The following is a 144,179-nucleotide window of genomic DNA, read 5'->3' as shown; positions in this document are numbered from 1 at the left end:
TCAAGTAGCCTTGGTTAGGGGTATCACCCCTAACTTACCTCTAAGATACTCAGAAGAATATTTAGGTAGTGCTTTTTTGAAGATGTCAGCAATCTATTCCTTTGAGCTTATATATTCCATCTTCACTTGCTTATCTTCCAACAATTCTCTTACATAGTGATACTTGATTGCAATATGCTTGGTTTTAGCATGCATTACATGATTCTTTGATATGTTGATAGGACTTGTATTATCACAATAAAGTATCAAAGGCTCATTTACTTCTTTCTTCATACCTTGTAACAAATGTTTGATCCATACAATATTGGTACAATTAATAGTGGCTGCAACATATTTAGCTTCTGTTGTGGACTGTGAGGTACAACTTTTCTTTTTGCTAGTCCATGTAATCAATCTTTTTCCCAAGAAAAGTGCTCCTCCACTGGTGCTTTTCCTATCATCAATGTTACCTCCCCAATCTGCATCAATGTAGGTTCTCAGTTCAAACTTTTCACTTTTCTTGTAGTAAAAACCAAAGTCATCAGTTTCTTTTAGATACCTCAGTATTCTCTTCACTACCATCAGATTATTTTCTCTTGGAATTGCAAAAAATCTTGCCACTATTCCAACAGGTAATGTAATGTTTGGTCTACTATGTACAACATATTATAGCTTTCCAATCATCGATCTATCACATGTCTGATTTACTTCAACTGACTCATTATTTTTTAATAACTTATGTCCTATTACCATTGGTGTGCTAATTGGTTTAGAATCTTCTAATCCAAATGTCTTGAGTATCTCCTTGATGTATTTGGATTGGGCCACAACTATGCCATTCTTGAATTGATGTACTTGCAATCCAACAAAGAATTTGATTTCTCCAAACATTGACATCTCAAACTCATGCTTCATTTGATTAGAAAAATCTTTGCATAGAGCATCTTTTCCTCCAAATATTATATCATCAATAAAGATTTCAGATATCAAAATATTTTACCTTTTTTTTGTCTTGATATAAAAGCTACATTTGTCATCTATTCTCTCAAATCCTATCTTCAAAAGATATTTGTGCAATCTCTCATACCATGCTCTATGTGCTTGCTTCAGACCATAGAGTGCCTTATGCAGTTTGTAGACCATATCCTTGTTCTTGTCATCAACAAATCCCTCAAGTTGTTCTATGTAGACTTCCTCTTCTAGTATACCATTCAGAAAAGTAGACTTGACAACCATTTGGTAGACTATGAAACCTTTGTATGTAGCATATGCAAGCAGTGTTCTTACTCCTTCCATTCTTGCAAAAAAGGAAAATCTTTCCCCATAATCTAGTCCTTCTTCTTGTGCATAGCCTTTGCAAACTAATTTGACTTTGTTTTTTGTTATCTCACCATTCTTATCAAGTTTTTTCCTAAACAACCATTTGGTACCAATTACATTCTTTTCAGTTGGTCTACGAAGTAGGGTCCAGGTTTTGTTCTTCTCAATTTGATCTATGTCTTCTTCCATAGCTTTATACCAGTCATCATCTTGTAGTGCATCTTTCACTATTTTGGGTTCAACTTTGCTCAATAGACATGATTCATTTCTAAGTCTATTCCTTGTCATTGGTCTAGCATCCTTGTCACCAATGATTTGATCTACAGGGTGATGTCTTCTTACATATTTGGCTAATCTTGGTTCTGTCCTTCTTTCCATGTTTCATCCTTCAGCTCCAGAGTTATTTTGCTCCACTTCATCTAGTACTTCATCATCTCTCTCATGTGCACTGATTTCAAAGTTATATTTTCTTCATTTTGCAACTTGGCTTCTGAATGCAACTCGACATTCGCTAACTGTGACTTGACTGATACTGAAGTTTGTTGCTGATTCTAAACTTAATTGGCAACATTGTCTTCAACAGTGATTCCTTCATATAATTATACAAAGGATCTATGATCCTTTAATTGCTTAGTTCCATTAACCTAAATTTCTACATGTTCATCAAAATTTACATTTTCACTCTCCACAATCTTGTTAGTGTTAGTATTCAAACACTTATATGCTTTGCTTCTAGTGGAGTATCTAAGGAATATGCCTTCATCACTTTTTGCATCAAACTTGCCATTTCTAGTATCTTTAAGAATATAGAATTTACAAGCAAAGATTTTGAAATGTTTTACATTAGGTGAGTGACCATACCACAATTCAAAAGGTTTTGCATTTGTTCCTTTCTTGACTTGGACTCTATTTAGGGTGTAAATAGTAGTACTTACAGCTTCTCTCTAGTACTTTAGAGTAACATTTTTCTCTATCATCAAGGTCCTTGCACAATCTATCACTGATCTATTCCTTCTTTTAGCAATGCCATTCTATGGTGGAGTCCTTGCTGCTGATGTATTCCTTTTGATACCTTTATCATTGTAGAATATCTCAAATTCTTTTGATGTAAACTCACCTCCTCTATCTAACCTTAGGCAGTTAAGACTCTTTCCTATTTCCTTCTCAACTTTGGCCAAATAACACTTGAACATTTGAAATGCATCAAATTTTTGTTCAAGAACATAATAGTCATCATATTTGAATAGTCATCTACAAATAGCATTATGTATCTATCTCCTAGGTAGCTTTGCACTTCTATTGGACCACATAAGTCTGTATAGACTAACTCTAATACTTCTTTGGAAGTTTATTTTTTTCTTTTGAAACTAGACTTAGTAATTTTCCCTATTTGACATTGTTTACACATTGTGCTTTTAGGTTTCTTCAGTTTAGGAAACCCTCTGACCTTCTTCTTTTTGCTGATGCTAATCAGATTGTCAAAGTTAATGTGACATAGTGTTTTATGCCACAACCACACATCATCAAGTCTAACAACAAGATAAGTTGCATCTTCCATATCTAGGTAAAATAGATTACTCCTAGTTAGTTCACATTTTCCTATCAAATTTCCATCAGTGTCATAGATCTTGGCAGTTTTGTTTCCAAATTCTACTTTACAGCCTATATTGCCTAACTGTGATACACTCAACAAGTTGTAGTTCAATCCTTCAACATAGTATGCATTATCACATGAAATTTTCTCTGTAAGTTTAATAGAGCCTTTTCCTTTGATTTGACAAGGATCATCATTACCAAATCTAACACTATTTCCATCATATTGAGTAAAGATAATGAACTTACTTTTATCTCCTGTCGTGTGATGTGAGCATCCACTATCTATGATCCACTTGTCATTTTTATTCACACAGGTAACCAATGTTGTTGCTTCATCTTCATCTTTATCTGATTCATCCTTCATGGCCACATAAACTACTTCATCATCATTCTCATCAGAATCTTTTTCAACAATGTAACATCTTTTTCCTTTTTCCTTGTAGTCTTTGCTATCATCTTCTCTCTTGTTTCCTTCTTTGTAGTTCTTCTTCTGTGTACATCTTGTAGCAACATTGTTGGAGTTATGATATATTTGTCATTAGTCACAACACTTATTCAATTCTAAATGCTTACCGAGCTCATCACCTATTCTACAATTCACATTGAGCATTCAACGGTTACCTTATAAATTATGCAGGTAAACAGTTGATACAGAGCATTCCTTTGGAAACCGAGCATATGGGCAGTTCAGCAATATTTACCAAGCAGTCAGTGGTTACCATGCATAATAGTGGTTATCGAGAAGAACAATGTTCTCCAAGCAGTTAGTGGTTACCGAGCAGAATAGTGTTCCCCAAGCAGTCAATGCTCACCGAGTCATCAAAAGAACTTAGTGTTTATCGAGTGATCAAGGTAAACGAAGAACTTAGTGTTTATCGAGTGATCAAGGTAAGAAAAGAACTTAGTGTTTACTGAGTGACCAAGGTAAACAAAGGAATCAGTAATTACCAAGTAAACAAGGTAAATGAAGAAATCAGTGTTTACCAAGTGAAGAAGGTTATCAATGGATTCAGTTTTTATCGAGTGACACAATATTCACCGAGTCACCAATGGTTACCAAGTTCCAAGCTACTTAGAATAATTAGTATGGACCGTGCCTCTACTCTTACCTAGTGCATGATGATGCAGTGTATTGTAGTGGATGCTGAGTATCAAAAGGTTACCAAGTCAGTTTGTGGAACCCGAGTTTTCTACCACCTGGCTGACTCAATAATGCTTGTTCACTTGTGTTTGGCCGACCTTGCCAGTGTAAATATTGGAATGGTATATATCATTTGAAATGATGAGATGTTGAATATTGATCCTTGGTTGTGTTGTGTTGCAATATTTTGAGAAGAGGGAAAGCAAATCACTAGCAAGAACAAAGGAATATAGCAAGGTCAACATTGATACAGAAAAGATATATACATCACATCAGGTGATCAAAAAACAAAAGATCTTATCAGCAATCAGTTGTAACCAGATCCACTACTTCATCCTAATAGGTGAATCAGTTTGCTAAATCCTTTAACAAGGTAGACTTGACAGTCTTTTGTAGATCTCCTAACGGAGTGCATACTTCATTGTAAGTTTGTAAATCCTTTAACAAGGTGGATCTAGCAATCTACTTGCCCCTAACAGGGCAGATCATCAGAAGTGATCATTGTAAGCCTTAACCAACCAACTTTATATAGGAGTATTGAATTTTTGTGGGCATCATCCCCACCCCAATTTTACTTTCTAATTGGAAGGTTTCTAGGTCACCAAATCTATGTATTCATGTGTTACAAATACTTATCTTTTCATGCATACAATAGATTAGATGGATGAATGGAAAAAATATTATTATGCAGAATTGAATTAAATTTTTAGAGTTACTAATTCACCCCTCCCCTCTTAGTAACCTTGTCAGTCTTGATTATTTCCAACAAATATGACCTACTTTATTGCAATTAAAACATATGATAGGGAGCTTACATTTGAATTTTCCTTTTCCTCTATGGAATCTCCTAGCTAGTAGTGCTTCTAACTTTTCCACATCTTCCTCATCTATGCTACTATCACTAGATGCATGTCTTCCTCTTCTTCTCTTCTTATTTGATGTCTCCTCCTCAGTGTCTTTTATTGTCAACTTGGCCTTGAAAAAAGATTCAAGGTTCTTAGGTTTGTAGTTGTCAAAGTTGGACAATTTAAATGCAGTAATTCTTCCCTCTATATTTTCAAAGGTTAGTGTGATTCCTTGTACACACCTTAGCTCTTGGATGGCTGAAATTCTTATAGCATAGATAGGGAGTAGAGTTTTTAAGTATTTTTTATTGATATTTTCTTCTTCCAATTGACCGTCTAGACTTCTTATTGCACTTACCACTTCTTTCATTCTAGCAGGATATTGAGTAGCATTTTCACCTTCCTCCATTTTGATTTCATCAAACTTTCCCCTAAGACTTTCTCTCTTTTCTCTCTAGACATTCTAATTTTATCCATAGATATCTATTAGGGCATTCCACATCTTGAATGTAGTGTCCAAATCTTTGATGTCATCATATTATGCATAGTTGAGTGTAGAGGCAATCTCCAACATTGCTTGATTGTGCTCCTGCCTTTTGCTCAAATCATTTGTAGTAAGAGATGTAGCTAGATTTACATGTTCTATTCCAATTGAGGTTTGTGCATAGTCACCTATTGATCCAACGGGCAATTTTATCAAACTCTACCATGTAGAAAAGTTGTCTTTGTTCAGCTTGGATACTTCTCTCTTGGACATCTTGATCTTCCTACTTCTAGTACCTTGAAACTAAATCAGCAGATGGCTCTAATACCAATTGTTAGAAATGCTTTAGAATAACTGGGGGGGGGTTGAATCAATTATTCAAGGTCCAACCTATCCAATTAAAAAATTTCCACTAAGGGTTGTGAGCCCATTCAACCATTCATTCATCCAAGCATTAACTTTCCTAATCAGTAAGTTACTATAAATATACATGCAAGCATAAAACATAAAATATCAACACATCAAATAGTGATTTATGTGGAAACACAATTTGGGAAAAACCACCAATAACATGCTACTCAATTCTCACTCTCCTAAAGTGATGCCCTATGAAAGGACTACCATATTAAAGGCTTAAAACACACTATTAAATGTGACTTTGTTAGAGGATTTATCCACCTTGTTAGAAGGGGGCCTTGTTAGAAGACTTTAGAACATTCACTTGGAATGCTAGCCTGTTAAAGTATTTACAAATGGCTATTAAAAAAACATAAGTCCATAGGATCTTCATATCTAGTATAATTTCTAGAGAGTATTAGAAAGTCTTTGACTTGATTACAACATACAACTTAACTTGTAGATCTCAGATCACTCTTCAACTCTTCACATTTCCTGGCTTTCAATCTCTGGAACTCTTGACAACTTGCCCTCCTTTCAAGCTTAGTCTCCTTGAGTCTCCATGCTCATTGTACAAGTACAATCATCTCTTCTTGACCACTTATCAAAGTAGAGCCTCTATGCTCTTCCTTCTCCTAGATGCCTTCACCTTGACACCCTTTCAACCACTTCTCAATTTGGCACTTTAGCAGTAGTAGCATTTTCTTCTCGGTCTATGAATCCTTAACTAGAAGTCTTGGAGTTTATTTCCTACTTGATTCTTCCCTCCTTTGATTTCAATTCGTATGGATAAGGTAGGATTCATTGTATCTAACCCATATTTTGTTTCCTCTAGAAACTTCTTGAATAATCCTTTTGAATTGGCCCAAAAATAATTTAAATAGAATTTTGTGCCACCAGCTCATCATCCTTATCCTCCAACTAATTTACAAAACTCAATGTAACAACTATGTCAACTCAGATCTAGCAAATCTTTGTCATTTAAAATAATACAACTGCTCGACACTATTGAAATAATTGTACTTGGCATATACTGTGTTACTCGACACCAACTACAATTTTTTGATGCTCGACACTTAAACTTCACTCAACACACACTAGATTTTTTGTTTTCTCAGCTTCAACTATCTTGCTTCACACCCACTGATGAACTTAGTTTAAGCTTTGCAGTCAACCTTGTTATAACTTATTCCTCTAATGTTTCTAAGTGTGAGCAACCTTTGTATCTTTGAGTATGTTATCAATACATCATCTCACCATTGTCTTAACTTATCCTTATTCTTGATTACAACATCATAACTCAACCTTTCCCTTAGGTACTTTTGTTACATCTTGTTGATCAAATCCTCTTCATCAATCAACTAAGTGATAGTACTTGGATCTTATAAATAAATGTCATTCCTACAAATAGCAGGTTCGACATAAATGACGAAACAATGATTGAAAACATTTTGTTAACAATAATATCCCTCTTTGATCTTCAATCTTCTTCTCACAGTGATCTTTTCAATCAGATTTCCAATACTTTCTAGCTTCCTCATGCAACTAACTACACTAAACACACATTATACTACATACAACAAAGAGAACAAAGAGATGCTTATTCTAAAGAAAAAAAGATATACAACCTATTGAATGAAGAAAACAAAACCAAGTTCACTTACATTTATTCAATTTTTAACATTAGCACATTCATTCCATACACTATACTAAAAGTAAATGAATAACAAAAATTGAAATGGGCTCAAAGTCACACATAGTAGTTCAAGCTACAAGGGTTTTCCCAAAGTAAATTTTTGCCAATCTTATTAACATCATAAAAGGTTACATTTATAAGCCCTCTCAAAATGGTTGGTTACATTGGATGATCTCTTCATAGAGCATCTCTAAACATAAACAACTAAAAGTTGGACAAGCTTGAATCATTGTCCATTATAGAGACTAAAAAAATACCATGAATGGCTAGAAAGAGAAAGAGAAGGGGAAGAATGATAGATTCTAAAAAAGCATAAGAACATCATGTATTCTTAGTAGTGACTTATTTAGCTCTATAAGATTTCATGGCTTCAATTACTTTGTCTAGCTCTTTGACATCTGTAATGATGACCTTGTTAGCTCTGACTTTTCAATGACCTTTTGCACTAGGTCATGCACATCCTTGACCTCATTTGTAGATCTCATGGACCTTTCTATAAAAAAATCCAAGGATTGTTGTTAGTGAAACATTGACTCCTTGCCTATCTTAAGGATCCCATGAGCAATATCTACATTTGTCTTCATGTCTATCACTTCTTGTAGAAGGGCCAATTCATCTGTCAGCTTGTTTGTTACCTTCTATATGGTTGTTAGATGATTTGAAGTTGCTTCCTTGAGCTTGTGAGTTTCCAACACTAGGCTTCCTATGTTTTCACCTACTGAGGGACCTTGATCCTTGATTTGATCCACCCATGCTCATCCAACCTACATGAATTTCCTTTCTTGTTGCAACTTTAGGAGTAGCTTTTTTTTCTCCTCTACATTTAGGTCAAATTGACTTAATGAAGTGATCCCAAGTGTAGACCTTATGTATTCCACTAATTGTCTATTGGAGGATTTAAAAATTTTCTTTTGTGCTCTAAGATCTTCCAACCTATCTTCAATTTTCTCATTGGTAGACTTCCACATTTTCACCATAGCATTGAGAAATGGGATGCCAAGATCTACCATTTTGATATGGAAATCAGCCTTCGAGAGCTCATGAAATCTGCCTTCTTTCTATGACTCAAAAATCTCAACTAGCATATGGATAGTTATTGAATTTGGAGCCAGTGTAGCAATAGTTTTCTACTTCTTCATCTTCTTGGATGGATAAGAGGAGGTGACTTTCATGATCAAGTCCTTCAATGGAGTCACTTCCTCATATCTCCTCTTATTCCTATCAATGGTTTGTTCGTGCCATGACTCTATAAAGAGCACATTGATAGTAGAATACAATATCATAGGATTGAATATCTTCCTTGGGATTAATGGAGTTGGTTTTCTTTGAGAAGCAATAAGGAAGCAAACAACCTTAGTTACCGAAAGAGCTAAGGTATCCCCTTGTTGAGATGCATCCTATTCTTGGTTGTCCATGGGGTAAGAGTTACCATACAAATTGATGACTTGGATAGGGGAAGATGGCTTGGCCATTGATTTTTCTTGTTCTTTCCCCTTATCCTTGTCATCTTGCTTCCCCCTAGCCTTCTCAATGTTCAAAAGAGAGCCAACCCTATAGGTAGGAGTGAGTGAGACATTCTTTTATGGAGGCTACTCTCCACCTTGGCCAATGAATTGTATTGGACCTACAAATTTCAATGCAGTAGCTAAGGTGGTTGTTGCTATGGTTGACTGAGCAACTCTAGCTAATACTCCACCCATAGAACTAGTGCTTCTAGTCCTATTCTTACTTGGTCAAGTAAATTCCACCCATTTTTCTATTCTCTTGATTATCACTTGTATAAGAACTTCCATAGTGTCAATGACTGGATCAGTAGGTGAGGTAGACAAAATTGGGGTGCCTTTGATCTTCTTGTAAGATGTGGGGTGCATGTAGGCTCCATTATCTGCAAGGTTAGAAACATCAACAAAATCATTATACAATTTAATCTCATTAATGGTTAACAGTGACCATAAGCTCTCAATTTTGGTATTCATTAAGACACCCAAACAAGAAGTCTTCAATATTTGAAACATGCATGTAGGCATATCCAAACTTCGAGTGATCCCTTACAAAGTTAACTATATAATATTGAGGCTTGAGTCCCTCATAGTCTAATAATTTAATTTTGATTTTAAATCTCTTCACTAAATTATGAGCATCTGATCTAGAAGCACATGCATACAGACCAACCATGATAGGGAAGGGAATCTCGACAATCTTCTTCTTATTACAACATAGGGTGTTCACTTCAAGAATTTGTCAACATAGTTTGACTAAAACTACCTTGTCTTCTAGATAACTTGACAACCTCTTAGGAATCACACATAATCGCTTATTCATAAATAGGAGAAGTTTGGAAAAAGGATGAATGTGCATCTCAATTGGCTTATGGCCAAAATTTCCTCTAGTGAAAATCTCCTTTGAGGGCATCCTTGCAATTCTCAATATAGCCTCATTACAGAGGCATCATTAACAACCACGTAATCCTCATAGGTTCTTTGTAGCTCCAAATGTGGGCAAAATCCATATACTGTGGTGTGCTCATCATAGTTTGGGATGCTAGAGAGGCTGGACCACAAGTGGTGAGTTGCCAATGCATAGATCAGATATGATAACATATAGAAATACTTGGATCCTCTGCCCAAATTCAACCATGAGGCTTGCTCATTATAGGTGATCTATTCCTAGTTGATCTACATATCCTCAACACATATTTCTTTTACTAGGAAGAAATGGTGCTCAATGAACTCCAAAATCTCCTCTTTTCCTTTGAGTTTGAGGAGGAGCACGAGGGTATCCAAAATCTCTCTTTTCATATTCATGCCAAACAAGGTCTTTGACATTTTTCTCTTCTTTAAGAATGTAGTCTAGAATCATGTCCTCTATATATCTTATTGACTAAGGGTCTTTTTCTCATTGAACATAGATGTGGAAGAACTAAAATAAACATCACAATACTAATCCTTCACAAGAATGCCAAATGTGGACTACATCTATGCCTTGTTAATTGAGATGAGAATAGATTGATCAGGAAATAGAATCTACTTTATTTCTAGGTTATATCTCTCTATGCTTTCCTTCACTAGATTAGGTGCATGAACTGCCATTGGAAAACTGGCTACTTCAACAAGTCCACTTTCTTTAAGCTTTTAAGCAATTGGTTGAATAGGTTGAGATTTGAGTCTTCTATGAAGATCACCCAAATTGTAGAATTTGAAAAATGTATCTATAAGCTCTTTTAACTCCCTCTCTAGGACAACTAACTTATCATAACTAGCAATTCCCATTTCCATTTTCTATGATTGCGCAAGATATAGTTCTTGATAAATAGCTATTTAACTATACTTGAAGAAATTGATTATAGGCAATTCTGATGAAATAAGTATATGAATGAGAACATTGGTGCCACAGGAATGAAATAAGCTCGACCAAAGATTATAATAGAAAGATTTGTATTTAATTCTATGAGGAATGACTATTTAAACATTTCATTAATTTGCATGTAAAATATTAAATTCTTGAAAGCTTTATTACTTTACTTAAAGTAAAGTGATATGACTAAGAATCACTTAACAACACAAATGCTTTAGCTTTCTGGAAAGTGCCTTACTTTACTTTAGAATTTGGAATGTAGATATACTTGATAATGTTAATGTATATAGGAGAGAGAGAAACTTAGCTTTTCTGCAAACCCATTTTCCTTCTATCCAGGATCACAACACAGGGAGTGATCCTTTTGCTAGCTTGTGCACTTCATTCTTTCACTTTCTGCCTAAAGCTTTTAACACCACATCTCCTTTATATTAGGGTTGTATTTTCATCAGTAACTTGTCTAGAAGTATCTTTTGAGCACATTTGAAGGATATTCACATTTTAGAGTAACTTTAATTTCTATTTTTAAAGCCTCCAGAGAAGTGGCCTTTTTCATTGTCTTAGGATGGAAAACCTTGTTCTCAGCAACATTTCCTAGACTTGAGCACAAATAACAACACTTCATTCTTTCACTTTCATGTGATAGCCTCAAAGTTAGATCTCGAGCATGCCTTACTAATTATGAGCCCTTAAATGGTTCATTCAATATCATGTTCATACCATTTGATCCTTGGGGCTGAGGTTTGGCTCTAGTTTATACAACATCAAAAGTAGAAAAAAACAACCTCACTTCCATGAGTGCAAAACGAACAACCCATATATTCATGTTTCCTTGTAGCACTAGATCTTATCTCCACAAATTTGGATGTAATTCATTCTAGCTTTGATCCATGGCTTCATAGACCTTTTCTAGCATGGCATAATCATCTTCTTAGCTTGCAAATCTTTGTCATGGCTTCATTCTTCAGATATGCACTTGATATACTTTTCTCAAGGAGAAAAGCAACTCGAAAGCTTAGAATTTGTGGAACATGGAATATTAGGGAAAGGTAAGAGAAAAAGAAATGTGGGAAAACTTACTTCTCATTGGGAGGATGCTAGAACACATCCCAACCATGCCTAGATCACCTAGACTCCACACACACTAGAACAATAGGAATCCTACTTAGATGGTGGGTAAAGGTAATGCAAGGGGGAACCAAAAAACAAAGAAAGTAGAACACTAAGAATATATGAGAAGTAAGTGACCTAAATAATACTTAGACATCAATTTTGGACACATACTTTCATACCAAAAACTTTGGGCTTGAAAGGAGAAGATTAAAACTTGGCAACAACTGGCTCTAACTGGGGACTTAGGCAATGCAAATGTCTAATAAAGGACCCATAATTTCTAGTTTTGAATAGCTAGAATGGAAAATTACAACAAGCAACTAAATTAAGCACACAATAGAAAGGAAAACTAACTTAGGAAAGTAGGAAAACAATGAAAGCAAAAACACAAAGCAAACCTACCTAGGCTAACACTAACTAGGGGTTACCTACTTTCAATGGTAAACTTGATACAAATTTATATCCTAGCCATTGTAAGAAAATGGGGGAATCTCTCTAAAAGGATACACCAGAATGAAAGAGTTGTTTTGATTTGTTTGCATAATCTTGAAAGGACCCTTCCAAAGGGAGTCAAACTTGTGATGCATACCTTTGGGTTCGTGCCTCCTATCCCACACAAATATCGAATTTCCCTCCATGAACTTCCTTTGTTTAGCGTTCTTGTTGAATAATGTCTTCAAGTGTTTCCAATGTTATGTAATATGATCAACTGTCCTTTTATATTCTTCTTCTAGCTTAGTTAGGTACATAATGCACTTCTCCGAGACATCTTGGAATATTGGATACTTGATCACTTGCGATAGTTTGCAAATAAAAAACTCTAATGGTAGAGGAAGGCTAGCTTCAACTCTGTATACTAGCTCAAACATGGAAATATTGATTTCTTTCTTAGGGGTTTCTCTATCTACCAAAAGCACATCGTGTAATTTCTTGTGCCAGTTCTTTTGGTTCTTAGACCTCCAACTTCTTCATGATATTGATCAGGTTTTTCTTTCTTGATTCTACTTAACCATTTCCTTGAGGGAAATAGTTAGATGAATGACTAAGATGTATGGTATTATTATAGAATAATTCTATAATCTCCACAAAATAAAAGTAGGAGTTGTTGTCCATGAAAAGCTTCATTGGTACCCCAAAACTTATCAAAATGTTCTCCTTGATGAACTCATAGATGACCTCAGAAGTAATTTTCTTAGTTGGCTTGGCCTCCACCCATTTGGTGAAGTAGTCCATAGTAGTGATGACATACAAATGACCAACAGAAGAGGGTAGATTGATTGATCTAATGAAATCAATTGCCCACTACTGAAAGGGGCCTTCAATTACAACTGGCTTTAGAGGTAGAGCATCTAACTGAGTCTTGTTAAAAAAATTGTACACTTTTCACACTTGGCCGCCCACTTATAAGCATCCTTGAACATGCTAGGCTAGTAATATCATTGCCTCAAAATCTTGTATGATGTAACCATTGCTGAAAAATGACCACCATAGGCCTCATTGTGGAATCTTGTTGAGGTTTATCCACACATCTCAAGAAGGTCCCATCTATTTCTCTCTTGTATAGTTGGTCATCATATATGACATACTTAACTAATTTAATCCTGAGGTCTCTTTTCTACTTGTATGTTATTCCATTAGGGCAATCTTTCTAAGTTACCAAATAGGAAATGTTTGAGAACTAGGAGCCTTGGAGACTCACCATTAGTGCCCTTGAAGATTCATCTTCTTGGTTTAAGTTCCAACTTTCTAAAATCATCTTGCACAAGCCACTCCCTCACTAATTTTATTGGCTTCAGGTCAATATCATACTCTTGAACTTTTTCTATCCACAGACCTCTAGTATTGTAACCTATCTCTTTTTAGGTTAATATTCTTTTGATGAACAAATCAAGGAAAAATACAATAGAATGAGAATGCTCTTACCATTGCATAGGCATGCTTTTTCATTTGAGAATATCTCAACTCATGCTCCTTAAGGGGAGTACTCGTGAAAGCAATTGGCTCTAGGATATCTTCCTTGTTCTATTGCATGAGTATTGCATATAGTGTATGGGATGAGGCATAGCAATATAGTGTGAACACCTTGGTGTAATCTAGATGTACTAGCATGAGTGCTTTGGCTATGACATCTTTAATTTGATCAAAAGCCTTTCTTCCAGAATCATTCCATTTGAAACTTTGACTTCGTTTTATCATATCTATTATGCATTTGGTTTATTCAAAAGAATTAGGGAAAAAGCATCTCAGAAGGTTCACCTATCCAAAGAATGATTTGACTCTAGATTTTCTTCTTGGTAAATTTAACTAATGGATGGCTTTAATATGTCTTGGGTCAATCCCGATGCCTTCTTGAGAGATTATGTGACCCAAAATTTGCCTTTTGTAACAAAAGACTGGTTTCTTAGGATTGAGTGAAATCCCATGTTCCTTGCATCTTTTCAACACTTTATCCAAGTCCCTTAGATGATTTTCTCTTTTCTTGGAGAAGATTGATAGATCATTTAAGTAGATAATGATGATCTTATCCTTTAGATTAGTGAAGGAGGAATTCATAGCCCTTTGAAAGGTGGCACCAACATTAATGAGCCCAAATGGAATTCTATTATATGAAAATGTTCCCCAAGGAGTGGTGAACGCTGTCTTGAATTGATGTTCTAGGTTTACCTCAATTTGGTTGAAACTCGAAAATACATCTTGCATGCACATCATTTTAGAGCCAACCACTATTTGTAGTAAATGATCCATATTGGGCAAAGTGTAATTGTCCTTTAGAGATGCCTGATTCAAACTCCTGAAATCCACACAAATTCTAATCTCCCCACTCTTTTTTTGGACTGGGACAATGTTGGCTATCCATTTTGAATGATGTATGGGGTAGATAATTCTTTCTTCCAACATCTTGTGAACTTCCCTAAAGATAGAATCTAAGACCATAGGGTTTTAGTTACACTATTTTTCCTAAAGGGAGTGGCATCGGGCTTGAGGGGAATTTTGTGCTCTAGTTAACCATTCCTAAAGGTCTTTAGGTCCTCACATCCCTAAGAAAACACATCTTGGTATTCTGACAACAATCCTTTTTCTTTTTTCATTTCTTCCTTTGAGAAACTACTACTGATATTAACCATCTTGGGTTTATATTTAGTGCCAATGTTCATTCCTTCATACTCTCCAGAAGTTCCACCTTTTCTTCCCCTCTCCCTTCTAATAAATGCATCATTCCTATTGAATAATTTCTCAAGGGAAATAGGATGTCGAGGGATCTTGTTACCTTTGAGTTATTCAACTCCAAGATCCAACTCTTTCTTAGTTTTAAGATTGAAATCTTTGTAGGCATTTTCACTCCTTCTAAAGTACTAATCTCCAAAAAGTTCAGATCATTCTGGGAAAGATTGGATCTTCTTATCATCATTGAATACTTTCTATGTCTCAACATTGTCAAGAACATTTGGCCTAAATAAGACTTCGACCTTGTATTGATTATCTGTGAAATTTGGATGTGGGCGTAGTAGCAAGGATGATGTAGTGAACAAGTTTGCCCTTGCATTCTGCTCCCTTAGAACAACTTTTATTGAGAAGACATCTAGATGATCAATCTCATCTCAGACCCTATTTCTATAATTCTTGAGCCTAGCATTCTTTAGAGTGTACTGAGCTAGAACTCACTTCACTATAAGCTCTGCTTCTCCTTGAGCTCATAAGACTTTCACTCCTCTCTACTTTGCAATGCTAATACCTAACAACAAGGTTTCATACTAAGCTATGTTGTTGGTGTTTTTGAATTGTAGCTTGTATGCAAGCTGAGTCACATCTCCATCTAGAGATACAAGCACGATGCAAATTTTACACCTAGTAGTAGTGCAACTATCATCGAACTCTAGGGTCCAAATCTTTGGGTCACTAAAAGTCTCTAGCTATTCCTCAAAATAATTGAAGTTAGAGAACATCATATAATTTCCAAACTCCATTTCTTGATATAAGATTTGTGCCTTAGGATCATCAAACTTCAAGACCATGAACATGGCCTTCTCCTCAGGTTCCAACTTGATTTTCTTGTTACCCACAAGAATTATGGCACAAGACCAATCCATTTTGATTTTCAATTCCATTTCCCTACAAAAGCTTCTACTCAAAAACATACCATAGATGGTTGGAATGTCTGCTACCAAGATGGTTAGCTTCATTCTCTTTGTAGGGTGAGTGACCAATGCTATTTGTGCATCTTTCACTTGACTTATTAGAGGGAACTACTTTGTATCCATGGAATAGCAACATCCAAATATCTTGGTGAGGGCCAAGCCAAGGGAATGAGCAACAGAAGAGGGCATGACATTATCAAAGACTCTAGAATCAATTATGTAGCTATTAAGCTTATGGCCATTTATGTACAAGGACACACAGAATTGGTCAGGCTTCTGACTAGGAGAGGTAGCAAAAATTGATGCTTCTTCCTTTTTGAAGAGCATAGGAAAAACAAGCTCTTCATTAACTAGTGGGCCACTATCAAACTGAGGTTGGTCATTGCTAATGGTAGAGTTAACATTAGTTTGACTTTTGGCATTAGCATTACCTTTACAATAATCTACTAGCTTTTGTAATTTAGCAGGATGAGTTTTGAGATAATTAAGGGGAGACACCTAGATACAAGCATCCTTACAATATTTGATTATGCCAAATGAGAATTAAGGATTACCATTTGGTTCAAACCTTGATTTCTCTTTCCTAGGAAGTGGATGCTCCAGCTATAGGTGAAGGGCCAGTGGCTATTTTCTGAGAAAGAACAAAGTTCACTAGGTTCTTCTCTCTTTGACTTGTCATCGCTATGATTGTCTGAATTCCATCCAGGAGGTGGTGAAGTAGTTGCTTCAAACCTTCGAATCTAATTCATACTTCAAAAAGAATGTTACAGAGTTGCAATGGGGAGCAAAATCATTTTCACTTTCAGGGTATTTGATGGCTAGCTCATTAGTAGTAATGAGCTTCTTATATCTATTCATTTTTAGGAACAAATCACCATTGTGATCCACTCATAGATGAAAATGCACATATTTTTCTTCTTGGGTGGTGTCTCAACAACAACCTTTTACTGAGCAAAGGACAATTGCAAAGGTCTACCTTTGTGAGGCCTTTGGGGAATATCTTGATATGGTTGCTGAGGTGAAGAAATGGGATTTCCCATTTTTATCTTCATGGAAATAATTTCATTGCAGATCTTCTGAAGCATTTCTTCAGTATTCTTAGTTACACCAAGGAAAAATCTTGTTGAGGCTCCACTCTGAATTTCTCTTTTCCAAAAATCATCCTCCATTTCGATTGCCAAGGTATGAGCAACTAGAAAATTAGCAACATGTGCATATCTAATTTGAAATCTTATCTTAGGGGCACAAATCTAATGAAGAACATCTTCTAGTTATTAGCAGTAGGTCTTCTTGTAGGGGGAATCCTATTGACCAATTTGTTAGATTTTGCAATGAAGTCTCTCATAGGAGCACTTGGTTCCTTCTTTATTTAGGTAAGTTGAGTTAATAGATTATGCTCATTCTCTGTACTCCTATAGCATGCTTCAAATCAGTTTCATCTATCATCCCAAGTTGTGATACATTTTACTAGAAGGTTCTAAAATTAGTCAGTTGCATTGTCAACCAAGGTTTCCACAAAAATCCTCATTGGTACATCTCCATGTTGACGAAAAATGACACTACATGTGGTGAAGAAAGTTGTAATTTGTTCATCAGAAGAGACCTTCCCATCACCATTGAATTTGGGAAAATTCTTTTGAGAAGCTCTAAAGAGGTCATTGTTGGCATCAAGTCACAAAGGGCCTATAACATTACCCTAGGGAATAACCATTGAGGTTATTCCCCTAAAGACTTATGGCTTAAAAAGTGAAGACTAAAACTTGGAAACACATTTACTTTAGTTTGTGCTAATAATATTTAGTTGAAAGGGAGTCAAATTTTAGGATCCCCTTTTTAATGTGTATGTGGTAAGTGGTGACATATCATTGATCATCATTTCCTAATATACAGTTAGATAGAAAGATAATTAGATAAGAAACACCCTTAGAATGGACCATGCTACATAGAGTAGAGTGTGAGACATTCTAAGGAGAGAAAAGACCATCATGTGGCCACCTATAGCTTGAATCCAATGAATAACACATGAAGACAAAGAAAAATTAAAAATGGGTGAACATGGAAGGGAAGCCTAAATGCCTCAAATATTGTGGATCCTCCCCAAATGTTGAAAATTAAGATATGGAAAATGGAAGAAAAAATACAACATAAAGAAGATGTACAATAAATAGGGAAGATCATACAACACAATGGTAAATAGTGAACCTCTTATTTGGGAGGACTTGGGGTTTGAATCTACTCAAGCATAAGTAATAATCAAATCATAATAATTAATCATAAAAAATAATAATTAATCTTTGCTTCAGCCTAAACTAGTACACCTATCTTTAGATGAATATATATATATATATATATATATATATTTGTGATATTTTCCCTTGCAACAAAATTTTACTATTTATTATTATAAATTATTGTAAATCTTTAGCCTAGCATACCTATCTTTAGCTAAATATATGTAAAGCATGCTAATCTTTAGATGAACATATGTATAATATTTGTTTTTGTGATAGTTTCCCTTGCAACATAATTTTGCTATTTATTATTATTAATAATTGCAAATCATTAGCCTAACATACCTATCTTTAGCTAAATATATTTAAAGTATGCTAAAAGATGTATCAAATTGAAATAATGTGTCAATGATGAAAATGAGATATTGGAAAATACAAAGCATAAACTTATGTTAAAACAAATTTAATTTCGTGTAATTAGTTAGCAAAGATAATTATAATAAATTTTTACAATACAATAACTATATAATTTATTTGAGTGGTCTTGTTATTAACAAATTTTAAACAACAAATTAAAAGATTAATAATATTTTCATTAAATTCATAAGTATATGTTTTAGATTACAAAATATTAAAGTAGTTTCTAGTTTTTATTTTTTATTAATTGTATATATTTGAAATAATAAGAATAAGAATAAGAATAACACATTGATTATTTGTTTTAATTGGTTATATATGATCATCTATAATATGAATTTAAATATTTTAATGATAACTAAGTTTTAATATACTATATTTAGCTATATTATTTTTTAAAATTTTAAATAAGTTTCTTCAGCTTGAGACTAAGTATTTGTAAGTTCATTTGAAGGTCCAATTCTAAGTGTAGACATTTCATTGTAATTTATTAACATTTATAAACATATTTTTACTCTCCTCAAAGAATACAATTCATAATGTTAAGTTTGATCAATCCACTTTAATTAATAAATGGCTCTACACAATGGCAAACTTTAAACTTTAAATTGTTCAGGCTACTATGTTGATCGAGAGGGATAAGCTTAGAAGGTTCCTTCAAGATGGGTATGCTACCTTTTTCTACTATGAGTTGAAGCATGGATACCAGTGGCGAAGAACCCTGGATGATTTACAATCTTTTGAGCAAGCTTGTATTAGGTTGAACAGAGAAATCAGAAAGAACGTAAATGTTAGAAAAGAGGATTTGTTCTTGTTGATGCAATTTCAAAAAAGTAAAAGTATCTTCTGGATGGAGGGTCCCTTAGGATGGACTGCTTGGATGGATATTCACTATGATGTTCTTAGTTAGATGATCTATCTTCTCTTCTTTTTGTCTTGATGTACAGCTGATACGGCTCTTCCGAGGTGAGGCTTAGGCTCCTTGTTGTTATTTGTGGTGACTATTTGGTTCCTTTTTGTTTTCTGAAACTCTTATATCTAATAAAAAAGAAACTTTAAATTCTTTAATTTTATTGAAAAATAAAGAATTACAAAATTTAGACTATCTATTGACAGTCACAAAATGAACCACCCTTCCACCCACTAATTGTTATGAAATTGAATCCCTTGCCCACATTTTGTGCTGTCATGTACAATTACAAATAGGTAATATCAGAAGTATGAAATGAGAGAGTGATTTGCGTACAAAAGAGACTCCCCCGACCTTTGAACCAAATCAGAGAAGGGGAGCTGAAGGAAGAAGGAACAAAGAGAAAGGGGAGTGAAGTTAACAATTAAAATCTTCTTTATTTTCTGTCAAATAAAGAGGAGTCCTTCAAAGTGTATCTGCATTGAGATCAATCTGTATAGTCTTTCAAATCTATCCAATGCATGCCATTGAGGGGATGATAGAATTTTCATCAACGTCTTGATCTTCTTTATTGTTTCCTGAAGGCCTAGTCTGATAACATGTAAAAATTCAGCAAGCACACGATTAACTTCTATTTTAGCAAAACTAAGTAACTTCTTAAAAGTAAAGGTTGTTGAATGTATACCATGTAACTTGATAAAGCTTGTTAAAAAATATAGGCAAGAGGGATGTTGTTTTTCTCATATATGTGAGCCCAATCTTTTGATTAACCAAGGTCATCTCCTCCGTAAAACCTACACAAAAATTGAGAGATCTTGAAGCAAACTCCTAGAAGAATATTAATCATATCGAAGCTCCCTTTGTTAATCTGGTTTCTAAATGTAAATAATGATATAGAATGATGGTTAAATTGTAATGTTTTATTTCTATTATCAAAATTCAAACCCTTACTAAAATGTAATTGGTAAATATATCTATTGACCCATCAATTCGTAACTGGATCATGAATGTTAATAGTGTAAAAAATGTTAGAAAAATAGAGTGCACAATAACTGTTACCTTCTTATTATTGATACCAAAATCTCTTATGTCACGATGATGACATAAATACGCTCTAGTGTTGATGAGTCCTGTTTCATAACAATGGAAATAAAGCCCATTTCATTTATCATGTTCCCAGATAAACTTGATATTTCTCACCTATATTTCTCATGTTCCCAGGTGCACCATTGTAAATCATCACATAATTTGTGCATACACACCTGAAACGAAACAGAAATAAAATTGTTCCCTTGATCTAAATCAAAGATGATTAAAAAATGATGAACGACCTACAAAATAAAATGAAAAGACAACATACTCAACCATTGACGGAAACCTTGTGTACTGAAACGTACTCCAAAAGCTTTACACCACTTCAAAGGTCCTTGGTACTAAATTATAAAGCACGTTAGCACAAATTTTCCATCTACAAAAAATCTAGGGCTTTACTATGGATATTCATTTGGAAACCTTCTAGTTTAGTAAATATTCAAAATCAAATAGAAATAGAAATAGAATGTTACCTGTGCCACTGGGTGTAATTTTGAGAGAAATAATAAGTGATTACATGATTTTCAAATATTTAAAAAAAAATGATATTACATTTCTTGGTAAAGCAGAATTATTCATCAAAACATTAGCAGAAATTAAAATTGAACTTAAAAAAGTTGGAAAATATAATAATATAATTCTGTGTGGATGTCACTTTGAGTGTTCTTGCTACAGTTCAGAGATAGCTTTAATGTGAGTTTTATCCCATTCTCATGAAATATATTAAAACTATATAAAATGACTAAAAAATTGAAACAAAGAAGAATGCACTAAATATGGAAAATAATGATTGAGTAAACTACACAAAATGGATTATAAATATGAGATTTTTTCAAACCTTTATACATGACTTTATAGTGAATTTTGCTATATCTTTGGAGGATGATTCTATAAAACACATGTAATGCCCATTAAATATAGAAAGTAATGAATGAAAACAAACCTATTAAATATATAAAATAATGATTGAAAAAGTCAACTAAAAAAGGACTCTGAATCCCAAAAAAATGAAGTTAATTTAGGAAAAAAAATTACCTAAATACAACAAAATGAAAGTTCACAAAAAGATACTAACATTTCCACTCTAATTAAATGGAATCATTCACTCAAATATTTTAGAGTAAGTTAAAAGTAAAAATTTAATGAACTATTGTAGTGTAATTATCCTCTCCATGCATCCCCTTCATGTTATTTGTAGTGTCATGTTCATGGTTGGGTCATGTCTTTGCTAATTCTCCTTGATCTTCGCTTAGCTACTTCTGCTTTACACTAAATACAACAAGGAATATACCCAATAAATATGAAAACTAGTGACTGAAAATTCGAATAAAAGTAGTTTTAAAATTGAGAGAAAAAATTTAAATGTATTAAAAGAAAGAAATTTACCTCTTTTGGCCTAGCTTTATTTCCTTGTTTTTTGGGGGCTACTTCTATTTTACGCTAAAGACAATAAAGAATATTCCATTAATATAAAAATCATGACTGAAAAACCCAATAAAATATAGATTTCAAATGAGAAAAAACTAATAAGAAAATAAATTTACCTCCCCCAACATAACTTTATTACGAATTCTTGTAGATCTTCTTAGAGGCACTTCTACTTTGCACTGAACATAAAATAAATATATAAATAAAAACTAATAATTAAAAATCAAATAGAAACTAGATTTTAAATTTGTTAAAATTTAAATTCATATATATAACATTAAAATATAAACTAATAACTAAAAAATCCAATAGAAACCAGAATTTAAGTTTATTAAAAAATCAAATTCACTGCACATTAATAATTTACCTCTATACGAGATCTAGGAGAAGATGCTGGTTGATGGACATTATGTGGAATGGTGGGCATTTTCTTGTAGGTGTTCACCTCTCCTACCGAACTTTCCAGCTGGGGCGTAACCTTTGGTTGAGAAGTAGGTTCCCAAGCAGGTTGAGAACCCGACTCTTGAAGATGCAAACATGGTGGATCTGACTCCTTTATTGATTTAGGAACATCATGCCTACTGCTTGACGTTTTTTTGGAGTTCACCTCTTCTACAGAATGGTCTAGTGCAAAAGTAACCCTCCGGTGAGCAGTAGATTCCCAACTGTGTAGAGTATCCCCTTCTGGAAGATTCAAATTTTTTGAATCTAATTTCTTTGTTAGTTCTTTTACCACACCTTCTTCTATGCCCATTGCTTCTTTCCCCTCATTTTCATTTCTTCTCACTACTTTTTTAGTCACATTTATTTTTTTTTTCCCCTCATTTCCATTTTTTCCCACTACCTTTTTAACTTCATTTATCGCTTCTTTTCCCTCATTTCTATTTTTTCTCACTATTTTTTGAACCTCATTTTCTTTCTTTCTTACTACTTTTTCTTCCTCATAATCGTCTTCCTCGTTGTCTGGTGCTCCTATCCAAAGCCAAGTCGTAATCATGACGACTGTAGCAAGACACCAAAGCAGTAAAGCACCGAGCTTGTGATCGACTCTATCTGGAAAGAGCTGCTGATCAAACATTTCTACAAAGCAAAAAACCATAAACATTACTCTAAAGGCTACACTAATTATCTCATCTTCGAGCTCATTAAGCCTCTTCCTTCCGTTGTTTCTCGCCATGAAAGAAATAAAAAACAACAATTACTCAAAAGAATTGCTTGCGAAAAGTATGTTTGAATGCGGAGAACTATTCTGTACAAAAATTAGGATTTTTATAATAGCATTGAGCTGTGATGCAACGGTCACATTATTAATAGAAATTTCTTTTTACAATAATAGAACCTAAATGCATCTTAATATCTAAACATTTTATTGAAATTTTCTAATCATAATTTTCCAATTTCAATTTCATTAACTCAAGATCAGTAAAGAAACTTTCTATTTAATTTCACAGTCAATGTTTCATTAAATCAAGATTTATTACAAAAGGTATGTTTTTAAAGGAAGTTTCCAAATAGTTGAAAATTAACTCAAGATTAATAAAGAAACTTTCTATTTAATTTCCCACCCAATCTTTTATCAAATTAAGATTTGATTTGATTTATTTATAATAAGAAAAGATATCATACGAGCAAAGCGATTGGTCTCTTTGAGTAGTTGCAATGTCTGTCTCTGGAATGGCGGATTCTCCTTCTTCCCAGGCAGAAGCAGAGGCAGAGTGTGAGAGGGTCTTTGAAAAAGGAGGTCCCTCCAAGAAGCGGCCCAAGCGAGTGTTGATGATCACGAGCCTTGTGCCAAGAAACCAAACAATGAAAATAAGAAGGCAGAAGTGGAGAAATCGGCATATGGATAAACTTGGGTTTTCTCATTGTGCCTATGGATAAACTTGGGTTTTTTCATTTGAATCTACAATTTTTCCAGTTGTTCATTCACTTCTGAAGCTCTCTGAGTGGATGTTTTTCTACAATGTGTCTTCGTGGATGGTTGCTGTATTGACTAAAGTGAACATGCATTGAACCCTGCAGGAATTCCTGATAGGAAAAGTGAAGTCTCTCCAAGACTACAAAGGTCACGCTGACAACTATATCTGCTCCATTCTGCCTGGAACGCCAGGATCTGGGTCTAAATACACACCAGGCATGTGAATTTTTATTATTATTATAGTTATCTAAATGGACATCACTGTTGTGATTGGAAGCTTAAAAAAACTAGTGTGCATGTTTGAACAGGAGGAGCAATGGATGACGACTTAAAAACTATGTGTAAAAATTTGAGTCGATCTTTTATGCAATGGATGACGACTTAAATTATGAAAAGTTGTTATCGTGCATGTTTGAATAATTTCTTGCCTTGTCTCATGATGAGAAAATGAGTAGTCATCGAGTTAACTATTAAATGGAAAGGTATCCTCTTCATTCCTTTTACGGTGCACTTCTTACCCGATAGTACCAAATTATGTGATTAAAGGATCTAACAGTTTGAATAGTCTCACTGAATTGGGAGAGTTATGTTTCCTTTTATATGAAATGCTATGTTCATTTTGTTCAATTTGTATTCTTAAAAATGAAAATTCTAACGGTGTCTTGCAATAATGTGAATAGCATAATCTACCAATAAAGGGATGTTAGTTTCTTGTACTTAAACAAATCAATAACTTTGACATAAGTAATTGGATGTTTATTATCTTTTTTATTTTTACGATTCTTGATTTTAGCCTAATATAACTTGTGTTTAGTGAAATGCACATGGACTAGAATAAGTGAATACTAATTTTGTTTATTCATTAAATTAACATTTTCACTACATGTGCGTGTCTTGTTCCCTTATGGGATGGGCATGTTTGAACAGGAGGACTTCTCTACACATTGCCCGCTGCTAATCTGCAGTATGTTACATCTGCATCTTTCATACTTTTGACCTATGCAAAATACCTCACCACCTCCAAAGATCTTGTGTCTTGTGGAGGGATGACAGTGACTCCTCGCAAGCTTAGAGCAATAGCAAAGCGCCAGGTATCAATAACACTCACTGACTATATGTCAAAATTATAATGATGGGAATAATAGTAAAAAAGGCGTTAAAAGGGTTCTCTTTTTTTTCGCTTTTATCCTTGTTTTCTAAACATTCAAGTGGCCCCTGCTTTTTGAGTTGTACCAATAACCATACATGGAGAGTTTCCACATGAAATTTCAAATTGTTTCTAATTTTTCCAATAGTTTATTTAGCAAATTGTTTCTAATTTTTACAACAGTTTATTTATCAACTTGTTTCTAATTTTTCCAATAGTTTATTTAGCAAATTGTTTCTAACTTTTACAACAGTTTATTTAGCAACTTGTTTCTAATTTTTCCAATAGTTTATTTAGCAAATTGTTTCTAATTTTTACAACAGTTTATTTAGCAAATTGTTTCTAATTTTTACAACAATTTATTTAGCAACTTGTTTCTAATTTTTCCAATAGTTTATTTAGCAAATTGTTTCTAATTTTTACAACAGTTTATTTAGCAACTTGTTTCTAATTTTTCCAATAGTTTGTTTCTAATGGAAATTTCTAAATTGGCTGCCGGAAATTTCTAAAAGTATTTTGTATTTCAAAATTGGTTGCAGCTTCAATCTTATTTAGATGCTAAAAGTATTTTGTGGATAATTAGTATTCCACACGCTAATTCATCATTTTTAATAAACACATTTTATTTATATGTAAAAGGTACACAAATTATTTGAATACTATCATAGATTACTCCTATATTAATTTAACTGATTTAATTTTATATTTTAATATTATATAATCATTTATTTAAATGAATTCTTTCATCAAACAATTATTTTGTATATTCTACTTTTATTTTAATAATTTAAGAAACTTTAAGTTATTTACAAGCCACTTGTTGTAAACCATGCTTTTGAGTTGATGTTTAACATTTTACACTTAGAAATTTTTTTATTACCAAAGTATTGTAGCTATACATTTTAAGCTTAAATTTTTTAATGAGACAAAATTACAATGCTTTAACAAAAATTAATATAATATAGTCAAAATCTTTCAATTTGTCATTTGTAAATGGATAGCTTAGTAACTTATATTTGAAACTTTATTCAATTAAAAAAATAGCATCAAAATTTGTGTAATTTTTTTTTAAATATAACTTTTGTTATATTAATTAGGAAATATTTCATATAATAAAATAGGAGGAACTAATGTTATACAATAAAGATCCTACTTATGTTTACAAATAATTTATATTTTACAAAATTAGATTTTTGTTTTACATTAATATCTATAATTGTTTTGACAATTTATATTTTTTTGGTTAAAACTATCCAAATGTATATTAATATAATGTAGTTGATATGTTGAGAACTCCCTAAATCCAAACATTGGTGATCTAAGACACTAATATCTGATTACTTCTTTTCCAAAATGTCTCTAGGTTAAAATTCTAGAATCTCAAAATTATTATTCTATCAGTTCTTATGCAATATACATACAATCATTAGATCTTATTGAATTTCTATTCATTATATCTCGACTCAAAAGCATTATCCTATAGACAAGAACTTTGACGATTGTGTCCCTATTAATATTACTTTCATTAGCATATAAGGCATCACTATATTATAATTTTTTATTAATGTAGCTATAAAGAAAAAATAAAATTACTTCAATATTTTAACAATTTATCTAAATTAATATTTTTGATTGGTACAATTTATCTAAATTATTATTAAGAAACATATAGAACTATTCTTTTAACTTCTATGAACTTAAAAAAATCTCATGTAATCTAAATTTTTTTGAAATAATAAACTTTAATTAAGATTTATAATTCTACCAAACTTTAATTCCTTATAAAATTATATTAATAAAATAATATTGTTGATATTAATTGAAAAAGAATCTTACCAAGCAATATTCTAATTCTATGTATAAAACCTAAGATGGAGGAAGTGTAAAAGTACATAAGTAAATTGATTTGTAAAAGTATAGAGTGCAAATAAAAAATAAACCTAGATGTGCAAAAGTAAATAAACAGTCTAAAATCAACTCCATTGATCTATTTATTCTTAATAATCAGATGCTAAGTTCATGTTTAGTTCCTACCCAATCTCCTATTTCTGGTAATGTGAAGGTCAACAACTCGAGAGGTTCTTAGGGTTCTTCCAATAGGTCACCTAGAGGTTCTGTAACTTGAGACTTTGGAGCCAAGGTGGGACACCTCAATAGGTGATCATTCAATGTCTATAAATATTTTGTTATATTCCTTCTATATGCTCCAACAAAAATTGGCAAGGGGGTGGGGGGGAAGGGGTTGTGGGTGGGATTTATTGCCATAACAATGGAAGAAATGGGTGTTAGAATGATGATTGTCTGCTAGAGCCAAATGGGATTGAAAATATATGGAGAGGATAAGGAGAATGTACCACATATTTCAAGAAGAATATATAGAATAATAATAATAAAATGATTTAAAGAATGCAATATAAGAAAGTGGAGATTAAAGATAAGTTTTTAAGGTAATAGTTATTATTCTTACTAAACAATTCAATGTAAGAAGGTAGGGTTTAAATATAATCTAATTATGTTTCTTAAAGAGATAGGATAGTGATAGTGATAGTATATACTTGGATATAAAAAAAATCTATATTCATTAAGATTAATGTTAGAATAATCTATAATTGATTTATATTTCTTTTGAATGTATCAATATAAATATCTTTTACTATTAAATGGTTATGATCAATAGTCTTAAATTTGTTCCCAATCAATTACTATTAAATGTCTAAGAGAGAGACAATGAACATGCTAAAAGTATTTTGTTCTTCCAATAGGTCACCTAGAGGTTCTATAACTTGAGACTTTGGAGCCAAGGTGGAACACCTCAATAGGTGATTATTCAATGTCTATAAATATTTTGTTATATTCCTTCTATATGCTCCAAAAAAAATTGGCAAGGGGGTGGGGGGGAAGGGGTTGTGGGTGGGATTTATTGCCATAACAATAGAAGAACTGGGTGTTAGAACGATGATTGTCTACTAGAGCCAAATGGGATTGAAAATATACGGAGAGGATAAGGAGAATGTACCACATATTTCAAGAAGAATATATAGAATAATAATAATAAAATGATTTAAAGAATGCAATATAAGAAAGTGGGGATTAAAGATAAGTTTTTAAGGTAATAGTTATTATTCTTACTAAACAATTCAATGTAAGAAGGTAGGGTTTAAATATAATCTAATTATGTTTCTTAAAGAGATAGGATAGTGATAGTATATACTTTGATATAAAAAAACTCTATATTCATTAAGATTAATGTTAGAATAATCTATAATTGATTTATATTTCTTTTGAATGTATCAATATAAATATCATTTACTATTAAATGGTTATGATCAATAGACTGGTTATGATCAATAGTCTTAAATTTGTTCCCAATCAATTACTATTAAATGTCTAAGAGAGAGACAATGAACATGCTTATTAATTTGAGCCATATATATCAGAAACATAATTTGGCCAGCCTAGTCAAAGTTCTAAATTGAAGCCCAAAAATTCATAGAATGCATGTATTTGTTAATGTTCTACCAGTAATATAGCATTGTGAAATAACGAAAAGAATGCCGATGAATCTTTACCTAGACCACTATGCGTTTCCAGCACCGTAGAACTTGCTAATGACTTGTTCACATAGAACTTTTGAAAATATGCAATACACAGAATAGCAAGGATGCAATTTAACCATTATGCAAAACTCTAAAACAAAGCACATCAGTTTTGATCTATGCCATTGGGAATATGCAAAACCTCCGTTAAAGTGAAGGCAGTGTGTTTAACTAGGAATAGCTGTCTAGTGAGTGAGAGTTTAAAAGTATTATTTATTACTTCGTGGAGTTTTTTTTTGTAGAGAAGATTTTAAAAATAAATAAATTGTATGAGTATTTTCTCTTCTATATTCATTATCATAGATAGGATTTTATAAAAATTAGGTAAGAATGTTTCTAAATATCTAATTCAACATAGTTGTACCTAAGTTTGATTTGAAATATCTAATTGAAAGTACCTGCACTTAAAAGTGATTTGAAATTAAACTAAAAATACTTGTACAGTTTGTTCCTATAAATAAACATCTATAATTCATATTGTAGAAAAACCACACCTATAGATATTTCTTATTCAATTAATTATTGTTGTGCAGATTTAATAGTTAATTAGGAAAGATAATCTAATAATTGTGCATCGTTAATTTTAGACTCCCCAAATCTTAAGCTACAATGTCAAATTACTCCTTTTTTAATAGTCTTATTTGACGTGTCCCTTATCTTTCACTGAGATTTTAAAGTCACGTCATAAAATATGATGTCAAGTCAGTTCCTTATTAAATATTAAGACAATGTTATAAAAACCAGATATTATAAAATAATAGCAATAAATCCAATTAATGGATTTTTCTCTTTAGTATAAGAAATTTGATTTTGCTTTATAAAGATGATGTGATAAAGCTTATAGTGACTTTTAGAAGCGTGTCTACTGCAACAGAGTTTTCCAAGTACATGAATATTCCTAAATGTATTTATATATCTAGTCTAGCAATATATCTTGCTCTTGTATGACATTTTATAGGGCATTGCTTTGTCTAGAGTTAATTTTGATCTATATTCGTGGGTATGATATCTTTTGTAAATTCAACGCAACTCTGCTTGTAAAATTTTGTGAGCCTTGGTTTTGCTATGTATAAATATGATAAAATCCATCATTGTTAGCTTACTGTAAGTGTGAAAAGTTATTTATCAAAATCTATTGTAAAACATATTTATGTTTATTGCTAAATAGCTAAGCCTCTAGTTTCGTCGGACATGCCATCTGGGATGAACATTTTGACCTTGGCTCATTCAATAACACTATCATTTGAAAATAGAGCATCTTTTTTCATAATTTTTACCTATTTTCCATAGATCACTGTATATGGGTGACTGAGAAAGGCAACGACTAGGTGTTTACCGAAAAAGTTCTCTCTCTTTATATTAGAGTGATAAATTTATATTACTTTAATCAGGGAAACTATCACCCAAATGACCACTATTTTTAAAGATAGAGTGAAACCTTATTCAGATCCAGGTGGGAGAAGATGCAAATGATTAATGGACTATTTTAGGGATTTGCATCTTATTTTTATTTTGGCATGTGGTGTTGGTATTGGTAGGTTTTTTTTTTTTTTTTTTAAATATTTTTTGTCCTTTTTTATTAATAGTTTGTGGTATCACATAGTTACAAATTCTCATTTGCAGGTTTATTCCTCCAATTTGGGCCATAAGAAATTATTCACCGAAAACTACAATGGATCGACAGTTTCCTTTGAATTTAAAAGTTTTTGAATGACATTGATCAGCTGTGATATTTTTATAGTTTTAGGAAAGGCCAAGATTTTAGGGGTGGTCGATATTGTGGGGATATCAGTTTACTAAATAATTTGAATGGAGAATCACATCTATAGCTTTCAATTCTGTCTCCAAAGATTTGTTTTCCCTACTTTCCCAATTCTATGTATTTCTATCTATTCAAAATCAAGCTTTTTCACTTTTTATTCTAATTTGTATTATTATTCCAAATTCTTTCTTAATACAAGCTAATATTCACTATTAGCTGTCTATAAACTTCCTTTTCATGTCCCAAAAGAACTATGTCAACTTATTAGTATAGTATTTGTAGATATGGAATTTATTATAGAAATATTTTTTTATTTTATTTTTTATATATTTTCAAAAAATTAAATGCTATTTTATAATTTTATAATATATATTTTTAAAAGAGTAAGAAAATAAGTTAAGGACTATGTAATTTTTTTTTTATCACTTATAAGGGAAACCAATAAAGAGTAGAACTAATGGAAAGAGCCTTTCAATACCATGTCTTTTAGCCACATCAATGTTAGTTTGACTTATTCTCAATACACATTTATTAGTTACTCCAAGAAATGCTAATTTAACTTCTATACTAATTCTAAATTAGGAGAAAGATAAATATAAATATTATATTTTAAAAAATTACTTTTTATCTATATTTACATAAGTGCAAGATGCAAAACATTTCATTCTACTAAATTACAAAGAGACACAATTCCAAAAGTTACAACAATAGAAAATAAAGAAATAAAGAAACCTATCACCTATCTTCAAATGTCATCACAATGCTTAGATTATAACACATCTATATTATCATTCCAATCAATTAAAAGACTCTAAGAACACAAATCTTTAGATTTGTAATCCTTCAACCTAGACAAATAGATATGAGATTCTTTTGAAGATTGTTTAAGGATTTGGCTAACTCAAGCCCCTATTTTAGTCTTTAAGCCTCAATAGGGAATGAAATTGATAAACCAAAAATAATAACAAAGGAAAAAAAAAAAAAAAAAAAAAAAGAGAATAGTAAATTGAGTCACATTATGGAGGAAAAATACTAGTGATAGAGATACTAAAGTATTTTCTTTTGTGAAGTAGCTTATGAGAGCTAAAAGTGGGTTAAGGAATGTTGAGGTTAGCTAATTACGTGGAAAATAATTTTTAGTAGAAAAGGACATTTTATTTTGTGAAACACATAGAAGGAAGTGCTACAATTTTTTAGGTATCATAGTTTATCTCTTTTTCCCTGAACAAATACTTCCTATGTATCTTGGTATGTGACCCATGGTTTTGAAGCAAGATTCTTTGTAACTTTATAAATGACACTAGGGTTTGACTCGATCACTCATATTTTTGGTGTTGTTTCCACCTAGGTACAAATTCCTAGGATTCCCCTCAAATTATGTGACAAAGAGGTCTTTAAAGGCATATCCAACTCATTTGGGGATTTTCTAGGTGTTGATGTTGTGACTTGTAACCAGACCCTCTTTATCTCTCTATTTCTCAACCTCTAGAGTATGAGAACTCCATGCCTCTACCAACTCTTCTCTATGACTATCCAACTTTCAAATGCTTTCCCTAAGGATTCTCTTGCAAAGCCTTCTCCTAAGATGGTTGTAGAGATTTTCACTCTCTACTTTTGGGCCCATGCCCATGTCCCGAGGTATTGGGCTAGAGAAGTCTCTCTTCTTTGTGCCTCCCTCTTAGGTCCTTGTGCCTCCCTCCCTCCATAGGTCACTCTTCTTCTCTGATTGTCTTCCCTTCACCCTCCCCTCAGAAGTTAGTTCTACCCCCATGGTGACCCTTTCCCTTTTACACCCTGCCTCCTCCCTCTATTGGTTTCTCACCCTCCCCCCATTTCTCCCACTTTCTCTCCTTGTTGTCATTCGCTCCCTTGCCTCCCCTTTCCCCTTCTCCCCTTCCCCCTTAGTATTATCCCTCCTACTCCCTATTTACCTTTTAAAGCACCATAATTATATTGATGTGGGAATGTACTAGAAGACTGGGAGGCATTCAAGTAGATTTTTGACAAATAATTTTGTAGAGGACATTAGTGGTGAGATTCAAAGCACTCTCGAGCACTTGTGATCCAATAAATCTCAATAATTATGGTCTCCTAGAATATGAGAGGCCTTGAAAATCTACAAAAGAAGATGATTGTTAAGTACCTATTAAAGATTTGAACGTGGATATTGTTCTATTACAAGAAACAAAAATACATGTTGCCTTTTTGTCTACTATTAGCAAGTATATCTACCTTTTATCTCTAATTTTTTCCATTAAATCTAATGGAGCTTTAGGTGGGTTGGTCATTATTTGTAAGTCTTGCCTCTTGACTGGCTCTATTTTCTACAAAGGAAAGTAGGTCCAATACATGGTTTTGTCTTATAATAATATAGATCTTGCGTAAAATCTAACTAATGTGTATGCAAAAAATATGGTGGGAGAAAGGAAGATCTATTGGGAGAAAATCCTTTTGGACAATAAGGACAATATGTTTAAATATTGGATGGTGATTGGGGATTTCAAAACCCCTCTTTTCAATTCTTAAAAAAGGGGTTATGATTGATTTTTCTTACATTATACTATATCTACATAATTTATTTCGGAGGGGAAGCTCTAGGATTTGGATGTACATGGTGGGAGTTTCACTTGGTCCAACATGCACTCTAGAAACAACTTGATCCATGTTAGGTTAGACTTATGCCTTCTATTCTTAAATTGGAACATCATTCGTGATTTCTCAATTTTTGGTATTGTCAGGTTTGTTTATGATCATCATTGTATATTTTTTCAAATGGTATCCTTTGGTTAAACAAGATAAGTATCCTTTTCTATTTGAAAATATGTGGACTCTTAACCCAAATTTCCCCACTCATTTTTAAAAATGGTGGAATTGTAAACTTATTGATACTGATATGTTTTTGTTTGTGGGTAAACTAAAAGTTTTGAAGGAACATCTTAAACATTGGAATATGTTTTCTTTTGGAAATATTTTTGAACAAAATGATAGAATAAAGGAAAAACTACACTCTTTACAAAAGGAGATGTAATCCATGGGATGGGACTAGGAAAGGGATAAGCAAGAAAAGTGTCTTTTGTCTGATCTCCACAATATCATTCTGAAGGAAGAGACCTTTTGGAAACAAAGGTTCAAGATCTAATGGATCAATGGAGGAGACAAAAATTCTAGATTCTTTCATCAATCAGTGCTAAAGCATAGGAAAAGGAACTCGATTAGAGATCTAGCCATAGAGCAAAGCAATATTAATCAGAAAGTGGAAGTGGAACACAAGTTGGTCACTCACTTTTGGGACCTTCTTAACCAACCCCCTCAATCATCCTTCAAAAGCTAGAATGATCAATCTACTCCAATGTGCTCCCACTTGTATCCCGTTAGAATAGCTTCTGAAGATAGAGAAATTTGGTACTATAGAGGGGTAAAAATACAAAGCTACATCACCTTTCAAGTTGACTTAACAAAACAACTAAATTTGAATATTTCTATCTAAAAACCAATTTTGTTCAAACATATGATCTAGATAAATTCATTCTAGCTAAGTTGTATATGGTCTCACACTTTTCCAATTGGAAATGTCAATTAAATGCATGTTTTATACTAGTTTGTATCCAATTACTAAAGAAATAAAATTATTTTAGAAAAGTGGCGTTTCAATAACTCTTACTATTTTTTATGATATTTTTTTAATAACATATAAACACCATTTTGTAGAGCTCAGAATCAAGACTGTTCTCATACAGAGTTTATAGTGTTTTAATAAGTTATCTTATATTATAACACTTAAAAAAATTCAATTTTGAGAAAGAAAAAATTAGTAAATCATATAAAAAAAAATTAAAAATTATATGGCATTCTATAGGAGAGAAACCTCTTCTAGAATATATAATTTTTCTCCTAGCTAGAATAGATTTATTTTGAAAAATGTGGTGGGAGATGCAAACTAACGATTCCAAGTGAGTTGAAATTTGAATCATTATAAAAGAGAAAATAAAGGTCTAAAGACATTTTTAATTTTTGATTATTCTAGCTATATATGTTATCTATAACATAGTAAAAGATCAAAGGGAATAAGTTTATTTCCATATAGTTTTGTGGTGGGAACTAGACCCTAATTTTCAACATTTTTTAGCAGCTTAAAAATTATCTATAAAAACTAGGAAAATATATCAATTCTTATTCCAAATAATAATTATAAATTATAATCTTAAACTTCATCTATTTCTACACATTTCATTAGTTTACTTCATTTTCAAATTCAAAATAATAATACGAATTTTATGTCATTCAATGTGTACAATTATACTTTTGTTAGCATTTTCGTTTACAAAAGGGTGACACAGGTTTGTGCTTTTACCTAGAGGAGGTTAGAGTTTCCACCTCTACCCTAAGCCATTATAAGTCGTCATGGCTAGATGCTTTTCTTTCATTGTTCCTCATAAATTACTAGGATATCATGGGAAAATATGTTTTTTGGGCAGACATAGATTTTTCTATTTCAGGGGCTATTCTTAAAGAGATCAATAATACCTTTATTTCTCTAATTTCTAAGGTGATCGGGGCAAAAAATTTGGAGGATTTTAGATCTATCAGCCTTAGTAATACCTTATATAAGATTTTTTTCTAAATTATTGGTTTCTTGCATCAAACCCTTTCTAGATCACTTGATCCACCCTCAACAGAAAGGTTTTGTCCCTAGGAAGCAAATAAAAGATGTTATTGCTACTGTTCAAGAAGTGATTCACTTTATGGATAAAGGGGAAAAATAAAGTATGATACTTAAGCTTGACATTTCCAAAGTAATTGACATGGTCTCACGAGACTTTCTTATGGAGATCCTTAAGAAAGTTGGATTTAAAGGAAGAATCCTTGAGCTAATAGAGGAATGCTTAAAAAATGCCTAAGTTTTTTGTGCTAGTCAATGGCTCCCCAAAGGGTTTCTTTAGTATCTCTAGTGGTCTAAGACAAGAAGATATTTTATCTTCCTATCTCTTTATCAATTTAGTTGATATTATTGGCCAAGATGTTAGCAGAATGGTAGATGCTCGTACTATCAAAGGCTTTAACCCCTCTTCTATAGCAGAGATTGTTTCACACCAACAATTTGTGGATGAAAACCTGACAAGTGGAGAAGCTACAATAGCTGGTACAATCTAGTGAACTATACCCTAGCTTTGGGTTAGAAATTGAATTTGTTTTAAAGTTCTCTATACATTTTCATGCCCCCTAGAGTTCCCAAAACAAAATTTATTTGATTACTAGTTGCTAGATTGTCGCCCTTCTCCCTATTTATCTTGTAATGCCGTTGACTTTTGCTATAGTGGAAAATAATGTTTGGGCTAGTTTTCTCAAAATAATTTAGTTAAAACTTACAGCTCAGAAGGAAGCTCTTCTTAGTAATGCTAGAAAACTCCAAATGCTAATGATGAATCTTTAAAGCTCTACTGAATATGTTACATCGCTATTTTATATACCAATTTTTTGGACCAAAAATTTGGATACTGTCAAAATAAATTTCCTATGGATTGGACTAGAAGAAAAGAAGAGGCTCTCATTTGTCAAATGGAAAGTGATCTTCTCTCCTAATGATCAAGGATGCCTGAATGTAAGGGACTCCCACCTAATGAACTTAGTGCCTTCATATTGAAGATTGGATGGAATGTGAAGAAGTTAGATTTGGACTAGGCCAATATTTTATGAGGAAAGTATCTCAATAATGGGAATGAGATCATCTTGTTGAAGAACCCCCTTGTATAAGGGTCAATTTTGTGGAATAATCTAAAGAAGACTATCACCCTCCTCACTCAAGGTTCCTCTTGGTAGGTGGGTAATCGGGATATTGGGGTAGATATGCCTGCTTTTGACTATTGCTCTATGTTTCCATCTCTAAAGGATGTCCTTATCAATAGACTAGGGTTCAAGGCTAGGGACTATTAGGAAAGGAAGGACTACACGGTGAACTAGGAGGTTGAAATCAACTAGTTTAAAGATGACTTGAAACTAGTTTCTTTTAAAATTTTAATTCATATCAATACATTAAGATTGTATAGACTAGACCAAATAGATGAATTCATATCAAAGATTTCCAAATTGAGAGCTTATACTATTAAAACTAGTTTTGGGATACTAGTTCCTGATTGGCCAACCCTATTTGATTGGAGAAGGATTTGGGATAGCAAAGCCATTCCTAAAGTTAAGTTCTTTAATTTGATTGTATGTCATAACAAGATTTTTACTCTTGATAATATCTGAAAAAGAGGAAATCAAATTATTAATAGGAGAGTGTTCTATGTGAAAATGATGCTGAGTCAATAGTCCACATTGTCTTCTCCTACATTTTTCTTGGGAAGTTAGCCATATCATAGCCTATTCAAAGTACATTGGTGTTGGAATAATGAACCTAAAGAGGTCTTCAATTATTGGAGATCCCCTTCTCCTCACCCCTTATCATTGAGCTATGGAGACAGTTCCTTTTAGATGATAGTTAGTGCCTATGGAAGGGTTGCAACAACATGATCTTAAGGGAAACAAGTAAAAATGCTAAATTGGTAAGCATGGGGCATGTCCAAAATATGAAGGAGAATATGAAGATCCTTTGTCCTACTAAACATGGTTCCACATCATATTCCTATGATAGGGAGGTTGGTAGTCAATGGGGCCTGTTGGATAACTTGAGAGCTTTTAGTACTAGTAATCCGATATCGATTATTAGAAAGAATATTAAATAGTAGGTAGGTGGGGGTGACATTTTGAGAAGCTCAGAAAAGGATTTGTTCACATCGTACTCGGTCAAGTTTGGGGTCTAGACTACTTATGTGGCTAAAATCCTAGCCCTTTACGATGGGGTCTTAGTGCTGACTAGGAAAAATGTGAAAAAGGTAATCATAAAAGGGGATGCTTTAAAAAACATAAATATTTAAAAAGATGTGGAAAAGATAGGTTGGAATGATAGGGATGTCATTGCAAAAATAAAAAACATGTTAAGAAACTTAGAGGAGGTGTCATTTTAACACACCTATCAAGAGGGAAATCATGCTGCCAATAGGTTGACGAGCATGTGGAAATATACTAAGGGGTTCAAAATTTGGGATGACTCTCTATCCATCTTGGTGGAGGTTTATGAAGTGATCTTTCATGATAGCACATAAATTATGCTTTAATAAACTTTCCATTATTACTTTTTACGGGGTCCATTTTGTGAAGCATTTTTATGAGTTGGATTTCTATTTTAGTTTTATAGTTTAATGTGACTACGAAGAAAAGCTTGGGTTTGGTCATCTTTCCATTTGTGGGTATGTTATTTTTTGAAGCAATATGTTTTTACTATTTCAATCAGAATAAAAGGATAGGAGGAGACCCTTATTAGATAGAGCCTAATGAATAGGGAGAGTACAAAAATAAAAAGGAGGTCTAAGAGATCCTTGAGTAGGACAATATAAAAAATTATATCATAGACATGAAGGGTTATAATCTAGAGCTTTCTTAAAAAAGTATGGAGTCATGGGATGGTTGAAAGATTATGTTGGGTTGTGTTTTGTTTGTCATCACCCTAGAGTCCATCTCTACCATCCCTTGGTTGAGTATGGATGGGGTCAAGATTATGAGAAACATCAAAATCTCTTTCAAAGATGCTATGGTGAGGTTTAGGAAGCCGGGTAAAAAATATCCCAAAATTGTATCATGTGTTTAACAAAGAGGCAATGGAAGGGGTTTAGAAGGCCCTAGTGAAGGTTCTCATGCAAATTTTCAATTGTGAAGGAAGGTCAAAAGGATTTACTCCCATAGTTTCCCTATGTTGAATCATTTTCATAGGAATGATCTATTTTCTTTTTCTTTTTGGATTACTCATCTCTTTCCGTGTTTGTTGAAAAATGTAAAGTCCCTCCCAAAATATCAAGGGCTTTCACTTAGACTTTATGATTTCCAATTGAATATGACCCTTCAATCCTCCCATGAGCTTAATAATAATATTTTCAAGGTCATTTCCCCCAAAATGGGACAATATTGCACTCTTTTTACATTGAAAAATTCTTTAAGTTTTGTTGTTAAGACTCTTCTTCCCCATAAAGCCAAGAAAAAAAGAATGACCTTCCAATAAAAAAGATGATACCATGGAAGTTTTGGAGGATTCAAAGTAAGGATCCCTAGCCACTAAAACTGATTGGACCCTAGACACCATTTCCTACTTTTTTACTCCTCTTTCCTTGGGTTCTACAATGTACCTCCCCTCCCCCATGGTGTATTCAAGCTACTTAGATGATCCCTAGGTGTCTAGAGAGCCCTCTCCTTGTGTGGTTCCAAAAAAAGATGATGGCTCAATTTATTTGGACACTCTAACCCTCCACTCTATGGAGATGAGCTCTTGTTATAATCAATTTAAAGTGGTGGATAGGTGGCTTCATTTTCAAATGCATATAACGTACAAAAAGATTAATAGGCTAGAGGTAATTACTAAAGCTGAGTGAATTTTTTTCGATTGGATGACTAGTCATAAGGATGAAGTCACGTGGGAAGTGGGTCAAGAGATGGGAGACAAGATCAATAGCTTGGAGAAGATAAAGGAACAAGTGGAGAATATCAAGGACAAAGTACCGCATAAGGAAGAGAGGAATGTAATGCTAAAGGCCTTGGTGTCTATCAAGAATGTGCATGCCCAACTAGGAGAGAAAATTAATAATCTAGCCTCCCAAATAATTCAATCCCTGACCAAGATGGAAGGGTAAATATGGAGTTTGAAGGCATAGCTGGAGGAGAGAGAGACAAATAGAAAATGGAAGGAGTAGACTCTAAGAAAGGAGGAATGACAATAAGAGATCTCCTATGGTTTTATTGAGTTGAAGGTATAAAATAAAGGGGTTGGTTTTTTCTTTTCTAACTCATGTTGATTTTAGGTTCTAGTTCCTAATGCTATGGGTTTTATTGCTTGGTGGTACTTATTGGTTCATGTGGTTCAGTGTTTAAATGTGGTTGCTAGTTTGGTATACTATGGTCTTATAGGTTAGAAAGTTTTTTTTTCATGCTATATGCTAGTGGAAACTTAGTTTGTTTGAAAAATCTTTTAGATGACTGGGGTATTTGTTTTTACCCAGCATGGTTCAATTTAAAGTTTTTATTTTTATGCAGGTGTAGTTGCTAGTTCTAGTTATGATTGACTTTTGGTAGGGTCACTACTTTGATCCTTTGGGTTGTATGTTTAAGACTTAATGTTACTTTAATAGTTATGGGTTCAAACCCTTCCCATTTTAATTAATAATAAATTATTGAGTTGATTTTTTAGATAAATTAATTACTATTTTTTGAATAGAAGAAATAGAATCTAATGAGAGCCTCACACATTTTCTTGGTTATTCAGAATCATGAATTTTTTCTAACGTGCCAAATTTTTAATGTCTATGAAAATAGATACAAAGAGAAGAATAGTATGAAAATTAAATTTAATAATATTGATTAAGGATGAATATAAGCTTTTCTATATGGAGAGAGATTTCTTTTACTATTTATTCAAAATTTGACTTTGGAAAGCTCATTTTTTACTATTAGGTAAGTGCACATATATAAGCCACCAACAAAGGGTTTTAAGATTTTATTTTTTTCTAACAATTTTAGAAGTAGATCTTAAATTAGAAACTAAAGATGGTACCTCTCAAAACTTTTAGGTGAAACAACAACAAGACTTATACTACTTTAAATCTTCCTAACTACTATATTTTTTAATAAAAGGTTGAGATTAAGGAGTTGAGAAAAGTGGACTACACAAAGAGGTAATGTATTAATTAGAAAATTGTAGCATAATGTATTATGCCACAAAAAGTTATTAATATTTTAGTACTTTTTTCCTTTAACAATATCTGACCAGATTCTTGATCTAGTTGGGAGGTCAACAATGTACAAACATTGGTTAAATATCCTTCCCTATAGATATTTAGCCCTAATAATTCTACATCATCCAGTTGAGTTTTTAGATAATCTCCATCCAATATTAGTTATAAGGGCCTTATTTAGGTCTACCAATTTTCTAAGGTTCAACCCTCCTTGTGCTTTGGCTTGCAAACTTGGTTCCTACTAACCAAGCTCATCTTCAATTTTTCCTCATCGCTTGACCATAAGAAATTTATTTGTATTTTTCCCAAGATATCCTTGAAGGGGCCTAGAATATTGAACATGGAAAAAAAATACATTGGAATTTCTTGTAGAGATGCATCAATGAGTTGGAGTTTCCTACCATTGCTAAGAACCTTACCTTTTTGGCCCACAAGTTTCCTTTGCGTTCTTTCCACCACAACATTCCAAAGTTGAGGAGTGAATTCTTTCATAGTAATGGGGAGACCAAGGTTTGTGTCAAGAAGGGAAGCCCATTGATAGTTGAGCTCCCTAGTTATGGCATTGTTGAAGGTTAATATTCATGTTAAAGAAATACAACTTGGTCTTTTGATATTTTATGTGCTGACTAGAAACCTCCAAATACTAACTTAAAATCTTGTTCAAATATTTTTCTTCCCTTACAAAAAAGTGTGACCAACAAATTGTTGTAGAGTCTCTAGTGACAAAGAAGTAGCTAGTTTGACTCCTAGAATCTTCTCGTGAATAGCCATAGTAAGGATGTTCCTACCAAAGACCTCTTCCACCATAATAAATAAGTATTGAAATAAGGGATAAAACTAGTGAAGAAATCTAATAGAATTAAAGAACTTCCTTAGTGATCCATTGGACAAGACCAAAAATTGGACTGAGTTGATAATAGCCTTAATTAACATAATTATCCTCTCTCCAAATTCAAGTTTATCCTTGATTTTTTAGTAGAAACTCCCTTCTAAATTTATCATAAGATTTCAAAATATATAACTTCAACACCATACCTAGATTTATACTTTTCTCCATGGAATTAAAAACCTCATGGGTGGTTATCACCTCATCAAGAATCTGGAAAATCATTATGATTAGGATTGATAGATTTGCCAAGGAAAGATTTTATGCAGTTGAACACCACCTTTGATAGGATCTTATAAATAGAATTAAATAGACTAATTGGCCTAAATTCCTCCTAGGTAGGTTAATCTATTTTTGGGACAAGAAAAATATAAATTTGATTTAGTTCTTTGAGGATTCTACCTATCCTTATAAAGTTATCAACCGTGTACACCAAATCATATTTGATGATTTTCCAGAATTCCTAAATGATGGAATGGGGAAAACCATTTGGTCCTAGTTCTTTATAATCTCCCATAGAAATTATATCCTCCTTAACTTCTTCATCTAAAACCTTTCTATTCAAGTCCTCATTCATTTCTTCACCAATCACTGTATTGATAACACTAAGAAAAGCTTCTTCAGTGTTAGGTTTCTTTTGAATTAGGGGAGGGTTATAAATTCTATGGAAGTACTATGTGGCCCAAGTCTTAATATCTTCCTCATTAGTGAGTTCCACATTATTAACATCAAAGAGCTTAGTATTGGTATTTTTCTTTTGGTGTCTAGAAGTCATCCTATGGAAGAATGTAGTGTTACCATCCAACTTAGTTAACCATTGAACTCGATATCTCTACTTCCAGAACACCTCCTCTCTTCCAAATATAAATCTCCATTTCCCCCTCCATTATTGCTCTTCCTCATGAGTAACTAAAGAGACACCACCCTTCACCATACTCTCTTGAATCCCTTCAAGTTTTTTCATCAATTTATTTATTTTACTTAAAATTATCACCGAAGGAAGACTTATTCCATCCCACCACCTCCCTTCTAATATTATCTAGTTTTCTAGCTATTTGAAACATATCAGTACCTTGGACCTCAATATTCCACCACTGATAAACACATTCCCTAAATTAAGGATGGGAGTGCCACATGGTCTAATATCTAAAGTGTCTCTTTTTACTAGACCTCTGTTCAACCCAACTGAATAAAGGCATTGAACGATTAGAGAAAATCCTTGGTAAAACCTAAAGGGAAGTGAAGGAGAGGATGTTCTAGTTAGATAAGTGTAGCACTCTATCCCATATCTCTAAATAGAATCAACTAAAAATAGAACAAGCTTGAATCATTATTTGTTATAGAGACTAAAAAATGCCATGAATAGATACAAAGAGAAAGAGAAGGGGAAGAATAAGAGATGTCTAGAAAAGCATCAGAATGTCATGCCTTCTTAGGAGAAAATTGATTTAGCTCTATAATATTTCATGGCTTTGGTTACTTTGTCCAGGTCTTCAACATTTAGAATGATGATGATGTTGGCGTGGACCATCTAGTAGTCATGCATATCTGTTAAGTCATCTATTCTAGCCACTGTTGACTTTGAATTTCTCCATTTCTCTCCTTATGATCATGTCCACTACTAAGAGATCTCAATTCTTGGACACTTGGAAGTTGAGTGGGTCAAAAAATTCATCAAAAAATGCCAAGAACTTTGATTTCATTCTCTCAATATCCATGAGCTTTTAATTAGTGGAAACAAAGGGCTTTGTTTGCAATATCTTCAGATATTGAAACAACTTTTCAGTGAGCTTTAGCACTAGGTCATACACATCCTTGAGCTCATTTGTAGATCTCATGGAGCTTTCTATAAAAAAATCCAAGGATTATTTCTTCTGACACAGTGACTCCTTGCCTATCTTAAGGATCCCATGAGCAATGACCACATTTGTCTTCATGTCTATTACTTCTTGTAGAAGGGTCAATTTCTCTGTTAGCTTGTCTGCTACCTTCTATATGGTTTCCTAATGATTTGAAGCTACTTTCCTAAGCTTGTGAGCACCCAACACTAGGCTTCCTAGGTTTTCTACTAGTAAGGGACCTTAAGCCTTGATTTGAGCTACCCATGCTCAACCAACCTGCCTAAATTGCCTTTTTTGTTGCAACTTTAGGAGTAGCTTTTTATTCTCCTTTGCATTCATGTCAAATTGACTCGACGAAGTGCTCACTAGTGCAAACCTTATGCTTTCCACAAATTTTCTATTTGAGGAATTCATAATTTCCTTCTCTACTCTAAGCCCATTCAACTTATCTTCAATTTTCTCATTGTTAGACTTCCACATGTTCACCATAGAGTTGTGAACTAGGATGTCAAGATCTACCATTCTAATATGGAAATAATATTTTGAGAGCTCATTAAATTTTTCTTCTTTCTGTGGCTCCAAAATATCAACTAGCATATGGCTAATCGTTGAAGCCATAGCCAATGTAGCAATTGTCTTCTATGTCTTCATCTTCTTGGATGACTGAGAGGAGGTGACTTATGTGATCAAATGCATCGATGAAGCTACTTCCTCATATCTCCTCTTCTTCCTATCAATGGTCTCTTTGAGCTATGACTCTACAGAAAGGACATTGATAGTAGACTACAATGGAGTAGGATCAAATAGTTTCCTTAGGATTAATGGAGTTGGTGTTCTCTAAGAAGCAACAGGGAAGGCATCAACCTTAGTTACCAAAAGGGATAAGGTATCCCCTTACTAAGATGCATCCTGTTCCTGACCATCCATGGGGTTAGTGTTACTATCCAAATTGATGACTTGGATAGTAGAAGATGGCTTGGCCACTAATTTTTCTTAGTCTTTCCCCTTATCCTTATCATCTTACTTCTCTCTAGCCTTCTTGATGTTCAGAACAGAGCTAGCTTCATGGGTAGGAATGAGTGGCACATTCTTTTCTAGAGGATGGTCTCCACCTTGGCCAATGGACTATAGTGGCCCTAAAAATGTCAATGTAGTATTTATTCTTTTGTTGCTATGATTGACTGGGCAGCTCCATTTGATACTCCACCTGTAGAACTAGTGCTTCCAATCCCCTTCTTCCTCACTTGGGTCTATTCCACCCATTTGTCTTTTCTCTTGATTGTCCCCTATATAAGAACCTCCATAGTTTCAATAACTAGATTTATAGGTGGGGTAGACAAAATTGGGGTGCGCTTGATCTTCTTGTAAGATGTGGGTTGCAAGTAGGTTCCATCATCTGCAAGGTTAGAAATATCAAAAAAATCATTATAAAATTTAATCTCATTAATGGTTAACAATGAGAAAAACCTCTCCCAATTTTGGTACTTGTTAAGACACCTAGACCAGAAGTCTTCAATATCTAAAGCATGCCTGTAGGTATATCCCAACTTCAAGTTATCTCTTACAAAGTTAATTGGATCATATTGAGGCCTAAGTACCTCATAGTATAACAATCTAATATTTTTTTCAAAGCTCTTTACCAAATTATGTGCATCTTATCTAGAAGCACATGAATATTGACCAAAAATAATAGGACAGGGATTCCCAATAGTCTTCTTCACATTAGAACACAACATGTTCACTTCAAGGTTCTATAGACACAGTTCAAGTAAAACCACCTTGTCTTCTGAATACCTTGACAACCTCTTAGGAAAGTCATCGTAAGATCTTATTTGTAAATAGGAGAAGCTTGGAAATTGGATAAATGAGCATCAAAATTGGCTTATGGATGAAATTACCTTTGGTGAAAATCTCCTTTGAGGGCATCCTTGCAATTCTTGGCATAGCCTCATTGTGAAGGCAGCATTAAACCCCACATACTCATCATAACTTCTCTACATCTACAAATGTTGGTAAAATTCATATATTTTCATGCACTCATCATAGTTTGAGATGCTAGGGAGGTCAGGCCATAAGTTGTGAGTTTCTAATGCATAGATAATATATGAGGATTCATAGAACTACTTGAATCCTTTGGCTAAATTCAACCACGAGGCTAGCTCATCACAGATGATTTGTGCCCATTCGATCTACATATCGTCAACATGTATTGCTTATACTAGGAAGAAATGGTGCTCAATGAACTTCAAAATACTCTCATTTTCTTTGAATCTAAGGAGGAGTGCAAGGATATCCACAATCTCTCTTTTTATATTCATGCCAAATAGGGTATTTGAGATTTTGGTCTTCTTTGAGCACCCAATCAAGAACCATGTCCTCTACATATCTTCCTATCTAATGGTCATTTTCTCATTGAACATAGACATGGAAGATCCAAAATCAACATCACAATACTATTCCTTTATAGGAATACCAAATGCAACCTACATTAGTGCATTGTTGATTGAGATGAGAATAGATTGATTGGGAAACAAAATCTACTTTATTTCTGTGTTGTATCTCTTTATGCATTTCTTCACTAGCTTAGGTGCATGAATTTCCATTAGAAAATTAGTTGCTTCAACTAGTCTGCTTTCTTTAAGATTTTGAGTGATTGGGTGAACAGGTTGAGAATTGAGTCTTCTATGAAGATCACCCAAATCATAGAATTTGAAAGATGTTTTTGTAAGATCTTTTAACTAACTCTCCAAGCCAATTAAATTATTGTTTCATTCATTGTTTTGCCACCAATGTCAAACCTACTACTTGCTGGTAAGATAGTTTCTTATATGATTTAAGTACTATAATTGATTTGATTGACAAAGAGGATTTGAATAAATGAGGTAACAATAGCACCTAGAGGAAAGGTTGAGTTATGATATGAAAGGAGTACAAGAATCAGTTAAGACAATGATATTATAGTGCACTGATAATCTACTTAAGGTTACAAAGGTTGGTTACACTAAGTATGTTTAGAAGAATAAGTTAAATGAAGTTTTTCTACCAAGTTTGATTGAGTGGATAGTAGGTGTTGAGAAAAGTTAGTGCAAGTCGAGAAGAAAATCAGTGTAGGCACAGTGTAAGCCAAGTTAATTTTAGTTGATGCTGAGCACCAATAAACTTTAGTTTGTGCTAAGTGTTTTGATAGTGGATGTTGAACAATGTAGTATGTGCCAAGCATCAAAAGCTAGTTAATGTCGAGTGTTAGCATTATGAGAAAGATCAAGAATTTGATGAATTTGAGCTGACAAGTTTGATTTCTTGGATTGTGTGAACTATGTGGAAGATAAGATTGATGAGATGATGGCACAAAATTCAAGATAAAATATTTTGAGGTGAATTCAAAGAGGATTGAAGGAGAAGTTTTGAGAAGGGAATGAAATGAAATGAGGGCTAGATTCATTGAATCCTATCTAATCTAACCTAACCCTATAATGGACAATGGAGGATGAACAAAAAAATCTTAATTCTCTATTTATAGAGATGGTTGGTCAGAAGCAAGAGTTGATGTGTGAGAACCTAAGGAAGACAAGGAGTCTAGGGTATTCACATCATTCAGTGACGTAAGAGAAGAGATTGCATTGGCAAAAAAATCAAGAAGTCTTAAGGGTATGGATGCTTGAAGGGTGAACAAGCTATCAGAGTTGAAGAGTGTGAAAGCCAAGAAAAATGGAGGACTAAAATAAAGATTTGTAATCTACAAATGAAGTTGTAAGTTGTTATCAGATTAAGCCTTACTATTACTCTCTAATTATTGTATTAGTCTAGGGTAAATCCTTTGGATTAAGGTTGACCTAACAATCATTTGTAAATCCTTTAACTAGGTGACATTCCAAGTGAATGATCTAAAATCCTCTAATGAGGTCCACTCCTAATAGGGTGATTAAAATCCTTTAATTAGGTCACATTTAACAATGTGTATTGTAACCTTTAACAAGGTTGGCCTTTCATAGGGCATCACTTTAGAAGAGTGAGAATTAGTAGCATGTTGCTGGTGGTTTTTCCCAAATTGGGTTTCCTTGTTAATCATTGTGTCAAATGTGTTATTGAATCTGTTATGTTTCATGTTTATGTTTTTGCATATTTATTTGACAATAACCTATAAGTTTGAGTGATTGCATAATCTAGTGAATGCATGCATGATGAAAATGTTTTATGGATGTGGGTTCACTAAATTGTGAAAAGTTTTAATTGTACATCTGGACCTTGGATAATTGGTTCACCCCCCTCTCAATTATCCAAAAGAATTACAATAATTTTTTTTTGATGAAATAGGTATAGGAATTAGAATGTTGGTACCACATGAACAAAATTAAGTTCATCCATGAGTATCAACTATTTAAACTTTCTGTTCATTTGTGTGTGGAATATTAAATTCCTAAAATCTCTATTACTTTACTTAAGGTAAAGTGATATGACTAAGAATCACTTAACAACATAAATGCTTTAGCTTTTCGGGAAGTGTCTTCGTTTGCTTTAGAATTCAGAATGTAGACATACTTGATAATATTTTTGAATAAGTAAAATAGGTTTTGAAGGGTGCCTAAAACCCTATACAAGTCTAAAGATTTTCAATAAGTATAGAAACAAAAAATACAAAAAACAAAAGTGAAACTGGTCACCCCCCAAACAAAGGGTAACCAAGGTGACAGAAAAGCCTAGCACCAGCCAAAACCAAAGATCTAGCTAGAAGGGAAAAAAACCAAACTAAGAGCCAAATATTACAATGTAGCTCATGATTTTCCTTTTGATTTAGAGCCTCCCTTGCACAATCAGAGGTTCATTTCTAAAGGAGGACCAGATGGCTTAGATTTCTTTCTTTTTACAGCAGTCCAACCCTCCTTCACCTTAGCCACCTCAGTAATCCAATCCCCAGAAGAAATCAAACAATGGAGCCTAGGGGAATTAGAAGCAACAATGATCTCTCTAGAAGAGCTCGTAGCTAGTTGGCCCCCCATAGGACTAGGAGGAATGTCCAATATAGGGGCAGGGGCAAGAGAGGGTATAGGGTCCTGGCCCTAATAGGACCAAAAGGAACATCCAATACAGGGGTAGGGGTAGGAGAAGGAATAGGGACCTGACCATGAGTCCAAACATCCTCTACTATCTCTAGCATCGAATGATCATTAGCAGAGGAATCATCCACTGGATCTAGAGGTGCATCCATAGACATAACCATTGTATAGTGTTTAGAAGAGCTCCCTGACCATTAGGAAGGTGGTCACCTTGATTTAGTCTTCGTAGCATCATAACGAGCAAAAATGTGACCTGTCATATGACATTTTCTACAACAAAAAGGGATACCTTCATAATCCAATATTTGGGCACAAGAGCCTCTCGAGGATTCCAAACAAACCTTCTTAGGGAGGCCCTTTGAAATATCCATCTCTACAAGAATTTGATCAAATGTCAAATGGAGAATATCTGAAGTGTCTGAGTCCACATATAAAAAATCACCGATGGCATCGCCAATAGCTTCATAAACAAAATCTAGAAAAAAGATGCATTAGGAGATTTAGAATTCAGACCCAAATAGGAACATTTTTAAAAGATTCTATAAGAGGATCAAAATCCATATGCCATGGCTTGGCCATTAGTGGAAATCTTTCGTGCCATGAAAAACTATTATCACACAAAATAGTCTTCCTATCTTTAAGAATTTTAAACTTTACTAGATGAAAAATCCTTTAGCCATCAAAAAGATGTGGACATCACAATCTAAAATTGGTTCACAATGCTTGGAGATCCAAGCATGAAGATTAGCAAGAGATGGCAAAAAGCCCAGAAAGTGAAAAATAGCAGCAAAGGTAGATAGCTCTTTTGCCATACTATAAATATCATCAATTGTATCTAAGTCTAAAAGTACCCTTATAGGGTTTGATACACTTATAGGGGAAGCTTCATGAGGATGGGAAGGCTTGAAATGAGCAGCTCGAACAACACCATGAAGACTTACCTCAAATGTGGCCATGTCAGCATAAGAGGCGACCCTACCCCTTGAAGGCATAGGAGAAGCTGATCCAGATCTAGTTGACATACTTGATAATGTTAATATATGCAGGAGAGAGAGAGAAACTTAGCTTTTCTACAAACCCATTTTTCTTCTATCCAAGATTGCAGAATGGGGAGTAATCCTTCTACTAGCTTGCGCACTTCATTTTTTCACTTTCTGCCTAAAGTTTTTAACACTACATCTCTTTTATATTGGGTTCACATTTCCATCACTAAATTTTTTGGAAATATCTTTTGAGCATCTCTGAAGGATATTCACATTTTAGAGTAACTTGAATTTCTATTTTCAAAGCCTCCAGAGAAGTGGCCTTTTTCATTGCCTTAGGATGAAAAACCCCTTTCTTAGCAACATTCCCCAGACTAGAGCACATCTAACAACTCTTCATTCTTTCACCTTAATTTTATGGCCTCGAAGTTAGATCTTGAGCATGTCTTATTGAGTATAAGCCCTTAAATGGTTCATTCAACATCATGTTCACACCATTTGATCCTTGGGACCAAGGTTTGGCTCTAGTTTAAACTACATCAGAAGCAAAACAAAACAACTTCACTTCTATGAGTATGCATCAAACAACCCATATATTCATGTTCCCTCATAGCTCATTTGATCTTACTCCAAAAATTTGGATGGGATTCATTCTAGCTTTGATCCACAACTTCGTAGGCATCAAACTAATGCCATCAATGTAGCTGGAGGATAAAAGCCCAAGTTCCAACCTGCACCAAAAAATTATACACCCCTTGGTGAGCCATTAGATGTAATTTTTGAAAGATTAGCTAAAGAAAACCTCACCAAATTTCCTCCTACCCAACAAATTGATCCAAGCCAATCCAAAGCTGCATGGTACAAAGACAATGAGTATTCCAAGTTCCATAGGGTAAATGGTCACACCACCCTCAGATGTATGAAACTGAAAGATTATGTGCAAGAGCTCATTGATTGGAAATAAATCACTATGGGTGCCCAAACCTCACCCAATGCAGGCTTATAGATCTACCAAAATGCTTTTCCTCCTCACAACAACCAAAATCCTGGAAAAGTACCTATCCAAACCAACAACAACACCAACAACCGCTAGCCAAACCAACAACATGGGAAGAACAATGACAACACTTCATCCTATATAGACTATGGTAGCCTTATAGGTTGTATATTCGAGAAAGAGCCTTCTGTCAATGTCATTAATATTCGAGGACCAAACAATGAGTGTGCCATCACCACTCAAAGAGCATGATTTAACATTGTAGGCCCACCAGTCTCACCAACCCCGTCAGCTCCATCAAAAAGCTAGTACAATATCTTGGAACACCTTGGGAACATGCTAGCCCAAATCTCCATTTTAGACCTTCTCTGCACTAGTCTTGTGTACAAAAGCATCCTTAATAGTGCTCTCATAAAATCCCATGTTCCTTCAGATATCAATGCTACTGACTTTTGTAATCTCGTCGGACACCTATCCTCCTCATGTGTCCTATCATTCAAACCCATCGACATACCCGCGGTCGAGCCAAATCACACCCTTCCGCTTCGCATAACCATCATGGTATCCAATTTTTCCGTGAAAAGAGTAATGATAGATAATGGATCAACCTTGAACATTTACACCCTAAAATTCATAAAACAAGCTGGGTATAATGAGGCAGATATGATTAGTGAAGTTATCACCATCAAAGCTTATGACAACTTGGAAAGAACCACAGAAGGAACTATTTTTCTGCCAATCAAGGTTGGGTTGGTCATCCAAGAGATATTTTTCCATGTTGGTGATCTAAACCTACCATTTAACATCCTCCTCGGTTGCCCATGGATTCATGCTATGAAGGCTATTCCATCCACCTACCATCAGTGCATCAAATTTCTGCATCAGGGCACTAAGGTAACCATCCATGTCGATCCAGAACCCTTTGCTTACTGCAATGCAGTTGAAGCCTCATATACAAACCATTGCCCTAGAATAGACATCGACATAGCCATCGCCAGCTCATCTTACACTTGTGATGATGCAAAAGCCATCCTCACCTCCACCCTATCTGTCGTAAAGATCAACAACAAAGGCTGTGGAGAGTATAGTCTATCAGATGCATTTTCTATCAGAGGAATCCCACTTGATCCACACACCCATGGACGGTTGACATATCACAAAGCTAAAGAGATTCCACCTCCTCGGTACAAATAGTTTGGCCCAACAACCTTTGTATCCTAAAAAACCCCTCTTCATGAAGAGCTCACTCCAGATATCAACAATTGGTTACATAAGGATGCACCTTCGAGAAATCAAGCACGCCTTGATCACTTTAGCAAAAAGTATCCTCAAGAACATAAGCTCATCACTAAAAAATTGAACTATCAAGGAGGTGGTCTAGGACCAGAAGAAAGGGGCATGCAAGGTCCCATCGAAGCACATAAGTTGGAAACAAAGTCAGGTCTTGGCTTTGGCATACCCACATCTAGGGGCACCAATGAGAATGGTCACACTTTTTTGAACATCCACCGTGACCTTGTCGAAATCGAAGAAATTCTTGAGGAAGTTGAAGAGAGAGCCTACGACGATATCCTAGACCAAATCTTCCTAGGAGACTTTGTTCTCCGAGACCTATCCATCCATCTCATTGACCTACCACTCGCTCATCCACAACTCATACATTGGGACCAACCAAGCATCATACACATTGATGAGTTTACATCAGAGGAAGTGCTTCTAAGATTCATTGGAGCTGAAACACCTCACAAGCAGACAAAGCCAAATTTTTCCTATATCTATAAGCTAGATCCCAAGGGATATTTTGGAGAAAATCCCCAACCTAGTTCCAATACACCCAAAACTGGAACTAAGGTGAATCCAAGACTAGATAAGGAAACAAGGCAGGCTCCTTAGTAAGAAAATCTAGAATCACAAGCAGAACATGAGGATTTAGTATTGCCTCCTCAAGATAATCGACCAGAGGTGTCATCTATTCTAATAGAGGATACTAGAGAAGTCAACATCGGTTATTTAGAGATGCCCAGACTTGTTCACATTGTTGCATCCCTATCTCAAGACCAGGCTGACCTCCTCTTTAAATTCTTAAGAGAAAACATTGGCCAATTTGCATGGTCATATCAAGACATGCCTCACAGTATGAGTTTTTAGTCAAGAAGCTCCTCACACCCGCTTATGTGAATGATGACACAAAATGTGTTTGCATCTTGGTTGGTCAACAATCCCCTTGGTACCATGAGATTCATGCTTACCTGCAAGATGGTATCATATCCCCTTACCTCACATGTACCCAATGCCAGAACCTTATCCAAAACTCATCCTGCAATGTCATTATAGCCAATACCCTATATCATCGAGGTTATCACGATACCCTCTCTTGATGTTTAGATGAAAATGAGGTCGCGATGGCATTAAAAGAAGTACATTCTGGACTTTGCGATGCCCACACAAGTGGTATTTTCCTAGCATGAAAAATCCTTAAAGCAGGATACTATTGGCCTACCATTGAAGAAGACTCCTGTGACTTTGTCAGAAAGTGTCTCCCATGTCAACAGCACACAAATCTTTTGCATGCTCCAGCATAGGATCTACAGCCTATTGCACCACCTTGGCCTTTCGCTTGTTGGGGCCTTGATATAGTTGGAACCATCACACCCCTTTCATTTGATGGACATAAATGGATAATAATAGCTACATATTATATCACTAAATGGGTGGAAGTAATCCCCCTAGTCTCAACTACAGGAGTTTAGGTCTCCAAGTTCATCTTGTACCACATTGTTTGTTGCTTTGGCATCCCATCCACCATCTTCATCGACCACAGAGGTAACTTTCAAAATCTCAACATGGAAGAACTATGTAGCTCCCTCCGCATCCATCACCGCTTTTCTAGCCCATATTTCCCACAAGGTAATGGCCAGGCAGAGGCAACTAATAAAACCCTCCTCAAAATCCTAAAGAAAGTTGTCAATGATTCTGGCCATGATTGGCACCTACAAATAAAACCAGCCCTATGGGCCTATCAAACTTCCTTTCATACATCCATAGGCACAACTCCATACTCCCTAGTCTATGGTGTCAAAGCGGTATTACCTATAGAAGTTGAACTTCCCTCACTACGCATATCTTTACGAGGGCAAATCTGAAATGAAGAATACAGAGTAGCTTGGCTCACCCAGATAGATCTCTTAGACGAGAAGAGACAACAAGCCTATGACCATCTCACAGTCTACCAAACTCGTCTCAAAAGAAATTTCAACAAAAAGGTGCTTCCACGTCACTTTCAGCCAGGTGACATGGTCCTCAAAGAAAACATAAAAGTCCAAATAGATCGAGAAAAGAAAGGCAAGTTTGAGCCTACATGGCTTGGTCCCTATGTGGTTACCGCCTCATTCATCATTCATCTCAAAAAGTTCTATGCTTGAAGATCCTTAGTATACCTTGGATAGGTACCTTGGTGAAAACCTGGTAATTTAGGTGCCTTGTGTACTAAATACTAATCCATTATCTATCACTATCCTATCCCTCATCCATCCACCCACCATTTCCATAAAACACCTGCTTGTTCCCTTGGTGTTCCAACCAAATATCCAAAATCTGATGAAGCTTGTAAATATCTCCTGTACAGCTTGTAAATCTTGTACCTCAGCTTGTAAACCTTGTACCTCATATTGTAAATCATGTACCCCAGCTTGTAAACCTTGTATCATCCCTTGTATCATAGCCTGTATATCCAAAATCTTGTCCAAAGCTTGTACCATATTCCAGCTTGTAAATAAGCTTGTATCTTAGCTTGTATCCTATCACGTGCACACAAAGAATCACATTTTCCTTAAGCTTTTCACAAACCATCTACCTATCCACCTATCAAACTATTATAGACATTTCACCCTTCATGAACACTTCCATCTCACAAAACCAAAACATGAACAACCTTGTACATTTGTAACATATGTTGGTCTATCAGCTTGTACATCCTCTTTAGCTTAGTACCATTGTATCTATCTAGCATTTGTGTCAGTTCACCCTTGGTCAAAATCTTGCACACATCGCACATCCTGGTTAGCTATTCCAATGCATCCTTTAGCTAGATGTCCGATCACCAAAGTTTTATCCTTCTTAGTTCAGCTTGCCAGACACATCACTCATCCAAATCCACTAGCTTAGGTGCTCTCCAATAGGTCCTTGCAGGATATAGCTTTCCTCATGTCTGGTCTTGGTTCGTTAGTACCTCGTCCTACCCATCTCATTGGCAAATAGTTCTCTTTTGGATTTTTGCTTTCTTTTGATTTGGGCTCTTCCCTTTTGGGTCTTGAAAATATCTTTTCCAAGCAATCTCCTTGTTCCCTCCTCATGGTTGCCACAATCTTCCATATCATGGTATGCTACAAATGGGGCAATCAGAGCGTAAGGTCTTGATCAGGTCTTTCATTTTTTTTCTTTTCTTCTTGTGGGCTACCCAGTGTCGATTCCACACTGCTTCCTCTTGGACTCATGTGTGATGCTGGGGCAACCTTTGTGTGTTTTTTTTTGAGTCAGTTTGTCAGTCCTCTAGACAGTTCGTGAAAAGGCCTTGCTCAAAAAGCTTCAATGGATTTCCTTCATCTCCATTATCCCCCATCCATATCATGCATCTTTCACTCTTACCCCAGCTTATGCATCCGTATCTCTTTGAATCACTCCTCATGCTTAGCTTTAGGAATCCACAATCCTAGTCTTAGGGATCCACCAATCAAATCAATCCACCAAGCCTCATTTTTCAAGATCCACAATCCTAGTACTAGGGGTCTCCGAAAACCATCTTCCATCAATCCGACTCTTTAAAATCCTATTGCATCCACTTTTTCATCCCGTCATCACTCCTCATATCTTAGCTTCCCTTTTATAGCGCTCTGCCCCTTCATCCTCCCCCCCCATTCCTAGAAAGTCTTAAGCTTGCTTTACTCTTGTGCCTCTGATAGCCCTTTATCATTCTCCCATAGTGAGAGTTTGAGCTAATTCAGCCCCTTCTCTTTGCCAACCTATGTCTCAGCTCATCTCAATTTCTTGTACTTTTCAAGAAGTCTTTGAGCCTCATTTCTCTCCCTGCCACCTTCTTGAGGGGGCATCATCTAAGTCTAGTCTCTCCTCTTCTTATCTGAGACTAGGGCAACCTTGTTGTTTAAACATCTTCCTCATGTCATTTTCATTCAAACTTCTTTGAAATAATGTTGTCTCAACACTACGTCAAAGAGGGGAAAAATGTAGACACCTAAATTTGATTACATCGCTTTGGTAATCCTATTTAGTTATCTCTAAAGGCATCATTAATTAAATTCCTATTTAATTAATCCTTTGCCATCCCCTAGCTGATTAATTTAATTAATCATCTATAGTCCTAATTGATAAATCAAATAACCCATTATTTATCAATTAAATCCTATTCTCCTATCTAATTCTAAAATCCCCATTTATTAAATAAATTTATTTGATAAATAAAATCCTCAAAATCTAAAAAATCGTAACTTATCCCTAATCCTCCATTTTAGCCTAATCCACCCCATCCACCCATACTAACCAAGCTTAGCCACTAATTCACCCACCTTCATTAATGTCATCCACTTGCACATCTCTGACATCCCTAATCTAATCCTAAATCCAAACCTAATCCACCCCCTAATGTTGTCAAATTCCCTAAACAAGTTTAAGACTTTCCTAAGCCAAACTAAAGTCTCCCCTCAAAAATCCCAACCACCAAGTCATGAGTGCTCTTACAAACCATAAAAGACTCTTACAAGCCCACTCATGACTCTTACATCCATCTTCCACACTCTTCCCTCTTCCACACTCATTCCTCTTACATCTCTCTTACATACTCAACCCCACTCATCATGCTTTTAACCAAACCCTTACCCTACCCTCTCACACTCATCTTCCTTGTGACAAGTGTCACCTTCTCATTGGTGCTAAACAAGCACAATCCATGTGCTCTCCTTTGAGTGCATCCTAGCCCTCCTTAAGCTTTCCTCTCTCCTTGCATCTTAGCCCTCCATCCCTCAAGCCCTTAGCCTATAAATTGAATCCCCTCCCAAGCCATTGCAACAACAACCATTTGAGTAAAGTTATCATGCTAGTTTGAGAAGCAAAGCCATCAAATCTTAACCTTATAATGCCAAATTGAGAGGTCACAATGCTACCAATTCACCATTACCCACTCCCATCCATTCAAGCATTTGAGCAAGCAATTGAGCATACATCCACATCAAAGGACACATCTACAAAATCAAGGAAGCATGGAGTGTTTCCTCTTTTGGGTTTTCATTCTTTAATGTGCTTTCTTTGTCTAATCTTATATGTAAATATAGTTTTAGTTTGTGAATGTTTGCTTTAATGTTAATGTTCTTTGCACCCTAAGATCTAGTTCTACAATAGGTTATTTGATGCTGATTCCAAAGAGATCCTATTTCGATAGGATGTCAAATTTGATGAGAGCCCTCCTGTAGTACATTCCTCACCTCCAGAGGCTCCTCCAGCTCCCAAAACTCCCTCTTCATGTCCACTTTGTTTTACAGATGATGAGGATGATGATCATGGTGATCTTGATTTAGCTCCACCACAGGATCCTCGCTAGATTCCTAAATGGGCTCGAGCTATTGTTGAGGTTGCAGGATCTCTAGCTAGTGACCCATCCACGTCCCATCACACCTATTCTCACACTGCAAGTTCTAGTCTACTTAGTCATGCTATTAGTACTGATCCTCAAACATTTGCAAAGGTGACAGGACATTCAGAATGGGATAGTGCAATGGAGGAGGAATATTCTTCTTTGATGAAGAACCACACATGGGATCTTTGTTCTCTTCCTAAGGGGAGAAAACTAGTGTGTTGTAAGTGGATTTATCACACTAAGTATGTTGCTAATGGTTCTATTGATAAGGATAAGGCTCATCTTGTTGCAAAGGGTTTTTTGTAGGTTGAGGGTGTTGATTATTCTAAGACATTTGCCCCTGTCACCAAGATGAATTCTATATGCCTTGTCTTAACCCTCGCAGCTTCACAAGGATGGTTAGTTTATCAAATGGATGTGAAAAGTGCCTTCCTGCATGGTGATATCACTGAGGAGATTTATATGGAGTAGCCTCTAGGTTTTGTGCAGGATCCCACCTTGGTTTTACGGCTTTGATGTTCATTGTATGGTCTCAAACAAGCCCCTAGGGCTTGGTATGAGAAGATGGACTCATTTTTGCTATTTATAGGCTTCACTCGCTACCATTCTGATCCCACAGTGTACATTTAGTGTCTTGGTGATGAGATTCTAATTTTTGTTTTGTATGTTGATGATCTTATCCTTATAGGTAGTTCATCATCCATGCTCTAGGATGTTAAGTGTGCATTGATAGACCAGTTCGAGATGACTGATCTTGGTTTGTTGCACTATTTTCTTGGTCTTCAGATTCATCAATCTTCAATTGGCATATTTTTGTATTAGTAGAAGTATTCTCTTGACATGCTTCATCACTTTCACATGCTTAATTGTAAGGCTTCTCCCACACCATTTCAGTCAGGTGTTACTTTTTCTACCTCCTACTCCGTATCTACAGTGGTTGCTACTTTGTATTGGTAGTTGGTTGGCAGCCTATTGTACCTGACACACACTCGCCCTGATATTTCTTTTGTGATTGGCCTAGTCTTTTGGTTTTCTCAAGACCCTCATGAGAGTCATTAGCAAGCTACCAGGCATATTCTAAGCTACATTCAGGGCACACTTATGTATGTAATTCATTACACTATGGGAACTCCACACATTGTTGGCTACACTGACTCAGATTGGGTCGGTGATGTTAATGATCGAAAGTCTACTTCTGGCTTTGTGTTTTTCCTTGGATCTAGTCCCATGACATGGTCATGTAAGAAGTAGCATTCTCGAGCACTTTCATCTATAGAGGCTGAGTAAAGGGCCACAGATCTTGCTAGTAGGAGGATTTATGGCTTCGTTAATTGATTTCTGAGTTTGGATTTCCTCTTGATCATCCCACTATTTTGTGGTGCAATAATTAAAGTGCCATCCAGATTTCATGCAACCCAGTGGAACATTAGTGTACCAAGCACATTGAGTTGCATGTGCCTTTCATCTGTCAGTTAATTTAGGATGGTGTTATTGCATTGGAGTAGATTCCTACTGTTGGTCAGGTTGCAAACATCTTCACTAAGCCTTTTGCATCACCTCGCTTTCTTTAGCTATGGTCAATGCATGGGGTTATGGAAGTTGTCCTTGGGGGGATTGGTTGAGGCCATCCTTCCCTCACTTCATATTTTTTTTAGCATGTTGTTTTTTACCGCTTTTTGGGGGAGAGTTTTTCCCATGTGGTTTTCTCTCTTGCCCCATTTTATAGAGGTTGCATTTAGTTGCATTGTACTTGGGTACCTAAAATGGCCTCGTTGTTGGGACCCATTTTGCATTTTTTCCTTTGTTTTATGAGCTTAAGGAATTCCCCTAAGTTGCACTTAAAGGGTGGTGCTAGAGTAAATAATTAATTAATTGTTAATTATTTACTCTATTACTTAAGCTTACTTAGGTTAATGCATGTAGTTGAGGTTAGTTGTTGACAACACGGGAGTTTGTTCCCTTTAGCAAACTTATCTTTTCCACCTCTTGTAGATGTGTGCTTAGTTGTCAACCTTATATCCTACCTCATTCTAGCTTGTTCTACAAGCATCCATGAGGCCTTTTTTATTTGGTCTCTCTCTCTCATTGTAAATTCATTCCATTTTCACATAGCAATTCTAATTTCCTATTGTGAAATATTCTCTTGTGCAGTATTTGCTTCAAGGTCTTTGCTCCCTAGGTTTCTCTTCAGTAAGCTATTTGCATTGTAGGTGATCTTGGCACATTATCAGAGTCAGATTCTCAACTCCTACAGTGTTACACGTGCCAAGTCTACCACGTGGCACTTTGCCACGTTGCCCCTGCCATGTCATCTACTCCACCACATGGCATCCACATGGCATCTTTTTTGCATCGACATTTTTTGGGATGTCAAATTTAAGATCAGAAAATGCTGACATCAACGTGATGTCAGTACTACATCATCCACCAGCATCTCTCCTAGGTCCTTTTTGACCTACCTTCAATTTTTTGGCCATAACTTGAGCATACAGAGGTATTTTTTCGATCTGAAAGAAGTACTAGAAAGCTGGTTCCAAGATGGAGACATTGGTGTAAGTATTTTAGGTTTTGATTCATTTTCATTGCCAATTTTTTTAGTTAAAGTCCAAAGTTCTATTTTTGAATATAGCAAGCTTATCTTTTGCATCCCATGTCATTTTTTTGAAAATTTTATATTTTTGAGAAGCTAGTTCTGTAACCTTTTTAGAAATGTGGTCTTTTTTTTCAGTTTTTTGCCCATGCTCTTTCTATCATATTTTTAGCATTTTTTTCTTTATGGTGGATATCTTGAGTGTTTTAGGCTTGAGGATCATTTTCCTGGCATAGTTTCTTTTGTTTTGGGATGTACTATGTTTTATTATAGCTTGATTTTAGTTTTGATCATTGTAGCTATCATTTTGAAGAACTTTTATGTATTGCATTGAGATAAAGTGTCACTTTTTTATTTTGGAGGTCATGAACGTTGTTTTGAGTTAGTTGTACATGCACTATTTTCATAAAGCACAATGGAGGGTATAGTTGTTTGTTGTTTTAGGCATTCTCCCTTTGTCAAGTGAGTGTCCCTTTCACAACATTAGCCCTATGTCACGTCAGTGTGACCGTGTCTATATGGGTGTTTCTACCTCTTACTCCCTCGTCGTTCTTAGTTTGTTTGCAGGAGACTTTGGCCCATCTTCTCAATTTTCTATTATCACACCCCATCTATATTAAGGGGGGTTATGTTGTTGTTTTAATGCATCCTTGGTTCAATGGTTCATTAGTGTGAACTATGTATTTAGTAGTTGATCCTATACACAAGGCGATTGCAGTGGCTAGCTACCTATGCATTTTGGTGAGATGGATCATCTACCATATAGACATGCTTAGTTCATGCCTTCTTCTTCCATGGAGGTTCTTTAGATTAGCAATTTGGCAGATTTTGCGGCTTCTTCATGCTTGAATGATACTCTTCACGTTCACTTTCTTGTTCCTAGTTTTAGGGGACATTCCAATTTATGCCACTTTAAATGCTTTGTACGGGCTCATCTGAACACATAATCAAGTTCCATTTTTTTTGAAAGTGCTTTTTTTTTTGTCTACTTTCCATATTTTCAATTAGATTATAGGTTTTTGTACCTCTTTCCCTCTCTCATTATTCTTGGTTCATTTGCAAGAGATTTTTAGCCCACCTTCTCAGTTGCCTATCATCTCACCCTATCTACATTAGGGGGGGTTATGTTGTTGTTCTAATGCATCCATGATTTGATGGTTCGATAGTGTGAACTATGTATTCAGTGGTTGATCCTATATACAAGGTGATTGCAATGGTTGGCTACCTATGCATTTCAGTGAGATGGATCATCTACCATATAGACATGCTTGGTTCGTGCCTTCTTCATCCATGGAAGTTTCTCAAATCAACAGTTTTCTTCTTGATGTCAGAGTTTGGCAGATTCTTCATGATTTAGTGATGCTCTTCATGATCACTCCTTGTTCCTACTTTAGGGGACATTCCCCTAGTTGGAGGCTTCTTCAGTTCTTCACTACGTTTACCTCTTTTTGGGGGAGGGTTTTTTCCACATGGTTTTTTCTCTTTCCCCACTTTCAGAGGTTACATTTTTGTTGCATTTGTACATGGGTACCTAAAATGGTCTTGTTGTCAGGACCCATTTTGCATTCTGCATTTTTTAGTTTTGTGAGCTTAAGGCATTTCCCTAAGTTGCACTTAAGAGGGGGTGTTAGAGTAAATAATTAATTTATTAATTATTTATTCTATTTACTTAAGCTTACTTAGGTAAATGCATTCATTAATTAGTTGCAGCCTAGGATTTTGTTATAAGTTGTTGACAATACGGGAGTTTGATCTCTCTTAAGTCATACTTACCATCTCACATTGTCCAAGGACTTTCCACAGTATGTGGATCTATGCTTAGTTGTTACACTTATCTCCTAGTGTCTTCTAGCTTGTACTGGAAGATTCCTTGAGCTCTTTATATTCGGGCTCCCTCATTGTATTTTCACAATGGGAAAAGAGAGAAAACCACATGGAAAAAACCCTCCCCCAAAAAGAGGTAAGAACCTAGTAAAGAACATAAGAAGCCTCTAATGAGGGAAATGTCTCCTAAAATAAGAACAAGAAAGTGATCAAGAAAGAACATCACTAAAGCAAGAAGAAGCTGCAAATGTGCCATCAAAAAGAAAACTTTTGATCTAAATAACCTCCAAGGAAGAAGAAGGCATGAACTAAGTGTGTCTATACGGTAGATGATCCATCTCACCGAAATGCATAGGTAGCAAGCCACTACAATCGCCTTGTATATAGGATCAACCACTAAATACATAGTTCACACTATCAAACTATTGAACGAAGGATGCATTAGAACAATAGCAAAACCCACCCTTAATGCAGACAAGGTGAGATGACAGGCAACTAAAAAGATCGATCAAAGTCTCTTGTAGACGAACCAAGAACAACAAGAGAGGAAGAGGTACAAACACCTATAAAGACACGTTAACAATGATGCTACATGGGGCTAATGTCATGGAAGGGACACTCACTTGATAAAGGAATAATGCCTAAAATAGCACACAATTATCCCCCCCATGGTGCTTTATGAAAATAGTGCATGTACTACTGACTCAAATTAATGTTATGAACCCAAAATGCAAAAGTGGCATTTTATCTCAGTGTGATACATAAAAGTGTGTCAAAGTGATAGCTAGAATGATCAAAACCAAAAACAACCTGATACAAAATATAGTATAGCCCAAAACAAAGGAAACATGCCAAGAAAATGATCTACAAGCCTGAAACACTCAAGATATCCATCATATAGCAAAAATACCAAAAATATGATAGAAAGAGCATGGCCCAAAATCTAAAGAAAAGGACCAAATTTTTAAAAAGGTGACAAAACTAGCTTTCCAAAAATATAAATTTTTTAAAAAACTAACATAGGACGCAAAACATATGCAAGCCAGAGTCAAAACTAGAACTTTAAAATTAAACTAAAAAATAGGCAACAAAAATGCATCAAAACTTAAAAATACCTACACCAATTTCTTCATCTCAGTACCAGCTTTTTGGTGCTTCTTTTAGATCGAAAAAATACTTCCGTATACTCAAGTTATGGCAAAAAAATTGAAGATAGGTCAAAAAGGACCTTGGAGAGTGCAAGAAGAACGTGTTGATGCAGTGTTGATGTCATGTTGATGTCAACATTAAGGGGGGGTTATGGTATTGTTCTAATGCATCTGTGGTTCAATGGTTCATTAGTGTGAGCTATGTATTCAGTGGTTGATCCTATATACAAGACAATTACAGTGGCTGGCTACCTATCCATTTTGGTGAGATGGATCATCTACCATATAGACATGCTTGGTTCGTGCCTTCTTCTTCCATGGAGGTTCTTCAGATCAACAATTTGGAAAATTTTGTGACTTCTTCATACTTCAATGATGCTCTTTATGATCACTTTCTTGTTCCTATTTTAGGGGACATTCCCCTAGTTGGAGGCTTCTTTAGTTCTTCACTAGGTTCTTATCTCTTTTTGGAGAGGGGTTTTTCCCATTGGGCTTTCTCCTTTGCTCTGATTATAGAGATTGCATTTTTCATGGGTACCTAACATGGCCTTTTTGCTAGGACCCATTTTGCATTCTACATTTCTTAGTTTTGTGAGCTTAAGGCATTTCCCTAAGTTGCACTTAAGGGGGGGTGTTAGAGTGAATTATTAATTTATTAATTATTTATTCTATTTACTTAAGCTTACTTAGGTAAATGCATTTTAATCTAAAATTTTGATATAAGTTGTTGACAATATGTGAGTTTTTCTCTCTTAAGTCATACTTATCCTCTCACATTGTTGAAGAACTTTCCACTTGATGTAGATGTATGCTTAGTTGTCACACTTATCTCCTAGTGTCTTCTAGATTATTCTAGGAGATTCCTGGAGCTCTTTATATTCGAACTCCCTCATTGTATTTTCATAACACATATCTCATTCTCATTGTCAATACATATTTTTTTGTGTTTGCATATTTTCTCTCTATCATGTCTATTTAGAGTTTTTCCCTAACTCCACACTCTTCTCTCCTTGGCTTCTCTTTGATAGGTTTTCGCATGTAGGTGATCTTGGGCATCTTTAGAGTTGGATTTAATCAACTTCAATATCCATGTGGCATTATTTTTTTGCATTGACGGCTAACATGACATAAATTTTTTTTTCGTGAAATGTTGACATCACTACATCATCCACCTTCTTGCACCTCTCCTTCTAGGTCATTTTTTGACCTACCTTCAATTTTTTGACCATAACTTGAGCATACGAAGGTATTTTTTCGATCCAAAAGAAGCACTGGAAAGCCAATTCTGAGTGAGAGACATTGGTGTAGGTATTTTTAGGTTTTGATATATTTTTATTGTCCATTTTTTTAGTTGAAGTCAAAAGTTCTATTTTGGACTCCAACTTGTATATCTTTTGCGTCTCATGCCCATTATTTGAAAACTTTATATTTTTAGAAAGTTAGTTCTATCTCCTTTTCAGAATTGTGATCCTTTTCCTTAGATTTTGGCCCATGCTCTTTCTATCATTTTTTTAGTGTTTTTTCTATATGTTGGATATCTTGAGTGTTTTAGGCCTGAGAATCATTTTCCTAGCATGGTTTCTTTTGTTTTAGGCCATACTATATTTTGTTATAGCTTGTTTTTAGTTTTGATCATTGTAGCTATCATTTTGAAGCACTTTTATATTTTGAACTAAGATAAAGTGCCACTTTTGGATTTTGAATTCATGAACATTATTTTGAGTCGGTTGTACATGCACTATTTTAATAAAGCACCATGGGGGGGATAGTTGTCTATTGTTTTAGGCATTCTCCTTTTGTCAAGTGAGTGTCCCTTCCAAAACATTAGCCCATACAGAGTCAGTTTTATCGTGTCTTTATGGGTGTTTTGTACCTCTTTCCCTCTCTCATCGTTCTTGGTTTGTTTGCAGGAGATTTTTGCCCATCTTCTCAGTTTCTTATCATCTCACCTCGTTTGCATTAAGGGGCAGTTATGTTGTTGTTCTAATGCTTTCGTGGCTCAATGGTTCATTAGTGTGAGTTATGTATTCAGTGGTTGATCCTATATATAAGGCGGTTGCAGTGGCTGGTTACCTATGCATTTCAGTGAGATGGATCATCTACCATATAGAAATGCTTGGTTCGTGCTTTTTTCTTCCTTGGAGCTTCTTCAGATCAGCATTTTTCTTCTTGATGGCAGAGATTTGTGGCTCTTCATGCTTTAGTGATGCTCTTCATGATCACTCCTTGTTCCTATTTTAGGGAACATTTTCCTAGTTGGAGGCTTCTTCAGTTCTTCACTAGGTTCTTACCTCTTTTTGAGGGAGGATTTTTCCTACGCAGTTTTCTCTCTTTCTCCATTTTTAGAGGTTGCATCTTTTGCATTTGTATATGGGTACCTAACATAGCCTCATTACCAGGACCCATTATGTATTTTATCTTAGTTTTGTGAGCTTAAGGAATTTCCCTAAGTTGCACTTAAGGGGTGGTGTTAGAGTAAATAATTAATTTACTAATTATTTATTCTATTTACTTAAGATAACTTAGGTAAATGCATTCATTAATTAGTTTTAGTCTAGGAGTTAGATATAAGTTATTGACAATATAGGAGTTTGTTCTCTCCTAAGTCATACTTATCCTCTCACCTTGTTTGAGGACTTTCCACCTCATGTGGATGTATGCTTAGTTGTCACAGTTATCTCTTAGCATCTTCTAGCTTGTTTTGGAAGAATCCTTGAGCTCTTTATATTTGGGCTCCCTCATTGTATTTTCATAAGATATTTAGCATATTGTAAATACATATTTTATTGTGTTGCAATATCTTCTTCTCTCTTATGTCCATTTAGGTTCTTTCCCTTGCTCTGCACTCTTCCAGGCTTGGCTTCCCTTTGACAGGTTTTGGCATGTAAGTGATCTTAGGCATCTTCAGAATTGGATTTCATCAACTCCAATGAGGTATTTTTCCAATCTGAAAGAAGCACCAAAAAGTTGGTTTCGAGATGGAGACATTGGTGTAGGTATTTTTAGGTTTTGATGTATTTTTGTTGCCTATTTTTTTAGTTGCAGTCTGAAGTTGTGTTTTTGACTCTGGCATGCATATCTTTTGCATCCCATTTCATTTTTTTGAAAATTTTATATTTTTTGAAATCTGGTTCTATCATCTTTTCAGAAATGTGGTCCTTTTTCTTAAATTTTGACCCATGCTCTTTCTATCATATTTTTGGCATTTTTCCTCTATGGTGGATATCTTGGGTGTTTTAAACCCGAGGATCATTTTTCTATCATGGTTTCTTTTGTTTTGTGCTGCACTATATTTTTTTGTAGCTTGTTTTCAATTTTGATCATTGTAGCTATCATTTTGAAGCACTTTTATGTATTGCACTAAGATAAAATGTCACTCTTGCATTCTGGGGGTCATGAATGTTTTTTTGAGTTAGTTGTAAATGCACTATTTTCATAAAGCACCATGGGGGGATAGTTGTTTGTTATTTTTGACACTCTCCCTTTGTTAAGTGAGTGTCACTTCTATGACATTGGCCCCATATAGCGTCACTATGACCATGTCTTTATAGGTGTTTGTACCTCTTCCTCTCTTGTTGTTCTTCGTTCGTCTGCAAGAGACTTTGGCCACCTTCTTAGTTGCCTATCACCTCACCTCGTCTGCATTAAGGGGGGGTTATGTTGTTTTCCTAATGCATCTATGGTTCGATGGTTCAATAGTGTGAACTATGTATTCAGTGGTTGATCCTATATACAAGGTGATTGTAGTGACTAACTACCTATGCATTTCGGTGAGATGGATCATCTACCATATAAACACTCTCAATTTGTGCCTTCTTCTTCCATGGAGGTTCTTTAGATCAGTACTTTTCTTTTTGATGGCAGATTTGTGGCTCTTCATACTTTAGTGATGCTCTTTTTAATCACTTATTGTTCTTGTTTTAGGGGACATTTCCCTAGTTGGAGGCTTCTTCAATTCTTCACTAGGTTTACCTCTTTTTGTGGGAGGGTTTTTCCCATGTGGTTTTCTCTCTTTCCCCATTTTCAGAGGTTGCATTTCTTTGCATTGTACGTGGGTACCTAACATGGTCTTGTTGCTAGGACTCATTCTACATTCTACATTTCTTAGTTTTGTGAGCTTAAGGCATTTCCTGAAGTTGCACTTAAGGGGTAGTGTTAGAGTAAATAATTAATTTATTAATTATTTATTCTATTTACTTAAGCTTACTTAGGTAAATGCATTGTAGTCTAGGAGTTTGTTATACGTTGTTGACAATACGGGAGTTTTTTCTCTCCCAAGTCATACTTATCCTCTCACTTTGTTTGAGGACTGTACACCTAATGTGGATGTATGCTTAATTGTCACACTTATCTCCTAGCATCTTCTAGCTTGTTCTGAAAAATTCCTTGAGCTATTTATATATGGACTCCCTCATTGTATTTTTCACCTTTTGTGGATGCTTGGTTGTCAACCTTATCTTCTACCACTTTTCAGCTTGTTCTTTTCCTTAGATTTTGGCCCATGCTCTTTGTATCATATTTTTGGCATTTTTTCTCTATAGTGGATATCTTGGGTCTTTTAGGTCCAAGGATCATTTTCCTGGCATAGTTTCTTTTGTTTTAGGCTGTCTTATCTTTTGTCTCAGCTTTTTTCCTATTCTGATCATTGTAGCTATCATTTTGAAGAACTTTTATGTATCGCACATAGATAAAGTGCCACTCTTGCATTTCAAGGGTCATGAACATTATTTTTGAGTCAGTTGTACTTGCACTATTTTTATAAAGCACCATGGCGGGGGATAGTTTTTTACTATTTTAGGAATTATCCCTTTGTCAAATGAATGTCCCTTCCATGACATTAGCCCCATGCAGCATCATTGTGACCATTTCATTATAAGTGTCTGTACGTCTTTCTCTCTCTCGTCGATCTTGGTTCATTTGTAGGAGACTTTGGCCCACCTTCTTAGTTGCCTATCATCTCACCTTGTCTACATTAAGGGGAGTTTATGCTATTGTTATAATGCATCTGTGGTTTGATGGTTTATTAGTGTGAGCTATGTATTCAGTGGTTGATCCTATATACAAGGAAATTGCAGTGGCTGGCTACTTATGCATTTCAGTGAGATAGATCATCTACCATATAGACACTCTTGGTTCATGCCTTCTTCCATGGAGGTTCTCCATATCAATAGTTTTCTTTTTGATGGCAGATTTTTAGTTCTTCATGCTTCAATGATGCTCTTCATGATCACTCCTTGTTCCTATTTTAGGTTACATTTCCCTAGTTGGAGGCTTCTTTAGTTCTTCACTAGGTTCTTAAATCTTTATAGGGGAGGGTTTTTCCCATGTGGTTTTCTCTCTTCCTCCATTTTCAAAGGTTGCATCTTTTGCATTTGTACATGGGTACCTAACATGGCCTCATTACCAGGACCCATTCTGCATTTCATCTTAGTTTTCTGAGCTTCAGACATTTCCCTAAGTTGCACTTAAGGGGGGGTGTTAGATTAAATAAATAATTTATTGATTATTTATTCTATTTACTTAAGCTTACTTAGGTAAATGCATTTTATTTATTTGTTGTAGTCTAAAAGTTTTTATAAGTTGTTGACAATATAGGAGTTTTTTCTCTCCTAAGTCATACTTATCCTCTCACATGTTCGAAGACTTTCCACCTTATGTGGATATATGCTTAGTTGTCACACTTATCTACAAGCATCTTATAGCTTGTTCTAGGAGATTCTTGGAGCTCTTTATATTCGAGCTCCCTCATTGTATTTTCATCACAACACATTCTCATTGTAAATACAATTTCATTATTTTTGCATACTTGTTGTCTCTCATGTCCGTTTAGGGTTTTTTCCTTGCTCCGCGCTCCTCCTTCCTTGGCTTCCCTTTAATAGATTTCTACATGCAGGTGATCTTGGCCATCTTTAGAGTTGAATTTCATCAAATCTAACATTTTTTTAATTTTTTAGATATCAAAATCATTTTCTTGGCATGGTTTCTCTTGTTTTAGGTTGTACTTTGTTTTTTTGCAGCTTGTTTTTGAGTCAGTTGTACATTCTGAGAATTATGAACATTGTTTTTGAGTCAGTTGTACATGCACTATTTTTATAAAGCACCATGGGGGGATGGTAGTTGCCATGTTTGTGCCATCTTCCTTTGTCAAGTGAGTGTCCCTTCCATGAAATTAGCCCCAAGTAGAGTCAGTTTGACCATGTCTTTATAGGTGTTTGTACCTCTTCCTCTCTCCTCGTTCTTGGTTTGTTTGCAAGAGACTTTGGCCCACCTTCTCAGTTGCCTATCATCTCACCCCATCTTCATTAAGGGGGGGTGTTAGAGTAAATAAATAAATAATTATTTATTATTTATTCTATTACTTAAGCTTACTTAAGTTAATGCATGTAGTTGAGGTTAGTTGTTGACAAGACGAGATTTTGTTCCCTTTAGCATACTTATCTTTTCCACCTCTTGTGGATGTGTGCTTAGTTGCCAACCTTATCTCTTACCTCATTCCAGCTTGTTCTACAAGCTTTCATGAGGCCTTTTTATTTGGTCTCTCACTCATTGTAAATTCATTCCATTTTCACATAGCAATTATAATTTCCTATTGTGAAATATTCTCTTGTGTGGTATTTTCTTCAAGCTCTTTGCTCCCTAGTTTTCTCTTTAGCAAGCTATTTGCATTGTAGGTGATCTTGGCGCATTATCGGAGTCAAATTTTCAACTCCTACAGCTTGTTGCTTGACCCTTTTAGTCTTTGTGGTCATAGCTTCCACAAAGCTCTTTGTTTTCCTCTTTGGCTCACTTGGTTGAACATCTGATACTGTTGCATAGGGAATGCTCTATTATGAAGACATTTTTGCAATAGGCACTGACAAAGGTTGCACATTCAGCATACCTTGCTTCATAGTCTATCTAACTTCTTATGACTCACTTTCAGTCCTACTAGCCTCTAATAACATTATTGTATCAATATTTTTGTGAGATGCCTTCTCCAAGGATGCCTAACGAGATGATTGTGTAATCTCATAATAGGTTCCAAATCTGTATTCAGCTTGGTCCTTCTCAAATTTCAAAAATAAATCAATGTATCCAACTTTTGTTTCATCACTGAATTCATAAGCTAAGGGATTAAGAAATTTATCTCAAGGTTCAACTGCTTAAATGTAAGTAAAATCTACATCAACCATAACACAAAAGTTTTCTTTAAATATATCTACAATTGTAGGTGTAATTATGAATCTCCATTTCATTTCATTTTGAAATTTTTTCATTATTAGATTTCCACTATCCACTATCTTATCTACTAGATGTCTTCTACATACTTTTGTGATCTTCTCCATTGTACATCTATCACTAATCATAATCTCTATGACTAACAAATATGGGAATCTCTTAAGCACATGAAAGAATAAATGATTGATTAGTGACTAAAATCTAAACACACCCTTCTTAGTCCTTTTGATTTTCTCTAGATTTTCAAGAAGTTGTATTCTTATAATTTTACTAAGATTAACTTTTTCCTTCTCAACACATATCTTGTAGGTTGCATAGATGAATCTTGCTAATGATTCATCAATCTTGAAACTTGCACATAAGGAGTAGGCAATGATTCTGCTCAAGAATCTTACATCATCTTGTTTAATGGTGCTAATCACCATGGCCTTTTCATTATAAATTGTTTTGGTATAACTCTCAACTTTCTTCTTAACCAATTTCTTGCCTATAGGTACATTGCCTTGTTTACTAAGACCAATTACCTGATGAATAAGGTTGATAAAAATATCAACTACACTATCTTCCATCCATATTTTTCCATCATGTATTCTACTTAGTATCATCTATGTCCAATTCTTGGTAGAAATGATAGTTGAATAGGTCTAGTTCCTTTAAATGTTCAAATCTGGGCTTCACAGTCATATTATAATTAAAGGCTAATTCCATATCCTTGTTCATATACACGCTTACAATAGATTCAAACTTAATATTTAGATAACTTCCTACATCTTCCAAATAAACTACATTGTTCAGCATAATGGATAATGTTGAACTAGGGTTTTCTTCTATAGGTTTCATGGAAACAACCTTTAATTTTAGTCTCTCCTCATTCTTGAAATTATAAACTATAGACATATCCATGCTTCTACCAAATATGAATTTTTTTTGAATAAATGATAAAATACTTCTTTTGAAAATAGGTTTTTCTATAAAATTTCCTCAACAAGTCACTTTTGAGTGCTCTCTACTTTGGATGTAATTTCAATGAAGTGGTAATCAAGTTTCTCCTCCATTTTATTCCTTCAACTTGAACTTGCATTAATTGTATACTTTGCAAACACAAAAAAAATGACAATTACATTTTGTAATCAAATATTTGCTCAAGATCTTCTATCTGATGTTTATATGCTACCCAAGGTTTTCCATAGCTTCCTTTCATCATGTCAAAGCTCCACAAAATTCTTAGTAAGAACATAGTTTTCATCTTGTACTATAAAATTAACTTTCTCTATAATAATAGTAACTATTAATTCTTTTGCAACAAGTCTAGATAGGCTCCAAATTACAAGCAAAGATACATATAGTCTAAACTTATCTCGATACAAATTTTCCCAACTTCACTACTCACACTTCAATATCTTAGTGAAGTTACAAATTTTGGTGTTGTGAACAAGCTTAGTTCAACTTAATTGAATCAAAATTGATAACTAACTTCTATATTCATGTCTCATCATCTTCTAGGTTTTCTTTTGAGAAGTCTAATCCTTTTACAAATGCTTCATTCAATTCTTCTCAAAGTTGATTAACTACATTTCTTTGTTCCTCATTATCTTTCTTAGTTCCAGAGTTCTTCTCATGGTTCCTTTTATCATTTCTAACATTTCTTCCATCATTCCTTCTATTTTTGAAGTTTCTTCCATTATTCCTTCTATCTCCAAAGTTTCTATCCATTCTACAATATTTTGTTGTATATCCAAAGTTGTTGCATAACTAACATATTGGTGTTCTTCTTCTAGGATTCTGTTGATCATCAGCTGCATGATCATTCCAAGAAATGTGTCTAAAGTGGTTACACTTATAACACATGATCTTTCTTCTTCCTGCATAAGGTCTTCCTTCTCTCAATCTGCTTTCATTAGATCTTCTTCTATCTGTAGTGTTAATATTTCTAGACATTCTATTGTTCCTTTTATCATTATAATATTTAGGTTTCCTACAATCAATTTCTTTATGACCCATACCATGACAATTATGACAATAAAAATCCTTAACATGATTAAGTGACTTATTTTTACAATCTCTTTTCATATGATCTATTTCGCTACATGAAAAACACTTACCTCTAAATTCATACCTAGTTTCCTTAAGAGATTCCACTTGCTTTTATTCATCCAAAATCTCAACTTCCTTGTCTTGTCCAACTTCTTTAGGTTTATCAAAAGATTTACTAGATTCAATCTTATCATTAGATTTATCTTTTTCTTTCAGATTTGATCTAATCTCATACTTCTTTGTAGGCATGTTAAATAGATAGCCAAGACTAGTCTTATCATAAGTAGGTCCTTGTATTGACATTGTATCATCAAACTTTCCTCTACTAGAATAAAGCTTCTCCAGTTGTTGCTTGCACTAAGTTAACTCATGTTTCACAATAATATTGTACTTATGAAGTTCTTCATGATATTCTTTCAAGGTTTCAAACTCAGATGTCTTCTTATCTAGACTTGCTCTAAGATCTGCATTTTCAATTTTCAAATCAAATTCAACTTTTCTTGGATCAATCCTCAAAGTCAACTTCAAATTCATAATCTTCAATTCATGCTTCAAGATCTTGTACTCTATCTTCGTCTTAGAATAATCATCGTCACTAGCTTTAGATTCAATGGATTTAGGCTTGGATTTGAGATGTTCCATCTTATCCTTCAATTGTCCAATATAAACTTTGGAGTCTTCATATTTTTCCTTCAGCTTATCTCTTTCTTCAGTAAGGAGATCAATTTGTTCAAGTGCCTCTTCAAGGTTCTTCATCAACTATTCCATATCCATAGGGATCTTACTCAAGCTATTAAGCCTCTTCTAAGTAGCTATGCTCTAATACCAATTGTTAGAAATTGGAATCACTTGGGGAGGTGAATTAGTAATTTATAAACTTTAGTCACCAATTGGATATTAATTTTTACTTTAAACCATACATAACAAAGTAATAAAGTAATGTTAAATAGTAACAATAACCATGCACAAAGATAACTCATAACACCATATTTTGTTAACTAGGGAGACCTTGGCCAAGGGAAAATCCTAGTGGGGATGATACCTATTAGGAGATTCCAACCCTCTTAGGAGTTATGCCAACCTTATTAGGAGTTGTAGTATAGTAAATGCAAGATGAGCCCACTACCCAAACATGCACTTCCAATTATAAGAAGAGCTCATTGCCCAAACAAGTAATTAGACTTCTAGAATATAGAGTCTTTCTTAGTTTGATATCAGATCACAAAATAGCTTTACAAACTTCGCATATATCATTTTCACAAAAGTTCACATAAAATTTCTCAACTCAACTTATCCAAGATAGGACAATTGCATAATTGAATTCATGAGATGTCCTTTGCATAAATACCATGCCTCTACACAAATTGTTGCTAGGTCAACTAAGACCATAATATACTTTTCTAGCTTAGAGTAAACATCTAGGATGTCATCCCTAATTGGACAAGTAATTATTTTGTAAACAAAATACTTCCTTTCCTTTAATTTTGTTGTCCTATTTCATTGGTAAAAAATGAATATCACTTTTCCATATAGTCTATACTGACTTTTGAGGTTATACATGTCATCATCAACATGTTTACTATCTCCATTTAACTTTGCTAGTCATAATATAACTTCAGCAACAAGTTACATACATAACAATACACTATTGTATACCAAATTCATACTTAGACAATTTTTTGTGTACCAAAAGCTAAGTATCTTAATTTCTGAGGTTTCCTATAAGCATGTACATCATGTGTTGCCATGAATGACAACAATTACATATCTTCATTAGCTAATTGTCAACAATTAACATCTTAAGGGATCTTGGATTTGTTTAGTGGTAACTGATTCACCCTTTCCCTCTTAGTTACTCCTCTTATATTTCCAATAGTCCTCACCTAGGTGTTTTTGTTTGATTCCTTTTTGTAACTATCTAGCTTCTTCTTGTCGACAATCAAATCTTAGTTAATCTAGCTTTGGAACTTTTGACCTTGAACTAATACCTTGTTTGAATAACTCATTGTTGACTATCTCATATCCAATGTTAGATAATTGATCTTGTAATTCTATGATTCTCATAAAAAAGGAATTCATAGATTCAACTTTCTCATGCTTATGTTGTTTAGTTGTGTTTTAGTGCAAGAGTTCTTCTAGTGTTATTTACTTAAAATGTATATTCTAAAGATTGGGCATGAGGTACGTAGTTGTTTTCTTTGCTAGAATGGGTAAAATGTGATCCCTTATGGAATCCACTATTAATTTCATATCTTTTTTACTGTTTTCAATCCATTATGATTTTTCTAACTCATCCTCGGGGTATCTCCTTTTATCTTTAACATATGAATCCACTTTTGTTTCATCTAATATCATCATTATTCAAAATTTTCATGATTTGAAGTTATTGGCTCCATTAAGGTGATCCATAAATCTGATTGCACTTGACATCTTTGAAGGATGGATATTTATAAGTTTAAAGGTATGCTATCTAAATCCTCAAGTTTAACTTTATCTTTGTTATAATTATGGTTCTAGTACCATGTAAATGATTTAAACTAATATCAGATTATATGTTCTTTTCTCTTAATGTATGTAATATACATACATACATACATACATATAGAGAGAGAGAGAGATAACTTGCACTATATTTAAGAACTCAATCTTCTAGTAATATTAGGCTACAAGTTTGAGACTCACTCTATAAGAAGACACATGTATGTGAATTGTAAGTGCAATATAAATTAGATAGCAAGTGGATGATGACAAGAAATATGACTCGATATTGATATACCAGGTGTATTGATAATTTATTGATTATGATGTCAATACTACAACAATTGATTAGCATATATGTTGTATTCACTAGGCAGATATCAATTGATCTTTCACACCAAGACTCACAATTTTTATATGAATTTAGTTTTTATTAACTAACTAATCTAATAACATGCATGATCTAATTAGTTAGTGAATGCTAACTAAATGTGACTATTTATATGTAAGCAATAAAGATGCATATTAGATTGATCTGTAATACCATCAAGTTTGATACTTAGTAAATATATATGTACATATTTCCATCTTAGTTCTACATGAATGTGCATGTAAGAATCAAGACATAACATCAATTCTATTATAATATGTATATGTATGTGAATGTATGTGAAGCATATATTCATAGACAAATACAATGTTAAGTCTCTAACTGATCTTATTCATTAATACCAATACTAGCTCAATAGTTGTCATTTACTCATCTTCCTTTATTTCATATCCAAATGGTTGTAACCATGATTCTCAGGATTCCACAACTTTAATTATGTATGAATGGTGCTAACTTAATAACATACATCCTTGTATTTTTTTAATAATATAAGGTGGTATTTGATACTTGACATCCATCTTTTTTTGAAAATTTTAAAAGTAATTACACATTATTATACTATGATTTCTTCTCAATTACTCAATAAACTTATTAATTCAATGTACTACTTGCTCTCCTATTGTCATTTTTACTCTACCAATGCTAGAAAACTAGTTCTATACATAGAAAAATATACAAACTAATTATGTTCCATAACTTAATCCTTGTTTCTTGATTTCCATTAAATTGAACATTAGTTGATCTCTCATCATTTCATCCACATGATATCTATTTCCTTTAGTAACTTACTCTGTTGCAACCTATAGTGCTCCACCTGATATGTTTTCTATTTGATATGCCTAGTAAACTTTATATTCAATGACCATTGCTACAAAGTTCATTTCTTTTTCCACAATTTTTCTCACAGAAAAAGTTATTTTATTCTTACTTCTTACTTATTAATCCTTTGATTTATGTTTTAGGATTCATTTCTTATATGCATTTCTTTCCATCATTTGATAGACTAGTGAGTTGATGAATAATTTTTTCCTTATTTCTACTTGTCTATCTCCTCCTAGCTAAATATAGTCTCCATGTATCCATCTCAATACATACTTGATCCATTTTGTTTCAAAGTTCTTGGGTATGTGCATAATATGCATCAATCCTTTCATCTTTGTATATAAGTCTAATATAGTATAACACTTTCTCAAATTATTTTTTACAAATTCTTTCTAGAATGTGTCTTTCTCATGATAAATGTTGTTAGATGTAGAAAAAATCTATGTCTAATAGTTTCTTAGTTTTTGGATGAATTCCCTATGTCATCTAACATAGGTTCTTCCATTGATGTTTCATTATCATATTTCTTTACCGACATCTTCTTCATTTCTTCTTTGACTTGTTCTTTATTTATGACTCTCCTTCCTTTGATATCATGATCATTCATAGTAGCAAACCAAGATATCTATAGGTATAGGATACATGTATCAAAACTTAGGAAAAATTTATAACATGGAAATCCAAATGGTCTCAAAGGTTGTACAATTCTTTTTCTACACTTAGTAGTTAAGTGTTCTAATTGCCCACATTGAAATCATTTGACAAGAGCATTATCTTCCTCCTTTCAGTAGTATATCAATTTCCTTGTTGTTAGTTTTATGCATTCTTTATCTTGTGTCCATTGTGATTATTGTATATGAGCAATGTTAGTATGCTAATAGAAACCAAATTTAAATAAAGCTTCTACAAGCTAAACAAAATTCATAAACTTCAAGATAGACTAAGATGAGCTCTCAATTGAGAATATGAGCCATTAATGGGCTCTCACAATGAAAAACTCTCTTGTTGAGTAGCTTTGTCTAAATAGATAGGATGTATGCTCAAGCTTTATGCTTCAAAAAGTGCTTCAAATGGAGTTGGAATTTGGGTGTGAGTGTATGGTTTTGATGTAAAATGGCTTCTCAAAATGGCATTATGACTTTACTTCATGGATTGTGTTATTTTTCAAAGGGGAAGGATCCAATTTATAGGCAAGAGGCTTGAGGGATTGAGGGCTAAGATGCAAGGATGGGAAAAAGCTCATGGAGTGCTCAGATTGCATGAGAGAAGAGCACATGGATTGTGCTTCCTTACAACCAATCAGGGAGTGACACATGTCACAAGGTAAGAGGATGGTGGAAAGGGGAAGGATGAGTCAACAAAGGAGGCTCAAGGGATAAAATCTTCATAAAGACCCTCATAATGACTTGTAAGAGCAATAAAAGGGCTTGGAAGAGTCATTTATGGCCTAGTGGGCTTCATAAAGTTTTATGGTTGAGATATTTTTGTAGGGCCCATTTGTCGTTGCACCAAAAGCCATGACTGTTAGTGAACATGGAACACCATATAATTAACCACCTGTGGGCAGGGGAGCACGTCGCATCACCCAACAATCTCCCCCTCGACGTGCATACTAGGTGCTTACGCGGGTCGAGAAGGCACCGGGGAGATTTGAACCCATGACCAAGCCAAAACCAGGCTCTGATACCAATTGTAGGGCCCATTTGCCGTTGCACCAAAATCCATGACTGTTAGTGAACATGGAACACCACATAATTAACCACCTGTGGGTAGGGGAGCGCGTCGCATCACCCAACAATTTTGAGGGAGATGAGAGCAATTTCGACTTGGGCTTGATTAGGAGGGTTTTAAGCTTGTTTAGGCTTGTGAAAATGATTAGAGGATGGATTAGGATGGTTTAGGATTAGCCTAGGGATAGGCAAGTGGATGGCATTTAATGAGGGTGGGTGAAGGAGGAGATATTTGTTAACTTTGGCTTGGGTTAGTAAGTTTTAGCCCATGTTTAGAGAATGTGACAAGGTTAGGAGGGGATTAGGATTAGGTTTAAAGACATCTTTTAGAAGAGTCTAGACTATGGATGAGGATAAAGACTTTCTAGAATAGTCTAGAATTTCCTAGGATGAGGATGAAGACTTTCTAGAAGAGTCTAGAACTTCTTAGGATGAGGATAAATTATATTTTTAGGAAATAAATAAAGTTTTGTTTATTTCAAGGGTTTGGGTTGAGGAGATATTTATTAAAACTTTTTTAATAAACATGAGGATTAATATTTAATCTTAATTAAATATTTTGAGTTGGGATTAGGGGTAGGAAATGATGGGATTAGCCTTTAATTAAAATTAAAGAAGGATTAGAAGATTTTGGAAGAGGTTAGGGGTCTTAAGGAAATTAGCCAAGTTTTGGGCAAAAATTAATTTTTTTATTTATTTTGGGTTTTTTGGTCAATTTATTAATTAAATAATTAATAAATAAGGAAATAATGTTTAAATAAGATTTAAACATTTTTGGGAAGGATTCCTTAATTAAATATTTTTAATTAAGATAAAGGGATTTAATGGCATAAAAATTAATTAATTAATAAATGATGATGTCATCAGGAATTTTTCAAAAAATAAAAATACTTTATTTTCTAAAGGTTTTTAGGTGTCTACATTTTGCCCCTCTTTGATGTGATGCCGCAAGTGGCATGGCATCAAAGATAAGAAAATAAGATGCCCAAGGCTAGAGCAAAAGAGGAGAGAATGGACTGCAAGATGCCCCCTCAAGAAGGCGGCGGGGAGAGAAAGAGAGGCTCGACGACTTCTTGAAAAGTACAAGAATTCGAGATGAGCAAGAAGACTCAGATTGGCTTAAGAGAAGAGGTTCAGTTAACTCAAACTCTCACTATGGGAGAATGATAAAGGAGAATCAGAGGCACAAGAGGAAGCAAGCTTAAGATCTCAGGAATTGTAGAAGATGAAGGAGCGGAGCGCTATAAAAGGAATCTAGGATGGGGAGATGGATGAGGGGATTAAAAAGCTGATGCAATAGGATTTCAAAGAATCTGATTGGCAGAAGATAGGTTTCAAAGATCCCTAGGACTAGGATTGTGGATCTTGAAAGATGAGGCTTGGTGGACTGATTTGGATTGGTGGATCCCTAAAGCTAAAGGTGAGAAGGGATTCAAAGAGATACTGATGCATAATCTAGGGTAGGAGAGATGGATGTTGGATATAGATGGGGGACAATGGAGATGAAGGAAAACCAATGAAGCTTTTTGAGCGGGGGGATACTTCAAAGAGAAGTACCACCATGTAGTTGAGCACTAAATTTGCTATAGGATTGTTGGTTAATTGCCAAGGTTACGAAGAACATCAAAGCCTTTTCACCAACTGTCCAGAGGACTGACGAACTAACTCAAAACAAACACGCAAGGATTCCCCCAGCATCACACATGATTCCTAAAGGAAGTAGCATGGAACCGACACTGGGTAACCCACAAGAAGAAAAGAAAAACAAATAAAAGACATGATCAAGACCTTACGCTCTAATTGCCCCATTCACAGTATACCATGATATGGAAGATCGTGGATACCTTGAGGAAGGAACAAGGAGATTGCTTGGAAAAGATATTTCAAGACCCAATAGAGAAGAGTCGAAATCAAAAGAAAGCGAAAATCCAAAAGAGAACTATTTTCCAATGAGATGGGTAGGACAAGGTACTAATGGACCAAGATGAGATATGCGAAAAGCTATATCTTGGAAGGACCTATTGGAGAGCACCTAAGCTAGTGGATTTGAATGAGTGATGCGTCTGGCAAGCTGAACTAAGAAAGATAACACTTTGGTGACATGAAATCTAGCTAAAGGATGCATTGGAATAGCTAACCAAGATGTGCGATGGGTGCAAGATGTTGATCAAGGATAAACTAACATGAACGCTGGATAGATACAATGGTACTAAGCTAAAGAGGATGTACAAGCTGATGGACCAAGATATGTTACAAATGTACAAGTTTGTTCATGTTTTGGTTTTCTAAGATGGAAATTTTTGTGAAGGATGGGATGTCTATAATAGGTGATAGGTGGATAGGTAGATGGTTTGCAAAAAGCTTAAGTGAAAATGGGGTTTTGTGTGTGCATGTGATAGTATACAAGCTAGGATACAAGATTATTTACAGGCTGGAATATGGTACAAACTTTGGACAAGATTTGGATATACAAGGTATGGTATAAGATTTGCAAGGTATACTACAAGCTTTGGTAAAATATTTTACAAGCTGAGGTACAAGATTTTACAAGCTGTACAAGAGGTATTTAAAAGCTCCATTAGATTTTGGATATTTGGTTGGAACACCAAGGGAACAAGCAAGTATTTAATGGGATGGTGGGTGAATGGATGAGGGTTAGGATAGTGATAGATAATGGATTAGTCTTAGTACACAAGGCACCTAAACTACCAAGTTTTCACCAAGGTACCTATCCAAGGCGCTTGAATTGCCATGTTTTCACCATTGGACACTTATTTCTCTTTACTATTATTATTTTTTTGTATTTTTCAAAAGCTAGGTATACCAAGGATCTTCAAGCATAGAACTTCTTGAGATGAATGATGTTACTAGGACCATTCAAGAGTTCTCCTTCCGGTGTAGATAGCTGATAGGCTCTGGAGCCAAAGGAAGTAGTGACAACATAAGGACCAAGCCATGTAGGTTCAAACTTGCCTTTCTTTTCTTGATCTACTTGGACTTTCATGTTTTCTTTAAGGACCATGTCACCTGGCTGAAAGTTTCGTGGAAGCACCTTCTTATTGAAATTCCTTTTGAGACGAGTTTGTTAGACTATGAGATGATCATAGGCTTGTTGTCGCTTCTCGTCTAAGAGATCTATCTGGGTGAGCCAAGCTACTTTGTATTCTTCATCTGATATTTTCCCTTGCAAAGATATGCCCAAGGAGGGAAGTTCAACCTCTATAGGTAGTACCACTTTGGCACCATAGACTAGGGAGTATGGAGTTGTGCTTGTGGATGTACGGAAGGAAGTTTGATAGGCCTATAGGGCTGGATTTATTTGTAGGTGCCAATCCCGGCCGGAATCATTGACAACTTTCTTTAGGATTTTGAGGAGGGTTTTGTTAGTTGCCTCTACCTGGCTGTTACCTTGTGGGAAATATGGGCTAGAAAAGAAGTGATGGATGTGGAGGGAAGTGCATAATTCTTCCATGTTGAGATTTTCAAAGTTACCTCCGTGGTCGGTGAAGATGGTGGATGGGATGCCGAAGTGGCAAACAATGTGGTACAAGATGAACTTGGAGACCTGAACTCCTGTAGCTGAGACTAGGGGGACTGCTTCCACCCATTTAGTGAAATAGTCTGTAGCTATTATTATCCATTTATGTCCATTAGATGAGAGGGGTGTGATAGTTCCAACAAGATCAAGGCCCCAACAAGCGAAAGGCCAAGGTGGTGCAATAGGCTGTAGATCCTGTGCTGGAGCATGTACAATATTTGCATGCTGCTGACATGGGAGATACTTTTTGACAAAGTCATAGGAGTCTTCTTCAATGGTAGGCCAATAGTAGCCTGCTCTATAGATTTGTTGTGCTAGGACAATACTACTCGTGAGGGCACCGCAAAGTCCAGAGCGTACTTCCTTTAACACCATCGCGGCCTCATTTTGGTCTAAACATCGAGAGAGAGTATCATGATAAACCTGCTGATATAGGGTATTGGCTAAGATAATATAGCGGGATGATTTTTGGATGAGGTTCTGGCATTGGGTACATGTGAGGTGAGGGGATATGATACCATCGTTAAGGTAAGCGTGAATCTCATGGTACCAAGGGGATTGGGGACCAACTAAGATACAAACACGGTTTGAATCCTCATTCGCATAGGTGAGTGTGAGGAGCTGCTCCACTAAAAACTCATACTATGTAGCTGCTTGGGGAATTTCCAAGAGTGAGCCAATAGTAGCCATAGCATCTGCTGCTTTGTTCTGTATTCAAGGCAATTGTGTAAACTGAAGCCTTGTAAAATGCTGGGTTAGCTGATCAACTAGCTCTTTGTAGGGTAATGGCTTTTCATCTTTGGTTTGATATTCATTTAGGGCTTGCTTGATGATGAGCTGAGAATCACCAAAGATTTGTAGCTCAAAAATGCTCCATTTTATAGCTATCTTTAATCCTGTATGAGGGCCTCATATTCAGCTATATTATTGGTGCTAGGGAATTGTAGCTTGAAGGCTTTTGGAATGTAATCACCTTGAGGTGTGACTAACAATATTCCTGCCCCTGATTCATGAGATGTGTATGAGCCATCAAAATAAAGTTTCCATGGGGGTTGTTCTTCAATTAGACAAATATGCTCATCTGGAAATTATGTGATCAACGGATAAGAATCTATTAGAGGTGCATCAGCTAGGTGATCTGCTATAGCTTGCCCTTTGATTGCCTTTCTGTCCACATACTGGATGTCAAATTCGCTAAGGAGCATAACCCATTTGGCCAAATGGCCTGTAAGTGCTGTTTTGGAGAGCATATACTTGAGAGGGTCAATCTTGGAGACTAGTTGGATGGTATGACTTAGCATGTAATGGCAAAGCTTTTGAGTTGAGAAAACAACTGCCAAACAAGATTTTTCCATAGGAGTGTAATTGAGTTCATAACCAACTAGGGTTCTACTGATGTAGTAGATGGCTCTTTCTCTACTGTAGTCATCAAGCTGTGCTAGAAGTGCCCCTAGAGCAGTAGGCATTGTTGATATGTACAAAATTAGGAGATGACCAAGAACTGGTTGAACCAAGATAGGGGGATTGATGAGATACTGCTTGAGCTGATTGAAGCTACGCTGACATAAAGGATCCCACTTGAAGTTCTCATCATTCTTTAGTAAATGTGAAAATGGTGTACACTTATCTGCAAGTTGGGAGATGAAGCGCCAAATAGATTGAAGCTTTCCCTGAAGAGAACGAAGCTGTCATAGTGTCTGGGGAGGAGGCATGTCTAAGATAGCCTTGACCTTCTTGGGGTCGATCTCTATACCTCGTTTAGAAACTATAAAGCCTAGAAGCTTGCCAGATGTGACCCCAAAGACACATTTCTTGGGATTCAGCATGAGATGATATTTGGCTAACCTATCAAAGACTTTCTCCAGGTCAGCAAGATGATCCATGAAGTTATGAGATTTGACAAAGATATCATCCACATAATCCTCCAAAATGCTATGGATGAGATCATGAAAGACGGTTGTCATAGCTCTTTGATAGGTAGCCCTAGCATTCTTTAGTCCAAAAGGCATCATGTTGTAGCAAAAGGTTCCCCAAGGGGTAGTGAATGTTGTCTTATGCTGATCCTCTTTTGCAATCTTGATTTTATTATACCCAGAAAATCCATCCACGAGGGACAAAATTTCATGTCTAGCTGTAAGATCTACTATCATATCTATGTTGGGCAAGGGAAAATCATCTTTTGGACAAGCTTTGTTAAGATCTCTAAAATCAGTGCAGATTTTAATGTCACCAGAAGGCTTAGTGACAGGGACCATGTTGGAGATCCACTCTGAATATTTGATAGGTTGGATAACCTTAGCAGCTAAGATTCTTTCTAACTCAACTTTAACCAGTAATGCCACCTTGGGGTGCATTTTTCTAAGCTTTTGTCTGACGGGCTTGATCTTGGGATCGACTGCAAAATGATGAACTACAAGCTTTGGATCAAGCCGTGGCATGTCCTGATATGACCATTCAAATTGGCCAATGTTCTCTCTTATTACCTCAAAGAGGAGATCAGCTTGGTCTTGTGATAGGGATGCAGCAATGTGAACAAGCCTAGGGATCTCCGAAGAACTGATGTTGACTTCCCTAGTATCCTCAATTAGAATAGAAGATATCTCTGGTCGATTATCTTGAGGAGGTAATGCTAAATCCTCATGTTCTACTTGTGGCTCTAGATGTTCTTGCTGAGGGGTTCTCTTTGCTACCTTAGCTAGTCTCAGATTCACCCTAGTTCCAGTTTAGGGTGTATCGAAACTAGGTTGGGGATTTTCTCCAAAATACCCCTTGGAATCTAGCTTGTAGATATAGGCAGAATCTGGCTTTGTGTTTCTTGTGAGGTGTTTCAGCTCCCATGAATCTTAGAAGTGCTTCCTCTAATGTGAACTCATCAATCTGTATGACACTTGGTTGGTCCCAATCTATGATTTGTGGATGGGTGAGTGGTAGGTCAATGAGGTGGATGGATAGTTCTTGGAGAATAGAGTCTTTGAGGGAGATTTGGTCTAGGATATCGTCGTAGGCTCTCTTTTCAACTTACATAGGAATGTCTTCGATTTCAACAAGGTCACAGTGAATATTCAAAAAAGCGTGACCATTTTTATTGGTATCCTCAGTTGTGGGTATGCCAAAGCCAAGACCTGAGTTCGATTCCCACTTGTGTGCGTCGATGGGGCACTGCATGCCTCTTTCTTCTAGTCCTAGACCACCACCTTGATAGTTCCATTTGTAAGTGATGAGCTTATGTTCTTGGTGATACTTTTGGCTGAAGTGATCAAGGCGTGCCTGATTCCTTTGAGGTGCATCCTTATGTAACCAATTGTTGATATCTGAAGTGCGCTCCTCATGAAGAGGGATTTTTGAGGATACAAAGGTTGTTGGGCCAAACTGTTTGTATTGAGGAGGTGGAATCTCCTTAGCTTTGTAATATGTCAGTCGTCCATGGGCATGTGGATCAAGTGGGAGTGCCCCGACATCAAATGCATCCGATAGACTATACTCTCCATAGCCCTTGTTATTGATCTTCACTGATGATATCTGCCTCAGTATACCCATCTTGTTTTATGAATTTTAGGGTGCAAATATTCAAGGCTAATCCATTATCTATCATTACTCTTTTCACAGAAAAATTGGATACCATGATGGCTATGTGAAGTGGAAGGGTGTGATCTGGCTCGACCATGGGTATGTCGATGGGTTTGAACGATAGGGCACATGAGGATGAAAGGTGTCCAACAAGATTACGAACATCAGTAGCATTGATATCAGAAGTGACATGAGATTCTATGAGAGAACTGTCAAGGATGTTCTTGTACATAGGACTAGTGCGAAGAAGGTCTAAAATGAAGATTTGGGCTGGCATGTTCCCAAGGTGTTCCAAGATATTCTACTGGCTTTTTGATGGAGCTGATGGTGCTGGTGAAACAGGTGGGCTTGCAATGTTAAATTGGGCTCTTTGAGTGGTGACTACACACTCATTTTTTGGTCCTCGGATATTGATAACATTGATAGAAGGCTCTTTCTCGGATATACAACCTATAAGGCTACCATAGTCTATATACGATGAAGTGTGGTCATTGTTATTCCCATGCTGTTGGTTTGGCTAACGGTTGTTGGTGTTGTTGTTGTTTGTTTGGATAGGTGCTTTTCCAAGATTTTGATTTTTGTGAGGAGGAAAAGCATTTTGATAGATCTGTAAGCCTGCATTGGGAGAGGTTTGGGCACCAACAGTGATTCCTTCTGATCAATGAGGTCCTGCACATAGTCTTTCAGTTTCATGCATCTGAGGGTAGTGTGACCTTTTACCCTATGAAATTTCAAGTAGTCATTGTCTTTGTACCATGCAACTTTGGATTGGCTTGGGTAAATTTACTGGGTAGGAGGAAATTTGATGAGGTTTTCCTTGACTAATTTCTCAAAAATGACATCCAATGGCTCACCAAGGGGTGTATAGTTTCTAGGTGTAGGTTGGAATCTGGGCTTTTGTCCTCCAGCTACATTGATGGCATTAGCTTGATTGCTAGACCCTTGAAAGTTTGGTCTTGGATTGTGGTTTTGATAGCTATGGTTATTCTGTTGTTGGTAGTTGATAGCTTGTTGATTGTTTGGTTGATATGGTGGGTTGGACTGATTGTGAGAAGGACCAACAATATTCACATGTCTGGTGTCAGTGATGCCATCTGTTGCAACTTGCTTGTTTTTGTTCCAATATCTAGACTTGTCATTGGAATGTGATTGATTTTGGTTGGCCTCTTTGTAAATCTTGACCACACCATCTTTAATGAGTCCTTGCGCAAGTATCATTCCTTTCTCTTTGATATCTTCATAGGTCTGCAAACTGGTTCATGGTCATGTGGTGAGCCAAGCTGGGATGGGCATTATCAATAAACATTTTCACCACATGGCGCTCTAGCAAGGTGCAGGATATGCGGGTGGTAAGGGTTTTCCATCTTTGTAGGTATTCAGCAAGGCTTTCTCCACATTTTTGCTTAGTGTGGACAAGGTCAACTATTGATAGCTCTGTTTCAACAAGATGGGCATATTGGGCTACGAATTCCTCAGATAATTCAGCAAAGTTTTTAATTGTGCCATAGGAGATTCTATAAAACCATTCAAGATCTGGTCCAGCCAAGCTTTTGGGAAAAAGGCGCAAGAGGAAGACATCATTGTATGCCACGTCCTGGCAGTGCATGTAAAATTCTTCGATATGTGTGACATGGTCTCCTTTTCCTCTAAATTTGTCAAATTTGGGTACCTCAAAGTGTTTGGTAAATTGTGTCATGGTAATGGCTCTTTCAAATGGGTAAGGACACACATTCTCAAACTTGAATGTCTTTGGATCATTCCCTTCTTGGATAGTTTTCAGAGCTGTCTTCATTTGCTCCCATTCTGAATTGATAGGTGATGGCTGGGGTGCCCCCAATGTAGGAGTGCCTTGAGGTAAGTATGCACTAGATGGGGCCACTGAATATGGATGGCTATGAGGGATTTTCTTATAGAGATTGTACATTTTTTGGGTAGCTACATGGTGGATGACGGGTTGTTGAGGGGGATGTGGCGCATATTGATGCATGTGCTGCGAGGCTTGCTGTTGATAGGGGATTTGAGATTGGGATTGAGGAACATAAGCTGGCTGTGGGATAAATGAATTGCTTTGTGGAGGTAAGGTATAAGATGGTTGTGAAGCTTGGGGAAAGGATTGGGGGGCTTGTGGGGTTTGACCAAGGTATGTGGGTTGCGCCCCCATTTGGGATGGTACTTGCAAATAATTGGTGGTTGGCTGGATTGGTGGGTTACCTCCTAGAAGTGGCATTGAAAAGTAGTTGGTAATAGGAGGTCATGGATTAGTTGGTGGTGGAGGTGGTGGGATTTGAAAGCTAGGAAATGGAATTGATGGGGTTTGATAGCTTGGTGGCTGGATTTGGAAGCTTGGTAGAGTGGTGGTGGGAGCTTGGGTCACTTGAGAGCTAGGCAGAACATTGGTAGTAGCTTGTGGGGTTTGATAGCTTTGTGGAGCGAGGGTAGTAGCTTGTGGATTTGTGGCTGATGGCACTAAGCTTCCACGACCTAATGGAAATGATGGGATTGCGCTTTGGGCTGTGGTGAACAAGCTGGGGGTGATGAAAGGTTGATTACTTGGCCCCATGGGTGGCATCCCTATTGTATATTGCTGAGGCTGGCCAAATATGCTAGCACTGATTTGGGAGATGGGTGGATTTGGAAGGATGGGTTAGGGAGCAGCAATAGCAATAGTGAAGGGCGTGAATGGTGAGGTTTTTTGGGTAAAGGGGGTTTTGAGCGGAGAGGTATGAACCAAGGATGGAGTGGTGGTGGCTGGGTCTATTGGATCATATGGATTGGCTGGAGGCTCTTCTTTTGGCATATATTGAGGATAATTTGGATCATAAGAGCCTATGGGTGGTGGCAGCTGCCCAAACAACGGGTGATATGGATCTAATAATGGAGGGGGTCTTCCAAAGTCAAAGGTTCCTACATTGTCCCTTCAAAAATTAGCCATGATTGTCTCTTTGTTCTTGTCTGTAATGGTGTTTACCAATACTACATTTCTTGGTTGGTTCATGAAAGCTTCAATGTTAGTAGGTGATGACATAGCTTTCTCTAGGTTGAAGGATGGCTGAGTGCTCAAGGGGGGTGAGGCTGTCTGATCCAAATGATAGGGCTCCATTGTTTCTTTCTTCTTGGCTAAGCAAGTGACGGGAGGCATGAAAAATGCTCCTAGGGATGAGATGCAACAAATGCTGGTGGATGCAAAAAGGGGAAGGCTTTTCTATGCAAATGATTTCCTAGGTTGAGGCAAAGCTATATGAAAAAACCTAAGGAGGATTGGGTTTGGAATTCTAACTTCAAAGATATGTTGCCAAAGCACAAAAGGTCTGCTTTCCTATGTGCAAGCTTGGTGGTGATTGTGTCAACTTAAGGATAGACTGATGATCCTTTAGGAAGAACACGAGATTGACCACTTGTGGATCCCAACCTTTAGCTCAAGGTGATGAGGGATAACAAGTGGAAAAGCTAGATTGCCCTAGACAAAGCTTTTTCAAAAGGGATAACCTTGGCGAGATTGGTGGATTTGGAAGTTTTTATGAAATGGAAAACTTTTGGCAAGGTGACAACAATTTTGAAAGCTAGAAGGTTTGGTTCTAAATGAGATGAATGAGAAAATATTCTTAAGGGGATGACTAAGGATGGCTGGCTTTTCTACAAAGATGACTCTAAAGTGAAGCTTATCCAAGAAGATGTGGAGAAACAAGGGGATCTAATCATAAAAATCATGCCTAGTTGGTAAGGCATAAGCATTGTTAACTCCTGGATGTTGGTTAAATTGGATGGTGTGGTCTAACTAGGTTTCTTGAAGGGCTTTGTCAACAACTTTGTCCTCTGCTTTGTGAAGTTTAGCAATTTGAGGGCTTGGTGTTAGTTCCTTTCTCTTGGCTAAAAGTTCTTGGTATGCCTGAGATGGTTTGAGTTTAACTTTGTGGAATATCTGTTTGGGTTTGGGTTGCTCTGACATCAATTCCTGAATCTGCTTGGCTTTGAGAGATCTTGGTTGTTTTGCTTCAACTAATTCAACTTTTGGAATAGGCAGTGACTACACTAAGTATGTCGTAAGCTAGGATTGACCAAGCTTGGAAAACATTCGTTCAACAAATAAAAGATCAAGCAATAGATAGCAACAACCAGATAGAAGTTTTTGATTCTCAGAAAGTGATACTTGTGCCAAGGAGTGTGTATGTTCTACAAATGTTTCGATCAGTCACTTCAAACACATTAACATCCTAGATGGCTGTCTACAAGGCTGACAGTTGGTTTAGTTAGGGAGTCCTCGATATACCCAAGGTACGTGAGGCTCAAATCCATAGATGAAACCAATAAGATGTCACACAGCCAAGAGGAGCGGTAACCCACTTCTCCTCTTTCACTTCTCAAGGGTATAAAGTTCCTTGAGGCTTAGCCCGAGTGAAAAAATCTTGATCCCAAGAGAGGTGTCTTTCAATTCACCTCCCGGTTCTTATACTCCGCCAAAACGGGAGAGTTGAGGTCATCCAAGGGGTGATGAAATTCCCAAGCAGGCCTCCAAAAAAGAAACAAGGTTTTGGATCCTAATCTTATGCACCCAAGATGGCCTCGAAAGACGACAAGGGGAGAGAAGACTTGGATGACCTTGGGCTAAAAAAAAACACGCTTGTTCTTTTACCAATTGACTCTTATGTGTGCTAATCTAGACTTTGCAAGCACTCATGTTTAAGAGACAATGTTCAATTCCAACTTGAAGCTCCAACAAAAGTAAATCGATCGAAGAATGCAAACAAGAAGAAGAGTTAGGGTCAACAAAAGAAAACTCACGCACTCGGAGGCCCTCCATGTCAAGTATCGATTAATTTCCTTTAACGCATTCAAGATTTGGTGTGATTTTGTTTTAAGCCCAAAGCAATGATGTGTGAGACTCGATTTGTCAAGCGCGCGCCCGGAGGCCCTCCACATCAATAGTTGTTCAATTTTAGTACCCAAATGAAGTTTGATCTATTTAATCTAGATTTTTGGTCATTTAAGAATTTTGATAAAGTTAAAGAAAACGTTCAAAGACCAAGTGAGTGAGTTACATTGTGGAACATTTAACACCTTTTTCAAGTAGATCCATCCCCATGAATGGTGCTGAGATTGCAACCAATGGTTAATATTTGATGGGTGATTAGAAAAGAGGTGAGTCCAAGGAACTACTCAAATTGATTTTTGCAAATTTGTGTTTAACTTAATGAAGTTTCTTAAATGTCCAAAAATCAAACTTTGCCTAAATTGCATGTGGAAAAGAGATTTGTTTTGTTCAATTTTAAAAGCTCCAAATGAAGTGTTTGATATTGCAATGGTTAATTGATCCTTGGAATTCAAGATTGGATTTGTTATTTTAATCATGCATTCAAGAAAAATTTGATTTTAATCCATGGCATTCAAGAGTGTGTTTAGCAACATGCATTCAAAGACAAGTGATTAAACATTCAAGTTTTTTTCCTTTGAGCATTCAAGATTGAGATTTTGTGTGTTGTTTTAAGAACTTTGAAGTGCTTTTTTTTAACCTTAGATAATTCAAGATTGTTTTTGGACTCAAAAATGAAAATGAATCTTTGGACTTTGCTTTTCATTCAAGATTTTGTGTTCTAATTTGCATGTTTTAAGCCCAAAAATGATATTCCTAGATTGTTTTCATGCATGAAAAACCTAAGAAACATTCAAGATTTTGCAATAAGACATTTGTTTGGAACAAATAAAAAAAAATTTAGGACAATTTTTGGCAACCATTTAGGAGTCTTAGTTTTCATGAGATTTTTAAAAGAACTTTAAAATATTTGCAAATGAGGTTCATTTTATCCTTGATTGATGCTTTGAGTTTGATTTAGATTTTAGTGTGCACTTAGTGTTGATTTTGAACCTTTTGAAATGGAAATTTGAAGTTCTTTTTAAATTCTCAAAAATGAAGTGTTCCTAACTTTGCATGAATGCATCTAAAACCTTGATGTTGCAATGATGCAAATGATTAGATTGGTTTAGTTTCACTTGTTAGAAGATTTTTTCTTTTTTGCAAATTTTTAATTTTTTAATGGACTTAAGTATGATTTGGGGGTTCATTTTAAGCACTAAAAAGAAGTGTGTATGATTTTGCTTCCTTAAAAAAAAAATGGCCAAGATCTCCCACAAGAAGAAGAAGAAGAAGTAGATGGAATAAGAAGAATATAGACAAGAAGAGGAAGAAGAATTTCAAGTGCTTTGTCCACCTATAAGCTTGAAAAATCTGCAAATACTATGAGATAGACTATGAGTCCCTTTGTCTTCTTCATGCTCATGTGGGCCTACAAAACCAATTTATACAATCCTACCAATCACAAAAACAAGCAAAATTAGCCAAAATCAGCAAATGACATACAAAACTTCACTAAAAAAGCTAATGAAGATGACCCATGCAGGGTCCCACTGGGCATGCCAAAAGATAGACTAAGATGAGCTCTCAATTGAGAATATGAGCCATTAATAGGCTCTCACAATGAGAAGCTCTCTTGTTGAGTATCTTTGTCTAAATAGATAGGATGTATGCTCAAGCTTTATGCTTCAAAAAGTGCTTCAAATGGAGTTGGAATTTGGGTGTGAGTGTATGGTTTTGATGTAAAATAGCTTCTCAAAATGGCATTATGACTTTACTTCATGGATTGTGTTATTTTTCAAAGGGGAAGGATCCAATTTATAGGCAAGAGGCTTGAGGGATTGAGGGCTAAGATGCAAGGATGGAAAAAAGCTCATGGAGGGCTCAGATTGCATGAGAGGAGAGCACATGGATTGTGCTTCCTTACAGCCAATCAGGGAGTGATACATGTCACAAGGTGAGAGGATCGATGAAAGGGGAAGGATGAGTCAAAAAAGGAGGCTCAAAGGATAAAATCTTCATAAAGACCCTCATAATGACTTGTAAGAGCAATAAAAGGGCTTGGAAGAGTCATTTATGGTCTAGTGGGCTTCATAAAGTTCTATGGTTGAGATATTTTGAGGGAGATGAGAGAAATTTCAACTTGGGCTCGATTAGGAGGGTTTTAAGCTTGCTTAGGCTTGTGCAAATGATTAGAGGATGGATTAGGATGGTTTAGGATTAGCTTAGGGATAGGCAAGTGGATGGCATTTAATGAGGGTGGGTGAAGGAGGAGATATTTGTTAACTTTGGCTTGGGTTAGTAAGTTTTAACCCATGTTTAGGGAATGTGACAAGGTTAGGAGGGGATTAGGATTAGGTTTAAAGACATCTTCTAAAAGAGTCTAGACTATGGATGAGGATAAAGACTTTCTAGAATAGTCTAGAATTTTCTAGGATGAGGATGAAGACTTTCCAGAAGAGTCTAGAACTTCTTAGGATGAGGATAAATTAGATTCTTAGGAAATAAATAAAGTTTTATTTATTTCAAGGGTTTGGGTTGAGGAGATATTTATTAAAACTTTTTTAATAAACATGAGGATTAATATTTAATTTTAATTAAATATTTTGAGTTGGGATTAGGGGTAGGAAATGATGGGATTGGCCTTTAATTAAAATTAAAGAAGGATTAGAAGATTTTGGAAGAGGTTAGTGGTCTTAAGAAAATTGGCCACGTTTTGGGCAAAAAATAAATTTTTTATTTATTTTGAGTTTTTTAGTCAATTTATTAATTAAATAATTAATAAATAAGGAAATAATGTTTAAATAAGATTTAAATATTTTTGGGAGGGATTCCTTAATTAAATATTTTTAATTAAGATAAAGCGATTTAATGGCATAAAAATAAATAAATAAATTAATTAATAAATGATGATGTCATCAGGAATTTTTCAGAAAATAAAAATACTTTATTTTCTAAAAATTTTTAGGTGTCTACAATTACATTTATAGAAACATTCAGACAATTGTTGCTAAGATGTTCCACTAGTATTTTCACATCTATATTCATAGGCTTTATGACCAAAGTTTTTGTAATTGTAACAATAACCATTGAAAAGAATGCTTCTAACTAATCTTGCTTGCTTCCAAAAAAAAATTTGTGTGACCATAATTACCATATTTTAAATAGCAGGGCTTATAGGGCTTCTTACATCATGCATCAATTGATTTTTCAGATATTTGTTTCTTAGAATTTGATGATTCTTCTTTCTCCACCATTTTATTTTTGGTATATCCTAGGCCGATAGTGTCAGTATTATCTATTTCTAAAAAATTGAATAGCAATAAAGTTTACAAATAAAAGTAGATATGATCTCTTTAACAGAAGAAGGACTGTGAGAAAATATAAGGCAAGGTTTGAGAAGAAAAAGACAAAGATTACAAGTTGTTGAAAGGCCTACCTACTAAATATCAGACAAGTGGACAAGGGAAGGGAGTAGTACGAGTCATCATTATGCAAAAGGCTTTCTCCAGCTACTTGGATAAATTAATAGAGATATCTACTAGTCCTGAAGATAGAGTGACATATCTTTAAGAGCTTAGTGGATGCATACACATGGAAATAGATGAAATGCAAGACTGGTTATGCACAATCAAAGATTTGGCCAAAGAACACTCCAATTGGCTTATCGAATACACTAACGTCCATGTCAATATAAATGAAGAAATCATTCCAATCATTGTCATTGACAAGGCCTATAAGATGAAATTAGAAAAGGGGAAGAAAGAAAAATTATATTTCTCCTACTCTTTTGTATTCTATTATGAAATTGTAACTAATAATTTCCTTCTTTCCATTTGTCATTTTTGAGAAGATGAACCGATCCAACTACTTTTTGTAATGGTTCATCTTAGAATCCTATATGTACTCCATAAAAATATTAATGAAAGGTTGGCTAAACTTTGATGTGAAATGTTTTAGATTGTAGAGACAACTTGAATACATTTTTGTGTCAATTATTTACTCTTCCATTGCATTTTTTAGTTAGAAACTTCTTTTTGAGTTGAATTAAACTAATGAACAAAAAAAGCTTTGTTCCCCTATTTTAATATAGCCAATTGAAGATAATCATAGTATTGTTAGAGGTTGAAAGAAAATTTTTCTATTTGGTTTCTTAAGTTAGTTTCATAAATTTTAGAGTTAAAATCATTTTTTAAGCATCTTATTCATACAAATAGAATTCATTATTGCATCATCAAATTCTATGGTTTCATAAGATGTGTGGACTCACAAGTCTGGTTAGTATTAAGATCCAAATTTTAGCTTGAGTTAGTTCCTATTTAGGCCTAACTTGGTTTTCCTCTCCTATTCTGTAGTCAAGAAAAAACTCCATCTTAGATTTACAAAAAAACAAATTCATTGTAAATCACAAACTCAAGGGAGTTGTACCTATAAATTTAGAGGAAATTAGTCATTTAGTTATGATCACCCAAATGTTGTAATTAGACATTGTTCATATATATTGGGCATTTAAAGATTAAATTGAAAAGAAACAATTTGTTTACCAATAGTTTGGAATAAAGAGAATTGTGAGGCATTTGAAGGGTACTAAAGATTATGGATTATGGTAAAAGAAAGGAGACAACTTATATTTGAAAGCCTTCACTGATGTAGTTTGGGCAGGAAGTGTTGATGACAGGAAGAGCAACTGCAGTGGGGCATTCTTTCTTGGTAAGAGACTAGTGTCTTGGACAAGTATGAAGCAAAATTGCATGTCTCATTCTATAGCAAAGGCATAATATGTTGCAACAACATCTAATTATTCCAATATTTTTTGGTTCTAACAGGTATGAAGGTAGAAATCAAGGATTCAGTGTTAATCTTATGTGATAGCACTAGTGCAATTAATATATCAAAGAATCTTGTGATGCATAGTAAGACCAAGCATGTTGCAATAAATTATCATTTTCTGAGAGAATTGGTACAAGACAAAGGGGTGAGATTGGAATATGTGAATATTAAAAAAAAAATTGCAGACATATTCACCAAGCCATTACCTGAGGATGCATTTTTGTATCTAAGAGGTAAGCTAGAGTTTATTCCCCTATCTAAAGCTCACTAAATGAATTTTAGTGATGCATCAACCATAGCATGTTGAAGATCAGTCAAGTTGATGCAATAATGAAAGGGTAGACTACATATGAATCTATACATCGGGTATATTGGAATTTACTAAATATTGTCTTTGACATCAGATGTCGAAGAGGGAGAATTTGGTTGTCATATCACAAAAATTTTGTTTGGAGATGTCAAAGAGGGAGGACTTATGAAAGACATCAAAGAAGGAGAACTTGGTCTAATATGAAAGAGAGAAATTTTTCTATTAGAATAAGATGTTGAAGAAAAAGTAAAATTGGAGAGTTTGCTAACAGAGGGAGAAATTGAAAGCAAAGGGATAAATTGAAGTCAGAGGGATTTCACACTAATAGAGGGAGTTCTCATGGATGAGAATCACAATGAAACTAGGAATATTTTCCTTACTTTAATTTTCTTTAAAATTTCATTGTATTATGGCATGTTGAGTTTTCATCAATGCTAAAGAGGGAGATTGTTGAAAATAATTGATCAATTGTATATTGTCTTTGATGTTACACAAAATGTCATATATTTAGTGGTCAATATATGTCAAGCTAACTTAGGCGATAAAGATAGTTTCCTCTGTCTATGGAGCATTCTAGTGTTTTCCAAGTTCAGAAGATAGTGTCTACTAAGTTCACTAAGGCGTTGAAGAAAAGTTTTTACAAGTTGACTGTTAACCAGTGTTAACTAAACTCACTCAGTTACCAAAGAAAGTTTTTGAAGATGCAATGTTAATTGAGCTCACTTGGTTAACACATGAAAATCATTTTTGAGTTAGAGTCTATTGAGTTGGGTCGACTAAAGAAGCATTTTCTTGTTTTGGCATATTGATTTTAATGGATTTGTTTGTTGGTTTTAGCTAACTGAGGAGATGAATACTAATTATTCTAAGTTTTATTCAAGTTGACTTCACAATGTTTTTGATGTAAGTATAAGGCCAAGTTGAGGATTGAATGTGTGATAATGTGTGGAAGATAAACAGATGTTTAGAGTAAGCAAATTGAAAGGATAATGATAATATTCTTGTTCGACAACAAAGAATAATCTGATCAAGAAGGATCAAGTACTCGAGTCAAAATTGAGATATGAAATTAGAAATACATTTACATCAACAATCAGGTCATATCATTATTACTCTCTAAACATTGTAGCAGTGTATCAAATCTCTTAATAGAGTTAGCCTAATAGCTATTTGCCAAATCCTCTAACAAGGTGGCATTTTGAGATTGAAGTATCTAAAGACCTCTAACAAGGCTAGTCCTAACAAGGTGATTAAATCCTCTAATAGGGTCACACCTAATAGTGTGTTTTGTAACTTTTAACATAGTTGGCTCCTAATAGGGCTCACTTCAGAAGAGTGAAAAATAGTAACTAGTATCAATTGGTGGTTTTTCCCAAATTGGGTTTCCATGTTAAATCTTTGTGTCACTTGTGTTAATGCTACTTATTTTCTGTATGAAACTAAGTTAATCAAGTTTAATCATAGTTAACACCTTAAGATCTACATGTTAAGTATTTGTTGAGTTACATTTGTTAATTCAGTGCTTGTTGAGTTACAACATATTGTTAGTGTTAATTGGGTGCATTCGTGTTAACTGAGTAACAAGAGTATCAAAAAAGTTTATGTTTTGTATTGACATCTAATGGATTTTGGATTTGGAATTTGTGATATATTTGCAACAAACACCTCCCTTCAATTTATACTTTTGGAGAACCCATTTGAGGACAATCTCAATTGAAATCCTAAAAGCAATAAAACATCCCCCTTATAAGTAGAGTTGTAGGCTGAATGACTCAATACTATCCACTATACTATAGGGGAGGAATATTTCTAGGCTATTCACTCAGAGATAAACCTTGGGATCCTTTTTAGGGGGGATTGATGGAACTTTTAATTAGGGACCCCTTCTTATAACTTGTCTTCATAGAAGTACCCTTCTCCTTCCCACCAATACATTTTGAGTCCTTCCCCAAGAATGCCAAATCCTCCTTTGGGGAATCTCCAGTGGGGTTGATTTGCACAAAGTCAACCCCACTCCCACCTAATGGAAATTGACACATCTTCCACCTCACATTGGGCCCTCAATGAAAAGGTTAAAACTAGCTGCAAATTGGACATAAAAGAGTCCCATAGTCAAATTCCAACAAGCCCCCATGTGTCATACATATTCAAAATTGAAAATTGAAGAAGAGTGAGAAATTTGTAGAGCCTCTCATTAAGATGTAGTTGAAAATTAATGTTATTTTAACTCTTTAAATTAAATAATAAGATATCTATACTATGATCATACATGTATATTTGTATGGTGAAAAATCATTCTCTTATTTGATATGTTAAACCATAATAAATATTTTTTTTTTCATATTGTTAGATGATTCCCATTTTATTCAAAATGCTTAATAAAATACAATTTCTTACACATATTTAAAAATATGATTCATTTATATCTAATATTGATAAACTAGAAATAAGTGTTCCTATTTGATGCTTAGTATGAACATATATATATATATATATATATATATATATATATATATATATATATATATATATATAATCATTTGTATAAGATTCTCATGATCTAAACTAGAAAATGAAAGATTTAAAATGTGTAAATTTATCTTTGAAGATGTATACAAAATATAAGTTTTTCAATGGGTTTTTTCAATCCTCGCAAGGGTTAAGACAAGTTGAGCCTCTCTCCACATTTATTTTCATTATCATGAAAAGGCTTTGAGTGTAAGTATTCAGTCCAAATATAGAAGGTTGCCAATACTTTAGGCTTCATGGTGGAGTAATTTCCATCATCATATTTTGGTCTTCCTCCCTTCACATGAGCTAACAAATTGTGTTATTAGGTATACATAATCAAAAGAATAAAGAGAAGGATATTAGCATGGAAAGAAATATGGTCATTAATAGTAGCCATGATTCTTTTAGTGAAGGTGGTACTATCAAGTATTAATTAACAATTGTTAAAGAAATCAAAAAACTAATTAAGGACATATTGTGGAATGGAAGTTATTAGAAGAGTGAAATATTTTGTTAGTTCCTTTACAAGATATGGCACAAACTAAAGCAATTGTAGGTGTAGGTGTATATGGTTTGTAGCTCCCAAATAATATATTTGGTGGAAGGCTAATTTGGTAGATGTATAAAAATCCATATAGGAATTAGTGCAAGATCATGTAGCAAAAATATTTAGACAATATGGATCAAAAATGACTTTTCACCATTCTTAATCGACTTAAAACTTTTGTTGTCTAGAACTTCATGATATAGGCTAGAGGCCTAGTCCAACAATATATTTCATAGGAAGTGTATAAAGGAGATGAAATAAAATTATAAAACAAGTCTTGATAGGGATTACCTCCTCTAGCTAGTATTCAATAGGAGAATCACCTAGTTAATGTTTTCTTTGTTAGGTGGGGAATCAAACTTATTGATTATGTAGACTTCGTAGATATGTATTCAAGGAAATCTATTTGAAAAGATCCTTATGAATTGCCAATTTCTAATGGTCAAAAAGTGTCTCTTCAAAAAAAATTTAAGGAAAGGGAGATATATCTATCTGATAGGGATGACACATTAGTGTGGGTACTAGAACAAGATGGTAACTATTCAATTAAAGAAGGTTCAAAGTATTGTAGCAAATTCATAAATCAAATCCCATTCATTAGGGTTTTTCCTTGTGCTAGAATAAATACACCATTCCCAATGATGAATGATTTTATTGGCTATCCTTGAAGAATGAGATCCTCACTAGTGAAACACTTAATAAGCTTTCAACTATGTCCTTTTCAATGAAGCCATAGATGGTAATGTTCATTTGTTGCTAAATTTTTCATTTGCAAACTATTGCTGGACTTTTGCTCTTAGTAAAAAAAATTACAATATTCTTTTATCCAATATATTGTGGGATTTACTTCATTTTTAGCCTATTTGGCCTATTTTATATTCATCATCAAGTGGGAAAGGAATAAGTACATTTTTTGCAAGGAGACCAATCATGTTAGTGAAGTGGTGTTGAAGGACATTGAAAAATTAGTTTTCGAAGTGGTTAATTATAAGATAATATTTTTCAAATATTTTTTTTTCTTTTCAAACTTGGAATGAATAAATAGTGAAATAATGAAAGGGGGTTATGATTCTGTTTGGATTATTTCCACAATGGAATGTTGCTAATAACATTGACAAAACAAGTATTAAAGTAATGAAGTACTCTGAAATAGAAGAGAAAGAATTCCTGGATCTGTTTTGAAGATGACAAGTGTCGACTTGAAATTCAATCCTGTGCAATTGAGTAACCTCTTTTTTCTTTCATCCCATCTGATCTGATTTTGTTTCATCATTATCTGCAATTGATTTGCAAAATATCTCTGCTTAATGATGAAATCTTTTTGAATCACCAAAATATCTAATTGCCCCATGAAAAAGCCAGTGAAAATGAGTTTTTACTGAGTAAATTTGAACAAATTTGACCCTAACTACATTTCCACTACCTTCTACTGATATTCAGGTCATTATCTTGACAAAGCATCAAAACTGAACTTCCTGGTTTGAATATGGTTACAATTCAGGTACCTGATAGAAAACCTCATGTAACTCAAACTGACTGATACCTGTGCAAAAACCAACTCTAGAATCAGAAAGTTCATCTTCTCTTGATTCTAACGATATATAACATCGCCTATCTGGCCTCTCGAAAACCTCCAAAATCTTATTTCAAAAATTAGTCCCCTGCTAGAAGGTTCAGGCTTGCAACTTTGATTTTTCATAAAATTTAAAAAATTCTAAAGTATAGACTTTAGAAAATGTTTCTCTTTGAAATTTTTGAATGTTCATACCCACTGCCTAGAGAAAATAAAACATTATTTTTTATTTTCTACAAATTTTTCCTTGCCCTTTGAATCTGGGGTCAAACTGACTTTGACCAACTGTGACGTGTCTGCATTTGATTGGCCCACATGGTCTGCATCATCTGCCACATCAGCATGCTACGTGGATGCCATGTCACACTCGCTACGTTGCTATATGGATGCCATGTCAGCATCGCTATATGGATGCCATGTCAGCATCGCTATCTCTCCATGCTAACTCCTGCACATCTTTCGCTTGCCGAGATAAAGAGGACTGCTCGATTCGCCAAGTGGCGCAATCTCGTGCAACCTCAATCTTTTGGCACCATTTCATCGTAATTGTTCTTTCAAGTAAAATTTTTCTTATGTCTCGCTGACATCACTCGAGCCCATGCGCATTAGTCCATGCTTATAAAAGGCGCCAACTTGTTAGACACCATGGTTTCGTGTGTAAGAGTATTTAAGCTATTAAAAGTTTGGTGCACAGAGAATGTGGGATATGTCTGCTTTTACTTTATTCCTGCGCCCTTTTCTCATGTGCAAGCTGCATAATGTGCCTTTTCCTTCATGCTTCATTCCATGTCCCTCTTCCTTACAGCATGGAGTTGGACCTTCTATTAATTGCGTGTGATCTCTTTAGACGTGGTTGTGTAGGCGAGTTTCATACCTTGTATGTTTGCTTTGTATGAGGCTATGGATTCATTTTAGTGCATGAGGATATCCCGCTCTTCAGTAACTCTACTTTCTTTGCTGTAGTCGCAGGTTTCTCCTCTTGTTAATGCGGACACCCTTCCTAACGCTCAATGCTCTGCATTGAGGCATCAACTTCCTTTGATGCATGGAGGTTCTGTTCTTTCTCTAATTATGATAATTAACTAGGCTATAACTTGTACTTCAACTTTGGTTCCTCCTATACCTTGGAGGAGTTTTGCCTCGAGGCAGATGTCTATCGGGACCTTGGAGGAGAATGCTCTGGAGATGGAGTGCGATACCATCGATCATAAGAATAGCGTTGGCTAAAACCATGACCCCTCCTCACACGTTTAGGTGTTTTCTCTGCACTAAGACTCCTTGTTGTACTCTGACTTCGATTAGGAGGAGGTGTTGTACTCTTTTCTCCCAAAGGGCTATGGCTTAGGCCTTTTGACAGTCTTCTACTAGGGGTCCTGCTTTGACTTTTGGGAGGATTCAGAGGTGGGTTTTGCCTCAAATTTCTACTCAAACTTCTGGGTGGGCTCTTGCTCTGGCTCCTTTGTAATACTGACTGGCTGCAACTTTAAGAGCATTTGATTCCCCTGTTCTAACTGGTGCCTTGGTCTCTATTGAAAGACCTTTCCGCTACCCTCCTCATGAAAAAGCATATCTTTATTTGCATGTGGGGCTATTTTTTATAAATACAAAATCATCACTGCAATAGCTTGCATGACAACAAGTAGATCGGTCTTCAAATATATGGATAGCTCCATCTTCACCTCCAGTGAAAAGAAAATGACCAAATCAACTGCATTTCAAAGAGTAGACATTTCCAACATGGACATTCAACCTCACTGTGATTAGCTCCCCGTCTTCATTTGATGTGCAGCTTGCTCCTTTTTATTTCTTGGTGTTGTTCCCTTAAAGATATCATTCCTTCACTTTTTGAATTTCATACCCAAGCTCAATAGCATAAATATCATTGGTAGTTGGTAACAAGATCACTGGACATGGGCTATTTGGAGTAAGATTTGCATTGCACCAATTTGGCAAAATTGACAATTGTAATCAAACAAAATTTGAAACATATTCATGATTATTTAGTCTTTATTTGACCACTTGTGAATGTGGAAGATCCCCCTCAAAGTTTTTTAAAAAATAACACCTACTCTCCCATCATCCTTAGACTTTGTAATTAAATCAAGCCACATTTGATATATCTTTTAAAATGATGCCCTCATATCAAAATGCCTTCATTTCTAAACATCACACCAATCAGATATCGTTTAGTCGGGCCTCGAAATGGGTTTGGCTAAAATTTTTTTTATTTTCAAACAAATAATACTCAAAATTAATCTATTGACCATCTGGTGCTGATTGAAACCAAGTTTAACCACTGAAAACCACTTTTAAAACTCATTTTTCAATGTTCAGTCAACTGTCAAATATGCGCCAGGAGGTTCGTTGACTAGCTTTGAAAATTGGCCAAATCAACTGATCATGACATGAAAATTGGCACACTAATTCTTTGCTCCGCACCCTCACACCTTGTCAGATCTTGTCTCATGACAAATTCCCAGTCAAAAGATATTGACAGTCAAATTTGGCTTCTTAGATTTACCTGCAAGAAAACACGTCAGAAAACAACAAACTGGTGGAGGTACCTGTGGCTGTGGAGGCACCTACTGCTGTGGGACCTGCTCCTCTGTCCTCTGCCTCCTAAGCTGACTATGTCCTGCACCACTACCCCCGGCACCTGGATCTGATCCCATCTAACGTGGGGGAATCTATATCTGCTATACCCGATGCTGGACCTGTGGTGGCACCTGTAGCTGCGCCTGCTGCTGCTGGGGCATCTATCCCTATCCCTGTACCTACCCTGCTATCCTCACTGGATCTGTAGTCCCACTGAACTGCAACTAAGCTACAGATGTCTATCATGGATCGTCCTAGGTCCATCTGTGGAGGCCATCCCTACTCAATATCCTTCTGCACCCTGGCATAGGCACAATACTCTGCTGAAATATCTTGTGGTCAGCCATACTGCCGCCACACTCATGAGATCAAAAATCTCTCTATAACAGATGTCATCCTCCCTGCCAGCGGTCGAGAACTAAACATCTAGGGTAGCTCTCTTGGGGCATCATCCTAGTCCTCTGTCTCTCTTCAGGGTCGCCATATAATAGACACCAGGTCATCGAGATGTGTCCGCCAGTGCACAGTCTTACCCAGGTGGGCCTGGGTAATATGCCCTCGATATCTGCAGATATACGACTCCATGAGCTCCCGAGAATCCTCAAAAATTGGCCTACATATAGGGAGATGCTCCCAGGCCCAAATCTTCAGAACATAAACACCCACTTCCATGGTCTTCTTCTCATGGAAGACAACCTCATGCATCTCATGAAAAAGATGGGCCAACATGCACTGACCCCACCCGAAGATCTCAGGTGCCTCAACTATCCTGCGGAGCATGACACCCCATCCACTTTCCAATCCATGTTGTCCCCTATCAGGACATAGGAAGCAACTCAAGAAAATACCCAGTACGAATGCCAACCTATGTGTAGGTCCATAGGTATGCATCAACTCATCCCAAATGATGGCTCTTCCTCTTGGTAGCTCTCTCCCGAATACAATGGAAAGTGCCTCTATCCCTAATCGAGGCACTGTATCATTGACAACCTGGGCGCCGTGAAATGCGATCCTCAGTATCCTCCATATATCCTCCAGGGTAATCGTCATCTCACCCATCAGCAAATGAAATGTGTTCGTCTCTGGATGGAAACCCTCTACCAAAGTAGTCAGTAAACCATGATTCACCATCACGGCTGGTATCCGGCATAACATAGACAAACCCAATCGGGCAATGTGTGCCCGATCTGCGTCATCCAAACTGTGCAATAACTCTCCATATGGCGAATAGTGAGATCTAAAAGACACGTCTCCGAAGACCTCTTGCATGCACAACAAAAAAATGACAAAAAAATGATCAGTATCAAGTCAAAACAATGCACCAAAATGAAATGCAATACAATTTCTAAATGCGAAATCACAAAACTGTCATATCTTGTCACGTGAAGAAAGATTTGTCTCGCGCGAAATGAAACTTGCCCCGCGCGAAGGTCCTCAGCCTAAGTGCGAAGAAACAGTCCAACCTATTTCTTCATGCGAAGAAAGAAGATCTTCGCGCGAGAATAGATCGGTCTCGCGCGAAGAAAGATTTCACAAACCTAAAACATGCTAAAAACGTGCGTAAATGAACTCAAAATGCGTGAAAATGAAAGTACAAAGATGGAAAATCGATGACTCACCGGTGGTCCGTAGTCTACTGGCCGACTATGTCGTCTGGAGTGCTCAAAATGATGATATCTCATGTTCACTGCCATGTCTCTATCAGAACTCAAAATCACTACAAGACAAAGGCACAAATGAATTGAAAATGACCCTTCGAGCCCTTATATAGGTGTTGACCAAATTTTTCAAAGTGCTCAGAATTGCGCAAAAATTGCACCCCTAGCTAATTGGACTGTTCGAGATCCATTTTCAGGATCAAATTCAAAATTTGACACACCTAAGAGCCTCAAATATGCATTTTAAAATTTTGGAGACCGACGTGATCGAACGCTTGTGCAGCCCAAATCTTTCTGATACTTTATGATTCTTGGGCTACTTTCAACTTTACATTCTCCATATTTTCAAAATAAATTTTGAAAATAGTCAACTTAATTGAACTGTGGCTAAATCTGGTCAACTATTGGTCAAACTTGGTCCTTGCGACTTCGTAATCATTTCAACCCAATATTTCGATCATTCTGATCTCTTCTAAATTCAGCTGAATCTTAGATTTCTTCTATATCTCATGATATACTGCTTCAAATCATATTTTTGGTGTGTCATCTTTCGATTTCACTCCGGAGGGGGTAGGATGATTACATCATTGAATACTTAATGCTCGGGGCATCTTGTTCCCTTTTATCTGGCATCTTTGCCATCTATCACTTGGGACATCTAATCACTCAGGGCATCTTGTTCCCTTTTATCTGGCATCTTTTCCATCTATCACTTGGGACATCTAATCACTCCGGGCATCTTGTTCCTTTCTATTTGGCATCTTTGCTATCTTTCTTATCTTTTCATCAATTGATCAACTTTATAACAGCTCTTCTCAGAGTTCGATGGACAGGTATTGGGACAGTCTAAAACCCAACTTCTGAGGATCAAGCCTCATTCTGGGGATGATTCTATGACTCATGATTGGACTTTGTTATCTTTTAATCAATCTTAGGTATCTAGGTGTTCTATCTGGATCATTGAAGGTTAAGCTTCGTGCTGGAGATAATCTTCTAAATGCTTTCAAATTTAGGTATCTAGGTGTTCTATCTGGATCCTTGAAGGTTAAGCTTCATGCTGGAGATAATCTTCTAAATGCTTTCAATTCTAGGTATCTAGGTGTTCTATCTGGATCCTTAAAGGTTAAACTTCATTCTGAAGAAACCTTTTAAATGCTTATCAAATTTAGGTACCTAGACGTTCTGTCTAGATCCTTAAAGATTGCGCTTCCTTATAAAGGTAGTCTTTTAAATGCTATCAAACTTAGGTATCTAAGTGCTCTACTTGGATTCCTTAGGATTAAGCTCTGTTATAGAGATGGTCCTTAAAAGCTTAATCAATTGGTCTCCGTGTCATCACCTTCGAAACCAATCTCATGTTTGCATCATGCTTTTTGATTATCTTTGAATTAAACGTGTTGCTTGCACATTCATTCAAAGAGGGGCAAAATGTAATACCCCAAAATTGGCTCATTGCCATTATACCAATTCTGGTCTATTTCTGATAATTTCTAAGTCCTATTTTAATAGGCAATTCTCATTCTGCTATTCGCTACTTGACTTAATTGTCAAATGCAGAAAACCCTAATTTGCACTCATCATATTTCTTATTTAATTCCTATAATACATACTCATATTAGTTGCATTAAACAGACTTAATTTAATTATAATTTAATTAATAAGTATTTATACTTTAATTAAATTAAAAATTATATCTTAAGGCTAATGTATTATGGAATTAAATTTATTTAATTTAATATGCCTATCTTGATTAATTAAATTTAATTATTTAATTAAATGGGAAAGGTATTTCTAATTAATTAAACGTAATTAATTAATTAAATGGAGTATCTACTTCTAATTAATTAAACAAAGTTATTTAATTAAATGGGAAGTCATTCCTAATTAATTAAATGAAGTTATTTAATTAAATGAGAAAAGTGTCTCCAATTAATTAAAGATTATTTAATTAAATAGAAAAAGTAATTATGAGAGCATATCTCATTTTATTAAATTAAATATTTCAACAAAATCTCTCTTCAGTTCAAAAAGGGAAATTTCTAGTTCACTATTGATCAAAAATGAGTTAAATCAGTTGACTCCCTTTTTTTACTCTAATTAAAACAGTTAACTCAAAATTAAATCTGTTATCTCCCTTTAATTTGGGAATCTCCCTTTATGACTGAACCTCATCTTTAATCTTGACCGTTGATCCGAATCAATCTCAACCGTTGATTGATTTCTAGATAGTCTATTTAAGAGACCTTCATCTCTTCATTTTAGAGGATGAATTTGGAGAATTTACATCGAATTGCTGCAGGAATTCATACTCACGTTTGCTCATACTTCTTACATACATTTTGCATTCTTAGTTTAAATTCATTTAGCTTAATATGCATATGATTAATCTAGTTTCCTTTACTTGTTCTTAGATTAGAATGCATTTCTCATTCTAGATTAATTTCATTTCTTAAATCCTTCGTTCTTAGAGGGTCTGGTTGCCTGCACCTTGATTCTGAGGATATTAACAAGAAAAATTACTTTAGATAGAAGGCAACAGGTCGCTTTGCAGGGAAAATCTTGGATGAACAATCTCATGTTCATTCCAGGATAAATCTACAAATAAAGACTGTGTTGAAGTGTGTGTGTTAGCATAGGCCGCATTTTTAAATATACAACACCCTGTCAGATCTTGTCTCATGAAGAATTCCCTGTCAAAAGATATTGACAATCAAAGTTGCCTTCTTAGATTTACCTGCAAGAAAACACGTCAGAAAAAAACAAACTAGGTTTGGATTTGACCTTGAAAACTGAGCAAATTAGCACATGGCAAAACAAAAATTGGGCATTCATTCTTTGTCATGAGGACATTATGGATCTATGATTTAGGCTAATGACGAATAATAGGGTGCAAATGATGATCAGTCAAAGAGGGCTACTCAAAATTTTGTAAAATGGACATGCTGACAGAAAGCATTTTTTGTGAATGGAATTGACCTGTAAAAGTGTGCAAATTGATTCGTCATAACTTGCAAACTGGCACACTTAAAGTATTTCTAGAGGAAAACACAGGGGTACAATCTATTTGACTTGAAAAATCATGGATTAGGAGATATAATGTCACAAACCGGGCTTCCAATCAATCTGCAAATACTGACACCAGCAAAAAGCTACAAATTGCATTTGGAATCGCGTTTGAAAACTAATCAAACAGATTTGTCATAAGCTGAAACTTGAACCATAACAAGTCTCTGACCTCTACAATACAACGCAAAAAAAATTTCAACAGTTGGTTCAATTAGTCAAAAGTTATAGCATGTCAAATAGGGCTTCCCAAAATTATGTGCAAAGCGCGAAAGCATGACAAATTTAAACTACCAACTTTGAGGGATTTAAAACCTAGTCAAACGGATTCGAAATGACTTGAAAATTGAAACATAGGTTTTTTGTTATGGAGACTAGACACTTCCAAAGTGGAAAGTCATGACGCAAATCTGGGTGCAAGATATTAAGACTTAAATAGGGCTTCTTATCAATGTTTGACACTTAGTGTAAAATGCAGATTTGAAACTAGCTCAAAACAGGACTTTGCCAAATAGCTCAGAATGATGATTTATCTTCATAGAACAGGTACACACACTAAAAGGAGGGTGTTAGAAACATTAAACACCTAAGGGGCCTCATACTGACAGCCAGGTACAATCTCATCAAAAGGGCATTTATAAGGCTTGTTTTTTGCAAACATGGTCAAATTTGACCACACAATTTTTAGTGCTAACAAGCCCTATGATAAACATGGAAGTTTAGGCTCAAGATAAAGAAACTAATAATTTTATGCAGTTGATTGATCCCTCTATACTAATCTCTAGTGATTCTAGTAGAGAGACCAATCAGGACATTCTCCTCACAACTACAAATGGTATACTAGATTTTTATAGGGTTATCTAAGGCTCCTTTCATGAACTTAAAGAGGTGAATCTTAATATCAGAGCCCTTGAGAGAATGCTTAATGTTGAAGGGGGAAAGACAGGCTTGTTGGATGTAGCCATGGATAGAGAGGATTTCATCAAATTGGGGATAGAGCCAAGGTGCTAGAAAATAAGGTGACAAATTTGGAATTTGTTCTCATGGGCATTGTAGACTAGAGATATAAAAAATTTAAGGCCTCTAATAAGCACATCAAGATAATTATTGGCAAACTAGGGAAGTAGGATAGATTTTTCATCTAGGTCATTGTTGATAATGCCCCTCTATAGAGAATCTCTATGGCTAGGGGAGGAGAACTAGGTCCAACTACAAAAACTAAGAGCCACTATGGAGTCTAAGCTCAAAGTTATGAAGATGGTTGTAGAGACTATGAATAAGTTGTAGGAAGAAGTGATTGAGCTTCTCAAGAGCCTTTGGTAGAAATTTCTTTAAGACCTTTTTTGTATGTGTGTCTGGTGTTATCTTTTACTCTATGGGACTTGTCCCTTTTGTTTGTATCCTTTTCTTAGGCTACTTTTTTGTCACTTGCTAGCCATGTTGATATTGGTTATTATGCTCTAAAGTTTGTTATGTAATTATTCCTATTTTTTCTTATTTTTGTATTAGGGTTTAAGGGGCCCTTCAAAACTTCTTTTCCCATAATAAAAAATAAGTTATAGTTCAAACCATTAGCCTGATAAACATCTTCACAATTAATGTTATTAGTTAGTGATATTGAGCCTTTACCTCTTATTAGACATGGAGATCCATTACCAAATCTAACTTTTCCTCCATCACATTCTTCCATTATAATAAAGTTTTTCTTATCACTAATCATATGACATACATCCATTATCAATGATACATTATCATTTTTAGTCATGCATATAATAAATGCCTTCTCCTCACAAATTTCTTCATCACCAATAGATAGTTCTTCCTTGAGTGCAATGAATACTATCTCTTCTTCATTGCATGTACCATATTTTTCATGTTCCGTAGTGTGAGGATTTTAGTTTAGGTAGTCTAGTTACCAATTTATCCATGGAATTTAAGGCATGAAAAAGAGTGTTCCCTAATCTTTTGTGTTAAATTCCATTGATTTTGGAAGTTTCATGAATAAGAGTGTGTTTTTGTTTGACATATAGTTTGTATAATTAACCATGCCTTATTCCTATAGTTTTGGTTTTCTTAAATGTGTTGGTTTTGTTCTAGGCCAAAACTTTCCCATCTACAACTATGATCCTATATCCATTATCTTCAAGGAAAGATATGGATACGAAGTTTCTTTTGATATTAGGTATGTATCTTGTACATTATTTAGTTGAATTGTAATTCATGATTCTAGCTTAATGTTTTAGATCCCTATTCCTTTTACAACATGTGCAAAATCATCTCCTATGGTCATTTCATTAGTTTCTTCTATCATAGTTTCTATATTTTCTTAGAATCCAACAATGTGTCTAGATGATCCACTATTAATTACCCAGATGCTTGATTTGTTTAATACTTGATTTGGTAGTGTTGAATAAAATAAAAACTTCTCAAATTCTTCTTGTGATTATATTTTTCCAACATGGGAATAGGATTCATGTTTCTTTGTTTTGTTAGGACAGTTTGCAGCATAATACCCATATTGGTCACATCCGAAGCATTGAACTTGTGAGGCATCTTTTCCACATTTTCCTTTCCCATGAAAAATTCTTGTCCTTTTGAAGTTACATTTATTTCCTTTCTTCTTAGTATTGGTAATAAGAACTTGGATTTCCTATGTTGGATAAAATCATTCAATTGTATGTTTTCTTTGATGTTACACACATGTCAAGTATATATAAAGAAATTAGTGTTTGTCAAGCTTACTTGGGAGTCATAGTAAGTTCCAATGTATGACGAGTATTTCAATGTTAACAAACTTTAGATTTAGTGTTAACTGAGTTCACTAAGTTACCAAAGAAAATTTGGCATGGAATGCATCTTAATTGAGCTCACTTGGTTACCAAAGGAGTTTTGAAGGAAAGTTATTTCTAAGTGTTGACCAAGATGGGTTGGCTAATGAAGGATTTTCCTATATTAGTTTATTTGATCTAACAGTTTTGGTCAGTTCTAGCGAACTCATGGAATGAATTTCATTTTGTTGAAATTATATTCAAGCCGACTTGACAAGGTAAAATATATAAATATGAGTTCAAGTTAAGGATTTAATTGAGAAAAAGAATGAAATTGATAAGATAAATCAATGAAGTGAATTGGAAGGATATCAGAGTATTTGAGTTGATCGAGCTGCAAAGAGCATTTTGGCTAAGGAGGATCAAGTATTCAAGCCAAAATAGAGATCTAAAATCAGCAAAGATAGTTACATCAAAAATTAGTTCAGGTCATTGTTACTCTCTAATAATTGTAGTAGTGAATCAAATCTATTAAGAGAGTTAGCTTAATAGCTATTTTCCAAATCCTCTAACAAGGTGGTATTTCTAGATTGAAGTGTTTAATGACCTCTAACAAGGTCACTCCTAATAAGGTGATCTAAATCATTTAATAGGGTCACACCTAATAGTGTATTTTGTAACTTTTAATAGGGTTGGCTCCTAACAGGGCTCACTTTAGAAGAGTGAAAAATAGTAGCTAGCTAAAATTGGTGTTTTTTCCCAAATAGGGTTTCCATGTTAAATCTTGGTTTCTCTTGTGTTCATGCTATTTGTATTATGATTCTATAACTATGTTAATTAAGGTTAATCACTCTAAACATCTTAAGAACCAATTATTTTAGTATTTTCTGAGTGACAATAATCCTTAGTGTTAACTAAGTGTTCCTTTGTTAACTGAGATATGATAGTATTTCAGTTTCATCAGAGTTTGGTTTTGAATTGTATTGACATCTTAAGTGATCTTGGATTTGTTTTAGTGGCAACTAATTCACCCCTCCTCTCTCAGTTACTCCTCTTATATTTCCAAAACTTTGTATTAGAAATTTTGGTGCTTGCAAAGAAGGTTTCAAGGACCTAAGTTAAAGATCAAGATGTCTTACAAAATGGAGATTCCTAAGCTAAACAAAGATAACATCTAAGCATAGAATAACTTATGAAGCTCCATTTTGTGACCATTAGTGACATAGGCTTGAAATATATAGGGAACAAATATATGGAACTAACTAAAACTTTGACTATGAATTAGATTGTGGAAAAAAATAACCATAACATAATGATGCTTGACATTGCTTCCACTCTTAATTATGTTGAATTTGATGAAGTCAAAGGCTATGGTATTGCTCATGAAATATGGAACAATATGAAGGATATCTATGGATGTGATGATAATGTGAGGAGATATAAGGAAGAAATTCCTAGTGGTTAGTTTTTTGATAAATGTTGGGTTAGATAATTTTGATGCACTAGTGGGAAGCTTGATAGTAGTTGAGTTAGATAATTTTGATAAATATGTTCCTAATTTCAGTAGCCTTGAGTCTCCGTTTCAAACCAAGCTATCACTCAAGAAGAAAGCTACAAAGTCTAAAAGAAAGAATTGATAGTAGTGAAGAAGATGAAATGGTTTACATTGTTGTTAAGGATGAATCAAGTGATGAGAATGATAAGATGATCCTCATCTCTCAATTCAGTAACAATGATGTATTTATTATTGATAGTGGTTGTTCTCACCACATGATTGGTGATAAATCTAAATTTGAGCACTTGGAACAGTATGATGGTGGGAGTGTTAGATTTGGAAATCATGAACCCTATTATGTAAAGGGGAAAGTTTGTATTGCACTAAATAATGATCTTAGATGTGACAATGCTTATTGGGTTGGAGGATTGAAGCATAATCTACATAGTGTGGCACAATTGAATAACATTGGATTCAAGTTAGAATTCATGGATAAGAAAGCCAAGTTGCTAGATGGATAGGGAAATCTAGTTGGCGTTGGCAATCAAATAATGGGCAATCTTTTCTACATAGATCTAACTAAAAATTCATTCTTCATAGATCAAGTAGAAGAAAGATGGTTATGACATAAAAGATTGTGCCATGTGAATTTTGATAACTTGGTCAACATAAGCAAGAATAGAAGGGTTAGAGGCATTCCAAGCCTAAAGAAACCTAATATGGGCATGTCCAAGAATTGTAAAATTGGAAAGATGAGAAAGAAAAGTTTTTTCAAAAAAGAACTATAATTCTAAAGAAATCTTCAAGCTAGTTTATACAAACCTTTGTGGACCTATTGGCATACAAAGCTAATATAGAAATCAGTACTTTATTTTGTTTGTTGATGATTATTCTAGGATGATGACAGTCATGTATTTAAAGGATAAATTAGAAGCATTCTAAAACTTTAAATGGTATTTGGAAAGAGTTGATAAAGAAATAGGAAAGAAACTGAACTATCTAAGGTCAAATAGAGTAGGTGAATTCATCTCAAATAAATTCAATGAATTCTACAATGATTGAAAAATTAAAAGGTATGTATTTGTACTCAGTACACCTCAGAAGAATGGCATAGCTAAGAGCAAGAATAGATCAATCATAGATTGTGCAAGGACACTAATGATAGAGAAGAATGCTGCTATCAAGTACTAGAAGGATGAGATAAGCACTGCAGTTCATACCTTGAACCAAGTTTAGCTGAAGGACTCAAATCAAAAACTCTTTGAATTACGGTATCACTATAAACCTAGTGTTTGTTATTTTAAAGTGTTTGGAAGCAAATGTTATATTCTGAAGGAGACAAGAAAAGGAAAATTTGATGTAAAAAATGATGAAGGCATATTCTTGGGATTCTCCAATAAGAGAAAAGCATAGAAATGTTTAAATCTATCTACTCACAAAGTTATAGAAAGTGCACATGTAAATATTGATGAATTTGCAGAAGAATCTAAAGAACAAAGCATAAAAGAACCTAAAAACTATAAAAAATTTGTTTACTATGAGCCTAATACTTTACCTAAAGTTCAAGAAAATGGTAGTTAGTAGTCTTCAACACCTGAGTCCTCAAAATCCCCACTTCAACTCGACTTTTACCTAGTGCAATCTAAGTCACAATCTAAAGGACCTAAGTCATAGTCAAAAGGACCCATGTTTTAGTTAGTGCAAGTTGAGTCATCTGATGTACCCAATTCATAGATAGTGGGACTTGAGCATGATTCAAAAGATCATAGTGAACCTAGTGAATTCATAAAGAAGGAGCCTAGACTTGCTAGATATGTCAGCAAGTATCATGTACCTAAGAAAATCATTAGAAATCAATTAGAAGGCATAATAACAAGGAATAAATTAAAAGGTGCATGTTTGCTAACTACGTTTGAAGCTAGAACTATCAAAGATGCATTAGAAAATGAAAGTTAGATTAAGGCAATGAATGAAGAGATTGATTAGATTATAAGGAACAAAACTTGGACTCGTGTTTCGAGACCCATGGACAACAATGTAATTGGCTCAAAATGGGTATTCAGAAATAAGCTAAATGAGAATGGAGAAATTTCAAGAAATAAGGAAGGGTTAGTGTGAAAGGGTTATGCTCAAGAAGGTATTGGCAATGGAGAGACTTTTTCTCTTGTTGCTAGACTAGAAGGTGTTAGAACACTCCTTTCATATGTAGTACACAAAGGATTTAGAGTATATGAAATGGATGTGAAATCTGTATTCTTGAATGGAATCTTAGAAGATGAAGTCTACATTGAGCAACTAGAAGGTTTAATTGATCCTAGCAAAAGGGAGATGGTTTGTAGACTACACAAAGCTTCGTATTGTCTCAAACAAGCTCCTAGAGCCTGGTATGAAAGGTTCTATAATTATATCATAGAGATTGGTTTTCAAAGAACTAATGATAACAACAGCCTATACATCAAAGAAGGACCAGATAAGAAGATTTTGTTGGTAGAAATGTTTGTGGATGATACATTATTTCCTAGAAATGATGATATGTAAAATATTTTTCTATAGAAATGAGTAAGGAATTTGAAATGTCAATATTTGGAGAGATTAAATTCTTGGTTGGCTTACAAATTCAATAGATAAAGGATGGTATATGCATTACTCAATCAAGATACGTCAAGGAGATACTGAAGAATTTTGGAATGGAGGATTATGGACCAGTTAGAACACCTATGTCTATTGGACATAAGATTTCTAATAAAGATGATTCCAAGGAGGTAGACCAGACTACATACAAATTAATGACTAAAAAACTTCAATATGTAGTGCACACAAGACTTAATATAGCATTAGCAGTTGGTATGGTGGCTAGATTCTTTGCTAATCCCAAAGAAAATCATATGATGGCAATAAAAAGAATCATAAGGTATCTAAAAGGTACTGAAGAATATGGTTTGTGGTATAAGAAAGGAGACAACTTTGAATTGAGAGCATTTACTAATGTTGATTGGTAAGGAAGTGTTGATGACAGGAAGAGCACTAGTGGTGGAGTATTTTTTCTAGGAAAGAGGCTAGTATCTTGGACAAGCAAGAAGTAGAACTGTATCTCTCAATCTACAACAAAATTAGAATATGTTGTTGCAATAGTCAATTGTTCCAAAATTGTGTGGTTCAAACAATCATTTCCAGGTATAAAGGAGGTGATCAAGGACTTAGTTGTTATCTTTTGTGACAACACCAATGTAATCAACATACCCAAGAATCTAGTGATGCATACCAAGACCTAGAACATTTGAATTGGTGCAAGACAAGGATGTGAGATTGGAATATGTGAATACAAAAGAATAGATTGCAAACACATTCACCAAGCCATTACCTAAGGATGCATTTTTGTACCTAAGAGGTAAGCTAGGGGTCATTCCCCTATCTGAAGTTCACTGATTAGATTTTAGTGACGCATCAACCAAGCATGTTGAAGATTAGACAACTTGATGCAACATTGTCAAAGCAAATTGCATATGAATCTGTATATTAGGTACATGGAGACTGCATTTATTATTGTCTTTGGGATAAGATTTCAAAGAGGGAGAGTGTTATGTCATATGTCAAAGAAATTTTGGTGAATTTTTGAGATGTCAAAGATGGAGAATTTGACATATCAAAAATTTTGAGTTAATATCAAAGAGAGATTTTGCTATTAGAAGGCAATATTGTAGTCATTACAATTAGAGATTGATGACAAAAGGAGTTCACACTCATAGAGGGAGTTCTCATGAATGAGAATTAGATTGAAATTAAGGATATTATCCTTACTTCTATTTTTCTCTAAAATTTCTATGTATCATGACATGTTATGTTACCATCAATGCCAAAGAGATAGATTGTTGGATACAATCATTCAATTTTATGTTGTTTTTGATGTTACATAAATGTAAAATATATATCAAGAAATCAATGTATGTCGAGCTCACTTGGGAATCAAAGGAAGTTCTAGTGTATAATGAGAATTTCAATGTTAAGCAAGTTTAGAGTTAGTGTCTACTAAGGTCACTCAGCCACCTAAGGAAAGTTTGCATGGAACCAGTGTTAATTGAGTTCACCTGGTCACCAAAGAAAAGTTGGCATGGAATGAGTGTTAATCGATTTCACTCGGTTACCAAAGGAAGTCTAAAGGAAAGTCATTTTTGAGTTAGTTTTGACTGAGTTGGGTTAGCTAATGAAGGATTTTCTTGTATTAGTATATTTGATCTAACAGTTTTGTTGGTTAGTTCTAGTTGACTCATGGGATGAATTTAATTTGTTTGAAATTGTATTCAAGCCAATTTTCCAAGGTAAAACATATAAATATAAGGTCAAGTTGAGGATTTTATTGGGAACAAGCATGGGATTGAAGAGATAAATCAAGGAGATATTAGCATATCCAAGTTGACCAAGCTACAAAGAACATTATGATAAAGGAGGATCAAGTATCCAAGCCAAAAAATATATCTAAAATTAGCAAAGATAGTTGCATCAAAAATTTGGTCAAGTCATTGCTACTCTCTGATAATTGTAGTGGGGAATTAAATATCCTAAAGAGTTACCTTAATAGTTATTTTACAAATTCCCTAACAAGGTGGCATTTATAGATTGAAGCATATAAATACCTCTAACAAGGCCACTCCTTATAGGGTGATCTAAATCTTTTAACAGGGTCACACCTTACAGTGTATTTTGTAACCTTTAATAGGATTAGCTCTGAACAAGGATCACTTCAGAAAAGTGAATAATAATAACTAGTTCTAATTGGTGGTTTTTCAAAAATTGGATTTTCACATTAAATCTTGGTGTCTCTTGTGTTCATGTTATTTTCTTCATGATTCTACAACTAACTTAACTAAGGTTAATCACACTAAACATCTTAAGAAGCAATTATTTAGTGTTTTTCGAGCGATAGTAATTCTTAGTGTTAATTGAGTTACAACAATATTTTAGTTTCAATAGAGTTTGGTTTTGAATTGTATTCACATCTTAAGGGATCTTTGATTTTTTTAGTGGTAACTAATTCACCCCTCCCCTCTCATCTACTCCTCTTATATTTCAAAAAGTCCTCATCAAGGTATTTTTGTTTGATACCTTTTTGTAACTATCTATCTTCTTCTTGTAGACAATCAAATCTTAGTCAATCTAGCTCTGGAAGTTTTGACCTTGCACTAATACCTTGTTTGAATAATTCATTGTTGTCCATTTCATATCCAATGTTAGATATTTGATCCTATAATTCTATGATTCTCATAAAGAAGGAATTCATAGATTCACCTTTACTCATACTTGTGTTTGAAATAAGAATTATTGAGAGGGGCAGGTGAATTAGTAAGTTACAAAATTGAGCCTCCAACTAGATATTATTTGTTACTTTAAACCATACATAACAAAGTAATAAAGTAATATTGAACAATAACAATAACCATGCACAAAGATAACTCATAACACCATATTTTGTTAACTAGGGAAACCCTAGCCAAGGGAAAACCTCGATGGAGGTGATACTCACTAGATAATATACCGATATATAAGTTCCTTATTAGAGGATGGACCCTTTTAGGATTTAGTGAGAAATTTTAGTATAGAGAGTCCCTGCTAGGAGACTTTTAATCCCTATTAGGAGATTCCAACCCTATTAGGAGTTTTAGTATAGTAAATGCAAGATGAGCCCACCACCCAAACATGCACTTCCAATTACAAGAAGAGCTCACTGCCCAAAAAATTAATCAAACTTCTAGAATATAGATTCTTTCTCAGTTCAATCTTAGATCACAAAATAGCTTTACAAACTTTGCATATTTCACTTTCACTAAAGTTTGCATACAATTTCTCAACTCAACTTATCCAAGATAGCACAATTGCACAATTGAATTCACAAGATGTCCCTTGCATAAAGACCATGCCTTTAAAAAAATTACTACTAGGTCAACTAAGACCATAATACAATTTTCCAACTTGGTGTAAACATCTAGGATGTTGAACCTAATTAGACAAGTAATTATTGTGTAAACAAAATAATTCCTTTCCTTTAATTCTATTGTCCTATTTCATTGGTAAAACATGAATATCACTTTTTTGTATAGTTTCTACTAACTTCCAAGATTATACACATCATCATCAACATGTATACTATCTCCATCTAACTTCACTAGTCATAATATAACATCAGCAATAAGTTACATACAAAACAATACAGTGTTGTATACCAAATTCATACTTAGATAATTTTTTGTGTACCAAAAGCTAAGTATCTTAATTTTTCAAGTTTCCTATAACCATTTACATCAGGTGTTGCCATAAATGACAGAAATTAAATATCTTCATTAGCCAATTGTCATCAATCTCCACCTTTGCCATTAATGGCAACAAAATAGGGAAAATTGGCTAAGTATCGAAAACTTAAAATAAATAACACATTAATATTACATCTATTACAACTTGTCCATCTTACATATGCTCCCCCTTACAATATGATTTCATACTTGACAATTGTATCTTCTCTTTACCTGATTTATAATTTTCTTATGTACTTCTCCCCCTATGACATCAATGGCAAAGGTTAAAATGTCAAAAATTGCTGTCAAAAAAATGTTATTCTTCTGCCTTAAGTTGATAGTATCTTCATGCAATCAGAAAAACTTGCCTTAAGATTGTTCATACCTTTAGTTCATGTATCTTTTTCTGATTCAGCAGAGGTGAGAATTGCACATAAGGCATATGATGCAATCTCAACTGCATTAAGTTGGTGTATAAAGAGTTAGAATAAGTGTCCTTGGCCTTGACACATTCCTCCAACTATTTCTCAACAATACATATTTTCAAAGCAATAGAATCTCTAAAATCTAATACTCTCTTCAACATTTGGTCCTTTTAAAGTTCTAGTTTCCTAATATCACAATGAATACTAGCCGCTTGTCCTTCAAAATCATCAATTGTACTAGAAGGATGTTCTAACTAGCTAGATAGAGCTTCTAGCTCACTCATCTTTCCTTCAATCTGACTATTAATATCCTTAGTCAACTTGCTAGATATGATACACTTAATGTACAATACCTTGTCATCTTGTGGACACTTATGAGTATCCTTGATACAAGTATTGATGCTTATCAAATCATTCTTAATGTTCTGAAAAATGGTGCTAAACAAGTTAGCATCATGTGATATTTTTGTCTTTGATTCTACAACATTCAATAGATTCATAAATTCCTCATCAAAATATTTTAGCACTACATGTGCCCTCTATTTAGGATCTACCTCTATATGCTACACTATCAGAGTACTACGTAATCTATCGGTAACCTCCATGAAGGTTCTCTATAGGACCTCCATTATCCTATTCTTTTTAATAAGCTTTGACAAAGATGAGATTAAACTAGTTTCATCATCATCATTAGTTGGCAGGCTAGCAAGAGAAAGCGGAGTAGATGAACTAGAAGGTTTAGTGTCATCTTCCCTTTCCTTCCTTTCAGCTACCTCTTTGAGTCTTCTCTCTTCTTCCTCTTTTTCTTCTCTTTCCTTTCTTTCTTTTTCTCTCTTCTCTTCCTCCTCTAATCTCTTCTTCTTGTCTTCCTCTATTCTCCCTTTCATTTCTTTTTCAACTAATCTTTTCTTTTCTTCCTCTACTTTTCTTTTCTTCTCATCTTCAAACAATTTTTTCATGGTCTCTTCTATTTTCCTTTCCTCTTCCTCTAATAACCTCTTCTCTTCTTCAATTTTCTTCAATTGATCATCAATATCTTCAATGTGAGGTCCATTCTATTTCAAACTCTCAAATAGGTTTGTATCATCAATGTTGATGGTAACATTGGTCTGATCTATCTACATTATGTCATTGCTCACTGACACTTTTGAGGCTTTGGGTGTTCATGAAGATGTTGCCTTGGACTCTGTCAGCATCTGATTTATAGCTATTCCAATTTCCCTTCTTTACTTATCTTTCTCACCCATGATAAATAGTAATGGTCTTACTGTGTTCCTCAAGTAAGGTGCTAGATTGTTCAACAATCTCTTGATTTCTTCTTCATCATCAATCTTGCATATTTTTCTTAGCATAGACTTCTAAAGTTCAAAGTCCTCTTGAGTTAGTGCCTTCTTCTCAATAAGTCTATTATAGATTTTCTAGTTTAACATGCCTTCAATATTCTTGAGTTTCAAATTGTTAGCTATAATGTATCTCATAGTAGAGATATCAATCTGATATTTCTCAAAATTGTTATACAAATCATTAAAAAAATTCATCTAAACAAAGTTGCCTTCATTAGCAATAGCTAAGTTTATCTTCTGTATCTTTAGCTTCTAGGGTTGCCAAGCTTTTACTACTGATTTCTTAGAATTAGTCACCTTCTCTATATGTTTGACTTCATGTTCTTCTTCTTCTTCACTAGACTCAACAATTGTCAACAATGTCTTTTGTCTTTTTCCTAGTTCAGTTGCTTGTGTTGGAGTTGATGAAATCCAACTCCGAAGATGCCCAAGATCACTTGCATGTGAAAACTTGTCAAAGAGAAGCCAAGGAAGGAAGAGTGTGGAGCTAGGAAAAACCCTAAATTGACATGAGAGACAACAAGTATGCAAACACAAAAAAAAATGTATTTACAATGAGAATGTGATGATGTAAATACAAAGAGGGAGAGGCCACTTATAAAGGCCTCATAGAATCTCCTAGAACAAGCTAGAAGAATCTAGGAGATAAGTGTGACAACTAAGCATACATCCACATTAGGTGGAAAGTCCTCAAACAAGGTGAGAGGATAAGTATGACTTAGGAGAGAACAAACTCCCGTATTGTCAACAACTTATAACAAACTCCTAGACTACAACTAATAAATAAAATGCATTTACCTAAGTAAGCTTAAGTAAATAGAATAAATAATTAGTAAATTAATTATTTACTCTAACAACCCCCCTTAAGTGAAACTTAGGGAAATGCCTTAAGCTCACAAACTAAGAAATGTAGAATGCACAATGGGTCCCAGAAACAAGGCCATGTTAGGTACTCATGTACAATGCAAAAGATGCAACCTCTAAAAATTGGGAAAGAGAGAAAACTATGTGAGAAAAAATCTCCCCCAAAAAGAGGTGAAAAAACAACATATTGAAAAAAACATGAAGTGAAGGAAGGATGGCCTCAACCAATCTCCCTAAGGATAACTTTCGTAACCCCAAGCATTGACCATAGTTGAAGAAAGTGAGGCAATGCAAAAGGCTTAGTGAAGATGTTTGCAACCTGACCGGTAGTAGGAATGTACTCCAATGCAATAACACCATCCTAGATCAATTGTTGGATGAAATGCATATGCAACTAAATGTGCTTGGTATGCTAATGTTCCATCGAGTGGTGAGAAATGTGGATGGCACTCTGATTATCGCACCACAAAATATTGGGATGATCAGGAGGAAAGCCAAACTCAATCATCAACTGACGAAGCCATAAAGCCTCCTGACTAGCAATAACTATAGCCCTATACTTAGCCTCTATAGATTAAAGTGCTCGAGCATGCTACTTCTTGCATGACCATGTGATGGGACTGGAGCCAAGGAAAAACATAAAGCCAGAAGTGGACTTCCGATCATCAACATCATAAGCCCATTCTGAGTCAATGTAGCCAATAATGTGTGGAGTCCCCATAGTGTAATGGATGCCATACATAAGTGTGCTCTGAATGTAGCACAAAATACACCTGGCAGCTTGCCAATGACTCTCATGAGGGTCCTGAGAAAACTAAGAGACTAGGCCAACTATAAAAGAAAGATCAGGGTGAGTGTGTATCAGGTATAATAGACTGCTAACAAACTACCAATACAAAGTAGCATCCATTGTAGATGAGGATTAGGAGGTAGAAAAATGCCTTAAAAACTCGAAATGAGTTGAAGGCATCAGACTTGTACTTAATAAAGTACACCCATGTGTGTTTGGAGAAGTCATCAATGAATGTAAGCACATATCTAGCACCCAAAAAAAGAAGGAGTAGGCCAAGAGGAAGAACAAAACCCTTTGGGGGATGGTAAAATGCATGATTCAGTCTAGGTCCATGGATTCATGTTTTTTGGCAGAGGGATTCAATCATGCCAACTACATTTAGAATCGAATGCCTCACAAGGCACTTTGGCATATGACTCCTGAGGAGGCTTGGTCTCATGTCAAGCCTGATGTATCATCATTCAGAGTTTTTGGGAGTATGGCATATGCATTTGTACCTGATGCTCAGAGGAAAGCAATGGAATTGAAGAGCTGACCACTAATTTTTTTTGGCTACTACAAGGATGTAAAGGCTTACAGGTTATTTGATCCTGATTCCACAGAGGTCCTATTTCGACAGGATGTCCAATTTGATGAGAGCCCTCCTATAGTACATTTCTCAGCTCCAGAGACTCCTCCAGCTCCCACTACTCCCTCTTCATGTCCACTTTGTTTTACAGATGATGAGGATGATGATCATGGTGATCTTGATATATCTCCACCACAGGATCCTCCCTAGATGCCTAAATGGGCTCGAGCTATTGTTGAGGCTGCAGGATCTCTAGCTAGTGACCCATCCACATCCTGTCACACCTATTCTCACACTACAGGTTCAAGTCTACTCAATCACACTATTAGTACTGATCCTCAAACATTTTCGAAGGTGACAGGACATTTAGAATGGGATAGTGCAATGGAGGAGGAATATTCTTCTTTGATGAAGAACCACACATGGGATCGTTGTTCTCTTCCTAAGAGGAGAAAACTAGTGTGTTGTAAGTGGATTTATCACACTAAGTATGTTGCTGATGGTTCTATCGATAAGCATAAGGCTCATCTTGTTGCAAAGGGTTTTTTGTAGGTTGAGGGTGTTGATTATTCTAAGACATTTGCCCCTGTCACCAAGATGAATTCTATATGCCTTGTCTTATCCCTCACAGCTTCATAGGGATGGTTAGTTTATCAAATGGATGTGAAAAGTGCCTTCCTGCATGGTGATATCACTGAGGAGATTTATATGGAGTAGCCTCCAGGTTTTGTGCAGGATCCCATCTTGGTTTGCAAGCTTTGATGTTCATTGTATGGTCTCAAACAAGCCCCTAGGGCTTGGTATGAGAAGATGGGCTCATTTCTACTATTTACAGGCTTCACTCACTACCATTCCGATCCCACAGTGTACATTTAGTGTCTTGGTGATGAGATTCTGATTCTTGTTTTGTATGTTGATGATCTTATCCTTATAGGTAGTTCATCATCCATGCTCTAGGATGTTAAGTGTGCATTGATGGACTAGTTTGAGATGAGTAATCTTGGTTTGCTACACTACTTTCTTGGTCTTCAGATTCATCAATCTTCCATTGGCATTTTTGTGTATTAGAAGAAGTATGCTCTTGACATGCTTCATCACTTTCAAATGCTTGATTGTAAGGCTTCTCCTACACCATTTCAGTCAGGTGTTACTTTTTCTACCTCCTACTCCGCATCGACAGTGGATGCTACTTTGTATCGATAGATGGTTGGCAGCCTATTGTACTTGACACACTCTTGCCCTGATCTTTCTTTTTTGGTTGGCCTAATCTCTTGGTTTTCTCAAGACCCTCATGTGAGTCATTGGCAAGCTACCAAGCATATTCTAAGCTACATTCAGGGTACACTTATGTATGGAATTCATTACACTACGAGAACTCCACACATTGTTGGCTACACTGACTCAGATTGGGTAAGTGATGTTGATGATCGAAAGTGTACTTCTGGCTTTGTGTTTTTCCTTGGATCCAGTCCCATGACATGGTCATGTAAGAAGTAGCATGCTTGAGCACTTTCATCTATAGAGGCTGAGTACAGGGCCACAGTTCTTGCTAGTTAGGAGGCTTTATGGCTTCGTCAATTGATGTCTGAGTTTGGATTTCCTCTTGATCATCCCACTATTTTGTGGTGCAATAATCAAAGTGCCATCCACATTCCATTGAACCCAGTGGAACATTAATGTACCAAGCACATTGAGTTGCATATGCATTTCATCTGTTAGTTGATCTAGGATGGTGTTATTGCATTGGAGTACATTCCTATTGTTGGTCAGGTTGTAGACATCTTCACTAGGCCTTTTGCATCACCTCGCATTCTTTAGCTATGGTCAATGCATGGGGTTATGGAATTTGTCCTTGGGGGGATTGGTTGAGGCCATCCTTCCCTCACTTCATATGTTTTTTAGCATGTTGTTTTTTTACCTCTTTTTGGGGGAGAGTTTTTCCCATGTGGTTTTCTCTCTTGCCTCATTTTACAAAGGTTGCATTTAGTTGCATTGTACTTGGGTACCTAAAATGGCCTCGTTGTCGAGACCCATTTTGCATTTTTTCCTTTGTTTTATGTGCTTAAGGCATACCCCTAAGTTGCACTTAAAGGGGGGTGTTAGAGTAAATAATTAATTAATTGTTAATTATTTACTCTATTACTTAAGCTTACTTAGGTTAATGCATGTAGTTGAGGTTAGTTGTTGACAACATGAGAGTCTGTTCCCTTTAGCATACTTATCTTTTCCACCTCTTGTAGATGTGTGCTTAGTTATCAACCTTATCTACTACCTCATTCTAGCTTGTTCTACAAGCATCCATGAGGCCTTTTTTATTTGGTCTCTCTCTCATTGTAAATTCATTCCATTTTCGCATAGAAATTCTAATTTCCTATTGTGAAATATTCTCTTGTGCAGTATTTGCTTCAAAATCTTTGCTCCCTAGGTTTCTCTTTAGCAAGCAATTTACATTCTAGGTGATCTTTGCACATTATCAGAGTCAGATTCTCAACTCCTACACTGTTACATGTGCCAAGTCTGCCATGTGGCACTTTGCCACATTGCCCCTGCCACATCATCTACTCCACCACATGGCATCCACATGGCATCTTTTTTGTGTCGATATTTTTTGGGATGTCAAATTTAAGATCATAAAATGCTGAAATCAACATGATGTCAGCACTGCATCATTCACCAGCATCTCTCCTAGGTCCTTTTTTCCCTACCTTCAATTTTTTGGCCATAACTTGAGCATACTGAGGTATTTTTCCGATCTGAAAGAAGTACTAGAAAGTTGGTTCCAAGATGGAGACATTGGTGTAGGTATTTTTAGGTTTTGATTCATTTTCATTGCCCATTTTTTCAGTTAAAGTCCAAAGTTCTATTTTTGAATCTAGCAAGGTTATCTTTTGCATCCCATGTTAGTTTTTTGAAAATTTTATATTTTTGGAAAGCTAGTTCTATCACCTTTTCAGAATTGTGGTCTTTTTAAAAAAAATTTGCCCATGCTCTTTCTATCATATTTTTAGCATTTTTTCTATATGGTGGATATCTTGAGTGTTTTAGGCTTGAGGATCATTTTCCTGGCATAGTTTCCTTTGTTTTGGGTTGTACTATGTTTTGTTATAGCTTGTTTTTAGTTTTGATCATTGTAGCTATCATTTTGAAGAACTTTTATGTATTGGATGGAGATAAAGTGTCACTTTTTCATTTTGGGGGTCATGAACATTGTTTTGAGTCAGTTGTACATTCACTATTTTCATAAAGCACAATGGGGGGTATAGTTGTTTGTTGGTTTAGGCATTCTCCCTTTGTCAAGTGAGTGTTCCTTCCACAACATTAGCCCTATGTCACATCAGTGTGACTGTGGCTTTATGGGTGTTTCTACCTCTTCCTCTCTCATCGTTCTTGGTTCATTTGCAACAGACTTTGTCCCATCTTCTCAATTTTCTATTATCACACCCCATCTACATTAAGGGGGGTTATGTTGTTGTTCTAATGCATCCTTGGTTTAATGGTTCGTTAGTGTGAACTATGTATTTAGTGGTTGATCCTATACACAAGGTGATTGCAGTGGCTGGCTACCTATGCATTTTGGTGAGATGGATCATCTACCATATAGACATGCTCAATTCATGCCTTCTTCTGCCATTGAGGTTCTTCAGATTAGTAGTTTGGTAAATTTTGCAACTTCTTCATGCTTCAACAATGCTCTTCATGATCACCTTCTTGTTCCTAGTTTTAGGGGAAATTAAAATTTATGCCACTTTAAATGCTTTGTACGGGCTCATCTGAACACATAATCAAGTTCCATTTTTTTTTAAAGTGCTTTTTTTTTTGTCTATTTTCCATATTTGCAATTAGATTATACATGTTTGTACCTCTTTTCCTCTCTCATCATTCTTGGTTCATTTGCAAGAGATTTTTAGCCCACCTTCTCAGTTGTCTGTCATCTCACCCAATCTACATTAAGGGGGGTTATGTTGTTGTTCTAATGCATCCATGGTTTCATGGTTCGATAGTGTGAACTATGTATTTAGTGGTTGATCCTATATACAAGGAGATTGCAATGGTTGGCTACCTATGCATTTCAATGAGATGGATCATCTACCATATAGACATGCTTGGTTCGTGCCTTCTTCTTCCATGGAAGTTTCTCAGATTAGCAATTTTCTTCTTGATGTCAGAGTTTTGCAGCTTCTTCATGATTCAGTGATTCTTTTCCTGATCACTCCTTGTTCCTATTTTAGGGGACATTCCCCTAGTTGGAGGCTTCTTCAATTCTTCACTAGGTTTACCTCTTTTTGGGGGAGGGTTTTTCCCAAGTGGTTCTCTCTCTTTCCCCATTTTCAGAGGTTACATTTTTGTTGCATTTGTACATGGGTACCTAAAATGGTCTTGTTGCCAGGACCCATTTTGCATTCTGCATTTTTTAATTTTGTGAGCTTAAGGCATTTCCCTAAGTTGCACTTAAAAGGGGGTGTTAGATTAAATAATTAATTCATTAATTATTTATTCTATTTACTTAAGCTTACTTAGGTAAATGCATTCATTAATTAGTTGCAGCCTAGGATTTTGTTATAAGTTGTTGACAATACAGGAGTTTGATCTCTCTTAAGTCATACTTATTGTCTCACATTGTTCGAGGACTTTCCACCTTATGTGGATCTATGTTTAGTTGTCACACTTATCTCCTAGTATCTTCTAGCTTGTTCTGGAAGATTTGTTGAGCTCTTTATATTTGGGCTCCCTCATTGTATTTTCACAATGGGGAAAGAGAGAAAACCACATGGGAAAAACCCTCCCCCAAAAAGAGGTAAGAACCTAGTAAATAACATAAAAAGCCTCCAACTAGGGAAATTTTAATAAGAACAAGAAAGTGATCAAGAAAGAGCATCACTGAAGCAAGAAGAAGCCACAAATCTGCCATCAAAAAGAAAATTTTTGATCTAAAGAACCTCCAAGGAAGAAGAAGGAATGAACTAAGTGTTTCTATATGGTAGATGATCCATCTCATTGAAATGCATAGGTAGCAAGCCACTGCAATTGCCTTGTATATAGGATCAACCACTAAATACATAGTTCACACTATCAAACTATTGAACCAAGGATGCATTAGAACAATAGAAAAACCCACCCTTAATGTAGACAAGGTGAGATGACAGGCAACTAAAAAGATGGGTCAAAGTCTCCTACAGACGAACCAAGAACAATAAGAGAGGAAGAAGTACAAACACCTATAAAGACACGATCACAATGACATTGCATGGGACTAATGTCATGGAAGGGACACTCACTTGACAAAGGAATAATGTCTAAAATAGCACACAACTATCCCCCCCATGGTGCTTTATGAAATAGTGCATGTGCTACTGACTCAAAACAATGTTCATGAACCTAAAATGCAAAAGTGGAATTTTATATCAGTGTGATACATAAAAGTGCTTCAAAGCGATAGCTAGAATGATCAAAACCAAAAACAAGCTGATACAAAATATCGTACAGCCCAAAACAAAGGAAACGTGCCAGAAAAATGATCCTCAAGCCTGAAACACTCAAGATATCCATCATATAGAAAAAATACCAAAAATATGATAGAAAGAGCATGGCCCAAAATCTAAAGAAAAGGACCACATTTTTAAAAAGGTGACAAAACCAACTTTCCAAAAATATAAAGTTTTCAAAAAATTGACATAGGACATAAAAGATATGCAAGTCAGAGTCAAAAATAGAACTTTAAAATTAAACTAAAAAAATAGGCAACAAAAATGCATCAAAACTTAAAACTACCTACACCAATGTCTTCATCTTAGTACCTGCTTTTCGGTGCTTCTTTTAAATTGGAAAAATACCTCCATATACTCAAGTTATGGAAAAAAATTTGAAGATAGGTCAAAAAGGACCTTGGAGAGTGCAAAAAGAACGTGTTGATGCAGTGTTGATGTCATGTTGATGTCAGCATTAAGCAAGGGGGCAGGGGGGGGGGGGGGGCGGGGTGGTTATGTTTTTGTTCTAATGCATCTGTGGTTCAATGGTTCATTAGTGTGAGCTATTTATTCAATGGTTGATCCTGTATACAAAGCGATTGCAGTGGCTGGCTACCTATGCATTTCGGTGAGATGGATCATCTACCATATAGACATGCTTGGTTCATGCCTTCTTCTTCCATGGAGGTTCTTCAGATCAACAATTTGGTAGATTTTGTGACTTCTTCATACTTCAATGATGTTCTTTATGATCACTTTCTTGTTCCTATTTTTAGGGGACATTCCCCTAGTTGGAGGCTTCTTTAGTTCTTCACTAGGTTCTTATCTCTTTTTGGAGAGAGGTTTTTTCTCATTGGGCTTTTTCCTTTGCTTCGATTATAGAGATTGCATTTTTCATGGGTACCTAACATGGCCTTTTTTCTAGGACCCATTCTACATTCTACATTTCTTATTTTTGTGAGCTTAAGGCATTTCCCTAAGTTGCACTTAAGGGGGGGTGTTAGAGTGAATTATTAATTTATTAATTATTTATTCTATTTACTTAAGCTTACTTAGGTAAATGCATTTTAATCTAAGAGTTTGTTATAAGTTGTTGACAATATGAGAGTTTTTCTCTCTTAAGTCATACTTATCCTCTCACATTGTTGAAGGACTTTCCACCTAATGTGGATGTATGCTTAGTTGTCACACTTATCTCCTAGTGTCTTCTAGATTGTTCTAGGAGATTCCTGAAGCTTTTTATATTCAGACTCCCTCATTGTATTTTCATAACATATATCTCATTCTTATTGTAAATACATTTTTTTTTGTGTTTGCATATTCTTTCTCTATCATGTCTATTTAGGGTTTTTCCCTAGCTCCACACTCTTCTCTCCTTGGCTTCTCTTTGATAGGTTTTCACATGTAGGTGATCTTGGGCATCTTCAGAGTTGGATTTAATCAAGTTCAATATCCATGTGGCATTATTTTCTTGCGTTGATGGCTAACATGACATCAACTTTTTTTTCGTGAAATGCTGACATCACTACATCATCCACCTTCTTGCACCTCTCCTTCTAGGTCAGCTTTTGACCTACCTTCAATTTTTTGCCCATAATTTGAGCATACGAAGGTATTTTTTCGATCCAAAAGAAGCACTGGAAAGCCGATTCTAAGAGAGAGACATTGGTGTAGGTATTTTTAAGTTTTGATATATTTTTATTATCTATTTTTTTAGTTGAAATCAAAAGTTCTATTTTTGACTCCAGCTTGTATATCTTTTGTGTCCCATGCCCATTTTTTGAAAACTTTATATTTTTGGAAAGTCAGTTCTATCACCTTTTCGGAAATGTGGTCCTTTTCCTTAGATTTTGGCCCATGCTCTTTCTATCAATTTTTTAGTGTTTTTTCTATATGGTGGATATCTTGAGTGTTTTAGGCCTAAGAATCATTTTCCTAGCATGGTTTCTTTTGTTTTAGGCTATACTATATTTTGTTACAGCTTGTTTTTAGTTTTGTTCATTGTAGCTATCATTTTGAAGCACTTTTGTTTTTTGAACTAAGATAAAGTGCCACTTTTGCATTTCGAGTTCATGAATGTTATTTTGAGTCAGTTGTACATGCACTATTTTAATAAAGAACCATGGGGGGGATATTTTTTTGTTATTTTAGGCATTCTCCTTTTGTCAAGTGAGTGTCCCTTCCAAAACATTAGCCCATGCAGAGTTAGTTTGACCATGTCTCATCGTTCTTGGTTTGTTTGCAAGAGATTTTTGACCCATCTTCTTAGTTGCCTATCATCTAAACTAATTTGCATTAAGGGGCAGTTATGTTGTTGTTCTAATGCTTTTGTGGCTCAATGGTTCATTAGTGTGAGCTATGTATTCAGTGGTTGATCCTATATATAAGGCGATTGTAGTGGCTGGCTACCTATGCATTTCAGTGAGATGGATCATCTACCATATAGACATGCTCGGTTCATGCTTTTTTCTTCCTTGGAGGTTCTTTAGATCAAAATTTTTCTTCTTGATGGCAAATATTTGTGGCTCTTCATGCTTCATTGATGCTCTTCATGATCACTCCTTGTTCCTATTTTAGGGGACATTTTCCTAGTTGGTGGCTTCTTCAGTTCTTCACTAGGTTCTTCTTTTTGAGGGAGGGTTTTTCTTACGTAGTTTTCTCTCTTTCCCCATTTTTAGAGGTTGCATCTTTTGCATGTGTACATGGGTACCTAACATGGCCTCATTACCAGGACCCATTTTGCATTTTATCTTAGTTTTGTGAGTTTAAGGCATTTCCCTTAGTTGCACTTAAGGGGTGGTGTTAGAGTAAATAATTAATTTACTAATTATTTATTCTATTTCCTTAAGCTTACTTAGGTAAATGCATTTATTAATTAGTTGTAGTCTAGGATTTATTTATAAGTTATTGACAATACAGGAGTTTGTTCTCTCTTAAGTCATACTTATCCTCTCACCTTGTTCAAGGACTTTCCACCTCATGTGGATGTATTCTTAGTTGTTACACTTATCTCTTAGCATCTTCTAGCTTGTTCTGGAAGATTCCTTGAGCTCTTTATATTTGGGCTCCCTCATTGTATTTTCATAAGATATTTAGCATATTGTAAATACATATTTTCTTGTGTTGCAATATCTTCTTCTCTCTGATGTCCATTTAGGTTCTTTCCCTTGCTCCGCACTCTTCCAGGCTTGGCTTCCCTTTGACAGGTTTTCGCATGTAAGTGATCTTAGGCATCTTTAGAATTGGATTTCATCAACTCCAATAAGGTATTTTTCCAATCTGAAAGAAGTGCCAAAAAGTTGGTTCCAAGATGGAGACATTGGTGTAGGTATTTTTAAGTTTTGATGTATTTTTGTTGCCTATTTTTTTAGTTGCAGTCCAAAGTTGTGTTTTTGACTCCGACATGCATATCTTTTGCATCCCATGTCATTTTTTTGAAAAATTTATATTTTTGGAAAGCTAGTTCTATCATCTTTTCAAAAATGTGGTCCTTTTTCTTAGATTTTTAGCCATGCTCTTTCTATCATATTTTTGACATTTTTTCTCTATGGTGGATATCTTGGGTGTTTTAGAACCGAGGATCATTTTTCTAGCATGGTTTCTTTTGTTTTGTGTTGTACTATATTTTTTTGTAGCTTGTTTTCAATTTTGATCATTGTAGCTATTATTTTGAAGCACTTTTATGTATTGCATTGAGATAAAATGTCACTCTTTCATTCTGGGGGTCATGAATGTTGTTTTGAGTTAGTTGTAAATGCACTATTTTCATAAAGCACCATGGAGGGATAGTTGTTTATTGTTTTAGGCACCCTCCCTTTGTCAAGTGAGTGTCACTTCCATGAAATTAGCCCCATGTAGCGTCAGTGTGACCATGTCTTTATAGGTGTTTGTATCTCTTCCTCTCTCGTTGTTCTTCGTTCATCTGCAAGAGACTTTGGCCACCTTCTTAGTTGCCTATCACCTCACCTTGTCTGCATTAAGGGGGGTTATGTTGTTGTTCTAATGCATCTATGGTTCGATGGTTCAATAGTGTGAACTATGTATTCAGTGGTTGATCCTATATACAAGGTGATTGTAGTGACTTACTACCTATGCATTTCGGTGAGATGGATCATCTACCATATAAACACTCTCAATTTGTGCCTTCTTCTTCCATGGAGGTTCTTCAGATCAGTACTTTTCTTTTTGATGGCAGATTTGTGGCTCTTCATACTTTAGTGATGCTCTTCGTAATCACTCATTGTTCTTGTTTTAAGGGACATTTCCCTAGTTGGAGGCTTCTTCAATTCTTCACTAGGTTTACCTCTTTTGGGGGGAGGGTTTTTCCCATGTGGTTTTCTCTCTTTCCCCATTTTCAGAGGTTGCATTTCTTTGCATTGTACATGGGTACCTAACATGGTCTTGTTGCTAGGACTCATTCTACATTCTGCATTTCTTAGTTTTGTGAGCTTAAGGCATTTCTCGAAGTTGCACTTAAGGGGCGGTGTTAGAGTAAATAATTAATTTATTAATTATTTATTCTATTTACTTAAGCTTACTTAGGTAAATGCATTGTAGTCTAGGAGTTTGTTATAAGTTATTGACAATATGGGAGTGTGTTCTCTCCCAATTCATACTTATCCTCTCACTTTGTTCGAGGACTATCCACCGAATGTGGATGTATGCTTAATTGTCACACTTATCTCCTAGCATCTTCTAGCTTGTTCTCAAAGATTCCTTGAACTATTTATATTCAGACTCCCTCATTGTATTTTTCACCTTTTATGGATGCTTGGTTCTCAACCTTATCTTATACCACTTTCTAGCTTGTTCTGCAAGCTTCCATGAGGCCTTTATATTTGGTCTCTCTCTTATTGTAAAATCATCCATTCACATAGCAATTTCATTTTTCCTATTATGAAATATTTTCTCTTGCTTTGTTTCCTTCAAGCTCTTACTCTTTCAATTTCTCTTTAGCAAGCTATTTGCATGTAGGTGATCTTGTTGAGTGTAGAGTTGGATTTCATCAACTCCTACATGGTATTAAAACTTTCTTGTTGCTGCTTCATTGAAGGATTTTTGAAGCTGTGATTTGAAGTCAAAAACTCTAGTTTGTTTATGCATTTTTTCTTCAAATCGAGGGAACAGAAATTTTTTGGAGCACTAATAGCCCAAACGGATATTGCCATTGGATTCAAAAGGTTCTTTTTAGCTAGGATCCATATAAAATTCATCGATTCTGGAGACAAGGCTATGGGAGGCAAAAAAATTTAGTTTTAGTGTTTTCCGTATGACTATACAGACGATTCAGCATCAAATTTTTTTTTTAAAACACAACATAGAGCATCCCACCATAGCTCCACCCAGTAGCCATTTTAGGGCTGCCCACACTCTACCTGCACCCTATTGCACCGAGCAGCACCACCCAAGCAGCGCTCAGCCTCCCCTACATTTTTGTTGCCACTCTCCCCGGCGGCGCTTCCTAATTTCCACCATCTCCACTAGTGAGAATCACCACTCCACCACTCAGTCTCCACTCTAGGTCCATCGCCCTCTTGTACCTACCATGTGGAGCTACAGAATTTTGACATGTGTTTTTTTCCTAGCTACACAGTTACTACCACTTGGCACCACGTGGTGGTGACATGTGGCATGTGTGCCATGTGGAACATTGCCACATGGCCACTGCTACATTACTTGCCATCTCATCATTACCACGTGGCTACCATGTGGACTTGCCATGTGGCATGCCACTTGGTACTTTATTTTTTATGTTGACAAGTGACAAGACATCAATTTTAATGTGGTAAAATGCTAATGATAGCATGATGTCAACACTACATCAGCATCCTTTTTGCACCTCTCCTAGGTCAATTTTTGACCTACCTTCAATTTTTTGGCCATAACTTGAGCATACGAAGGTATTTTTTTGATCCAAAAGAAGTGTTGAAAAGCTGGTTCTAAGGCAAAGATATTCATGTAGGTATTTTTAGGTTTTGATGCATTTTTATTGCCCATTTTTTAGTTGAAGTCTGAAATTGTGTTTTTTACTCCGGCATGCATATCTTTTACATCCCATGTCAATTTTTTGAAAATTTTATATTTTTGCAAAGTTGATTTTGTCACCTTTTTAGAAATGTATTTCTTTTCCTTAGATTTTGGCCCATGCTCTTTGTATCATATTTTTGGCATTTTTGCTATATAATGGATATCTTGGGTCTTTTAGGTCCAAGGATCATTTTCCTGGCATAGTTTCCTTTGTTTTAGGCTATCCTATATTTTGTCTCAACTATTTTCTTATTCTGATCATTGTAGCTATCATTTTGAAGCACTTTATGTATTGCACTTAGATAAAGTGCCACTCTTGCATTTCGAGGGTCATGAACATTGTTTTTGAGTCAGTTGTACTTGCACTATTTTTATAAAGCACCATGGGGGGGGATAGTTATTTACTATTTTCGGCATTATCCCTTTGTCAAGTGAATGTCCCTTCCATGACATTAGCCCCATGCAGCATCATTGTGACCATGTCATTATAGGTTTATGTACCTCTTTCCCTCTCTCATCGATCTTGGTTCATTTGTAGGAGACTTTGGCCCACCTTCTCAATTGCCTATCATCTCACCTTGTCTACATTAAGGGGGGTTTACGCTATTATTCTAATGCATTTTTGGTTTGATGGTTTGTTAGTGTGAGCTATGTATTTAGTGGTAGAGCCTATATACAAGAAAATTGTAGTGGCTGGCTACTTATGCATTTCGGTGAGATAGATCATCTACCATATAGACACTCTTGGTTCATGCCTTCTTCCATGGAGGTTCTCCATATCAGTAGTTTTCTTTTTGATGGTAGATTTTTAGTTCTTCATGCTTCAATGATGCTCTTCATGATAACTCCTTGTTCCTATTTTAGGGGACATTTCCCTACTTGGAGGCTTCTTCAATTCTTCAGTAGGTTCTTAACTCTTTATAGGGGAGGGTTTTTCCCATGTGGTTTTCTCTCTTCCTCCATTTTCAAAGGTTGCATCTTTTTCATTTGTACATGGGTACCTAACATGGCCTCGTTACTGGGACCCATTCTACATTTCATTTTAGTTTTTTGAGCTTAAGGCATTTCCCTAAGTTGCACTTAAGGGGGGGTGTTAGAGTAAATAATTAATATATTAATTATTTATTCTATTTACTTAAGCTTACTTAGGTAAATGCATTTTATTTATTTTTTGTAGTCTACAAGTTTGTTATAAGTTGTTGACAATATGGAAGTTTTCTCTCTCCTAAGTCATACTTATCCTCTCACATGGTTCAAAGACTTTCCACCTTATGTAGATATATGATTAGTTGTCACACTTATCTCCAAGCATCTTATAGCTTGTTCTAGGAGATTCTTGGAGCTCTTTATATTCAAGCTCCCTCATTGTATTTTCATTACAACACATTCTTATTGTAAATACAATTTCATTATTTTTGCATACATGTTGTCTCTCGTGTCCGTTTAGGATTTTTCCCTTGCTCTGCGCTCTTCCTGCCTTGGCTTCCCTTTAATAGATTTCTACATGCAGGTGATCTTGGCCATCTTCAAAGTTGAATTTCATCAACTCCAACATTTTTTTAATTTTTAAGATGTCAAAATCATTTTCTTGGCATGGTTTCTCTTGTTTTAGGCTGTACTTTTTTTTTTTACAGCTTGTTTTCAATTTTGATCAATGTAGCTATCATTTTGAAGCACTTTTATCTATCGCACTAAGATAAAGTGTCACTCTTACATTCTGAGAATTATGAACATTGTTTTTGATTCAGTTGTACATGCACTATTTTTATAAAGCACCATGGGGGGATAGTAGTTGCCATGTTTGTGCCATCTTCCTTTGTCAAGTGAGTGTCCCTTCCATGACATTAGCCCCATGTAGAGTCAGTTTGACCATGTCTTTATAGGTGTTTGTACCTCTTCCTCTCTCCTCGTTCTTGGTTTGTTTGCAGGAGACTTTGGGCCACCTTCTCAATTGCCTATCATCTCACCCCATCTTCATTAAGGGGGTGTGTTAGAGTAAATAATTAATTAATTTTTAATTATTTATTCTATTACTTAAGCTTACTTAGGTTAATGCATGTAGTTGAGGCTAGTTGTTGACAAGACGAGATTTTTTTCCCTTTAGCATACTTATCTTTTCCACCTCTTCTGGATGTGTGCTTAGTTGTCAACCTTATCTCCTACCTCATTCCAGCTTGTTCTACAAGCTTCTATGAAGCCTTTTTATTTGGTCTCTCACTCATTGTAAATTGATTCCATTTTCACATAGCACTTATAATTTCCTATTGTGAAATATTCTCTTGTGTGGTATTTGCTTCAAGCTCTTTGCTCCCTAGTTTTTTCTTTAGCAAGCTATTTGCATTGTAGGTGATCTTGGCACATTATCAAAGTCAAATTCTCAACTCCTACAGCTTGTTGCTTGACCCTTTTAGTCTTTGTGGTCATAGCTTCCACAAAGCTCTTTGTTTTCCTCTTTGGCTCACTTGGTTGAACATTTGATACTGTTGCATAGGGAATGCTCTATTATGAAGACATTTTTGCAATAGACACTGACAAAGGTTGCACATTCAGTATACCTTGCTTCATATTCTATTTGACTTCTTATGACTCACTTTCAGTCCCACTAGCCTCTAATAAAGCTTTTTTCATTAATGTATCAATCTTCTTGTGAGATGCCTTCTCTAAGGATGCCTGATGAGATGATTGTGTAATCTCATAATGGGTTCCAAATTTGTATTTAGCTTGGTCCTTCTCAAATTTCAAAAATAAATCAATGTATCCAACTTTTGTTTCATCACTGAATTCATAACCTAAGGGATTTAAAATGTATCTCAAGGTTCAACTGCTTAAATGTAAGTAAAATCTACATCAACCATAACACAAAATTTTTCTTTAAATATATCTACAATTGTAGGTGTAATTATGAATCTCCATTTCATTTCATTCTGAAATGTTTTCATTTTTAGATTTCCACTATCCAATATCTTATCTACTAGATGTCTTCTACATACTTTTGTGATCTTCTCCATTGTACATCTATCACTGACCATAATCTCTATGACTAACAAATATGGGAATCTATTAAGCACATGAAAGAATAAATGATTGATTAGTGACTAAAATCTAAACACACCCTTCTTAGTCCTTTTGGTTTTCTCTAGATTTTCAAGAATTTGTATTATTAGAATTTTACTAAGATTAACTTTTTCCTTCTCAACACATATCTTGTAGGCTGCATAGATGAATCTGACTAAAGATTCATCAATTTTGAAACTTGCACATAAGGAGTAGGCAATGATTCTACTCAAGAATCATACATCATCTTATTTAATGGTGCTAATCATCATGGCCTTTTCATTATAAATTGCTTTGGTATAACTCTCAACTTTCTTCTTAACCAATTCCTTGCCTATAGGTACATTGCCTTGTTTACTAAGACCAATTACCTGATGAATAAGGTTGATAGAAATATCAACTACACTATCTTCGATCCATAGGTTTCCATCATGTATTCTACTTAGTATCATCTATGTCCAATTCTTGGTAGAAATGATATTTGAATAGGTCTAGTTCCTTTAAATGTTCAAATCTGGGCTTCATAGTCATATTATACTTAAAGGCTAATCCTTAACAATTATGACAATAAAAATCCTTAACATGATTAAGTGACTTATTTTTACAATCTCCTTTCATATGATCTATTTCGCTACATGAAAAACACTTACCTCTAAATTCATACCTAGTTTCCTTAAGAGATTCCACTTGCTTTTATTCATTCAAAATCTCAACTTCCTTGTCTTGTCCAACTTCTTTAGGTTTATCAAAAGATTGACTAGATTCAATCTTATCATCAGATTTATCTTTTTCTTTCAGATTTGATCTAATCTCATACTTCTTTGTAGGCATGTTAAATAGATAGCCAAGATCAGTCTTATCATAAGTAGGTCCTTGTATTGACATTGAATCATAAAGCTTTTCTCTACTAGAATAAAGCTTCTCCAATTGTTTCTTGCACTAAGTTAACTCACCTTTCACAATAATATTGTACTTATGAAGTTCTTCATTATCTTCTTTCAACATTTCAAACTCAGATGTCTTCTTTGCCAGACTTGCTCTAAGATCTGGATTTTCAATTTTCAAATCAAATTCAACTTTTCTTGGATCAATCCTCAAAGTCAACTTCAAATTCATAATCTTCAATTCATGCTTCAAGATCTTGTACTCTATCTTCATCTTAGAATAATCATTGTCACTAGTTTTAGATTCAATAGATTTAGGCTTGGATTTGTGATGTTCAATCTTATTCTTCAATTGTCCCATATAAACTTTGGAGTCTTCATATTTTTCCTTTAGCTTATCTCTTTCTTCAGTAAGGAGATCAATTTGTTCAAGTGCCTCTTCAAGGTTCTTCATCAACTATTCCATATCCATAGGGATCTTACTCAAGCTATTAAGCCTCTTATAAGTAGCTATTCTCTAATACCAATTTTTAGAAATAGGAATCACCTGGGGAGGCGAATTAATAATTTATAAACTTTAGTCACCAATTGGATATTATTTTTTACTTTAAACCATACATAACAAAGTAATAAAGTAATGTTAAATAGTAACAATAACCATGCCCAAAGATAAGTCATAAGACCATATTTTCTTAACTAGGGAAACCTTGGCCAAGGGAAAATCCTAGTGGGGATGATACCCACTAGATAATATATTGATAAATAATTTCCTTGTTAGACGATGGACCCTATTAGGAGTCAATAAAAAAATTCAGTATAGAGAGTCTGTGTTAGGAGACTTTGAATCCCTATTAGGAGACTCCAACCTTGTTTGGAGTTATGCCAACCTTATTAGGAGTTGTAGTATAGTAAATGAAAGATGAACCCACTTCCCAAACATGCACTTCCAATTATAAGAAGAGCTCATTGCCCAAACAAGTTATTAGACTTCTAGAAAATAGAGTCTTTCTGAGTTTGATATCAGATCACAAAATAGCTTTACAAACTTCGCATATATCATTTTCACAAAAGTTCACATAAAATTTCTCAACTCAACTTATCCAAGATAGCACAATTGCATAATTGAATTCACAAGATGTCCTTTGCATAAATACCATGCCTTTACACAAATTGTTGCTAGGTCGACTAAGACCATAATATACTTTTCTAGCTTAGAGTAAACATCTAGGATGTCGGCCCTAATTGGACAAGTAATTATTTTGTAAACAAAAGATTTCCTTTCCTTTAATTTTGTTGTCTTATTTTATTGGTAAAAAATGAATATCACTTTTCCATATAGTCTATACTGACTTTTGAGGTTATACATGTCATCATCAACATGTTTACTATCTCCATCTAACTTTGCTAGTCATAATATAACTTCAGCAACAAGTTACATACATAACAATACACTATTTTATACCAAATTCATACTTAGACAATTTTTTGTGTACGATAAGCTAAGTATCTTAATTTATGAGGTTTCCTATAAGCATTTACATCATGTGTTGCCATAAATGACAACAATTACATATCTTCATTAGCTAATTGTCAACAATTAAAATCTTAACGGATCTTGGATTTGTTTAGTGGTAACTGATTTACCCCTTCCCTCTTAGTTACTCTTATATTTCCTATAGTCCTCATCTAGGTGTTTTTGTTTGACTCCTTTTTGTAACTATCTAGCTTCTTCTTGTCGAAACTCAAATCTTAGTTGATCTAGCTTTGGAAATTTTGACCTTGCACTTCAACCTTGTTTCAATAACTCATCGTTGACTATCTCATATCCAATGTTAGACAATTGATCCTATAATTCTATGATTCTCATAAAGAAGGAATTCATAGATTCAACTTTCTCATGCTTATGTTGTTTAGTTGTGTTTTAGTGCAAGAGTTCTTCTGTGTTATTTAATTCAAATGTATATTCTAAGGATTGGGCATGAGGTAAGTAGTTGTTTTCTTTGCTAGAATGGGTACAATGTGATCCCTTATGGAATCCACTATTGATTTCATAGCCTTTTTATTGTTTTCAATCCATTATGATTTTTCTAACTCATCCTTGGGGTATCTCCTTTTATCTTTAACATATGAATCCACTTTTGCTTCATCTAATATCATCATTATTCAAATTTTTCATGCTTTGAAGTTATTGGCTCCATTAAGGTGATCTGTAAATCTGATTGCACTTGACATCTTTGAAGAATGAATATTTATAAGTTTAAAGGTATGCTATCTAAATCCTTAAGTTTAACTTTATGTTTGTTATAATTGTGGTTCTAGTACCATGTAAATGATTTAATCTTATATAAGATTATATGTCCTTTTCTCTTAATGTATGTAACATACATACATACATACATACATATGTACATACATACATCCATACACACACACACACACACACACACACACACACACACACAGATATATATATATATATATATATATATATATATATATATATATATATATATATATATATATATATATATATATATATATATATATATATATATATATATAGAGAGAGAGAGAGAGAGAGAGAGAGAGAGAGATAACTTGCACTATATGTAAGAACTCAATCTTCTAGTAATATTAGGCTACAAGTTTGAGACTCACTCTATAAGAAGACACATGTATGTGAATTGTAAGTGCAATATAAATCAGATAGAAAGTGGATGATGACAAGAAATATGACTCGATATTGATCTACCAGATGTATTGATAATTTATTGATTATGATGTCAATACTACAACAATTGATTAGCATATATATTGTATTCAATAGGCAGATATCAATTGATCTTTCACACCAAGAGTCACAATTTTTATATGAATTTAGTTTGTATTAACTAACTAATCTAATCACGTGCATGATCTAATTAGTTAGTGAATACTAACTAAATGTGACTATTTATATGTAACCAATAAATATACATATTAGATTGATCTATAATACCATCAAGTTTGATACTTAGTAAATATATACGTACATATTTCCATCTTAGTTCTACATGAATGTGCATGTAAGAATCAAGAAATAACATCAATTCTATTATAATATGTATATGTATGTGAATGTATGTGAAGCATATATTCACAGAAAAATACAATGTTAAGTCTCTAACTGATGCTATTCATTAATACCAATACTAGCTCAATAGTTGTCATTTACTCATCTTCCTTTATTTCATATCCAAATGGTTGTAACCATGATTTTCAGAACTCCATAACTTTAATTATGCATGAATGGTGCTAACTTAATAACATACATCCTTGTATTTTTTAAATAATATAAGGTGGTATTTGATACTTGACATCCTTTTTAAAAAAAAAAAATTTAAACTAATTACACATTATTATACTATGATTTCTTCCCAATTACTCAATAAACTTATTAATTCAATGTACTACTTGCTCTCCTATTGTCATTTTTACTCTACCAATGCTAGAAAAATAGTTCTATACATAGAAAAATATACAAACTAATTATGTTCCATAACTTAATCCTTGTTTCTTGATTTCCCTTAAATTGAACATTAGTTGATCTCTCATCATTTCATCCACATGATATCTATTTCCTTTAGTAACTTACTCTGTTGCAACCTATAGTGCTCCACCTGATATGTTTTCTATTTGATATGCCTAGTAAACTTTATATTCAATGACCATTGCTACAAATTTCATTTATTTTTCCACAATTTTTCTTACAGAAAAAGTTATTTTATTCTTACTTGTAACTTATTAATCCTTTGATTTATGTTTTAGGATTCATTTCTTATATGCATTTCTTTCCATCATTTGATAGACTAGTGAGTTGATGAATAATTTTTTCCTTATTTCTACTTTTCTATCCTCCTCGCTAGATATAGTCTCCATGTATCCATCTCAATACATACTTGATCCATTTTGTTTCAAAGTTCTTGGGTATGTGCATAATATGCATCAATCCTTTCATCTTTGTATATAAGTCTAATATAGTATAACACTTTCTTAAATTATTTTTTACAAATTCTTTCTAGAATGTGTCTTTCTCATGATAAATGTTGTTAGATGTAGAAAAAATCCATGTCTAATGGTTTCTTAGTTTTTGGATGAATTCCCTATGTCATCTAACATAGGGTCTTCCATTGATGTTTCATTATCATATTTCTTTACCGACATCTTTTTCATTTCTTCTTTGACTTGTTCTTTATTTATGGCTCTCATTCCTTTGATATCATGACCATTAATAGTAGCAAACCAAGATATCTATAGGTATAGGATACATGTATCAAAACTTAGAAAAAAATTATAACACAGAAATCCAAATGGTCTCAAAGGTTGTACAATTCCTTTTCTACACTTAGTAGTTAAGTGTTCTAATTGCCCACATTGAAATCATTTGAGAAGAGAATTATCTTCCTCCTTTCAATAGTCATATCATTATTACTCTCTAAACATTGTAGCAGTGTATCAAATCTCTTAATAGAGTTAGCCTAATAGCTATTTGCCAAATCCTCTAATAAGGAGGCATTTTGAGACTGAAGTATCTAAATACCTCTAACAAGGCTAGTCCTAAAAAGGTGATTAAATCCTCTAATAGGGTCACACCTAACATTGTGTTTTGTAACTTTTAACACAGTTGGCTCCTAATAGGGCTCACTTCAGAAGAGTGAAAAATAGTAACTAGTATCAATTGGTGGTTTTTCCCAAATTGGGTTTCCACGTTAAATCTTGGTGTCACTTGTGTTCATGCTATTTATTTTGTGTATGAAACTAAGTTAATCAAGTTTAATCATATTTAACACCTTAAGATCTACATGTTAAGTATTTGTTGAGTTACATTTGTTAATTCAGTACTTGTTGAGTTACAACATATTGTTAGTGTTAATTGGGTGCATGTGTTTTAACTAAGTGACAAGAGTATCAACAAAGTTTATGTTTTCTACTGACATCTAAGGGATTTTGGATTTGGGATTTGGGATATATTTGCAACAAATATTTCCCTTCAATTTATACTTCTAGAGAACCCATTTGAGGACAATCTCAATTGAAATCCTAGAAGCAATAAAACATCCCCCTTATAAGTAGAGTTGTAGGCTGAATGACTCAATACTATCCACTATACTATAGGGGAGGAATATTTCTAGGCTATTCACTCAGAGCTAAACCTTGGGATCCTTTGTGGGGGGGATTGATGGAACTTTTAATTAGGCCCCCCTTCTTATAACTTTTCTTGATAGAAGTACCCTTCTGCTTCCCACCAATACATTTTGAGTCCTTCCCCAAGAATGCCAAATCCTCCTTTGGGGAATTTCCAGTGGGGTTGATTTGCACAAAGTCAACCCCCCTCCCACCTCACATTGGGCCCTCGATGAAAAGGTTAACACTAGCTGCAAATTGGACATTAAAGAGTCACATAGTCAAATTCCAACAAGCCCCCATGTGTAATACATATTCAAAATTGAAAATTGAAGAAGAGTGAGAAATTTGTAGAGCCGCTCATTAAGATGTAGTTGAAAATAAATGTTATTTTAACTCTTTAAATTAAATAATAAGATATCTATACTATGATCATACATGTATATTTGTATGGTGAAAAATCACTCTCTTATTTGATATGTTAAACCATAATAAATATTTTATTTTTCATATTGTTAGATGATTCCCATTTTATTCAAAATTCTTAATAAAATACAATTTCTTACACATATTTAAAAATATGATTCATTTATATCTAACATTAATAAACTAGAAATAAGTGTTCCTATTTGATGCTTAGTATGAACACACACACACACACACATACACACACACACACACACACACACACACACACACACACACACACACACACACACACACACACACACACACACACACACACACACACACACACACACACACACACACACACACACACACACACACACATATATAATCATTTGTATAAGATTCTCATGATCTAAACTAGAAAATGAAACATTTAAAATGTGTAAATTTATCTTTGAAGATGTATACAAAATGTAAGTTTTTCAATGGGTTTTTTCAATCCTCGCAAGGGTTAAGACAAGTTGAGCCTCTCTCCACATTTCTTTTCATTATCATTAAAAGGATTTGAGTATAAGTGTTCAGTCCAAATATAGTCTTTGTCTTTGGAAAGGGACACAAATCACAAGCACATCCATCTTGAATATGTGCTCTTTCTTTTAGGATGACACCTTGCTATTTGTAGAAGCATCCATTTAGGAAGAAAGGAAGATTAAAGACACCCTAGATTCATATATGTCTATGTTAGGACTAAAAGTAAATCAATAGAAATCAAAGATATTCTTATTTAATGTTGATGAAAGAGTTACCAAGAAGGTTGCCAATACTTTAGGCTTCATGGTGGAGTAATTTCCATCATCATATTTTTGTCTTCCTCCCTTCACATGAGCTAACAAATTGTGTTATTAGGTATGCATAATCAAAAGAATAAAGAGAAGGATATTAGCATGGAAAGAAATATGGTCATTAATAATATCCATGATTCTTTTAGTGAAGGTGGTACTATCAAGTATTCCTTAACAATTGTTAAATAAATCAAAAAACTAATTAAGGACATATTGTGGAATGGAAGTTATTAGAAGAGTGAAATATTTTGTTAGTTCCTTTACAAGATATGGCACAAATTAAAGCAATTGTAGTTGTAGGTGTATATGATTTGTAGCTCCCAAATAAGATATTTGGTGGAAGGCTAATTTGGTAGATGTATAAAAATCCATATAGGAATTAGTGCAAGATCATGTAGCAAAAATATTTTGACAATATGGATCAAAAATGACTTTTCACCATTCTTAATCCACCTAAAGGTTTTGTTGTCTAGAACTTCATGATATAGGCTAGAGGCCTAGTCCAACAATATATTTCATAGGAAGTGTATAAAGCAGATGAAATAAAATTATAAAACAAGTCTTGATAGGGATTACCTCCTCTAGCTAGTATTCAATAGGAGAATGACCTAGTTAATGTTTTCTTTGTTAGGTGGGGAATCAAACTTGTTGATTATGTAGACTTCGTAGATATGTATTCAAAGAAAGCTATTCGAAAAGATCCTTATGAATTGCCAATTTCTAATGGTCAAAAAGTGTCTCTTCAAAAAAAATTTAAGGAAAGGGAGATATATCTATCTGATAGGGATGACACATTAGTGTGGGTACTAGAACAAGATGTTAACTATTCAATTAAAGAAGGTTCAAAGTATTGTAGCAAATTCATAAATCAAGTCCCATTCATTAGGCTTTTTCCTTGTGCTAGAATAAATACACCATTTCCAATGACAAATGATTTTATTGGCTATCCTTGAAGAATGAGATCCTCACTAGTGAAAAACTTAATAAGCTCTCCATTTCTTTATCTTTCAACTATTTCCTTTTCAATGAAGCCATAGATGGTAAATATCATTTGTTGCTAAATTTTTCATTTACAAACTATTGCTGGACTATTGTTCTCAATAAAACAAATTACAGTATGCTTTTATCCAATATATTGTGGGATTTACTTCATTCTTAGCCTATTTGGCCTATTTTATATTCATCATCTAGTGGGAAAGGAATAAGTACATTTTTTTCAAGGAGACCAATTATGTTAGTGAAGTGGTGTTGAAGGACATTGAAAAATTAGTTTCCGAAGTGGTTAATTATAAGATAATATTTTTCAAATATATTTTTTTCTTTTCAAACTTGGAATGAATAAATAGTGAAATAATGAAAGGGGGTTATGATTCTATTTGGATTATTTCCATAGTGGAATGTTGCTACTAACATTGATAAAACTAGTATTAAAGTAATGAGGTACTCTAAAATAACCATAATATAATTGATTCACTGCACTAATAATTAGATTATGCTAGTCATATCATGGCTGGTGAATATTGAAATATTCATAAGTCCATCTAAAGGGATTATATGGCTAAATTACCATAGCGTCTCTAAATGAGGTAATAATCACTTCAGCACACTAGATGTCAAAGCTTGGTAATGACATGTATCATATGAATAGTTTTGTAGAAGGTTGATTTTCTTCTACTAAAATTTATTCTAGAGGCTTATCCACTTCATCTCATTATTATTTTGCATGTTTGCAAGCTCAAT

This window comes from Cupressus sempervirens, chromosome 5, assembly GCF_028749045.1.
Source record: "Cupressus sempervirens isolate cs-2001-9-10 chromosome 5, ASM2874904v1, whole genome shotgun sequence".
Classification (NCBI taxonomy): domain Eukaryota; kingdom Viridiplantae; phylum Streptophyta; class Pinopsida; order Cupressales; family Cupressaceae; genus Cupressus; species Cupressus sempervirens.
Note: the sequence above shows the minus strand (reverse complement) of the source record.